This window comes from Dromiciops gliroides, chromosome 2 (assembly GCF_019393635.1).
Source record: "Dromiciops gliroides isolate mDroGli1 chromosome 2, mDroGli1.pri, whole genome shotgun sequence".
Taxonomy (NCBI): domain Eukaryota; kingdom Metazoa; phylum Chordata; class Mammalia; order Microbiotheria; family Microbiotheriidae; genus Dromiciops; species Dromiciops gliroides.
In genome coordinates, this window is record NC_057862.1 from 72719906 (window position 1) to 72838118 (window position 118213).

General features: G+C 40.0%; 2 protein-coding genes across 2 annotated transcripts; both read left to right on the plus strand.

Moving 5' to 3' along the window:
- The first annotated feature begins 9727 nt into the window (after nucleotides 1–9727).
- SLC18A3 (solute carrier family 18 member A3) lies at nucleotides 9728–12066 on the plus strand. The gene is given in 12 exon segments (XM_043986431.1): nucleotides 9728–9751; nucleotides 9753–9801; nucleotides 9804–10093; nucleotides 10095–10145; nucleotides 10147–10228; nucleotides 10231–10391; nucleotides 10394–10446; nucleotides 10448–10535; nucleotides 10537–11152; nucleotides 11155–11230; nucleotides 11232–11267; nucleotides 11269–12066. Coding segments are annotated over 12 exon segments (1656 nt in total). The 3' UTR covers nucleotides 11399–12066.
- A 4665-nt stretch (nucleotides 12067–16731) lies between these two features.
- Nucleotides 16732–115366, plus strand: CHAT (choline O-acetyltransferase). Its single transcript, XM_043985461.1, has 15 exons — nucleotides 16732–16905; nucleotides 23328–23465; nucleotides 36365–36556; nucleotides 39508–39626; nucleotides 50155–50208; nucleotides 52272–52452; nucleotides 53599–53776; nucleotides 74546–74715; nucleotides 78389–78489; nucleotides 91950–92078; nucleotides 100101–100223; nucleotides 107587–107728; nucleotides 107915–107977; nucleotides 110473–110610; nucleotides 112931–115366. The coding sequence occupies exons 2-15, from the start codon at nucleotides 23400–23402 to the stop codon at nucleotides 113198–113200; spliced, it is 1926 nt and encodes a 641-aa protein (XP_043841396.1). The 5' UTR covers nucleotides 16732–16905; nucleotides 23328–23399; the 3' UTR covers nucleotides 113201–115366.
- The last annotated feature ends 2847 nt before the right edge of the window (nucleotides 115367–118213 follow it).

The following is a 118213-nucleotide window of genomic DNA, read 5'->3' on the forward strand; positions in this document are numbered from 1 at the left end:
CTTTCTCCTTAACATGACCTCTTAAATATTTTCTGGTATTTGTGTTTGTAGGATTTTAGTGGTTATTCCCCATTAAAAATGAATCAGGATGAGTACAGCAAAACAAACCACACAAGGACCTATTATAATCTTATTTTCTGTCTAGGTAGAAGCTGGTTTCTTTAGAGCCATTAGGGGCACAGTCATCTACAGTAATAGGGTCACAGAAAAATAAAGCTTTTGCTACCTTGTCTTATTGCCAGCTCAGCTTCCTTACCTTTATGTCTCTGTCAGTTTCATGCCTGTGAATATAAATCTTTATTTCCTCTGCAGTTCTCCTCTTTACTGGGATTTCCTTCTGCTTAAATCCCAAAAGGAAATTTGGAGAAAATTTAGCCTACTTCTGGAGACAGACAGGAGAAAGCACCTCACCAACGCTACAGTGTTATATTCCATCTGCACCCCCTTTCAATGTGAAGCACAGTCTCTAGTAAAAGAACAAGCATCAGAAAAAGCTTGGAACCAACCCAATCATGAGATAGGGTATAGTGACCCCATTCCATTCAATAAACCTATATTAAAAGCACCTCCAATATGCCAACATGATGCTAGGTACTGGTAGTTAAGTTGTTGTTGTCATTTTTCAGTCATGTCCAACCTCTGTGACCCCATTTGGGGTTTTCTAGGCAGAGATACTGGTTTGCCATTTCCTTCTACAGATCATTTTTATAGATGAGGAAACTGAGGCAAACGGGGTTAAATAACTTGCCCAGGGTCACACAGCTAGTAAATCCAGATTTAAACTCATGAAGTTGAACCTAACTTCAGGCCACCTAGCTGCCCCAACAATCACACATATTTAGATCATACCTTACTCTCCCAAACTCCAAGTTAATCTTATAGTGCCCAGGGTTGTACCTATAGTAGCACAGAAAGTTCATCAACCAACAGGAGAACCTGAGATTTGGAATGTGAATTTCTTATGCAGGTTGAGGTCTAAGACCTACCATTTGCCATCAGCTCCTGCTGATTGAAACTTGACTCTACTTTTGTAATTTCTAGCCTTAAAATTTCCAAGGCACTTAATTGATCTTTTTAGAACAAATAATTGTAAGTTGTTTTTTTAAAAAAAGGCATATTTTGTGTCAGTATGAGGACTTTTGGATCACATGACCAACAAGATGGAGGCCTAGACATATATTTTTATCCTCATGACCTCTCAAACCTTTATGAACCAACAATAAAACAATTTCAGTTGTCTACACTATCTAGGACACCAGGAACTCAAACGAAGTAAAAACAAGGTAACAGCAGAGAAGGTGTCATAAGCCCTAACCCTCATATGCTTCTGGGATCACCTTTCCCCCACCACCCACCATGCTTCCTGCAGCAGCGCTTTACAAGCTGATTCACACACTTGCAATGGAACTCAGCTTGACACCTGGTCCCTCCCACTTCTTCCCTCCACTGGGACAGCAGAGATACAAACTGCAAATGGCAGAAATTTATTCAGGCTGTGAAAGCAGTATGACAGCAAACTGTGCCACTGGGATGGAGAACTGAGAACAGGGGAGTCAAGGACAGGACATATGTCTGTGGTTGGGTGGCACTCCACTAAACCTGAGTGAAGGAAGGAGTCCAGTATCCAGCTGGATCCAGTTCTGTCAACACAGAAGCCATTTGAGAACAAAGAATAAGGCTTAGTGAACCTTGAATTGCCTAGTATAGGAGAAGGCTGAGACACTTTTGAGATCCAGCTACCAGGGAAATAGCCACCAAATGGGAAGGAGTCAGAATGTGAGCAATAGAGGAAAAAAGACTGAAACTACAAAATATCTTAGGAGGAAGAAAAATAAAAACCGTTGAACTCAAAGCAAATCAACAAACAGGCAGAAGGAAATGTGGCCTCCATACCAAGTAAAAGAGTTCATGCATTTATGAATAAGAATTACAAAATATAGGAAAATGAATCAAGACCTGATGAGGCAGAGGACTCTGAATCTGTGGATTCTAAAGAGAGTCCAGAATTTAGGGTTATAGACCAATGTCTCACACTGTATACCAAGATAAGCTCCAGATGGGTACATGATTTAGATATAAAGGGTAATATCATAAACAAACTAGAGGAGCAAGGAAGAAATTACCTGTCAGATCTAAGAATAGGGGAAGATTTCATGACCAAAAAAGAGATATAGAAGTTCATAGAAGATAAAGTAATTTTGATTATACAAAATTTAAGTTTTTGCATAAAAAATTCAATGTAGCTAAAATTAGAAGAGAAACAGGTGAGGATAATATTTGCAGCAATATTTTTTCCTATAAAAGTCTAACTTCTAAGATATATATGTATACATACACATACATATTTGGAATGGATTCAAATTTAAATTTTTATTCAATTTTATATTTCATTTCTGAATTATTTCCCTCTCCTCCCCCACCCCATCCATTGAGAAGGTGAGAAAAGCAAAAGCCCTTATAAATGTTTATTTATGGAAAATAAATTCCTATATTAGCCACGTCTGAAAGAAAGAGAAAAGGAAGGAAAGGAAAAAAGAAGGAAGGAAGGAAGGAAAAAAAGAAGTTAGCCAACCTGATAGATATGAGCTAGTACCTCAGAGTTGGAACTGATCCACATTTATAAGAAAAAAATTCTATCCTCCAATTGATAAATAGCTAAGAATATTAAAGGCAGTTTCAGAGAAAAAACCAAGCTATCATTAGCAATAATAAAAAATCTCCAAATCGATAATTGAGAAATTCAAATTAAACAATTCTGAGGTTCCAACTCAGTTATCAGATTGACAAAGCTGACAAAAACGGAAATGCAAATTCTGGAAGGGCTGTGGGTAAACAAGTACGTTAATGTCTTGTTGGTAGGGCTATGAACTGGTCCAATCATTCTAGAAAGTAATTTGGTTGCTGAATAAGCTGTTAAACTGTACTTGCCCTTTAACCCAGGGTATGTATACCAATACTAGATCTAAACTCCAAAAAGAGATCAAAGAAAGGAAAAGAACTCATATGTACAAGAATATTTCTATTTATAAAAATATACATAAGCTCACTGGATTTTGTATCCCAAGTGTTTAGCTAGTGCTTAGTGCCTAGGACATTGTAGACATTTAACAAATGTTTACTGATTGGGGGATATCACTTCTGTGGTAACAAAGATTTGGAAACTGTCCCTCAGTTGGAATGGTTGTACAAGTTATAGTATATGAGTGTGAATAAATACTATTGTTTTATAAGAAATGATGAAGGGGATGGCTTCAGAAAAACCTAGGAAAACTTATATGAACTGATGCACACTGAAGTAAGCAGAACCAGGAGAACAAGTTATAAAATAGCAACAATATTGCAAAGACAGTCACCTCTGAAAGTATTAAGAACTCTGATCAACACAATGACCAGCCACAATGCTAAAGGGCTCATGATGAGGCAAGGCTGTCCATCTCCTGGCAGAAAGGAGATGGACTCATAGCGTAGATTGAGACATGAGGTGGTGGTAGATACTGCCAATCTGAGGATTTATTTTACTGGACAATGTATATTTGTAACAGAGAAGTTTGTTTTTCTTGATTTCTCTAAGGAAGGGGTGATAAGAGGAGGTGCAGGGAGGGAGAAAAGACAGTTTTGCATTTAAGGAAATAAAATTTAATTTTAAAAGATCCAATTATTTGAATTGATAATGATGAAGATAAAGATGATGGCAGATATGATTCACCAATCAACCATTAAGTATACAATGAGCATCTATGATACATCTAGACCTATTCAGAGATTCGAGTACAAAAGAAATGATCTCTATCCTCAAGAAACTTAAAATTTGCTTTAGGAAAACAAGAATAACCATAAAAATTATAAGAGACTACAAAGCAATATATAATATAGGAAGTAATTAGATATTAATTATAAGGCTTTAGCCCTTTGACCTTAAAGAAATGAACTGCCTGCCAAGGCCAAGCCCAGTTCTAGATATGATTGCTAGAAATTATAATTTTCTAAGCCTCCTGCTGCCTGGCAAGTAACATTATCTTCAGGTAACAAATATTAATTTATGGTTGAATTGAATATATTATTATTACATGTAAAATGGTATATTATAATGTTACATATATAAATATTGTGTTATAGTATGATAATATATTGTAATATAAATGAATAAGTCACTAAATATAATATAAATGAATATATTGTAATAATAAAAATATATAACCATTTTGTGGTTAAGGTGATCCAGGCTTAGGGGGAGCCCTTACTTGGTCAAGGTCACAGAGCTAGTCAGAGAAGTCAGGTAGGGCTCCTACCTCCTATCATAGTGTTTTTTTCACATTGCCCCTCCAGGACAGGCAAGTGCCAAGGAGGGAAATGTCACAAAGTGCCTGAGCAGCCTGCCAGCTACAGAAATGGGGGAGGTCATCTTTTCCAGGCTGCTGCACTTAGGTTATTGCAGTGGTTCAGCTCCAAGAAGGGGGGCTGCTACTGTCTTTAGCCCTGATTCACTGCTTTCCATCACCTCATCCCCAGTGCATCTCTTTCAGACCAGGGCTGGGAGCCAACTTTCCAATGACCTCACTGTTGCTGGCTAGCCAGGCTAGTGCACAGAATAACAATACCCATCTAACCAGAACATTCCACCTTGCCAGTCTGCCCTTCTTTCTTTCCTAGGGCAGGGGCTTGAGAGCTTGGAGATGATGGTCCTGACCAGGGAGGTAAGACAAGGAGATAGCAAGGTGCTGTAGTAGATAGAGTGTTGGACTTGTAATGAAGAAGACCTTAGTTAAAATCCTCCTTTAGGTGCTCACTAGCTGTGTGATTAGGACAAGCCACTTAACCTCTCTCAGGGTGAGTTTCCTCATCTGTAAAAAGGAGATAATAATAACATCTACTTCACAGTTATTATAAGGAACAAACAAGATAACATACACAAAGCTTTGTAAACCATAAAGTGTTATACAAATGCCAGCTATTGTTATTATTAATGTGGAACTTTATCTGACCTGTGCCTTTTCATTACAGTTGAAAGCTAGTATCTAGCAGTGTTCCACACTGGCTGGCCAAGGAAGACAAAAATGAGACGGCCTAAAGTGTAAAAACAGTACAGTCTCTCTAAACAGTCTTTTTTCTTTTCCCAAGAAGAACCTCTAGCAAAAACAGTTTGGTATATCAAGGCCAGCAAGGACTTTCTTATGCATGATAATGCAGTTATAGAATCATTGAATTTTCCAATTGAAAGGTACCTTAGGAATTAAAAAAAATAAATTAAAATAAGTAAATAAAATTTAAAATATGAATTCATCTTTTTATTAGACTATGTTATGGAAATGCTTGTTTTATTCCATGAATTATAAATAAAATAAATGGGGGAAAAAAGAAGGCTACCTTAGGAATTATCTACTACAGCCTCTTCCCAAAAAAACCCCACAAGTAATTTTTTGGGGGGGGGCAGGGCAGTGAAGGTTAAGTGACTTGCCCAGGGTCACAGAGCTAGTGTCCAGTGTAGAAGGCTGGATTTGAACTCAGGTACTCCTGAATCCAGAACCAGTGCTTTATCCACTGCGCCACCTAGCTGCCCCCAAAATCCACAAGTATTAATGGAACACCTTACTTAGCCCTGCTCTGGATGTCACTGGGAATTATAATAACTTACAATAACTTCCTACCTCCCAGGGTCGTGATGAGAAAAGCAATTCAGAAACTTCCAAGTTCTCTCTAAATGTAACTTTGCTATTATTATTATTAGATATTGCCCTTGCTCCCAAGAAGTTTACAGCCTCCTAGGAGAAGCAAAATTAACAGGGATCCCAGCTCTGTTACTCCACTAACTACTGTATGACCTGGGTCTAGTCACTTAATCTCACTGTGCTTCAGTTACCTCATCTGTAGAATGAAGAGGAGATAGAAGAGGTCCTCTATAAGTCCTAGATCCTATGAAATTAAACCTCCACTAGTTTTGTGTCCATGAACAAATCACTTAGAGTGATTGGCTTCCTTTCTTCCTTTATAAAAGAGAGATAAGAATAATGTCACTCATGGCTGTGAATATCAAATAAGATAATACATGGCAGTGCTCCACAATCCTTAAAATGCTAGCTAAATACCAGCTGTTATTTTTATGTGGCATGTCAAATAAAGAGTATGGTTTACTAGAGGGGGTCTTGGAGTCAGGGATCCAATTCTGGGGTTCGTGCCCTACCTCTGACATATATTTGCCTCTCCTTCCTAGGATTTCTAGTTTCCTTCAACATTTAACTCAAAGGACACTAACTATACTGGCCCACAGTGCTGTTCTTCACATAGCATACTTCCAGCCTCCCAACTCTTCATTTGCACTGCCTAAGTCTCAGACCTGCAGTGCTCTCCATACACACTTCCATTAATTGGCTTCCTTGGCTTCCTTCAAGGCTAAGCTAAAATCCCATCTTTTGCAGGAGACCTTTGTAGGTCTGCCTTTCTTTTCCACGGCCACATTCCCCAGCTGAGATGAACTATTCTCTCTGTCTGTCTCCCTCTGTCTATGTCTCTCTCCCTGCCCCTCCCCCTCTTCCCTAGCCTTCCTCCCTCCTTCTCTGTCTCTGTCTGTCTTTCTGTCTCTGTTTCGTCTCTGTCTCTTCTGTCTCTCTCTGTCTCTCTCTACACACACACATACATACACACACACACACATCCTATGTAGAAATGAAGATTTGTGTTGTTTTCCCCATTCGAATATGAGTTATTTCATGAAGGGAGGGACCGTTTTCTTGCCCTTCTTGGACACCCGGTGTTCTGCATAGTGGCTGGCACATAGTATGTATTTAATAATGTTTAACTAATGTGAGGCTCTCCTGATAGGAATCCCACCCAGTGCCTTCTCCCCCAAATTAGTTTGCATCTCTTTTGGATAGTGTAAGCTTCTTCAAAGCAGAGACTTGTTTCGCATGTTTTTGCATGCCCAGTGGTTTAGCACAGTCCCTTGGCACATGGCCGTTGCTTAATAATGCAGGTCTACTGTTTTGGCTGTAGTGACCATAGACAAGTCACCTTAACCTCTTAGTGTACCAGGCAATTCGAAGACTATAAATTACAGACAAGTTGCCGATCTACATCGCTGAGAAAGTTTTCCACATTGGGAGTTCCCCTAAAGTCCCCTCCCCACCCCACTCTCGTGTTATGTTAAATGATTAGTGTGAGCAGCTAGTGGAAGGAGGTGGAGGGTTGGAGACATCGGGCTACTCAAGAAAGCTTCACAAAACTGCTACTAGATAGCAGCCTGAAACAAAGACGAATACTAAGGCAGAGTGGCGCTCTCCTCACACACCCCGGACTATTTCTTAAGAATTTGGATAATCAGTTCTTGAGAGGATTCGTATGATCCCCTGGAGATGTGTCCTTCCGGGAGACCCAGACACCGCGCCTTCACTCCCTGACCCTCGATCAAGAAAACCCCGAGATACACACTGCTCCTGTTCCTGGCCCTAATGCCAGCGGAGAGAGTAAGGGGATGGGAAGGTTGGAATGGAAAGAGGAGGGTCAGGTGAAAGGGGCTCTGGGGTCCTGTTCAGACGCAGAGATGTTGGAGTACTGGAGGAGAGGGCCGATTTGGAACAAATCTGTTGACTACACAAACGGGAGCGCCACACACACGTATTTCCAGACGCACAGTTTGGGGAGAAGGGAACAGCACCTCTGGGATCTCAGTCGCAGTACAGCTAGTCCTGCTGACCCACCACTGCCTGTCGCCAAATGCCCCCTCCCCCCACCGCTCCGACAAACTAGAAAGGAATAGTGTCCAGACACCGAAGGTGTCGGTGTCCAAAGAAGCCCGCAGCTTGCCTCCTAGCCTCAGGCGGTAGTGGTAGAGTGGCTGAATTCGGTCCCTTCAAAGGCTAATTGGTTAGGACCACCGACCAGCCTCCACTCGTCAGCACTCTTTTGGCTAAGGTAAATGAACATCCAGACAGACATAAAACACAGCTTGGGCGCTTGGCGCTCCCGGGGGATATCTGCAGGTGTCTGGAGGATGAAAACCTGCGGACCATTAGAGGTCAAACCGCCCCTAAGTCACCAGTCTCTAAAGACCCTCATCCCTTCATCACCACCAGCAGCAACCAGCATCCCCCGGCCCCACTGGGCAGGAAGAAAAATTGGGAGCTGCTTACCGCTCTCTCTGCACGCCATCCGGTCCGAGACTAAGCTTGCGGTCAGTCAGTCGACAAGCATTTTATTAAGAACTTACTATGTGCTAGGGCTACATACTGGGGCTACAAACAAAGGCAAACAAAATGCTGATACCCCATGGAGCTCACATTCTGATGCATGTTCTAACAACATGCAAATAACTGTACATCCTGACAACGCATGTTGTAACAGCTAATATAGAATACACATACACTATCTATAATACATGTGTATAATATGTATAGACACAGTGTAAAATGGAAGCCATTTTAGAGAGAAGGGACGAGCACTGGGTAGGTGAGAATAGGGACGAGGAAAGGCCTCCTACAGAAGGTGGGATTTGAGCTGAGTCTTGAAGGAAGCCAAGAAACCAGTGATTGAAAAGGCATGGAGCCGGACCAGGTGCCTGAGACCAAGAAGTCACTTTCCTCTTTCAGAGAAGCCACCCTACTGGTTTTAGGTTATCCAGAGGCTGGCTCTTTTCTCCTCCTCTGTGTGAAGCCCATAAGCCCATCCAGGCTCTCCTCCCCACCTTCATTCCCCAGCCTGGGGAACTCCCCTAGGTTTTTTGGTCGCGGAGGAAGCAGAAAGAAATCTGGTCTTCCCTTTCAAACAAATGCTATTCTTCCGCTTCCCTTCCTCTCCCTACCTTACCTTACCACCCAGCTTAAACCCCCATGGGAGAGAGCATAGGAGGATTGGCAGGTACGAGGGCGGGTTTGGGGGGGAAGGGGGAGGGGGAGGGGAGGGGGCGGAGGGAGGGTTTCTCTCCTCTTGGCCCTCCATAGGCTCCGGCCCCCTACCTGTGCCGCAATTAGAATGTAACGTACGCAAGCAGTACCCGGGCACCACTCGGATACGGGGCCGTGAACTCATCGCTTCACAGCCCCAAGTGGAAGCCAAAAAAAAAAAAAAAGGGGGGGGGGAGAGACAGAGACAGAGATGTGGGGAGGAGGAGGAGAAGCAAGAGGAAAAGGGAGGGGGCAAAGGTGGAGGGGGAATTGCTAAGTGAGAGTTAAGAGAAACTAAAGCATGCAACTCGGTCTGTGCCCAGGCAACAAAAGCCGGCTCCGCGCTGCTGGGTGGAGAGCAGAGCGCACAGGGTCTCTGTCCCTGCCAGAGATGCGCCCGTGGCGGTAAAGCGCACAGATCCTTGGGGCCCCCTGAGCCGCAGGGGCGGTGGCGGCACTGAAAGCCAAGCGCTGCGCTCTACCCGAGGGGCTCGGTCCTGAGACGGCCCCCTCGCTGTGGGGGAGGAGGGGGCCGAGGACAGACGAGGCGAGGCGAGTTGGACTCGAGCATCCTTTCTTCGGGGTAGAGGCTTTTGGGCGGCGCACCAAGAAATCTCGGGTCCGGCGCTCCCTGGACTCTCTGGATATGCCCACCTAGGGGCACGGAGCCTGCCTCCACCACCAGCTGAGACTCGGAGGCTACAGCTTGGCGGAGAGCGGAACGGTCCCGCGGGGAAGGCCAGCGGGGGGCCAGGCCGGACGGCCTCTGCCTCTCTCTCTCCCCATGCCCTGTGAGTCTCGGGCTCCCGGAGCTGAAGCATCCGCAGGGGACCCTCAGAGGGAGGAGGGGGAGCATGGCGGCGCCCGCGGGGTTGGCCAAAGGCGGCCGCGGGGAAACTGTCCGAAGCGGTGGGTGAGCGCACCCGGCGCCTGGCTCGGCGCTGCAGGAGACACACCGGCAGCGCCGGCTTATCCTCGTCATCGTCTGCGTGGCGCTCTTTCTGGACAACATGCTCTACATGGTCATCGTCCCCATCGTGCCCGTCTATATCGCTGGCCTGCACAAGGGCAGCGAAGAGGACCTCCCGGACCACCACCACCAGCAGCTGCCGCCCGCGGCCAACGCCAGCCAGCCCACCAATGCCACCAGCGCCCCGACGCCTCCGCCGAAGTCCAATCTCAAGCCCACTTACCCAACGGAGAGCGAGGACATCAAGATTGGGCGTGCTGTTCGCCTCCAAGGCCATCCTGCAGCTGCTGGTGAACCCCCTGAGGCGGGCCCTTCATAGACCGCGTGGGCTACGACGCGCCCCTGCTCATCGGCCTAGGCGTCATGTTCGCGTCCACGGTCATGTTCGCTTCGCAGAGGATTACGCTACCCTGTTCGCCGCTCGCAGCCTGCAAGGGCTCGGTTCGGCCTTTGCCGACACGTCGGGCATTGCCATGATCGCGGACAAATACCCCGAGGAGCCCGAGCGCAGCCGGGCCCTGGGCGTGGCCCCTCGCCTTTATCAGTTTCGGGCAGCTTGGTGGCGCCCCCCTTCGGCGGCATCCTTTACCAGTTCGCAGGAAGAGGTACCCTTTCTGGTGCTGGCCGTGGTCTCCCTGCTGGACGGGTTTCCTCTCATGCTGGTGGCCAAGCCTTTCTCCGTAAAGGCGCGGGGAAAACTTGCTTGTGGGCACGCCCATCCACCGGCTCATGCTGGACCCTTACATCGCGGTGGTGGCCGGAGCGCTGACTACCTGCAACATTCCTCTGGCTTTCCTGGAGCCTACTATTGCCAACTGGATGAAGGAGAGCATGGGGGCATCCGAGTGGGAGATGGGACTCACCTGGCTCCCAGCCTTCTTCCCGCACGTCCTGGGCGTCTATCTCACAGTCAAGCTGGCTGCGCGCTACCCTCACCTGCAATGGTTCTATGGTGCCCTGGGACTGGTGGTCATTGGAGCCAGTTCCTGCACGGTGCCGGCCTGCCACAACTTCGGCCAGCTGGTGGTGCCCCTGTGCGGGATCTGCTTCGGCATCGCGCTCGTAGACACCGCTCTGCTGCCCACGCTTGCCTTCCTGGTGGATGTGCGACACGTCTCCGTCTATGGGAGCGTCTACGCCATCGCAGACATCTCCTACTCCGTGGCTTACGCCCTCGGGCCCATTGTGGCCAGCCAGATAGTACACACTCTCGGTTTCCCACAGCTCAACCTGGGCATGGGCCTGGCTAACTTGCTCTACGCACCGGTCCTTCTGTTCCTTCGCAACGTCTGCTATATGACGCCGTCCCGTTCGAGCAGGACGTACTTCTAGACGAGTCACCCAAGGGCCTCTACGACACTATCCGCCTGGAGGAGCGGTAGGCAAAGACAAGCTCGCCACGGCCTGCCCCCCGAAGGGGAGGTTTCTGGGATGGGAGGGGGAAGGCGCCGCCCAGGGACCGTCCCCAGGGCCGTTGTCCGGGAAGAGTCCTCGGACACGACTACGAGTACAGTTAAAAGTATTTGGGAGGAGCGTGGGAGGGAAAGTCCTTTAAACCCCCTGTCCCTCCGCCTCCTCCTTTTCTTGGAAACTTGGTACATCGAGGGTTAAACTAAAGAAAATCGACCCATGTAACATTGTCTAGGCTAGGTGGGTGGTGCTGGAGGGCCTTATAGCCTTGTCTGTTCAATGTGTCTCCCTCTCTCCACTCTTAAGACATGTCCCCGATGTATTCAGCTTCCCCCCCCCCCCCCCCCCGCCTTCTCTTCGCAATCCTCGGTTTGCAATTCCCCTTAGTTCCGCTGTCTCACAGATGTTACCCAGTCCCGTTTTCCTACCCCCAATCCCGTCCCAATAACTGGCTAGACCAGCAGTTCCGGACTGGCGCGGGGAAATGATCTCTTTGTAGTTTGGAGACGCTATTCCTGCTCGGTCTTCCAGACCCAAAGTCGTCTGAGGAGGCGACACCTTGCTTGAGTATAACGCTCCCCGAGACCACAACTCACCCTTCCTCCTCAACCCTAAAATTTCCCGGCGGGAGTGGGTGGGGTGGGTTCTCTGACCTCTGCCTATCCCATTTAGCTGGAGTCTGTGTGTGCAAAAGTTTGTTCGAATTTGAAAAAAACAAAAACCGTGTGTGACAAACTGTATATCTCTGTGCGGGGGAATAAAACCCGTGTAATGTCATTCAAGTTGTATATTCAGGGACAAGAACTCAATAAATAGTGTATATACCGAGGTCTCATTCATTGCTGGGTTTCTAATTTACACTGCAAGGTGTGAAGGAGGCCAAGTTCAAGGGACCGGGCTGCCTCCAGGAAGGGAGTGGGCGGGAATGATTTACACACACACACACGCACACTGCAGACGGGGACCGGACCTTCAAGGTTGGAGGCTGAGAACGATAAGGGGCTCTGATTTCTCCCCAGAGACCTCAAGTTCCCAAGCTCCTCCTGCAGTCCTTTAATTCGTCTACCTGAGATTAAGTGGTTGCGGGGAAGCAGAAATAGTTCCTTTTCTTATAGTTCCTCTACCCTCCACCCCACTAGGGCCGCTCCCTCCCCTTACAAACACACACCCCTCCCTGTACACTCACTGTCTCCTTCACACATCCCTTAGCACTTACACCAGCTCGGTGCACACACAACTGTCCCTCCCGAATACTTGTTTTCACAGACAGTCCCTCTTAGCGTTTGCTCGCGCGCACACAGAATCTCCATGCTCACATACCTACCCTGTATACACTCCTGCCCTACCACGTATACCAGCTACATTCATGCACGAGTCCCCGAGGGCTTACTCATTTATACACACAGCCGTTCCACCCCGCCCTCCACACGCGTACACACGTACCAAGTATACAATGGGTCCCCCTCCCCACCCTGTACACCTGACCCTCACACTCACAACCTGCTCTCCACCTCTTGCCCACACACCAGGTCCTGGGACACAGCTTCCTTCCCTAGCATGCACCTACACTGCTCCCTCCTCGCCCGCTCCTAAGCTTTGCTTCCTTCAGAGTTGTTTCTGAAGCACCCCGGGCAGCTCAGTGGCGTCTCCTGGTACCCGAGAGGACAGTTAGCAATGTTCAGAAGCGCCCACCCCACCCCCGCCCCCAAATCCCGCGCGCGCGCGCGCGCGCACACACACACACACACACAGCCTTAAAATGCAAGTCTATTCAACACATAAACGATTTCAAAGGTATATCATCACCACACAATGAACACGGTCTAGTTCCTATCCTACGTGCTCTCACACCTGGATTTTCCGTCTCTAGAAATTTTCTAGTATCTAGAGCATGTGACATCTGAGCCCCTTGCTCCGAGCCGGGCGATGGTCTAAAACTTGAGATAAGCGGGGAAGGGCCCAAGGGGAGGCGCTGCCCGCTCGGGCCAGGGCTACAACCTCTCTCGTAGATGACTGGCTTCCAATCAAAGGAAAATAAGGCGGCAGGTGGTAAGAGAGGGCAACGGCCCAGCAAAGAGGTAAAGAAAGCGACCCGAGCCCTTTAAAAAGTAAATTCGTGTGTGTGTTTCCAAGATTGCTTAGTCTCTGAATGTGTTTATATATCCTCCCCTATAAGAGGGAGTAGGTAATATGGTATGTCCGTGTGTCAAGTTGGGAGAGTATCATTACCTGCGTGTCTATGTGGCAAGTAGTACGTATTCGCGAACACACTCAGGTAGGTGGGGATGGCTCTGAGCTGCTTGTCTCCCTGGAGTGTGTGGGTGTGTGTTTGTGTAAGGACAGCGTACACGAGTTGTCTTCCTTAAGTGGTGTGGTGTTTTTGTGTGGCTGGAAAAAGTGTCTTTTTAGCTGTGTGCTCCCTATCTGAGAGCTGTGTAGTGAATGTGTGTTTCTGAGGGTATTTAGAAGAGGAAGGGGAAAAAACTGAGAGGGCAAGGCTAATTCTCAGAAAAGGTTGGTAGCTCCCACCTGTGCAATGGTCTGAGAAGGTGAGTTAGGGATTACTGGCTAGAGCTAGACTGGTAATGCAGTCACTGAGGCATCCAGAGAGCTCCTGCTTCCAACATATCTCCCCACAAAACAGGTGGGCCCATCCTGACAGCCTTTACTGCCCTAAGTCCAGACTGATCACTGAGCTCCCAAGCCCTTAGTCCTCAATCTCTTCTTTTTTTAATTTTTTCCTTGCAACAAACATTTATTTTATTTTTGTCCAGTTACATGTAAAGGTAGTTTTCAACGTTCATTTTCATAAGAGTTAGAGTTCCAAATTTTTCTCCCTCCCTTCCTTTTCCCCCCATCCACAAGACAGCAACCAATTTGATATAGGTTATATATGTACAATACATGAGTGCTTTTTTTTTTTAGCCTGTGTTCAATCAATATCAGTTTTTTCTCTGGGAGTGGATAGTATGCTTCATCATTAGTCCCTTGGGATTGTCTTGGATCATTGTATTGCTGAGAGTAGTTAAGTCCTTCCCAATTGCTCATAGAGCAATACTGCTGTCACTGTGCACAATGTCCTCCCAGTTCTGCTCACTTCACTATACATCAGTTCATATGAGTCTTTCCAGGTTTTTCTGGAATCATTCTGCTTGTAATTTCTTATAGCACAATAATAATCTATTACAATCATATACCACAGTTTCTTCAGTCATTCCCCAATTGATGGACATTCCCTCTGATTTCCAATTCTTAGCCACCACAAAGAGTTGCTATAAATATTTTTGTACAATTCCCCCCTTTTCTCTTTTTCATAATTATTATTGTTAACTTGTTTCCCTCCATCCTATTCCCTTTCCCATGATATTTACTCTATTATCTATCTTCTTTCACCCTATCCCTCTTCAAAAGGAATTTGCTTCTGACTGTCCCCTCCCCTAATCTGCCCTCCCTTCTTTTGCCCCTCCCTCTTTATCCCCTTCCCCTCCTATTTTGCTGCAGGGTTAGATAGATTACTTCACCCAATTGGGTGTGGGTGTTAATCCCTCTTTGAGCCAGCTGTGATGAGATTAAGGTCCTTGAGCCTATTCTGATAAGTGTAAAGTTCATTTACTGCCCTGCTCCTCCTCCATCTCTTCCCCCACTCCATGAGTCCTTTCCTGTTTCTTTCATGTGGGATTTCACCCCATGTTACCTCTCCCCTTCTCCCTCACCCAGTGCATCCTCTCACCCCTCAATTTTACCCTAAGGATGTCATCATGGGGTAGCTAGGTGACACAGTGGACAAAGTGCCCACCCTGTACTCAGGAGGACCCCAGCCCCAATCCAGCCTCAGACTCAAGACACTCACCCACTGCACAACCCTAGGCATGTCCCCTAAATCCAATTTTTTATGGTTCTCTAGGATCTTGTATTTGAAAGTAAAATTTTCCATTCAGCTCAGGCTTAATCCCTTTTTAGAAAAGAAAGACCAGAGGAAGCCCTGGGAAGGTACCTGGAAAGGGGGTGGGTGGGTATAAGAAGCAATTACTGGGTCCTGAGATTTAGAAGAGTGTGTATATGAGAGAGAGCTCACATGCTTGAACAAGAACACACACTAACAGCAGCTATAATTGCATCATATCTGTGCGTGTAGGTGTGCATTTGTTTGTGTCTATTTGTATGTATGGCTGTGTGTATGGATGTGTGTGTGTGTCCATGTATGAATCTGTGTGTTTTATATGAGTGTAAATCTATGTGTCTGTATTGTGTGAACCCCTGGAGGGGGTATGCAGGAATTGTATGGTTATGAATCTTTTCTATATGTGTTCCTGTCTATGTATATCAATATCTTAGTGTGTTTGTCTATGCTAAGTGGAGCATTTCTATCCGTGGTTTGTGTGTGTGTGTGTGTGTGTGTGTGTCTGAGAGAGAGAGAGAGGCAGAGAGAGAGAGAGGCAGAGAGAGAGAAACAAAGACAGAGATAGAGGCATAAATAGAGAGACTGAGAAAATTATTAATCATAAAAGGGGGTGGGGACAGCTATTCTAATCAGCGTCCAGCACTGGGACCAGGGTTGGGTTTTCAAGATCCCAAGACCAAGATTCCGCAACCCACTCTTGGCTTAGGACTCCCAACTTCCCTCCACCTCTTCCCTGCTGTGAATGTCCCTAAGTCAGCAAACACAGCCTAATAACCCTAAAGTACTATTTTTCTCCTTTGTCCTTTGGCCCTCCTCCAATCCTAACCATGCCCGTATGAGTCTAGTTTATTTGTATTAATGTGTAAATATACATGTATGTATCCATGTGTCTCTGCATACGATGCTTGCCCTTCACACAACACGCTCAGAACAGGGGACCCCAGATATCCAGTTAGGTTTAAAGAAGTTATCTGTGGGGACCCAAAAGATATTCTGGAAGGTGGAGGGGTAGAGAGAGTGAGGGGTGGTAGAGTGAGGAGAGGGTACGAGACAGTGCCCTTCCCTGAATGCTCTGAGAGCCATCTTCAGAGCTATCTGGGCTACAAGAAATTCTAAGGGCAAGTCAGTTTGGCTGACAAGAAAAGATGACAACAGGAGAGAAGAGATGAAGATTGGGCAGGGAAAAGAGGAAAGAGAAAAGGAGAAAGAGAAGGAACTCTATGGCGGGGGAGAAGAGACTGGAGGAAGGCAGATAAGGAAAGAGTGGAAAGAGGGAAGCGAAAAAGAATAGGAAGGAAAGGGGAAGGAAAGAGGAGAGGAAAGGAAGAAAAGGAAAGAGGAGGAGAAATGCGGAGACAGAGAGAGGGGAAAGTAGGTAGAAAGGGGAGCAAAGAGTAAAGAGCAAGAAGAGGGGAAAGAAGGGGGAAGGTAGGAGAGTTAAGGAAAGAAGGAGGGGAAGGAAAACGAGAGCAAGGAGGGGGAGGAGAAAGGAGGGTTACTCAGGGGAGGGGAAAGAGGGGAGGGAATAAGTGAAGATACGCCGGGCTCGCTCCCAGCCAGTCCAGTGGCCGCGGGGAACTGGGCGGCGCGTCGGGACAAGCTACCATGGACAGAGCCTGCCGCTCCCGGGAGCGAAGCTGATTCCTGATTGCGGCAATTGGCCAGACATCGGCATGTCAGTAACCCTGCACCCTGGCACCCTGGCACCCGCCTTCTGACACCCACGTTTGCAGCTGCGCCAACTACAGCAGGTAAGGCGAGCAGGAAGCCGAGTGGAGTTGGGTGGGGTGTAAGGAACGAACTATTAGTCCCATCTGAGAGCTTTCCCTTGTTCCCAAGGCAAAGGATGCACTAAAGACAAGAAGAGAAAGTTTGGGGACTGTCCCCAGGTCCCCGCAGGTCCCACGTGGGTGTATATTTAGGGGCTATCGCCAGATCTATATATGTGTAGGGAGGAAGTGTTTGGGTGGCATCCACAGACTCCCCTCGGAGGGTCTGGTTGTCAATCTTATGGGAAGTCCCAGTGACCCGTGACACCTGTCTCAAAGATATTCTTGTATCCACCCCGACACCCACACCACCCCCCGGAAAGGGTGATAGATTTCCTGCCCTTGCCTGCACTCTCCTGGGTACATTGCGATTTGACTTCTCTTCTAACCATTCCCTCTGAGTCCTAGCTCCCCTGGGTTGAAAGCAGATACCTATTCACTGCATCTCCTCAAGGTAGTTGCTTGGGTGAGTCCTGACTCTACAGCCAAAGGATTCTCCAATCCCAAGGAAATCTTTCAGCTCAGTATAGCCAAGATGAATTCCCTTTCTGGAGTAGATGGTAGCTAACTCTCCTCAAAACCCAGAGGAATGGGATTGGAACCTCTGTTCAGATGGTAAAGAAGGAGGGGGCAACTGGAACTTGGAGGTGTGAGACAATGCCAAGGCCTTTGCCTCTTCTGGGAGCACTAAGCACCCAATCTGTGCCCACAATGTGGATAGACCTATAGAATGACTGGGACAGACAAGTTCCAGCCCTCACTTGTATGGCTTCTATGAGGGACAGGAAAAGAGAATCAAGCATAACTGTGATACTGGATGTCAACTTATCAAGAGCTAGGAATAGTTCAGACAAAGAGAGGAAGTTTGTGTTGAAAAATCTTTGTGGTCCATGTCTGCCCTAGTCTCAGGATCTCCCCATGAATCCAGAAGATATAGTTCCCCTATTCTCTCTGGATAGGTGTCCCCTTCCTGAGTAGGGTGGGGATTGGGAACAGACTATAGCTATAGCTAGCATTTATATAGCAATTTGCATACTATTTCTTTGATCTTCACAATAACCCTGTATGGTAGGTTCTATTATTATGCCAGTTTTACAGATAAGGAAACTGAGGCTGAAAGAGATCAGGTTAAGAGGATAAAGGAAAGGATCATAAGTAGACTCCCCAGAAAGAAGCACCAAAGTCAGAAGGAGAGGAAGGATAGGGCCTTTGGCCAGGATCAGTGTTGCAGACAAAAAAAAAAAAAAAGGATTCTGAGTATCAGAAGGGGTAGGAATAACCTAAGAACTCTGCATCGGGATCTTAAGCCATAGAATTGCCAGAACTTCACTCCTAGGGATATGGAGGATAAAGACTTTCAACCCAAGTTGCCTTTCCCCCTCTTTTCCTGACCTATTCATCTCTCTACTCCTGATATGCCAGTGTTTAAAAATCATAAATCTGGTTGATTTCAAATCCCCTCAGGAAAGTAATGTAGTAGTAGTAGTAGTAGTAGTAACAGTAGCAGCAGCAGTGACTTATTATATTATGAAAAGAAGCATAATGTCATGGATAGAGAACAAGACTTAGAGTGAGAAAGTTTCAAGACCCATCCATGATACATAATAGATATGTGGCCATGGTCAAGTCACTTCTCAAAGCCCCAGGTAACACTTAATGATGATATTAGAGATTAGAGATGAGTTGATAGAAGAAGTTTCCATAAAAGGTTTTCCCAGACCCTTGAAATCACAAATCTAACTATGTATATGTATTTGTGTGTAGATATTATTGCCCATATATAGAAAGGGAGGAAAATCACTAATGATTGTACCATGGGACATGGACATTGGAAAGGGGAACTGTGCTTGAGAGAGATTATAAGATCCCAAAAGACCTTGGAAGTGATCTAGTTCAATCCTCTCATTTTTCAGACCGGGGAGCTAAGGATCAGAGAGAGGAAAGATCTGGCAGTAAGCAGCAGTAAGCAGGTAGTAGTAGCCTGTGACCCTGTGCCTCCAAGTTCAGCATTCCAAGTTCATGGCTCTTTCTACAGCAGTGGACAGACTCCTAAGGGCTTCATGCCCTAAGAGGATCCAAGAGAGATCTAGATGGTAGGAACAAAAAAGCGAAGTCAGATTTTACCCGAGCCTTGACAAACTGCTATGGGATGTCCTCCAGGTTATTGAATAGACATATATATGGGTTAGGGGAAGAAGATGATTTCCAGGGTAGGAGCCATAGAGAATGGAAGAAGACAGCAGAGGAGTTTGCAACGTCTTCTAAGTCCAGTCTATCTGAACCCAGGGAGAAAAATCTTTGACATTTTGAGAGGGAAGCACTTTTCTTAACCATACTTCTCCAGATAGGTTATTCACATGGAGTTAGAAAAGGAGAGGGACCAGTCAGACCTTAGAAACAGTACCAGCCAATCAGTTTGTAGCTAGATTACAGCTATTGCAGGAATCTTTTCTAGGGACACTGACTCTCCCACTGTGCAAGACAGAACTATTTAACTCATGCATTGTATTATTTCTTTTTTCTTTTTTCTTTTTTTTTTTTGTAGTGAGACAATTGGGGTTAAGTGACTTGCCCAGGATCACACAGCTAGTAAGTGTTAAGTGTCTGAGGCCAGATTTAAACTCAGGTACTCCTGACTCCAAGGCTGGTGCTCTATCCACTGTGCCACCTAGCTGCCCCCATTGCATTATTTCTGTTTATATTTCCCCTCTAGTCACCTAGTAAAGTACTTTTTAAAAAATCAACTTTCTCTAAGAGAGTTTGGGGAAAATCCAAAGCCTCCAGAAGGCAAAAGAGTATCCATAGCTTTGAAAACACAGAGGTTCTGCCCTCACTAGACAGATATGGTAAGCCAGGAGGAAACATGGTATAATGGGGAAATCATCAGATTTGGAGTCATAAGACCTAGGCTCAATCCTAGATGTGCCACTCAGACATTGCAGGACATTTGGGCAGGATTTTTCTGGATCTCAGTTACCTCATCATTAAAATGAAGGGGTTGGATTAGATGACCTCAGAGGGCTTCTCCAGTAGAAAATGAGGAAAACCTGCAGGCCTCAATTTAAAGCATTACCTATCCCCTTTCTGCTTGGGATACATTCTTACAGGAATCTTTGAAAAGAATTTTGTTCTCTTTGTTTCCTCAATCAGGGCAGTAGCCAAAAAATCTAAGCTGTCCAAGGTCTCCAGCCCATCACCCAAGGACTAGTTTACTCATGAGCAGTGCTTATAAGGTGTGATTTGAGGGACATCAGAAAGTACTTAACCTGGCCAAAAAATATCTTCTACACCTGTCTGCCATGGTACCCTAAATCTCACCATTAAAATTTCATTTCGGGGCAGCTAGGTGGCACAGTGGATAGAGGACTGGCCCTAGAGTCAGGAGGACCTGAGTTCAAATCCAGCCTCAGGCACTTAACTCTTACTAGCTGTGTGACCCTGGGCAAGTCACTTAACCCCAATTGCCTCACCCCTCCCCCCAAAAAAAACCAACAAAATTTCATTTCTTTGAAGGTTTTTTTTTAGGTCATTCAACAAGCACACCAATACATTCCTTTGAAAGAAGTTTCTACTGGCTCCTCTTTTTACGGTACATACCCCATAATTAATGGATAATATATTAATCTCCTCTACTTCAGAGGGAATGAATTTATCAGATTTTATTCTATGATGGGAGAGACCCAGCATGAGGTCAATGAGAAGGAGAGTGAAATAGAGAGGGAGACACCAAGATCAATCAGCAAGTCTTTATTGAGCTCTTCTGAGGAAGGCAAAATGGAGGAAAGAGAACTGAAGGGGAGAGGGCAGCTTCAAGACAAATAATCATGTCTTCACAATTCTGCCTGATGTCACTTGCTCCCTCACCTTTAGACTAATGCTTAGGAGTGGTGCAGAGTAAGGAGAAAAAAGAGGGAGGGACCAGCTGGGTCTTCTTTGTCCTAGCTTCTCACTTTTCAGAGCATCAAGATGTAAATTCACAGGCATAGATGGGCCCTCTTGGTCTTATTTGAGAATAACTTGGAATTTTAGAACCAGGAGAAACCCAAGAGGTCAGCCATAGAGTTTATCCCTCTTCCAAAGCTATCTCTGTCTCTGAATGTTACTTTGCCATGTCATTTCTAAGGCTGCTAGCCAAGGCTTTCCCTCCCCCTTTAGACACAGTCAAGCATATATCACCACATACAGTCGATCATCTATCAAGGCTAATGCATTCTACTCTTAATCTGATGAAACTCCTGATTTAAGTTTGGCTGCACAGACTCCATCCCCTCCCTGTCTCCTCCCTGCCCCCTCTCTGTCCATCTGCCTGGCTGCTGCCCATGATCTGTCTGGTCTGCCTTCAGAAAGAGTTTTCCAGCTGGTTGTAGCTCTGTTTGGGTGATTGAACTCACCACTAATGGCCTCTTTTAAGAAATATTTATCCCGGGGCGGCTAAGTGGCGCAGTGGATAAAGCACCAGCCCTGGATTCAGGAGTACCTGAGTTCAAATCCGGCCTCAGACACTTAACACTTACTAGCTGTGTGACCCTGGGCAAGTCACTTAACCCCCATTGCCCCGCAAAAAAAAAAAAAAGAAAAAAAAGAAATATTTATCCCTAGTCAAAAGAGGGGGGGGGTGGGAATGGAGGAGATGGAGAGGACCAGGATTCAATAAGATAGTAAGCATTAGTGACTCTCTAGAAAGAAAGAAGAAAAAACCTAAGGTGGAGAGAATAGGGTATTGAACCTGGAGTTAGGAAGACCTGGGTTCAAATTTACCCTAAAACACTTACTAACTCTGTAAACCAGGGCAAGTCATCTAATTTCTCTGTGTCTCAGGTTCCTCATTGGTAAAATGTAAAGATTGGACTTGATTGGTCTCTAAGGTCCCTTCTAGCTCTAAATCTATGATTCTATGGTCTATATCCATTCAGAGATGTCCAAAACTCCCCCTACAGAGCTCCAGGTTAAACAAGAGTGGGGACAGTAGTGGCTCATTTGATTTGGTAAGGTAAATAGTACAGCTATCATATAATTATATATATATATATTTGTGTGTGTGTGTGTGTGTATAAAATCTAAGTACCAGAGAAGTAAAATAACCTCCCCAAAGATATGCAACTATTAGTGAAAAAAGTAAGGACTGGGGGCAGCTAGGTGGTACAGTGGATAAAGCACCAGCCCTGGATTCAAGAGGACCTGAGTTCAAGTCTGGCCTCAGACACTTGACACTTACTAGCTGTGTGACCCTGGGCAGGTCACTTAACCCTAATTGCCCTGCAAAAAAACAAAAACAAAAACAAAAGTAAGGACTGAAACTTGTGCTTTTTGTCTCCCACCTTATAGAATCAGATTATTAGAGCTAAAAGTAAGCTTAGAGATCAGAGTCCAACCTTCCCATTGGAAAAGTAATCTTAAAATTGTAAACTTAATGGATAGAGCACCAGCCCTGGAGTCAGGAGTACCTGAGTTCAAATCCAGCCTCAGACACTTAACACTTACTGGCTGTGTGACCCTGGGCAAGTCACTTAACCTCAATTGCCTCACCAAAAAAAAAAAAATTATAAACTTAAGAACCATCAACAAAAACCAACATTCAATTAAACAAAATTTCAAAATGAAATCATACATGAAAGTACAAGCACCAAACACCTATATTTATTTTAATGTATATACCAACATTATACTCAAAACAATTTTATTTTGTTATTATTATTTTCTATATTTAGAGTTAATGTATTTATTTTTCAGATACCACCCCCATTATGCAAATAAAGAGTTCCAGAAAGACAAAGTGATTTATCTCAAATCACACAGCTAATTAGTGACAATGCTAGGCCAGAAACCAGGTCATCTGGCTCTTCAGTTATTGCTCTAGACTTAGAATTCCAGAGCTAGATGGGACATAAAAGTTGATCTACTCCAATCTCCAAATTCACATCAAGAAACTAAGGCTCAGAAAAGTTAAGTTACACAAATTAGAGGCAATACCCAGACCAGAAACCAGTTCTCCTCATGGGTACAGGTGCTACTTCCCCTATAGCATATCAGATAAATTCAAGGTACACTTGAGTATTTCTATCTGGGATACAGACTACCAGATCATGTTAGAGGAACAGTGAGGTTAAGAGGAAAGACTTTTGGAATACAAAACAAATATGGGCTCTGGACCCAACTATGTCTTGCTGTAAGTACCCAGGGAAACCACAGAACTGATTTTATCTTTAATTTCTCCATTTCTAACAGAGAAAGAAAAATTCCTGCCCCTACCTTAATCATAATGTTTATGGGGGAGCAGCTGTCTTAGACTTAAGATTGGAGAGAAAGGAGTAAGGGGACTCAGGACTTTGAGGGTGTTCTTAGATCTGATTTGCAAGTGTACTTTGACCTCCCCTCCCAACCACTTCTTCTCTTTTGCTCCCTAGCACCAAGTGAGTATCCTCAACAAGCATTGCCTCTGGGACTCAGGCCAGAAGGGAAGTGGCTAAAACTCAGAGATGCCTGTCCTGGAAAAAAAGACCCCCAAAACGACTGAAAAGGATGCCAGCAGCAAAGAGGAGACTGTAAGTGACCATATTCCTAAACTTACTTGAACAGAGTGAGAGTCAGATTCTGAATGACTAGTGGGCTAAGTCCTGAATTAAGGACTTCAAATTACCCAGAAATCATCTCCCATCAGGTCTTTTATCTCTTATTCCAAATACTATCCATTTCTTGGGGGTGCAGAGGAAGTGAGAAGCTTCCCATTTGATTGCATCCTCCTCTAATAAAGAGGGATTGGCTACCATGGAACTAGAAATGGAAAGATGTGGGAGTAATTCACAGAAAGCCCCAGGAAGGGACCCTGTTCCCAAAGAAGTATTATGGTCTGGTCACCATTGCCTCTATCCCAATTAGGACATCATCCTCAAGGTTAAGAGGAAGTAAGAGCAGAGTCATGGCCTGTAGCTTCATGGAACGCCTAGATTTTCCTGCTGGTTTCTGCCTTCTTCCTTTCTTTTCCTGAGAATAAAAATGGCTTAGACTATCTGACTCACCCTCTCTACTCCCCCAAACCGTTCCCAAATCTTGATGCAACTTCATTTCCTCTGCTCTCAGCCAGGCCTCCCTGAGGAGTGCTGTCTAAGTAGCTGGGCAGCACCCATCACATTCTGTACATTTTTTTTTTGGTTTTTAAAAAAATTATGTGCATATATTTTATATGCATTTATAACCTGTCCTTCCCTCTGCATCCCACCACTGAATAATAACAATAACAACATGAAAATAGCCTCCTCTATATAAAGGTACTTAATCCAGGAAAACAGTGCCCCACATTGACAATGCCCCAAAATGTAGGTTTCCCATGGCATTTTAGGTCATAATGTTTCTGACATGTTTCATCTTTGGCCTTAACTCTGTTTAGTTTTGACTCTGTTTCATCTTTAGTCTTCTGGACTTATGGTTTGTCATTCCATTGAGATACTTCTAAAGTCTTTCAAAGTGGTTTTTCTCTATAATATTGCTGTTTTTGTATAAAGTTCTCTTTTAGTCCTGTTCACTTAACTCTGTATCAGATCATATAGGTCTTCCTAGCTTACTCTGAAATGGTTCATTTCATCATTTATTATGGCATTATTCCATTAAAATCTATATAGCATAATTTATTTTGTCATTCCTCAATAGAACAGTTCTTTACTTTTCTATTTTTGTCCTTTGATCTCTTCAGCTTGGGTCAAAGGGTGTGTACCCTTTGTGTTCTTTGTGCAACTTTTTGCCACCTTGTAATTTTGGGGCCTCCAATTTGAGCTCAGAGTGTTTTCCAACTTCTCACTAGAGAAAGCCAACATTGGATGCAGATATATATATATAATATACAATATTGTATGTATATATATATACACACACACATGAAACTATACAATATATAGTTCCATATATCAATTCTCTGTCCTTTTCAATGCACCCTATCCAATATAAAAAGATTTTTTTAAAAAAATTAAAGGTATTTATCTGATCAAAAGGTATGAACAGGAAGTTTTCAGACGAAGAAATTAAAGCTATCTATAGCTATATGAAAAAATACTCTAAATCAATAATGATGAGAAAAATGCAAATTAAAACAACTCTGAGGTACCACTTCATAAAAATCAGATTGGCTAATATGACAGAAAAAGAAAATTATAAATTTTGGAGAAGATTTGGAGGAAATTGGGACACTAATTCACTGTTGGTACAGTTGTGAACTAATCCAACCCATTCCAGAGAGCAATTGGAACTATGTATAAAGGACTATAAAACTGTGTATGCCCTTTGATCCAGCAATACTACTACTAGGTCTGTATCCCAAAGATATTGTAAAAGAGGAGAAAGCACCAACATGTACAAAAATATTTATAACATCTCTCTTTGTGGTGGCAAAGAATTGGAAGTTGAGGGGATGCCCACCAATTAGGGAATGGCTAAACAAGCTGTGGTATATGAATGTAATGGAATACTATTGTGTTATAAGAAATGATGAGCAGGCAGATTTCAGAAAAACCTGGGAAGAATCACATGAACTGATACTGAGTGAAGTGAGCAGAACCAGAATATTGTACACAGTAACAGTAACATTGTGATCAACTATGATAGATTTAGTTCTCAGCAATACAATGAGCAAAGACAATTCCAAAAGACTCATGATAGAAAATGCTATCAAAATCTAGAGAAAGAACTATGGAGTCTGAATGTAGATCAAAGCATACAATTTTCACTTTTTTTCTTTATTCTTGTTTTTCCCTTTTGTTCTGATTCTTCTTTCATAACATGACTAATGTGGAAATATGTTTAACATGATTGTATATGTATAACCTATATTAGATTGCTTGATGTTGTGATGTTTAAAATCTATATTGTGCGATTGCCTTAAATTAAAAAAGCTTCAGTACCAGTCTTTGGGCATTAAAAATTTATTAAAGCATACAGATATTTACAAGGAGTTCAGAAAGTTAAGAAAAAGAAGTCCTACCTAGCCTAGAGTTCCAGCCTGGTTGGGTTCTTCCTCAAGTCCTCTTCTACGAGCCTGCTTTAATCAGGAACTCCCTAGCAAGCTGATTGTGGAAGCTTTTTATAGGTCTGGAACAGAGGCGATCCTTATACACTGCTTCAAGGTGATTGGTTGCTGTCCTCCAAATCCATTGGCTTTGAAGGTGTTCTCAAGTTGAGTTCACAGTCTAGTTTCTGAGAACAATACCTTCTTAAGGGCTAGCCAGGTATGATCACAATCCAGTTAACTTGAAGTAGGCTTAATCAACAATCACTCTCACTTGATTCAATCAGTATAGATTAATCTCCAGGTGGGTCTTTGAGTATCTGCTAAATCCCATTATTTCATCACAATGTCCTGGAAACAGGGGAGGGAAGGGAAGGAAGAAGAAAAATTTGGAACTTAAAATCTTATAAAAATGAATGTTGAGGGGGCAGCTAAATGGTGCAGTGTATAAAACACCTGTCCTGGATTCAGAAGGACCTGAGTTCAAATCTGGCTTCAGACACTTGACAGTTGCTGTGTGACCCTGGGCAAGTCACTTAACCCTCATTGTCTTGCAAAAAGAAAAGAAAAGAAATGAATGTTGAAAACTATCTTTCCATGTAATTGGGAAAAATAAAATATTATTAAGTGGGAGGAGGAGGAAATTAAATGTATTTATCTCTCCCTCTTTTGGGCCCCATTAAATAATTTTTAAAATAATAAAAATAAAATCCTCATAGCAAACAAGTGTAATCCAACAAAAAAAAACCCTAAATTTTCCGTGTTCAGAAATATGTCTCATTCTGTATTTTAAGTCCATAAACAAGAAGTGTTTACCATTCACAAGATAAATCTTCCAAAAACATGGCTTCCTACATATCACTTCTACCCCACATTCCCCCCCACACACTCTGGCATACCACCTTCAAAAACATTTTTTAAACTTCCAGAGAATACCAGGAGACTATATTTCCTGTCTGCTTTGACCTTGATCTTGAACAAGTCACTTCATTTCTCTGAGCCTCAGACTCAGTTTCTTCATCTGTTAAAGAGGATGCTGAACTAGATATTATCTAAGTTCCCTTCCAGCTCTAACAGTTTATGACTCTGATTCCCTTGCTTCTAAGTCCCTAGTCCAGAATGTCAAAATAGTGTACCTTCAGAAGGATGAGTTCATGCTGCTCTAATGAGCTGTTATTGACCTTTCTTCTCCTTGATGACAAAGAGAGGCATCAAGATACCTGTTTCTACAGGTCTATCCACACCCCCATTGCAAATATACCTGCCAGGTTTCAAATGCTGAGATTTCTTCCAGGAACATGTTTCTACACAAACCAATAGGTACACAGACACTGCCACCATACTCTAGGGCTTTGGCCTTCCTCCTTTCAATTGGATACCCAGTATAGCCAAGATTCCCAGAAGATACCAGCATACCCTAATGTTTGGTCACCCAAGCAGTTGTTATCCAGACTTTGCTAGACTCCTTCAAATTGGGGATGGTATGTCAGAAAAAAGAATAAACATTCTACAGGATGAGAATAGAGCTGTGACTATAGGGAGCTCACTACCTTATGGAGCAGTCTACTCCACAGAATAGAGCCCTAAAGCTAGGATCAGAAGAGATGCATTTAGGGACATCTAGGTGGCACAGTGGATTCAGGAGGATCTGAGTTCAAATCCAACCTCAGACACTTGATGCTGTGTGACCCTGGGCAAGTTGCTTAACCCTCATTGCCCTGAAAAAATAAATTAAAAAAAACCAAACAAACTAATTAATTAATTAATAGATAGATAGATAGATAAAGAAAAAAAGAAGAGATGCATTTAGACATCATTGCTGCTACTTACTATCTGGAAGATGAAGAGCAAGTTATTTAATCTTTCTGGGCCTCAGTTTCCTCTCTTGTAAAATGAGGTTTGACTAGACGGCCTCAGATTTCTTCCGGCTCCAATTCTATGGTCATGGATGACATCTAAAGTGCCCTTTACTTTTAAATCCTTTTTGGGGGGATGGCTCTATTTGTTAAGAAGTTTCTCTTTATATGCACCTCAAATTTCTTTCCCTATATTTCTAAATACAGATACTAGGACTCCCCTCTAAAACCAAGCAGAACAACTCATTCCGACTATCAAATTCTATGATTCTATGCTCAATGATCACTTTCTTTGAGCTAATGAACCTTGGGCCTGTCCTAATTTGTTTACTTGCACAAAGGCCCTTTGCAAGTTCTTTCCTCCTAAGTGAAAGGGGATCTTCTCCCAGACCAGAAAAAATTCACATCTCTAGGTTCCTCTTTTTCTCCGCCTATGCAGGCTGCCTCTGCTACCCTGGGGCAGGGGGTAGAGGCTTTTTATGCCCCATGGTAGCATATATTCACTGGTAGCTTATACCTTTAAGATCCGAGCATTTACAACTGGAAGGAACTTTGGGGATCACTCTGTCCACCACCAACACACCATTTTACAGGTGAAGAAACGGGGGCCCAAAGAGATGAAGTAAAGTGCCCCAGGTCACATAGTAAGTGACAAAACCAGAATTGAAGCCTAGGTCCTCTGAGTCGAAATTTTACTCTTTTCACCATACCATACTTTTGATCTAAACAGCAACACAACATTCCTCTTCGACATACCCAGGAGAATAAGCAGGCCAGGAGGATGCACCTGATCTTTGTTTCTTTCTTCCTGCTTCACTTAAAGGTCTCATGTGAGTTTCCCATTGAGTAGAAAGGTTGAATGAAAATTCAAGTTTGAAGTCTATTTGGTAGGGTGCCGCCCAAAGTTACCTTCTGTGTTCAATCCATTATCCTCCAAGAACTCCTTGCTTCTTCTCCCTTGCTCTCAAGGATATTTATTGCCATTTAACTGGGGAGTAGGGGATCAAAACAGAGATGGGTAAAATTAAGGTTGGCCTGGTATTGGATGGTGGAGACAGGAATAGGCAAGTGGGGCTGACATGTAAATGGGGATATCATGGTACCTTGTTGATACAAGACCAAAAATTGCAACTTCTGTTGCATTATGATGGGGCATAACTGTAAATTTTGGTCTCCAGTTTCCAGATTTTAGAAGTAGATCAAAGATGTTATTTCAGTTAGTTCTTCCACTGACTGACTGAAGGACATATAATTAGAGTAAATGCTCAGTCACCACCTGGAAATCTACCTCCCCCATACCAGTGAGATCACAACTTCCTTTTGCTACAGAACACAATGTGTTTTTGTAAAAACAATTCATTTGGCTCCATGGCAATGGTGAGGAACCTTTGTTTTTATAAGAGCCAATAATCCTAATGGGAGGAAAAATCTGTTGAGGGACACATACAAATAAAAAGCAGCTTAGTTGAAGGTGGGGTTTTTGAGTAATATATGCAATCTTCATAATTTAATAATTCACATAATTTAAAATTTTTAACAAAATAAAAATATTTTCAAGGATTTAAAAAATCTTTCAATTTAGGGGCAGCTAGGTGGTACAGTGGATAAAGTACTGGCCCCAGATTCAGGAGGACCTGAGTTCAAATCCAGCTTCAGACACTTGACAATTACTAGCTGTGTGACCCTGGGCAAGTCACTTAACCCTCATCCCCCCCCCAAAAAAAAAAAACCCCACAGATGCTATAAAATTTTCACTTTAATGTTATATCCAGTTAAGGAATAGACAAGGGAGAATGGTACAGAAGGAGAGAAGGGAATGGAAAAAGAATCTGTAGGAAAAGGAGGAAGGAGAAAGGCAGATAGAAGTTGGAAGGAGAGAAACTAAAGGAGAGGAGGTAAAAGAGAAAACAATTAAGACATATGCAGAATAAGAAAAAAGAAAAAATAGGAAAGAGGCTCAATAGTTTCTGAATGGGAGGCAGAGTAATAGAGGGAAGAACACTCACTCTGGAATCAAAGGACCTGAGTTCATAACCCACCTTTGACTCTTACTACCTGCTGGCCAACTAGTCCTGACAACTCATTTACTCAAAACTCATCCTTTTTGACCTCCCTGGGAGATGGGCACTGTTGGCCTCCCCTTCCTCCTGGATATTTCTCTTTCTCTGGGTTGTTATTATTCCTCAGTTCCTTGGTTCTGATCCTTACATGTATGAATGTTGTTTTTCAGTCTGTTTTGCTGGGATCATCCTCTTTGTCATATTCTCTAACTGTAGGTGTAACCAAAGGCTCTGCCTTGAGTCCTCTTCTATTCTTTATATTCTTACACTTAATTTCCTTATCCCATGGATTTGGCTATTGTTTATAGGCAGATGACTACTAGGGATCTGTATCTATCTCCATATCCATATCCATATGTCTGTATCTGTATCTATCCAGCCCTATTCCTTCCTGAACTCTAGCCCCAAATCAACTGCCTACTGAACATTCAAATCGAATGCCCTATGCTCAAAACAGAACTCATGATTTTCCCCCAAAACTCACCCCTCTTGTCAATTCTCCTTTTGTTGTCAAGGACATACGTATACTGACAGGCTCACAACCTCAGTATCATCCTATAGATCTCATCAGTTGCCAAATCTTGGAATTTTTCTTTTAAAAAAATATTTTATTCTTCACCATTACATGTAAAAATAATTTTTAACATTATTTTTTTGTACAAGAAAATTTGATTAAAAGAAAAATGAAAGAAAGTGAAAAATTCCATGCTTAAGTCTGTTACATCAATATCAGTTCTTCCCCTGGATGTGGATAGCATGTTTCATCAATAGTCCTTTGGGATTGTCTTGGATCATTGCATTGTTGAGAATAATCAAGTCATTCCCAGTTCTTCATCAAACGATATTACTGTCTATGTGCACAGTGTCCTCTTGGTTCTGCTCACTTCACTATATATCAGTTCATACGTGTCTCTCCAGGCCTTTCTGAAGTCATCCTGCTTGCCATTTCTTATAGCATAATAATATTCCATAACCATCATATACCACAGTTTGTTTAACCATTCTCCAATTGAAAGGCATTCCTTTGGTTTCCAATTCTTAGCCACCACAAAAAGGGCTGTTATAAATATTTTTGTACAAATAGGTCTTTTTTCTCTTTTGGTGGATGTCTTTGGTATATAAACTTAGCAGTGATATTGCTGGATCAAAGGGTATGCACAGTTCTACAGCCCTTTGAGCATAGTTCCAAATTGATCTCCAGAATGGTTGGATCTTTTCACAACTCCACCAACGGTGGATTAGTGTCCCATATCCCCTCCAACATCCAGTATTTTCTGTTTTTGTTATATTTGCCACTCTGATAGGTATGAGGTGATACCTGAGAGTTGTTTTAATTTGCATTTCTTTGATCAATAATGATCTCATTTTCATGTGATTATAGATAGCTTTGATTTCTTTGTCTGAAAGCTGCCTGTGCATATACTTTGACCATTTATCGGTTGGGGAATGACTTGTATTTTTATAAATTTGACTCAGTTCTTTATATTTTTGAGAAATGAGGCCTTTATCAGAGATATTTGTTTCAAAAATTCTTTCCCAGTTTTCTACTTCCCTTGTAATCTTGGTTATATTAGTTCTGCTTGTGCAAAAGCTTTTAAATTTTACATAATCAAAATTATCTATTTTACACTTTATTTTACATTCTATATCTTCTTTGGTCCTAAATTCTTCCTCTGCCAATAATTCTGACAGATAAACAATTCCATACTTTCTTAATTTGCTTATGGCATCATCCTTTATGTGTAAATCATATACCCATTTTGACTTGATTTTAGTATACAGTGTGAGATGTTGGTCTATACCTAGTTTCTGCCATACTGTTTTCTAATTTTCCCAGCAGTTTTTGTCAAATAATGAGTTTTTGTTCCAAAAGATTGGATCTTTGGGTTTATCATATACTAGATTGCTCTAGTCATTTACTATAGTAAAATTTCTATCTATTCTATTCCACTTGTCTATCTATTTCTTAGCTAGGAGCATATTGTCTTGATAATTACCACTTTATAATACAGTTTGAGATCTGGTATTGCTAGACCACCTTCTTTTGTATTTTTCATTGAATCCCATAACATTAATTTTTTTAAAAGTCTGAGTTCTAAATTCTCTCTCTTCCTCACTCCCTCACCGTGACACAGTAAGCAATTTGATATGGGTTATACATGTGCAATCATGCAAAACATATTTCCATATTAATCATGTTGTGAAAGAAAACACAGACCAAAGGGGAAAAAACATGAAAAAATAAAGTGAAAAATAATGTGCTTCAATCTGCATTCAGACTCCACCAGTTCCTTCTCTGAAGACAGTATTTTTCATCCTAAGTCCTTTAGAATTGTCTTGGATCATAGTATTACTGAGAATAGTTAAGTCATTCACAGTTGATCCCTGTACAGAATTGCTGTTACTGTGTATGACATACTGTGTATGTCCTCTTCACTTCACTTTGCATCAGTTCATGTAAGTCTTTACAGGATTTTCTGAAATCATCCTGCTCATCATTTCTAATGGCACAACAGAATTTCATTAAAATCACATACCAAAACATGTTCAACTATTTCCCAATTGATGGATATCCCCTTAATTTCTTTCTTTGTTAAAAATTGCATTTTGTAGTATTTTGTTTTTCCTAATTACATGTAAAGACAATTTTAACATTCATTTAAAATTTTTTTTGGAGTTCCTATGCCCATACAGCTATAAAACGGTGCATACCCTTTGATCCAGCAATACCATTGCTAGGTTTATATCCCAAAGATATCCACAAAAAGGGGGAAAGACCTGTTCATACAAAAATATTTATAGCAGCTCTTTTTGTGGTGACTAGAAATTAGAAATCAAAAGGATACCCATGAGTTGGGAATGACTAAACAAGCTGTGATATATGATTGTAATGTAATATTACTGTACTATAAGAAATGACAAGTAGGATGATTTCAGAAAAAACCTGGAAAGACTTACATGAAATAATATATAGCAAAGTGAACAGAAACAGGAGAATGTTGTACACAATAAGAGCAATACTATACAATGATCAACTGAATGACTTAGCTATTCTCAGCAACAAAATGATCCAAGACAATCGTAAAGGACTAATGATGAAGCATACTATACTCCAGAGAAAGACATTGATTGAACACAGACTGAAGCATGCTGTTTTCACTTTCTTTCATTTTTTTATTTGAGTCTTCTTATACAAAATGACTAATAGGAAATGTTTCACATAATTGTATATGAATAACCTATATCTGATTGTTTACTCCCTCAGGGAAGGGAGAGGGGAGGGAAGGAAGCAGGTATAGAATTTGGAGCTCAAAACTTCAAATAAAAATTTTTATTTTTTAAAAATTGAGTTCCAAATTTTCTCCCCCCCCAAAAAAAACCCCACAGTAAACTATTTGATATAGGGTATATATGTGCAGTCATGTAAAACATATTTCCATATTAGTCGTATCATGAAAGAAGACACAGACCAAAAGAAAACACACACATAAATAAGATGAAAAATAATATGCTTCTATCTCAATTCAGACTTCATCAGTTCCTTCTCTGGATGTGGATAGTGTTTTTCACTGTGAGTTCTTCAGAATTGTCTTGGATCCAAGTATTTCTGAGAAGAGCTAAGTCATTTACAGTTGATCATGGTACACTATTGCTGTTACTGTGTACAATGTTCTCTTCCTACTCACTTCACTTTACATCAGATCGTGTAAGTTCAGGTTTTTCTGAAATCTGCCTGGTCATCATTTCTTATAGCACAACAGTATTCCATTAAACTCATTTACCACAATTTTGTCAGCCATTCCCCAATTCATGAGCATCCCCTCAGTTTCCAATTCTTTTTTGTTTTGTTTTTTGTTTAATCAAGGCTAGCTGGGAGGATCATGGAAAAGGTAGTCTTGGTGGTCTAGCCCTTGAAAGAAGAGAAGGATTCCCATGGGAAGTAGAGAGAAAAGTCCCTTCAAGACATGAGCTAGAGCATTTGAAAGTTCCCAGAAGTGAAATAAGCCACACTGAGCAGCAGTGAACAGTCAAGTGTGTCTAGAATGTGTAGGGTATAAAGAGAGAGTAAAATGAAATTAAAATAATTTTTGATTAGAGTTAAATTGTAGAGGGTCTTGAATGCTCAACTGAGGCTGTATTTTCTTTCTTTTTTTGAGGCTGTATTTTCTATGTGAGGCAATGGTGTACCATTGGAAGTTTTTTGGTTTTTGGTTTTTTTTTTTTTTTAATGGGGCAATGAGGGTTAAGTGACTTGCCCAAAGTCACACAGCTAGTAAGTTTCAAGTATCTGAGGCTGGATTTGAACTCAGGTCCTTCTGAATCCAGGGTCAATGCTTTATCAACTCCACCACATAGCTGCCCCCCATTGGAGATTTTTGAATAGGGACCTTACCCTGTGAAGGAGAGATTAGAGGAAGGAGAGATTAGAGTCAGGAAGACCAGTTATGAGGCTATTTCAATAGTCCAAGCAAGAAGGAATGAGGGAGAAAAGCAGATTTAGCTTGGGCAGAAGCCAACATTCAGGGAATTAAAGAGCAAGTAAGAAAAGAGAGGAAATAAGGATATACTACTCTTTCCAGAAATTTAGTCATGAAGATTGCAGGGAAAAGGAGAGGGAGAGGGAGAAGGAGAAAACTTGATTTTGTAGTAGAATTAAAGGAAGGTGCTCTTTTTCAGGATGAGGGACACCTGAGTATGTTTGTAGGCAGAAAGGAAGCAGGAAAAAGAATAAGAGAGCTTTAAGATGAGTGGGAAAGGAGGCCGTGTATGGAGTGAGGTATTAAAGGAGACATAAGAGGATCAAAGTCCTGGGTAGAAAGGTTACTTTTGTCAAGAAGAACCATTTCATTCTCTTGAGACTGAAAGGGAAGAGAGAACTTAAGGATATATAGCTTTTGAGTCTGGGAGAAGGCATAAGGTAGCTCATGTCAGATCAGCTCAATTTTCTAATTTTCAGTTTGGGGTTAATGTTTGTGGGGCAATGAGGGTTAAGTGACTTGCCCAAGGTCACACAGCTAGTGTCAAGTGTCTGAGACTGGATTTGAACTTGGGTCCTCCTGAATCCAAGACCAGTGCTTTATCCACTGCGCCACCTGGCTGCCCCATAATTTTCAGTTCTTTTGATGTCATCTAGAGGGGGAGAAGAATGTAGGTGGAGGATTGAGGATAGTGTAGAATTTTGGCAGTTGTTACCATGGGGAATATCATAGAGTTAATGATAGATAATAAAGTTTGTCATGTATCATTGAAAGCTCATTTAGAGTTAGAGTATATTTTTTATGACAAATTAAGTCAGTGCAGCTTTGTGATTTGTGTGATAAGGTGGATCAGTCAATCAACAAATATTCATTAAGTACCTAATTTGTGTCAGGTATTGTACTAGGTGCTGGGAATACAAAGACAAAGATGAAATAGTTCCTGCTCTCAGAGAGCTTACATTCTATCAGAGGAGAGACAAGGTTTATGCAAATAAATATGTGCAAAATAAGCATACCCGAAAGAAATGCAAAGTAATTTTGGGATGGTAAAAGCTAATCAGAGTGGGAGGCTAGCAAGGCAGGAAGAGTAGAAAGGATGGGTTTGAGAAAGGCCTGGAAAGACTTGTATGAACTGATGAAGAGTGAAGTGAGCAGAACCAACAAAATGTGCCCAGACAATATTGTTGGATGCAGAACTGTGAATGACTGAACTATTCTCAGAATACAATGATCCAAAACAATCCCAAAGGAAGATTGATTTAACATACTATCCACCAATGAAAGAACTGATATTAATTGAACACAGACTGAAGCATGCTATTTTTAAATTTCTTTCATTTTTTTCTTGTATTCAAGTTTTCTTGTACAAAATGACTAATATGATAATGTTTTACATAATTGCATGTATTAGATTGCCTATGGCCTCAGGGAGGGGAGAGCAGAGATAAAAGAAAGAAGGAGGGATAAAATTTGGACCTCAAAACCATAAATAAAAATGTTTCTTATTTTTTGGGGGGATATTCAAGAGTAGAAGAAAGTATGGTTTGGAAATAACTAACCATTGTGTCAAGAATGTGAAGGGAGTTGAAGCTAGAACAGGGATGGTGGACTGAGAAGAGGAAGTAGTGGAGCTATGGGGAAATCCCAATGAAGGTAAATAGTGTGTTATTTTTAGAGAAGGCAAGAAGTTCATGATTTCTAACACCGCCATTATTCACCTTCTGTAAGAATGAGAGAACAAGCCCCTGGTATCTATGGATGGTAAGTGATAACGACATGGAAGAGATAAAAAATGAGAACTGAAGAAGAGCATTGAGGAAAACTAGAGCCAAACTTTGCAGATACCACAGTTTCCCTGAGAGCTGTCTGCCCTTGTAAGGGAGAGGGAATGGAAGGGAGCAGAGAACATGAGGTACAAGTAGAGAGAGAGGGTAGGATCTTATCCTCAAAAGGTGACATCCCATGTTCTCTGAGCCCATGCCTCGGAGGCTCAAGTCCTAGCACAAACCATCTTGGCCTGTGCCATCGATCACCCTGCTCTCTGCCCATGCTCAGGTGCTGCCCAAACTCCCTGTGCCACCACTGCCAAAGACCCTGGCCATGTACCTCAGGTGCATGAAACATCTGGTGCCTGAGGAGCAGTACAGGAAGACCAAGGTGACTGTGGAGCGGTTCGGTGCCCCAGGGGGCCTAGGGGAAGTCTTACAGCAGAAACTCCTGGAGAGAAGGGAGAAGACAACAAACTGGGTAAGTAGTCAAACTACAACATGAGGCCCAGCTGGGACAAGTGGAAGAAGTGGTGGAAAGAGGGCATAAGACGTTTATTTTTTTCTAACACCACTGGCACCGTAATTTGGCTTACTTTTCTAAGTGTGTATCCCTTTCAAAACCACCTTCCATCCACAGTGCTTGATGGCATTGGATTTTACTCATCCAAAGCCATATAATAAATAATATAACTTACTTATACATATGGGGACTACTCCTCCCTAATGTTTTCCCATACATAGTCTTTCATTTACTTCTTCTTCTTCTTCTTCTTCTTTTTGCAGGGCAATGAGGGTTAAGTGACTTGCCCAGGGTCACACAGCTAGTAAGTGTCAAGTGTCTGAGGCCGGATTTGAACTCAGGTACTCCTGGATCCAGGGACAGTACTTTATCCAATGTGCCACCTAGCTGCCCCCCTTTCATTTACTTCTTAACGACAAATATTATTAAACACCAGTTTAACACTAGCACAAAACTAGTGTACACAAGTGTAGACAGCTGTAGAATTGTCAAGACAAGTCTAGACAACTGGCCCTGGAGTCAGGAAGACCTGGGTCTAAGTCCTCTCTCTTACCCAGACTGGCTGTGGGCAAGTCACTTAAACTCGAAGTGCCAGGGGGCATCTAGGTGGTACAATGGATAAAGCACTGGCCTTGGATTCAGGAGTACCTGAGTTCAAATCCAGCCTCAGACATTTGACACTTACTAGCTGTGTGACCCTGGGCAAGTCACTTAACCCTCATTGCCCAGCCCCCCAAAAATGAAAACAAAACAAAAAACTCGAAGTGCCCCAGGCAACTAACTCTCAGACTATGAATGCCAGATTGGTTGCTCTTTTTGTAGAGAGAGGCTCATGTCAGTGGTCCACTGTGCTGGGTTCTGGGAGAACAGAGAGGTGCAAACACAGGCCCTACTCTTTAGAAGCTTGCCACAGTAAGATAGGCAGAGAGATGTTATTATTTTCCCATGAAAGCTAACTTCCCAATGAGAAATATATGGGGCAGAGAGGTTTAGTTACTTGCTTCAGAGCATTCAGTGAGATAATAAAATAGTTGGAACTAGAATCATACCCAGGCATCTGAATGGGAATATTCAACAAGTCAACCAATATTTTTTTCAGGTCCTACTGTATCCAGAACATTCTGCTAAATTCTGGGAAGGCTACTAGGTTTAGCCTGTCCTCACAGGACTTACAGCCTAAGAGGAGAAAAAAATACACGCACAGATATAATACAAAATTATATCTGATAAATGCATCAGAGAAGTGAAAAAACAAAATTCTGTGTGAGATCAGAGGGTTAAAGGTCATTGAGGATAAGGAGATCAAGGAAAGCTTGATGAATCTTGATGTAAATGGCCTTCCCTGTAGCTCTCCATCCTTTGAATTCTAACTCAGCTGAGTTGGAGAATGGGTCCCCATCACAAGAGGTCCTCAAGAAGAGTTGAGAAGAGCACTGGACAAACTATTTAACCTGTTGCAGCCTCAGTTTTCTAATCTGCCAAAAAAAAAAGGGGGGGGGAGTTGGATTTGTTGGTTTCTAAGGGGTCTTCTAGTCTAAATTTCATGATCCTTTGTTATGGGAGATGGGAAGGGATTTCATTCAGGTACAGGTAGATAGCTAAATTCTATTTTGTGAAGCATGGATTATGAATGAGGGACAGAACACAGCACAATTCAACTGAAGCTTAGAGTACTTAGAGAATAGTAAAAGATAAATAAAAGTTAGAGGGTGGTCCCAGATTTTGAAGGGCTTTGAATGACAGACTAAGAAATTTGAACTTTACACTTGTAGGCTATGTTTAAATTTGGCTTAAATTTAAATACCCAGTCAGTCAATGAGCATTTATTAAGTACCTATTATGTGCTAGGCTTGTTCAAAGTTTTTATTTTTTTTCAAACTGCAACCAGTATTCATGAACCATAAAATCCACTCACATAAGTGGAGTGTCTCATCTTGGCTCACTGGAGCCTTGGGAGAGAAGCTTGTACTCCACGGGGGTCAAGTTTGAACAAACTGCTTCCATATAAAAGATAAATTGCTTGAGTCACACTCTCCTTACAGGAACTTATCCTCCTACATCAAGTTTATACCATTCAGTTGTCACAAGCTCCATAGATTTCTCCTTCCCTGGGACAATAATCAAACAGGTCAAACAATGTTATAGTAAGGATACTTCCTAATTCCCTTCAGGTCTGGACATGTGTGTTTTGGGGAGGAGGAATCTCTTTAAAATGGGAGACCAAAGACTGGGATCCTTTTCTTCTTTGCCTCTGATGGGTGGGTACCTTTAAGGATGCCATTCATATGAGAACATCCATTAGAATGTTAAGCTCCTTGAGTGCAGGCAATGTATGTTTTTGTCTTTCCCCAAAACTGGCACATTGTAGGCACCTAATGATTGTTTAATTGAACATTGGCTTCAGCAGGCCTTATACACAGTAGCAAAAATTCTTCTCATGATTAATATGAGAATGATGAAAATGATGCTAAAGATACCACACTTTTGTATCAAACTACCTTCTCAAACAACATTTCATTCAGCCCTCATAACCACCCTGTAAGTTAATCGAGACAGATATGATTCTCATCAATTTAAAAATGAAGAAACAGACTTTGAGAGGTTCCATGATTCATCCTAGGTCAGATAGCTCACAGCTGGGGCAAGATGAGGACACAGGTTTCTTGTATCCTTGTCTGGCATTCAAATATGAATTGAATTCAGGAGATGTGTTAAGACTGTGAACTGACAAACACCAAGGACTACTGCCCCAATTTATCACCAGCTGAATGATTGAGGACCTAAGCCCAGACAAAGAAAGATAATCCATCTGTATTCATCAAAGCCAAGAAGAGTGTGTCAGTTCACTCCAGTGCTTCTTCACCTGGCTGAGTTACAGTATGTGCCCCCCACCCCTTTTTTTCCTACAGGTCTTTGAGTATTGGCTGGATGACATGTATCTCAACAACCGTTTGGCTCTTCCAGTCAACTCCAGTCCAGCTGTCATCTTTGCTCGACAGAACTTCCAGGATGTAAATGATCAGTTAAGGTAATCCTTCTTTTAAATTCTGGACCAAATGTTACACAAAGTCATTTCCCTCCCCACCACCACATACCCTTCTACAGTCAGCCACCTAACATGGTGCACTGAGAAAGGGAAAAGGGTAAAGTATCCCTCTCTGTGCTTTAGTTACCATAAGACAGAGGTGTCAAACACATTGCCCTCTGGCAACCTTCTGCAGTGGGGTCCAAATGAAATTAAAATGTAATTGGGAAATACTTAACAAAAGAAATATAACACAGTAAAAAAGAAATAATACATTTTTCAAATAGGTCAATGTGTAGCTCACAGAGATCCTTATGTAGGAATTTGTTGGTGGTGGTTATAGTTTCTCAGTCATGTCCAACTCTTGATGACCCATTTGGGATTTTCTTGACAGAGATACTGGAGTGATTTGCCATTTAGTGGCCTGCATTTCTATCTGAGTTTGACACTACTGCTGTAAGGGATACTTGGGAACTGTTTCCTCTGTGAGTAAAACATAAGGAGACAGTCATCCAGGGCTATTGTGACCAGAATGAACTGGAAATAGGAAGGTGAGAGTCTCCCCCACTAAGAACCATTCCTTTGGGAAGGCTCATGTCTAGATGGGGATGCCAGAGCTGGAGAAAGGCATTTATGTGCTCTAGATATGGTTTGAAAATAGCACTAATACCCTCCCCCTACAATGCCTCCATCATGCTTTAAAATTTGCTCCCGTTGTGTTTTACAGTTCACCAGGGATTTTAAGATTTGACTTGAATTTGACACATGGAACTTGATTAATCACAAAATAAATTCCTATGTGCCACAAAGAGTAGAATTTTCTGGCATTAGGAATGTGCTTTTATAAAGATTTCCCTCATTGAACCCACCCCTTGTGTTGAGCCCTAGTCAATTACCTACCTTACTTATCCCTAGTCTTGGCCCCAGAACCTTGGCAATCCCTAATAACAGGTCACATTTTTCCATACAGGAAAATTGCCAAGCTGTAGACAAAACACCATCAGGATATACTCAAAACCATCCATCACAGACTGTCTCCAAACCAAAGCATTTTATAGGAGGGATAAAAACCATTCCGTCTTTTCCACAGAATGTCTTCCATATGCTACAATTTCAGAGCTCACTGAGCTGTAATAAAAACCTCTGTGCTAATTGCCCCTGTCTGAGGTGTGATTTACAGGTAGCAGAAGAGAGGAAGAGGAGAAGGGGAGGGAAGAGATAAAGATAGAATAGGAGAGAAGGATAAAGGGGGAGGGAAGGACAGGAGAGAGGGAGAGAGACAGAGAGACAGACAGAGAGAGAGAGAGAGAGAGAGAGAGAGCCAGAGAGAGAGAGAGAGAGAGAGAGAGAGAGAGAGAGAGAGAGAGAGAGAGAGAGAGCCAGAGAGCCAGAGAGAGAGAGAGCCAGAGAGAGAGAAAGAGAGAGAGAGAGAGAGCCAGAGAGCCAGAGAGAGAGAGAGAGAGAGAGAGAGAGAGAGACAGAGAGACAGAGAGAGAGAGAGAGAGAGAGAGAGAGAGAGAGAGAGAGCCAGAGAGCCAGAGAGAGAGAGAGAGAGAGAGAGAGAGAGAGAGCCAGAGAGAGAGAGAGAGAGAGCCAGAGAGAGAGAGAGAGAGAGAGAGAGCCAGAGAGAGAGAGAGAGAGAGAGAGAGAGCCAGAGAGAGAGAGAGAGAGAGAGAGAGAGAGAGAGAGAGAGAGAGCCAGAGAGAGAGAGAGCCAGAGAGAGAGAGAGAGAGAGAGAGAGAGAGAGAGAGAGAGAGAGAGAGCCAGAGAAAGAGCGAATCTCACAGGCACAGGGGAAATTTTCCATTCATTCCTAGGTTGAGCCTCCACTGCTGTTAATCCTCTACACATTGCTTTCCTAGGCATGTGAATATGAAGCGTCTCTTGGCCACTGTTACTTCCTTAGCAAGATCCTTTTGTAATACTGGAGCACACCTAATGCCTTCAATTCAATTCAACTAGAATTTATTGAAAGGCCAGCTATAATCTAGTTACTGGGCTAATTGCGGGAATACAAAGAAAACAAAAACAAACAAAACAACAAATCAAAAATAACCTATCCTGGCTTCTGGGAGCTTACATTCAACCTTGGATAGTAATTTAGTGAAAGGAATTTGGGATGTAGAGCCTAAGGTTGGGAACTAATGTGGAAAAAGAAACTTGAATGAAATGACATGTGTGCATGTTATCTTCCCCATTAGAATGTAAGCTCCTGGGGGCAGGTAGATGGCGCAGTGGTAAAGCACCCGCCCTGGATTCAGGAGTACCTGAGTTCAAATCCAGCCTCAGACACTTGACACTTACTAGCTGTGTGACCCTGGGCAAATCACTTAACCCTCATTGCCCTGCAAAAACCAAAAAACAAAACAAAAAAGAATGTAAGCTCCTTGAGTTCAGGCACTATTTCATTTTTGGTTTTGCATCCTTCTTGCTTGGCACATGGTACTTCTTTTAATGCTAAATGATTTGTCAAGGAATGAGAGGTAAGGGACAAATATAATTGTATAGGGAGAAGATGTTTCTTTTGATCTGGGCAAAACAGTCTCCTTAAAAAAATTACGGGAAATGTACCTTCAGTAAAATCCATGACAGAAACTGTCAACAATCCACTGATAGGTACTCTTGCCCATCATAACCCTCAATGATGCAGATATGATTTTTTTAAAACCCAGTTTATTATGCTCAGAGAACAGACTCACTGTATATAAGATTCAGTGAACCCTGAGCAGCAGTTTCAGCCCCCTGATACAGGTTTTAGTTACATAGGCAGGAGGGGCTACAATGGAATTTCACAGAAATTCACAAAAGGGAAAGATCTGTATCAGGTAAAACAGGATACTAGAGGTAAACACTGGCACCAGAGATCTCAAGCTGTAAATTTGCAGACAGAACATGTGGATAGAGAACACAGATAGCCCTGGGTATTCCTTGTGCTGAAGCCTTGCTGATGTCTTCTGCTGATGTCATCACCACACTGCTCCCACTTAGATGGCTTCCATGTAGTCTCTGCTAGACATTACTTCACTGGGCATATGGTTGTGGCACTTCTGGTTTTCTGCTAGACAGCTCTACTGATACGCTAGCTTGTCCTATTGTGTCTGCCATCTCCCTTGTTAGCTTAGAGCCCCGAGGCTTAAGCCTCAGTCTCTTCGATGATGAGAGCGAGGCAGGGTCTCACAACCCACTCATTATGCCCAGGTAGAGCATCAGTTGTTTTTTCTCAACAGGGACAGGAGCAATTTCTCTGTGTGAGGTCTATCTGATAGCATCATAAAGTCTCCTTTGATTTCTGTCAATTCCTGACTGCCACTCAGTACCCCTTCAAAAATCATATTTAGGGGATACCTTTCAACAAAATGCCAAAGTCTCTTGAAATCTGAAGCCTAAGACAAGGTACCTGCCTCAAGGAGCCTATGTTCTAGTTAAAGAGGCCAAGCACAGAGGGATGGACAATTAACTAAGAAAACTAGGTAGTCTTTGCTAAGGGCCAAATGAGTGGTAGGGACTAGGAATATTTTGGGAATTCAGAGGAAGAAAAAGACCACCAAGGCATGGAATGGTCAGGGAAGGCTTCCCAAAGAAACAACTTTGTGCTCCTCAGAGAGGTTGAGGAGAGGTGGGGGTGGGGGAAGTCTAGGAAGGAAAGGCCTGAGTAAAATACACACACAAACTTTGGGACCAAGCACTGCATTTTGCTTTGAAAAGAGATATAAGCAAGCAAGCAATCCATAAATTTTATTGCATATATGCAATAAATCTTTCTGGATTGCTTGCTTGCACACACACAAACACATACGCACAATGCTTATTTGTGCAAATGTTTCATACCTCTTCCGTCCTCTACCAATTACGCTGTAGGTTCCTTAAGAGCAGGGACTGCTTAATTTTTGTCTTTGTATACTTGTTAAAAGTAGGCACTTAATAATAATAGCTAGCATTTCCACAAGGTGTCCCTAAGGTCAGAGTACAACTTTAAGCTTAATAGTCACTGCATTACGAGTTTTGTGACACCCTTTATAAGGATTTAAGGCTTGCAAAGCACTATATATATGTATATGTTATATGTATATACTATATGTACATATATATAGCACTCTATAAATCTTACTTGAGCTTCTCAATAAGCCAATTGTATAGATAGTACAGGTATCATTCTTGTTTTACAAATAAGGAAGCTGAGGCTCAGAGAGATAAGTAAAATTTTTAAAAAGTTTATTGAACTGAATATTATGTACAGACAGGTGGTGCAGTTGGATAGAACACTGGGTTTGGAATCAGGAAGACTCAGCTTCATGAGTTCAAATCCAGCCTCAGACATTTATTAGCTGTGTGACCCTGGGCAAGTCTCTTAAGCCTGTTTGCCTCAGTTTCCTCTTCTGTAAAATGAGCTGGAGAAGGAAATGGGCAAACCACTCAGGTTTTGTTGCCAAAAAATTAAAAAATGGGGTCACACAGACATGACTTACACAACTGAACAACATAAAGTACAGGGCTCTGTAGTGGGCCATGGGTAAGATTAATCTGGAAGTGGGCCTTAAAAATACAATTATGCAGCTAGGTGGCGCAGTGGATAAAGTACTGGCCCTGGAGTCAGGAGAACCTGAGTTCAAATCCAGCCTCAGACACTTGACATTTACTAGCTATGTGACCCTGGGCAAGTCACTTAACCCTCATTGCCCTGCAAAAAAAAAAAAAATACAATTATCCCTTCCACATCATGGGGGTTAGGGACATGGCACCCCCATGATCTGGAAAATCCAAGTAAAATTTTTTGGCCTTCCCTTTGTACCAGAGAAGTCTGAATTTTTTTCTTTTTCTTTTATGGGGTGTTTACAATACCTTATTGTAAGATTTAAGTGTTAAGTGTTTGGTCATAGGCTCTGTGTCATCTGCTGGCCTTCATATGTCATCGGTGGCTTCCACAGAACTCCCCCAAAATTCCCATTTAATTTCTTAGGCCAACCCACAACATATAGAAACTGCGTTGGTGAAAGTCATGATGTGGAAGGGATAACTATAGAACATACTCTTCCTCTCCACTCCACTCTATTTGTGTTCAATTTTCCTGGGCCTCTGTGTTGTGGGGGGAAGGTATGGACTATATTTGCTACAGCAGATGAATCACAGGTGATTGAATGAGTCAATAAAAAAAACATTCATTAAGCATCATGTGCACAGTGTTAAACATAAAGCTTTGTGGGGATACAAATATAAAAGTTACAACAGTCCCTGCCCTCAATGGCCTCACGTTCAAAAAGGCGGGGGACCACACACATAGGAGAGTGGTCACCAGAGGTGTGCTTTGGGTCAGAAGGTGACATAGATGCTGAGTAAAGCCATGGTACAGCACATTGACAACTCCCCTCCAGGAATGATATAAGAGCTGATTTGAACATGGTTCCAGACCTGAAGGGGTTTGGAGGGTGAGATTCATATGCAATAATGACAAAGTGACTGGCTGGTTTATTTACAAGATGGTCAATGTTAGAGAGTGAAGTCAAGCCTGCCTGAGATAGTGGGACAGGGAGGCCTTCACCAATCAGCTCATGAGGCCCCAGGGCAGAAATTCAAAGGAGAGCTAAAACCTCCAAGTCGTGGTGCAGGATCTGGGCAGCACACAGATGTGTGTTCTGTGAGCCAAGGGAGATAAGGAACAGGGGGAGACAGCAGTCACCTGGGTATTGGCAAAGGAAGAAGAACCAAGAAAAATCTGACAAATAATAGAAAATGTATGGCAGAATGATTTTTGAACGACTCTCAGAATCGCATCAAATAAGGTATTTTTCTCCATACACAATCAAAGCATAGTTCATCCTCTAAGGAAAATAAAGACAACAAAAAACCATTTTGACATACATTCTCTGGCATTCGATTTTTCATCTTCCCCCTTTTAAAAATGTGGGTCAATTAGCAGATTTTTTTGTTTTCCCTCTGTTGTTGACTTCCCAGATTCCTAGAGGCTGGGTAATGCAAAACCAGGTCGTCATCACTTTTTTGTTTTTTCAAAACAAAAGCCTTTTTAAAAAAAAATGTAAAATTTAAATGTTTTGCATACACAGCAAGCTAAGGTTCGGTTAGCCTTCTCCTGTTTCCCATTATTATGCCCCTGGTCCTATCTGAAAGACTGTTTTGCATTCACACTGAAGACCCTTCCAGGATCCAGCCAGAAGCCTCCCTTGAGCACTGAGAGAGGAAGTGTGACTAGCCTGACATTTGCCTAGTACCTAGTGGTAATGAGGGGTTGGGCAGACATTAACAGGCTTGTCATACCCCCACCCTCACTCCCACCCCGATCACTCCATTTCCTTTTAGTTTCCAACCATACAGCCTATTTTAATATATCTCCAGGAACTAAATAAACATTCAGTCTTACAGGTGAAAAGGGACTTTAGAGGACACCTAGTCCAACATTCTACACTATGATAAGAGTCCAACATCTTTGTTTGGACATCTCTATGCCAAGAGAACGAGTTAATGGTCTGGAATGTCTTTAACATTTTATATATATATATATATATATATATATGTGTGTGTGTGTGTGTGTGTGTGTGTGTGTGTGTGCGCGTGTGTGTGCATATATGTATATGTATTTATATTTATATGCCCACATGTATACATTGATACATATATACGTACATATGCACACATACATATGTATACACACAAATCGGTGGCTCTTAATCTTTTTGTGTGTGTTCTAGACCCTTTTAGCAGTCCAATGAAGCCTCTGGACCCTGAAGAATAATTTTTCTTTTTGAAAATTCACAACTGAAGGAAATGCTTCATTTTAGTTAGAGGCTAATGAAAATAAAGGTGCATATTTGTTATAAAGGGTTTGGTTTTCTTTTTAATGAAAGAAGAATTGGGAGGAAAAGAAAATAAAAATAAACTTTTAAAGATCCAAAAATCAAGATGTAATTTTTTTTTCCTATTCAAGTTCACAGAGCCCTGAAATCCATTCACAGAGCCCTTGGGAGTCTGTGGACCCAGGTCAAGAAGCTCTGGCATAGACAAAGATTATATAATTGGAAATGCCAAGGAAGAAAACCTATTACACTCCCTATAGTTGCTATTTTTATTTGCATGAAGATGGGAATTCCAAGGAATAATGCCACCTCCTTAGTAATATATTTTTCAGGCAGAAAGCCTTTTGCTACCGCATAAGGGAGGAAAGTTGCTTAGGAAGTCTGAGTTTGATCCATTATTCTACAGTTGTTTGCAATTGACATAGCCCAGGCAGAGTGTTCCTTTTCATCTCAGACTGCTTTTATAAATTATAAATTATTTAAAGATAGAACTTCTCTGTCCCTGAAATGTAGCCTGGAAGAAATTCCCCACCAGAAACACTGATAGATTTGCTGTTTGATTTACCCTGCTAAGTATCCATGTATCATAATGAAAAGAACACCTAGAATCAACACACTTCATTGGATCTTACCCCTAGTTTCATATTGGATTAATTATTTAAACTTTATTACCTGTTTTCCCGCTGTGGAATGGGGCAATACTTAAAATAATTCTTGCTTGTCTTCACCATCCTTGGCCTTCCCTTTCTTTGTCCTTTCCCAACTTTACTCAACATGTACAAAGGGAGAGTCACTGAAAATTTTTGAGCAGAGATGTGTCATTACCAAACCTATGTAGAAAAAAGAGTATTCTGGAAGTGGCATAAGGCAAAGCTTCTGCTCATTTCACTCTTCATCAGTTCATTTGTCTTCCCAGATTTCTCTGCAAGTACCCTCTTCATCATTTCTTGTGATAAAATAATATTCTATGATATGTCTATACCACAATATTTGACCATTTCCCAATTGATGGGCATACCTGGGGTTCTAGTTCTTTATCATTACAGAAAGAGCTGACATAAATATTTTTGTAAATACAATATCTTTTTCTCTTGGGTATATGCCTAGGAATAGTATTGCTAAGTCAAATTGCACAGTTCAGTGATTCTGGGATCCTAGTACCAAATCGTTTTCAAGAATACCTGGACCAATTCTCAGTCCAGCAATGGTGCATTAGCACACTTATTTTTCTGAAGACCCTCAAAAACAACTGTCAGTTTCCCTTTTTGTCACCTTGGTCAATTTGATGGGTATGAGGTGAAACAGTAGAGTTGTTTTAATTTGCATACCTCTAATTACCAGTGATTTGGAATAATTTTCATAAGACTGTTAATAGCTTGAATTTCTTCCTTGAAAATTGCCTGTTCATAATTTTTGACTATGAATTTGTTGGGAAATAGCATGATACACTCTTTTAGTTTAAAAAAAGTGGGAATTGTTGTATTATGCACAAATATAATTGAATTTGATAAATGTTTGCCTTAAAGAAATAAACAAAATCAATTCTATGCAATGGACTTCAAAGAGCAATGGTTGTCAGGAATGTAGTGGCTTTGTGACAGAACCCCACTTATATTAAAGCAGAAAGTAGAAAGGATGAAGGCTAAAGAGCTCAATAGCATAGGTAAGGTTGTGGACAATAGAATGGGAATTTTAAAGAATAGAGTGGAGACTAGGGTCAGAATGGGACTAGCAAGGAGTGAGTAGGAAGGGGTAGTTTCAGGATAATGTCAGCTGAAGACAAGGTAAAACTGGCTGTCTGGGATAGGGAAACCAGTACAACAGGAGGTGGGGGGCAGCTAAGTGGTACAGTGGATAAAGCACCTGCCCTGGATTCAAAAAGACCTGAGTTCAAATCAGGCCTCAGACACTTGACACTTACTAGCTGTGTGACCCTGGGCAAGTCACTTAACCCTCATTGCCCTGTCCCCCCCCCAAAAAAAAACAGGAGGTAGATTATTGTGGCATGCTCCCTTAGAACTAAAGAAAGTGAGACTCAGAGAAGACTTGCAGTACTAATTGTCCCCAAGCTCCAGATAAAAGTAGAATTTTGGTGTTTAGTGATTGTGCTGCTAGGAGTTGTCCCTTCCAGTTATATTTGTATTATTTGATTGAGGAAGTAAGGTTTAAGAAATGTGTGTGCTAGGCTTCTGAAGTCCCAGGAAGGGAGGGCCAAAAGGCTCTTCAAGACTTCTCCCCCTAGGAGTGTAGTGGCTTGACTGGATTATGATTATGGATTAAAGACTGGATTAAGGATTATGAATCATCTGTTCTCACCATATTAGGTACAAGCAGTATAATGAAAACATTTAGATTGAAAAAGTCCTTGAATACCAGTCTAAAGAGTTTATACTGCAGGTACTGAGGTACAGTCACAAGGTTTTTGAGCAAGAGAATGACATGACAAAAATCTGGGAAGCTTGACCTAGTGGTGGTGCACAGAATGGGTTGGAGGACCCCAGAGGTAGGGAGGCTAGCAAGGAAGCTACTGTCATAGTTCAGGTGTGTATCCAAGCTGAGTGGATAAAAATCTTGGTTCCACCAGACATTTGGTGTTCTTCTTTCTTGGTCTTCCTAAGGATGTCTGTAACTTATCAGAATGGAGAGGAAGAATATTTCAGGGGCAGACACATGGGGGCTAGGCACAGACACAAATAGGAGAGATCTGGAGACAGACAGGTGATACCCAAGTGCAGACTGATGGAAAACAGATAGAGGGGAAGGACATGCAGGTGGGTGGATGGAGTGGGACAAGAGGTCTCCTCTTTTAGTGGTGGAGTTCTCAAGCCAAGCCCCATCTGGTGCTGGGGACAGTGGTGGTCTGTCCTTCAGCTTTCACTTGGAGGGGGTTTTCTTTTGGTTTGGTGAGAAGGAGTGGGAGGTCATGCAGCACAAGCCAAGTTGAGGGGAAGGAGCTGAGAGAGTACAGTATGGTACAGTAAACATAGGTGTGCAGCCAAGCTGACCGGATATAAACCTTGGTTCCACCAGACATTTGGTTAAACCAGACTTTTGGGGATACGTCATAAATGGCATTCTATCACCCCAGCTGTGCCTTTGCATATATTGTTCCCCATTCCTGTAATATACTCTTTCCTCATCTCTACCTTTTAGAATCACTAGCTTATTTCTTTTTAATAATATTTTAAAATAATAAAAATCTTTATTTAAAGTTTTAAGTTCCAAATTTTATCCTTCCTTCCCTCCCTTCCTCCCTTCCCTGATGCAGTAAGCAATCAGATATAGGTTATACACGTGTATATGTGTAAAATATTACTTTATTAATCATTTTGTATAAGAAAACTTGAATAAAAGAAAAAATGAACAAAAGTGAAAAATAGCATGCTTCAGTCTGTGTTCCATCAATAGCAGTTCTTTCTTTGGAAGTGGATAAATGCTTCATCATTAGTCCTTTGGGATTGTCTTGGATCATTGCATTGCTGAGAATCGTTAAGTCATTCACAATTCTTCATCCAGCAATATTGTTGTCACTGTGCTCAATGTTCTCCTGGTTCTGCTTACTTCACTATACATCAGTTCATAAAAGCCTTTCCAGGCCTTTCTGAAATCATCCTTCACTAGTTTATTTCAAAGAACAACCTCAAGTAATACTTCCTACATAAGAGACCATAGTACAGCTCCCTGGCATGGAAGACTCTGATGGCTTTGGTGTTCTTCTCTTTTAGGTTTACAGCCAATCTTATCTCTGGAGTGCTTGACTATAAAACCTTACTGGACAGGTAAGCAGTCTGGTGAAATATGGAAAGGCTAAACCCAGCTATGTAGTAACTGAGGATTTCCCTACAGAGAAATGAGTCACCAGGCAGTAAAAGAACAAGAAGGAGTCAGGCTCCATTGAATGGTCTTCTTGTTTCCCTAAAATGGCAGGCTTTGTAATAATAGCTTATTTATGGATAGCACTTGTAAGTTTATGATGAACGTTCCTCCCAACATGTGTTGTTTGGAGTGCCAAAGTTTTAGTTAATATTTTATAGAATTTCTCAATCTCACAGAGGTTAAATGACATTCCCATGCTCACATAGTTAGTGAATCTTAGAGGTAGGATTAAAACCCAAATCTAGCCCTTTCTCTACTGTACCACACAGCCTTGTGTCCTTTTGCTTTACTGGACAAGGCAGCTCAACTGAAAAGGCCAAGGACAGAATCAGAGACTTGAGGAGTGAAAGTCCCAGCCCCTCAAAAAATATTTTCTCCAGTTGTTTTAATGGTTTGTCATTATGTCTGAAACCTAACCTGATAGGTTAAGCACTTCCCTCTGCAGTTTAAAATGTAAATCTAAAGAAAAAAGAAGAAAGAAAAATGTAAATCTACTCTAGAAAAAGAAGACTGAAAACATTTCAAATTTTAATCATTAATTCCTTAGTCTACATTTCTTTATAGAAGATTGGTGAACCAGTTATCTGGAAAGCTGGTAACGTAGTAGGATTTAGTACAATAAGTATCAATGTGGGAAAGAAAAAGACAAGGTCTAGAGCCTATGGAGATGTGGGAACGGAAGGGCCGATAAGCATGAAAGGGGTAGGATGAGGAGACCAGGCATCTTAAGGTTGGCAGTAAGTGGGACCCCAAAAAGAGAAGATAAAAGTTACAAAAGATATACTTTCCAGAATATAAACTTCCCCTTCTTCACAATTTGGGATCACCTTTCACTCTACATACCCCTCCTCCCATCCTACAAGCATGGTACCTAGGGGAAATGCCATTAGCCAGTCATGGGACTTGTAGAATTAACTGTCAAGGAGAGATTAGAGACCACAGAGCTGGGACCACAGTGGCAGAGGGCAAGAGCATGTAAGTTCTATCTGCAGACAAAATGTTATTCCCAAATGGAAAAGAATATGAAAACTTGGTTCAGTGGGACTGCATGATTCAGCAGATGTGTAGGGAGTCCTACAATTTTTTCTGGGACACTGGGGCAATAACTGGCTACATGGTGACCATAGACCATAGCAAGTTGGTGACTATTGGGATAGGAAGTACCAGGACAATGTTAACTCCTGTGGATCTGCTATCTCACTGCTTCTAACCTCCTACTAGAGTAAAAGAAAGGGAAGAGGAAGGAAAATGAGGCCAACCTTGAGTACAAAGACAGAGATTCCACCTAGACCATTATAACATTCTAAGGGTAAGCCCTACTCTACATGTTAGACTGACACACCTACACATACCCTCATTCTCTGAGCTCTTCCAAAATCTTCAGCAGGCCATTTTTAGCCCACCTGACCTATTTTCAGACATGTGTATATACACATAAATATATATATGTATATATTCACACACATATGTATATATATACATATATATATTCACATATTTACATGAAGATTTCCATGACAAATCACTGGCAACCATCCATTTGTGTGGGTGGTTGCTGTGGCCCCCTCCAGAGATCATTTCTCTTGTTTGATAAACTCAGCAATGACACACAAATTGGGGTAAGGGAATTGAGGCATCCATCTGACACTACAAAAACCTATGATTCTTCCCAAAAAATACCCCAACAACAAGGGGCAGCTAGGTGGCACAGTGGATAGAGCACCAGCCCTGGATTAAGAAGGCTCTGAGTTCAAATCCGGCCTCAGACACTTAACACTTACTAGCTGTGTGACCCTGAGCAAGTCACTTAACCCCAATTGCCTCACCAAAACAAAACAAAACAAAAACAAAAACAACCTATGATTCTTAATGTACATTGTCTCATCTAATACAATGTTAACATAGTCAAAATTCATTCTCTTTCCCTCCCTGAATTCCTTCTCTTCTTTCCTTTCTCCCTGTATAGCCATTCCATACCTGTTGACTGTGCCAGAGGACAGCTATCTGGCCAGCCTCTCTGTATGAAGCAATACTATGGGCTCTTCTCTTCCTACCGTCTTCCAGGACATACCAAAGATACTCTTGTGGCCCAGACAAGCAGTATCATGCCTGAACCAGAGCATATCATTGTAGCTTGTAACAATCAGGTAGGTTGGTTTCATTTGCTACATTGTCTTTAGCCAGCTTGAAAGAGCTATAAATTTGAGAATTAGAATTATTAGTGAACCCAATATTAATAGTCTGAATTTATAGAGTGCTCTGTATTTTCCAAATACCTGATCTTGTTTGATCTTCACAATAGTCTAATGAGATACACACACCCAAAGATCATTTAGTGAGGATTAAAATCCAGGTCTCCTGACTCTTAAGTGCTTTGTTCTCTTGCCACTAAGCTATGTTGCTTCTCACAACCTAAGAACTGTCTTCATGTTTTTAGAGAGTCAGGAGGTAGAGAATGTTCATCAGTTGGTTCTTCTGCAGCTTCACTAAAGACAGAATAAGAGGACATGGGACACATTTGAGAACAAGAGTGCTGGGTGATATCCTGTTGGTGAGGACTTAATTAAATTAGCGGTGGTAACCAAGAGTCTACATGGCTCAAAAAGATACATCTCCCATATCTAGTTCAGCGACTCGCAACAAAGTCTTGTGTGTTGCCCATTTGAGTAACTCTATAGAATGGCTTTTTCAGTCCCTCCTAGTCCTCCTTGGCTTTATTTGGGGGGCAGGGGGAAGTGTTTCTTGGAACATGCTTCACAACTTCATATTGATTCATGAATTCAGGGAAAAAATACCTTGGTGATTATCTGATCATGAGAAGTAGGACTATTAAATAAATAAGGAAAGTTGTTAAAGAAAATTGGAACCACACCCTGAACTGAGAATTCCCTAATGTCAAGGAAGTTACCAATTATCTTTCTGCTCCAGAATGAGGTCTTATGTATTCAAAGACCCTCCAGTGTTCAGGGCAACATAAGAATAAAACTATAAAAGTTTTATAAGATCTGTGTTTACAAAACAAGTTTCCCCATAGCCAAATTGAGTCTACCTGCCCTTCTCTGATTTGATGGCATTTTGGAAACTAGGACACCCAACAATTTTAGTGCTACGCTTGAATCACATTCTACTGGGAACTACCAAAAGCCACACCTACAGGGCTTATGGAAAACAGTCCCAGAGATTCTTTCTCCTCTTGGATCCTCTCCCAGAATGAAGTGAAAGTCTGGTGCCTTGGGGTCTCAGTTTAAACTCAATTTCCATGAGTTGAAATGTTTGACCTGTTTCCCCCACAGTTCTTTGTCTTGGATGTGGTCATTAATTTCCGTCGCCTCAGTGAGGGGGATCTGTTCACTCAATTACGAAAGATAGTCAAAATGGCTGACAATGAGGAAGAAAGGTTGCCACCGATTGGTCTGCTGACGTCAGATGGGAGAGCAGAATGGGCTAAGGCCAGGACCGTCCTTGTGAAAGGTTAGCAGCAGCATCCCCAATTGTCTCTTCATCCTCATCCTCATTGCCTTTCTTTCTTTGGTGGTTGTGGTGGCCACTACTCTTCAGGGATCCAGGGGAGAAAATGAGGATAGTGCCACCAAAAACATCCCCATCATTCATAATTCAAGCCTCCGTTCTGCTCATGATAGAACTGGAAACAATATTGTAAAAATTAGTGCAATCTCTGAATATGAAGAACAATGGCAAATCCATTTGCAGATATAGTTTTCAACCAATAATATTCCGATTTTTAAAAAAGAGACTAAATAGCGCTTGCAGGTGCATGGTATATTGAACATATGGGTATTTCTGTTCAACTGAAAGCTTTTAACCTTTTTTCAAAGCTGGCAGTAATTGTCGAGTGCTTCACTAGTGGGCAAAGGAACAACCTAACTATGGTGGTTTTTAAAACCCCAAACACCTTCAAACTGGAATCTCAGAAGTGCCCAAGGGCAAATTTTAGACATCTCCGCCTCTTCAGCTTTTCCTCATAAGGGGACAATTGGCCAACTCCTTCAGGCCCTGTTCTGGTCCTAGTACTTTGGATTACCAGGACCTGGCATTCCTATTGCACATTAGCCATTGTTCTTTGTCAATTCAATCTTTGAGACTTACAAAGAGGAGAAAGTCTTGTTTTTTTTAAACAAACTTGAACCCTTCTCTTAGAAACTGCTTACCTGCGACTGACTTATAGTGATTTCTGTTTTTGACTCCTGGGTAAAGAAGACACTGGGAAGACAAGGTAAAAGGCTCCAGAAGTATGCATCTCCATCACATGCTATGTTCAAATCACCTTGACAAATTTCAAGTGCCTAAAGGGAACAGGATGGTAGAATGAAGAGATTGATAGACCAGATGTCAGGACAGTTGGGTTCTAGTCGAAGTTTGGCCGTCCATTTCGATACATTAGATTGTAAGTTCCTTGGGGGCAGGGACTGCCTTTTGTTTCTTTTTTCATCCCCAGCATTTAGCATAGTGCCTACTACATAGTAGACACATAATAAATGTTTATTGATTGATTGATTGACCAATGACTAGTCATGTGACACCCAGCAAGTCCTTTAATGTCACCTTGGTTCTCTATTTCCTTATCTGTAAAATGCTGGTGTTGAACTAGGCTGTGTCCTAAGGTCTCTCTCAGCTCCAGAGTCTTGAAAGTCTACAAGTCATATGTAGTAGCTATTGTATGGGTTACAAGTGTAAGTTACAGTCACTTTTTAAAAATAGTGTACAACAATTGTAAGACATATACATGACATAACTTAGAGTAACAAAAATATCTGATTAGGTACCAAATAAAACTCCAAGTGTTGTAGATGTTCAGAAGTGGGAAGTAGGGAACTATTCCTTCAGGCTAAATTAGGAAAGTCTTCTTGGAAAATATACAAATAGTTGGTCCCTAAGGATGTTTAGGATTAAGATAGGCTGAGAGTAGAGGAGAAGGCATTGCAGGTAGAGAACAGTATGAACAGAGATGCAGAGACAGGAATGGTTAGGTCACTGTCCGGCTAAAATGAAGGGTTGTGGAAAACTGGAAGAAAAGCCTGGGAAGTAATATTTTGTCGTATTTCTTTATCAATAGGTCAGTATTATTGTTTTCCTTTGGCCCAATCTTATTTCTCTGGAATTATCGATTAGTAAACATGTATGGATTGAACCCCAGTTCTGACTTGGGAATTGTGCTGAATACAAAGAAATATGGCACAGAGTCCCTGCCCACAGTGAATTTAATAAATTACCAAAATCTTGAAAGTTAATTAACTCTCTCAAGGAGGTATTATTATCTTCTGTTATTTTCCTTCTTCATGAGAAAGACAGGGTCATCAAAATAATAAGCCATGCTATTATTTTCAATTTTGTTTCTAATTTAGTGAGTGCTCTGGCCTATACCATTTTCCTCTCCTGAATGCTCAAGATTTGGTATCAGGCTTAAGTTCTTAATCTGCACTAATTGAAAGTCATTAAATTACATTTCCTAGAATCACAGAAGGAATGGGGAAGCTTTGTAGAAAGTGGAAAGATCAATGGCTCTGAAGTCAGTGGAGGCTGACTCTTGCTGTTTGTGTAACCTTGGCTAGATCACTTAACCTCTCTGGGCCTCAGTTTCCACATTTATAAAATGAGGGTTTTCCTAATGCTAAAAATAGAACTCTAATGCCCTTTTATATCCAAATCAATGATCTTATTATCTTTCAACTTTAGTGGCCACATAATTAATAATCCAAACCCTACACAAAGGTTGAATTCAATCTATAACATCCTCAACAAATTATCATATTGTTTCTCCTGGAAAACATTTAATAATGAGAAAGTCTGTCCCCAAGAGAGTCCATTCCATTTCTTCCACTGTTTCTACACTGACACATTCCTTCTGGTATGGAAAAAAACAAAATGGAATGCAGAAGTTGGAATTTTCTCATAAAATTAGTTAATCCTTCAAATGAATATAGCATGAATATATGAGTTGACAGTAAGAACAAAATCAACAGGAAATCCATCACCAGTCCCCTCTCATCTTCCTAACAGCTCTTTTGCAATGGGTGGGGATCAGAATCCAAGCCTCAGGCTCAACATCTTTCATAACTCAGGTACCTTTTTCCCTCCCTATGACTGGCCATCTCCCCTGCCTCTGTCTCTACCCTTCAAAGATATGTCATGGTTTCATGAGTGAACAGATGAACAGCTTACATCCAACTTAAGAGCCTATTCCCTTTTTTTTTCTTCATTTACTGCTTTTAATGATTTGAAGGAAACAAGCACTTATTAAGCACCTATTATGTCCCAGGAACTGTGCTAAGCAATTTACAAATATCTCATTTGGTTCTCAAAACAGCTCTGCGAGGCAGGTGCTATTATTATCCTTATTCTATAGCTGAGAAAACTGAGGGAGACAGAGGTTAAATGACTTGTCCCTAGTAACATTAGCTACTAAGTGTCTGAGGCCAAATTTGAATTCAAGTCTTCATGACTCCAGGTCTCTATCTACTATTCCACGTGATAAAAAGCTGTCCTCAGAAGAGAAATGGATGTTGCCTGAAATTGTATTTTCTGCCCAACTTTAATGTATTGGTATGAGGCAGCAACCTTCTAGGTCAGTGATTTCACAACCTTTTCAAAGCTGTGATGCCCTTAAGTTATATATCAGATTTTGTGAACCAAACTATAAAATATCCCAGAAAAAGTGCTGTGTAGCACAAATATATGCATATATGTGTATATACATGCATACATATATATATACACATACATACGTATATACATATATATAGGGATTTCAGTTAAATTATTTAAAATTTCATGATTTCCCTAGAAATGATTGTAGATCCTTTGAGGCTGCAAAATCTGCGACTGGGAACCATTGTTCTAGTTATAAGAAGACATGGACTTTATCGCCAGACTCTACCACTGACTCTCCTTGTATTTCTAATTCCATGCAATAATTTTTCTGTCTATCCAATATGTTATTTGATATATTTCAATATGTCTTGCTGTCCAAACTGGCCTAGATGCTTCTCCAAGTCAATGACATATCAACATGGTGGTAAACCCAAAAGATAAAAATAAGTCTGCATAGATTGAAGCATACTATTTTCACTTTTTTGGTTTTTCTTTCTCATCATTTTTCCCTTTTGTTCTAATTCTTCTTTCACAACATGACTCACGTGGAATTCTGTTCATCATAATTGTACATGTCTAACATGTATTGCCAATTGCTTGATGTTGTGGGGAGGGATGAGGGAAGGGGGGGAGAGAGAAAAATTTGGAACTCAAAATCTTATAAAAATGAATGTTGAAAACTATCTTTACATGTAATTAGAAAAAATACTGTTAAGTGGGGGAAAAGAAAAAAGAAAACAAAGTAAAAGAAAAAACAATAGAGAAAATATACAGTTGGCAATAGAGAAAATTCAGAGTTGACAATAATTTGTGGGTAGTGTATTCTTAGACCTATTTTACAAATAAAGAAATCTAGACTCAGAAAGATTAAATGACTTGTTATTATCATACCATTGGGTACAGAGCTAGGATTCTGAGTCCAAAGTCAAGTGCTTTTTCTACTATACCAATCTGTCTCTCCATACCAGAGGTATTAAATTTGGGATCCTCAAACTTGGGGGGAGGGGTAGCGGAGGTTAAATTATTATTTTGGTAACTTACAATATAACTGTCTTCCTTTGTAATCTTGTGTATTTTATTTTGTGCATTTGAATACATTATTCTGAGAAGGGGTCCATAGGCTTGACCATCTTGTAAAATGACACAGAAAAGGTTAAGAACCCCCACTCTAGACTAAGAGCTACAGGTATCACATCATTACAGCTGCTACCACCTAGATTCTCCCCAACTATATTAGCCCTGCTATCGACAATACCTTCTTCTCCCATTAAACTCAGATAAAGGTCAGGTTTTTCAAAAGGAGATCTACTAGCTATAGGAAAGTAAGAGAAAATAAAACAAAATGCTATACCTTGATTTCAGGAAGCCATTTAACAAAATCTTTCATGACATCTTTATGAGCATAATAAAGACATGGTAACTGCATAATAATAGTCAAATGGGTTAGTAACTGGATGAACAACTGGCCCCAGTGAGTGCTGAGTAGTGAATTTATGCCAAACTGAAAGGAAGTCTCCAGTGAAATGTTCCAAGAGTCTGTCCTGGATTCAGTTCTGCTCAAGATTTTCATTCAAGACATAGATGAAGATATCAAATCTGTGGATGATGTGAAGCAAGAAGGTATACCTAATAGAGGTTGGATGTTATAATCAGGATTAAAAAATACCTCAGGATGGATCTAATATAGTGATAATTAATTTGTATGAATAATATGAAGTTTTATGAATGGGTTTAAAAATTTCAAATATAGGATGGGGTAGATGTGACTGGACAGAAATTTATTTGAAAAAGACCTCAAGGTCTTGGTAGTATGTAAGGTGGATGTCAAATACTCCTAGTTCCTTCCACCAGTCCTCATAAGGTGATTTTGAGTTAGTTCCTCATCACCCTGTTCATATTCCTTTGGATTAATTCCAGTTTGTCAATGTCCTTTCTAAAATATGGTACCCCAAATTGAACACTATAGTCCAGATGTGATCTGATAAAGACAAAGAATAATGGAAATGTCTTCCCTTATCCAAGATACTTCTATTAATACAGTCTAAAACTGCATTAGGATTTGTTTTGGGGTGGCCACAGCACACTGCATGGCACATAGTAAATGCTTGATAAATGCTTGTTGACTTGACCTAAGTTCAGGGTAGGGAGAAATCACGGTAGGTTTGGAACACCTGGGAAAACTTCATGGAAGAGATGAGATTTGAACTGAGCATAGGACCAAGACAAGTAGAGAGAGAAGAGGGAATGAGAGGGGAAAAGATAGAATAATGTTGTGAACAAAGGCACCAAAGTAAGAAAATGCATGTAATATTCATCATAGGGTTAGTAGACTAGTCTCACTGAAGCATACTATGTGTAAGGGAGTATTGGGAGAAAAGATTGGAAGGGCAGACTGACATAGATTCTAGAGGACTTCTAATCTGCCATGTCATTTTCTCATACCTGCTCCTCTCTATATCCATTGCTTTGAAGTCTTTTTTCCAATTCTGTTATGTTCTCAGCTTGTTTTACCATCTTAACCATCTGCCATTCTGTCTTCTATTGTATTAATATTGTATTCTATTGTATTATATTCTGTCTTCTATCGTATTTAGTCCTACTTTTAATTGTGTCCATTGATATTTTCAAATATATTCTATTTTGCATTTTGCTGAATTTTGTCATAATTTCCTCTAGAGTTTTATTAGTTGCACTCATTTTTCTTTTTAATTCCTCTCATTCCTCCCCCTCACCCCTTACTTTTATTCTTTGACTATGTCTATTATATATTTGACAGTATTCTTTCAGAATTTCCTGAATTCTTTCTACTCCTGATACTGTTTTGGTATTCCTTTCTTCAAGTGTTTTCTCCCCTGCTTCTCTTCCTGAATATTTTTACTTATTATATGGGATTTCTTCAATTTGATCATTATATTTTTTATGAATTTTCTTTTGGGAATTTCTAGCAATTTGCTTCTTTTTATCATTTCAATTGGTATTTTTGAGAAAAATCATGAAGGACCAGGCTCTCTCTGCCTTATCATTCTTTCATCTTCCTGGTAGTCTCCCCTATATCTCTGGTGATTCAGACTCCCTGTCCTCTCTTCTGGGAGAAAGGGAAAGTGCCTGTGTCACTATCATAGAGCTAATCCTCACTTTATAGGGTGCAAAATCCAACAAAGCAAATGCTTTTGCCATCCTTACCAATTCCAGTTTCACTTTCTCTGTTGAATCCTGTAGCTCACTTCCCCATGGAAGGTTTATAATTTCAGGAAAGCCAAGGTAGATGAATCCTCAGAGTCTAGGAAGATTCCCTTAATTTGTCATTGCAGATATCCCCATCCCTATTTTCATCACTGAAGTAAAGGCTTTGATCAGAATGAGGCTAAATCAACTTTACATCCAGCCAAGGTCTTAAGGAAATGGTTGCATTTCAATGCATACTTCAACCAATCTGTGGATCTCTTCTTTTTGAGTGCCTTGTCCCCCCAAAGTATAATTCAGAACCCTTCCATGCTTTCTCATCCTGTGCACCTTTAATCCAAACCCTCTTGTAAATCACCCCTTTAATGTGTTTGGGGGTTTCCTCTAGATCTTTTAACATAATGAAGGTATATATACAGCAGCATGTGTTGTCTATTTCTTATAACAGTAATAATAATAATTATTATTATTATTTGTAAAGCACTTTAAGGTTGTAAAAATTCTTTCACAAATATTATCTCATTTGATCCTCAAAACAACACTGGGAGGTGAGTGCTATTATTACCTCCATTTTACAGTTGGGAAAACTAAGACAGACAAGGGTTGGTTGACTTGCCAAGATCACATAGTTAGCAAGAGTCAGGGGCAAGACTCATGCTCAGGTCTTCTTAACCTCAAGTCTAGAGCTCTCTAATCCCTCACTACTATGTAGTTGTTTTTTCAGGTCATATGTGTCTTTAATGATATCTTTATGTCAATTCTTTGCTTCATTGGTAATATGCTGCAGTCCATGTACACCCATTATGCATCTCTCTATTGCCCTTTGGTTGAACCGCACTTCGATTCATCGAAGATCGTGGTATTCTACTATTTGTAGCCATTTAGCATCACCAAAATCATACTGGTGTTTTAAAAGATGGGATTTTGTTCCAGGTTGAAGCTTTTAGTCATTAAAAGCACTACACAATTTCCCTAATGCAATCCAGTCCACTCTCTTCCTTCTATTCAATTCTGGGCCACATTCATTGTCCATCTGCAGCATTCATCCTGTTAAAATAAAATTAAATAGATGAAATTTGGTTTTGGCATCCTTCCTCCTCCTTCTCTTTCACTCCCTCTCCTTCCTATCTACTTGTTGCAATTAGAAGTAAAACTGATAGATTAGTTCTTGCTAAGGTATTACTGGTTGATAATGCAGAAATAATAAAGCTAGTATTTATATAGTACTTTAAGGTTTGCAAAGTGATTTTATATGTTTGTTTGTCTTTATATTTTCACAACTACTCTGGGAAGTAGGTACTATTATCCTCATCTTACAGATGAGCAAACTGAAGTTAAGAAAAGTTAAGTGCTTTGCCAATAGTCACATGAGTAGTATCTGGGGCAAGATTTGAACTCAGGCCTTCCTTACTCCAATGCCAATGCTCTATCCACTATCCCATCTAGCTACTTGAGATAAGTATTAATACTTTATTTTTTTTTACCCTGTGCCCTAGATGTTTGGCTTTTGATCACTGCCCTCCTTAATCTACCCTCACACTTACTACCATCCCCTTTCCTCTTAGCCCCTTCCTCTCCTACTTTCCTGTTGGGCGTGATGAATTTTTATACCCAACTCTGTGTGTGTGTGTGTTCTCTCTTTGAATAAGTTCATATAAGGGTGAAGTTCAAATATGGCCTCCCTCTCATTGTAAAAACACTACCTTGCACACCTCTTTTATGTGATACAAATTTTCCCATTCTTCCTCTCCCTTTCCCTTTCTCTCAGTGCATCCTTTTTTCTCACCCTTCCTTTTTTAAAGATAATACCAAAATAATAGACTTATACTCTGTCTAAGTACTGTGGGTAGTCAAGAAAGCTAAAGGAACTTTCTTTTTTTGTCTTGCCCCAGACCCTGTTTGTATTTTTGGTTGTAATCCTAGCTCCTTTGCCTTCTGGAATATCATATCCCAAATCCTCTGTTTCTTTATAGTAATAGCTACTAAATCTTGCATGATCCTGACTATGGCTCCACATATTTGAATTATTTCTTTCTGGCTGCTTACAGCATTTTCACCTTGACCTGAGAGCTCTGGAATTTGGCTATAATATTTCATATGGGGATCTCTTTTAGGAAGTATTCATTGGATTCTTTCAATTTCTACTTTGCCCTCTGAAGTATGATGTGTAGGTTCTTTTTTTTTTCTTACTTTGGCTTTCTAGTAATTGAATAATTCTTAAATTATCTCTCCTCCAGGTCAGTTGTTTTTCTTATGAGATATTTCACATTTCCCCCCAATTTTTTTATTCTTTTGAATTTGTTTTACTTTTTTTCTAACTTCCCATGGAGTCATTAGCTTCTACTTGACCAATTGTAATTTTAAGGAGTTATTTTCTTTTTAAAAAATTAACATTTTTATTTAAAGTTTTGAGTTCCAAATTCTATCCCTCCCTCCCCTACCCTCCCCCAAGTGATAAATAGTCACATGTAGGTTAAACAAGTACATTTCCATATTAGTCATTTTGTATAAGAGGACTCAAATAAAACAAAAAGTCAAAGAAAGTGAAAAGCAGCATACTTCAGTCTGTGTTCAATATCAGTTCTTTCTCTGGAGGCAGATATTATGTTTCATCATTAGTCCTTTGGGATTGTCTTGGATCATTGTATTACTCAGAATATCTAAGTTATTCACAATTCTTCATCAAATAATACGCTGTTACTGTATACAACATTCTCCTGGTTCTGTTCACTTCACTATACATGAGTTCATATAAGTCTTTCCATGTTTTTCTGAAATCATTCTGCTTGTCATTTCTTATAGCACAATAATATTCCACTATAATCATATACCACAGGTGGTTTAGCCATCCCCAATTGATGGGCTTCCCCTAAATTTCCAATTCTTAGCCACCACAAGAAGAGCTGCTAAAATTTTTTTTGTATAAATAGGTCCTTTTCTCTTTTTTTTGGATAGGAATTATTTTCTTTAGTGAGGTTTTTTATCTCTTTTACCAACCTGTTAATTCTCTTCTTATAATTTTCTTTCATCACTCTAATTTCTTTTCCTGATTTTTTCCTCTATCATTCTTATTCTATTTTTAAATTCTTTTTTTTTGCTCTTTTTTTCTCTTTCTTTAATTCTTCTAGGAATTCTTGTTGGGTTTGTGTCCAATCTACATTTTTTCTTTAAGGCTTTGCTTATATATGTCTTCAAGTCTTTGTTTTCTTCTGAGTTTGTGTTTTGTGCTTCCTTGTTACCATTTAAGATTTTTATGATCAAGTTCTTTTTTTGTTGTTTGTTCATTTTCCAATCTATTTCTTGACTTTCAACTTTCTGTTAGAGTTGCCCTCTGCTCTAAGAGGAAAGCTGGCCTGAGCTTCTGTAACTCAGTCTGGGTGCTTGTAGGTTTTCAGTGCTTCCAATGGGGTGAGATCCAGGGAGAGGTCTGGTCACTGCCCTCCTTCTTGCACTCTGGTCTTTACCCATGTAGGGCCCCTGCTCCCTTGTTACTGACTGTTCTCTGCCCTGGAATTGTGATCTATAACTGGCTAAAAGGCAATGGAGCTGCCAATGGTTCTGGATCCTATGACCAGTGCTAGAACAGGGGTTCCTTGGAATCTTTTTCTAACCAGTTGTCTAGTTGCCTTATTGTCTCTGTGCAGTATGCCTGGAAGGCCCAGTCAGTGCCACTACCACCACAACAAGTGTGTTCACCAAAGTATCCATAGACCTCTCTAAACTATTCTGGGCTGGAATAATAATTCACTCTGACTTTTGTTGGTTTTTCTGCTCAGATTTCAATTTGGTTTTTCAATTTTGTTTGTTCATTTGTTTTTGTAGGAAAGATTTTGGGGAAAATTTGTAGTCATGACCCTTCATTCTGCCATATTGACTCCACTCCTGGCATTAATACATTCAATATAGAAGATTAAAAAATCCTTTAAATCCAAAAGAGACCAAGGGTGATGGCATATGCCCATAATCCCTGTTACTGGGGAGGCTGAGGCTGATAGATTTCTTGAGCTGGAGATTTCTGAACTATAGGAGGGTGAAAGCCAATTCAATGCCCATATTAAGTCCAACACCAATATGGTAAGCCTCCAGGAGCAGAGGGTTTACCATAATGCTTAAGAAGGGATGAACTGGCCCAGGTCAGAAATGGAGTAAGTCAAAGCTTCTATGCCAATCAGAAAGTGGAATTGGGCCCATGAGTGGCCATTGCACTTCTAATCTGAGTGATATAGGAAGATCCCAACTCAGAAGGGAGGAAAAAGGGAAGGAAGAAAAAGAAAAAGAAAGAAAACAAGAAAATGAATAAAAGAAGAGGGAAGAGAGGGAAAGGGAGAGTAAGAGGGAGAAGAAGAGGGAGGGAGGAAAGTTAATGGTGACATTTAAGACCAGAAAAATCTCCCTGGTCCCTCACACCATATCCTCTTGATTGCCACCTATTTATAAGATTAGCCCTAATTAGGTTATCTCACATCACCGTTATTTCTGTTGATCTATAGCCCAATATTTATGTGAACTTGGGGCCTGTGAAATTGTAGGTAGAACTTTTTAGAGGGGAAAAAAGAATACATTCATTCTCCCTTGCTCCATACAGGCAGTTGATATAAAATTAGCATAACTAAGGACGAGGAGGATAGACAGTTTTGTTTCTCTGCTAGACTTCTCTGGCCATAGTGTGAAATTCTAAATTATCAGTCAAGCAGATCAGTTTAGGGTTGGAGAGACACCAGTTCCACTGCTTTTAGTGGTGAACACTAAGGTGTAGTGCTAGGTGATGGGAAGCACCATAGAGTTCCCAGAAGGAATTTGAAACCCCTGAGTAGTTGGCAAATTTCATGCAGGCTCCATTGCCATCTAAGCATGAAGGCCAGGCTGCTTCTGGACCCAGGATGAGTTGATAACATTTATCCTGGTTTGGATATTTAATAAAGCAATTGTTCCCTGAGTCTGGAAGATAGCAGTGTCAATTTACAGGAGAAGGATGAAAGAAACAGAAAACTCTTACAGAATACACCAGTATTTCCTGGAAACCTGCCATGGTGATCCCTATAAAACACATATTTTTGAAGCAGATGCCCTCTGGGTTACATGATGTCCCGTAAATATTTACATCAACAGGAGCCAATTAAAGCCAAGCCATTGCTGGCAAAGGTCCGTAAAAAGCAAAGAAAGATAACTGACAGAAAGCAGGGCATACATAGCTTCAGTACGACTCAACATTATAACATGGAAACTAATCAAGATGAAGCCATTACTAGCTTTATGAATTTAATTCAGAGACATGGATGGCAACTGCCTTTACAGTAAAATCCTTGGATAGAATATAATGGAATTCTTTATGGAATCAGTCCAGCATACAACTCTCTGGCTATTGTGATTGAATGCACATTTCTTCATGTCTTTGGGAAACCTGGGTCTGAATGTCTACATTTCTGATGAAGGAATGGAATGATGATTGTATGTGCACTAGAAAATGATCATCCAAATCAAGTCTGGGCATCTCTGCATTTTTTTCTCAAAATTTTATAAGGAATAAACCTTCATTTGGTAGCTCTGGCTTCCCAAACTAGATAAGGGCAGATGAAACCAAATTAAAATGGTGAATGAAGTGAGATCATGGGTTTCTTGGGCTTCTACTCTTTCTGAAGCTAGCATGTTTAGTTTACATAAAAGCTTTTTTTAAAATAGATTATCTTCTAGATCTTCAATACCACCCTCTCCTTTCTCCTCTGTGAACTTGTTCCATCAGTTATCCCCTCTTGCATCTCTAATTTCCCCTTTTCTACTACTGTTCCCTCCCCTTGACCTACAATCATGCTCAAGGCTCCCTAAACCTTAAAAACAAACTTTCCTTTAATCCCCAAATCCTCTCAAGCTATCATTCAATCTACCAAACTTCTAGAAAACTATTCTATACTCACTGACTTTACTTCCTAACCACTTATTCCTCAACCTTTTGCAATCTTTCTTCCCCATCACTCTATTGAAACAACTCTGTCAATATTACTAATGGCTTCCTTATGCCTAAATCCAATGGACCCTTTCCTGTTCTTGACCTTGACATCTCCACAGCATGATGCTATTGACCATGACCTCCTTGACATGTCCCCCTTTGGCTTCCATGATGCTGCAATCCCATGGTTCTCTGCCTAACTATTTGACTGTTCTGCTTCCTTTGCTAACTCCTCGTTTTCTTTCTGCTCCTTACCCATTAGTATACCTAAGAGTCTGTTCTTGGCCATCTTCTCTCCAGTCCAGTCAAGTTTCATAGAAACTTGAACCAAATTCATGTTCAAAACTGAACTAGGGGCGGCTAGGTGGTGCAGTGGATAAAGCACTGGCCCTGGATTCAGGAGTACCTGAGTTCAAATCCAGCCTCAGACACTTGACACTTACTAGCTGTGTGACCCTGGGCAAGTCACTTAAGCCACATTGCCCTGCAAAACAAAACAAAAAACTGAACTTAACTTCCCAGACTTCTCCATTTCTTTTGATAGTACCACCATCCTCTCAGTCACTTAGAAGGCTAAAAGCTTAGGCTTCTTGGACTCTTCCTTTCCTCTATCCTGTTAGATACCTATCCACTGTAACTCAACAATATCTCTTTTCCATTTCCATAAAACCAACTGACTTTAGGCCCTCATCAGGTAGCTAAGTGGTATATTAGTTAGAGCAGGGCTTCTTAAATTTTTTCTACTCACAAACCCTTTCCAGTCAAGAAATTTTTATGGGCCCCTAAGTATATAGGTATATAAAACAGGTATACAAATCAAACACTTGCTGCCAAATTTTTCACAACCCCCACAGTTAGTTACATGACCCCTTATGGGGTCGAGACCCAGTTTAAGAAGCTTTGGGTTAGAGTGCTGTACCTGGAGTCAGGAAGATCACAGCTCAAATCCAGGCTCAGAGACTTAGTAGCTGAGTGACCCTGAGCAAATCACTTTACCTCTGTCTGCTTCAGATTACTTATCTCCCAGGGCTGTTGTGAGGATAAAAGGAGATGATATTTGTAAAACCCCTCTCTACTCAAGAATTTTCAGAGATTTCTAATTGTTTGCCAAATAAAGTATAAAGTCCTTACATTCAAGGTCCTCCACAATCTGACTCCAACCTAGCCTTCCAGCTTCATTTTCCTTTTCTCTCCTGCACACAATTTATATCCTAGTCATACTGAGTCACTCATGGTTCCTCTCCCATCTCCACTTGCACTACCCTCCATGAAAGAGGCAGCACAGTGGGGTGGGAAAAGTCAGGATTTTGTGTTAAAAATATGGATATGTTCTTTTTAACCCATGTGACCCTGGTCAAGTCAATTAGCCTTCCCAAAATCAGTTGCATGATATCTAAAGCTAAAGGGTTCAAATAAATGACCTTTAAGGCTCTTTCCAACCATCTGTGATCTACTATCTTTGTCTGCTGGATCTCCCCTATTGCTTCAAGGCCTAATCGAGGTTGTTGTCTCCTCTGTAAAGCTTTTTCCAACACCCTCAAGTTGAAAGTAATCGTTTTCAGCATATTGTCTGAATCTACTTCAAATTACCACACGCTTCCTTGTATCACAGTCATTCATATACGTCTTTCCCTCAATACCTCCATTAAATGGTAAGTTCCTTAAGGACGGCGTCCATCGTGTATCCATCTTTGTCCCCCAAGTTCATACAGTAGTGCTTGCATATGATGAATATATCAAAGATTCGTAATTTCATCAATTGAAATACTCCCTCCACTGGTTCAGATTGCATGTTAGTAAAGCTGCTACAGCTTTTAAAAAATGTTTAATTCTATGGCAAAGCTGGGGCTGAGTTTTTTCAGCCTCAACTAGGTTTGTCCTCAGATGCCAGTGCTGCCAAGTCTTTTCTGCTTTGTGAGACTTTCCAGAACTCGGGCTTTTTGAGAACCTGATGTCACCTCCACGACACTGGAAGAAAACCTGAAAAAAAGGGGGGGCTGCTAGGTGGCTCAGTGGATAAAGCACCGGCCCTGGATTCAGGAGGACCTGAGTTCAAATCCGGCCTCAGACACATGACACTTACTAGCTGTGTGACCCTGGGCAAGTCACTTAATGCTCATTTCCCTGCAAAAAAAAAAAAAAAAAGAAAGAAAAAAGAAAACCTGAAAGGAGGATAACCTTAGCAGACACTTGACAAATGTTTTTCCAATTGAATTAAGTAGAATGGTAATTCCCAGTGTCCTTTTCCTCCCATTTCCATCCCAATACTCTCTCCCCAATCAAGCCCTCCTTTTACAGTTACCCCAGATTTAATTTACATTGTTTAACACTGGAAAAGCCTCTATCTCCTTGAGTTCTCTCCTCCTGGAATAATCATATTAAATCACATGACTTTACATCTCCATCCAGAAAGACAATTGCCTTAAAATAGAAAGCACTGCCAGTTCACATCGTAGCCATTACCTTCACATCAACCCCCAAACCTCCCATTCTTCCCCACTCCCTGCACCTTTAGACATGGCAATATTCTGAAGATCAAGATGCCAGTTTAGCGACACCTAAAAAGATTGTTGCAGGGGCAGCTAGGTGGTGCAGTGGATAGAGCACTGGCCCTGGAGTCAGGAGTACCTGAGTTCAAATCTGGCCTCAGACACTTAATACTTAACTAGCTGTGTGACCCTGGGCAAGTCATTTAACCCCAATTGCCTCTCTAAAAAAAAAAAAAAAAAAAAGATTGTTGCCTAGGAGTCAAACATCAGCCCCGAAGGAGGGCTAACAATATGGCAGAGTAATCACTGTATTCCTACTTATCCTATGCCTTTTCTATCTTCACTTCCACACAGAAGCAGAGAAGGAAGCCATCTCTCTTTCTAATTCTCCACTGTTGTAATCTGGAGAGCCTTTACCTTCCATTTGAAGCAGAGTCGTTAAATAATAGTCTCTGCTCGGAAATGAACTGGGATCACGAAGCCCTTGTGGTGGCTGAAATCTTTGTATCGAAAGGATCATTTTTCCCCTTGTCACTTAATCTGAGCTCTGATGGCAGAGCCGATAAGCTTGGTATTACTCAACGCCCACCTCTTCCTATTAAGCAGTGCTTCTTTGGGGGAAGATTGATTTACCATATTAAATGGGACTCAATATGCCAGATGAGGGTGTAACAAGACAAACGGTTCTTGCTGCATTTTCCCCTTTGCCTGCCCCTTGTTTTCATTATGCCTGGATGTGTGTTTTTTTCCTCTGGTCCAAGTCACGGTGGGTGAGTTTGGGCCCAGCTCATTTTCTTCTTTACATGATAAACTTGTCAGCATTTGACTGATCTGCTCCCTGTGCGTGTTTGGGTTCATTTGCAAGGCCATTTTACTTTTCCACTTCAGGCTCAGAATTCTGATTTTTATTCCATCTGATTAAAATGGGGCTCTGTCAAGCCTTCATCCACATTACCAAAATTTGTGTAACATTGGTTTCTGCCTATTAGTCATGGAAGGCTGGGGCCACCCCTAAGTCATTCACACCCCAAAGGAAAGGAAGAAAGGGAGCCTCTTCCTTATTCCCAAATGTGACCACAGGGTGCCCTTCTTTCCCAAGAAGTCATGATACTTTGTTTTTCCTTCCTGACAGTAAGGGGTTGGCCAGAACCCAGTCCCTGTCTTGTGTAGACATGGTCCTGCATTAATGAGTGTTCTAAGTTTACTTCCCGACCTTGACTATAGGGACCATTAGGGTTTGCAAAAGGCCAAGAAAAATGGCCTTAGCTCTCTTAGATGCCTGGAAGGTTTGGCTGGACTTGGTCCAATCTTTGGGTCTGGTGTTGAAGGGCACACAGCTACAGCGGGGCCCAGAGCAAAGACTTAACAGCTCACTGCACCCACACCAGGTCCAGGCTTGGCCGGGTGGTTATTTGTGCATGCAGTGTCAGAAGGAGCCCATGTCAAATTCATGCTCTTAATGTTCCACCCATCCAATAGAGCTGAGGCTTTCATACAACCAGCATACATGGATCCTCCCCTGGACCGCTACAACAGCCTCTTCATTTGTCTACCTCCAGTCTGTTCTGCAGATCACCCCAGATTAAAATTCTTCTTACTTCTGCCCTGTCTTTCTCCAGTTCAGGATAAATTCTAGGTGCTTTAGCCTGATATTCAAAGGTTTCAGCAATGTGGCTCGAATCTGTGCCCCTTCTAGTTCTTGACAGAGACCCTTGACTTTGTCTGTCACCTGCAAAGGTGCTTTGCATTTCCTTAGTTTCCGTGTCTCATGCTGTCCCCTTTCTAGAATGCCACACCCTACTACATCACATCTCCACCTATCTGAATGAAAGCAGCACGTACAACGAATAGTGTCCCTAATCCTTATCCAATCCCTATGATTATTATTATGAATCCTACATGGGGTGGTGTGGCAGAGTAGAAAGAACACCAGCTCTGCAGTCAGATCACCCAGGATCATGTTTCCTCTCTGATGCTGACCGCCTGGATGACACTGAACAAGTGGCTTCACCTCTAGGAGGCTGGATGGTAAAAGGGGTGGATTGGATGTTCCTCCAACTCTAGAACTGCAGTCTTATGATCCTTTATGATCCAACTCAAGACCTATCTCCTTGGTGAAATTTTCTGCCTATTCTAGTCCACGTTGATCCCTCCTTCCTATGAATCCCTAATGTACCTATCATCTGTAGCTGATAGCTTAATACTCAGTCTTATTCTTTCATTTCAAAATAATCAAAGAATGTAAAAACTATAATTTGCCTTAGAGATATCATCCAATGGCCCTATTTTACAGATAAGCAAGCTGAGGGTTAGAGATATAAAGAAACTTATAAACTCATGGTCAAAGAGTTAATAAATGGTAGAGCCAGCACTTGAACCCAGATCATTTGATTCCAAGTCCAGTTCTCTTTCTTTTATATGGGGAGGAGGGAACATTAATAAAAAATAAATAATAAAAGCTAGCATTAATATATGGTTTAATATTTACAAAGTATCTCAGAAATATTAGCTTATTTAATCTTCACAATAACCCTGGAAGGTAGGTTCTATTATTATTATTATTATTCCCATTTACTAATGGGGAAACTAGGGCAGACAATGGTTAAGTGACTTGCTCAGAGTCACACAAACTTGTAAATGTCTGAAACGGGATTTGAACTCAGGTCTTCCTGACTCTAGCTTTAGTATTCTATCCACTGCACCAGCAAGCTACCGAATAGAAGTTGTTATTATCATTGACATTCTCTAACATCCTTTGTATAATGCATCTCTCCAACAATACTGAAAGCTCTTAAAGGAAGGAACTCTGTGCCATGGGGCACAGAGGAGGCACTCAACACCAACCTGTTGATGAAACCAGAGAACAGAATCCATGCTTTAGGCAGCATTCAACAAAGTCAATTCATCAATGCTCTTTATGTGCCTTCTACACACCTAATCAGCACCACAATCAGCACCAAAGAGATAAAGATGAAATACAGCACAGGAGGCATAGTGCCTACCCCTCAAGCTCATAGGCTAATAGAAGGAATGAGCCGTCCACAGAAATAAGTGCAATATGAGGTTGGCTGTGCTAAGGATAAAAGAGAGGTCCAGCTAAGTGTTATAAGAAATTTGAGGCAGTAGTTGTACAAAAATACTTATAGCCGCTCTTTTTGTGGTGGCTAAGAATCAGAAATCAAAGAGATGTCTCTCAATTGGGAAATGGCTAAACAAGCTGTGGTATAGGATGGTGATGGAATATTATTATGCTATAAGAAATAACAAACAGGATGATTTCAGAAAGGCCTGGAAAGACATGTATGAAGTGATGTATAGTGAGGTGAGCAGAACCAGGAGAATGTTGTGTATAGTGACAGCATTATTGTTGGATGAAGAACTATGAATGACTTAACTATTCTCACCAATACAATGATCCAGGACAATTCCAAAAGACTAATGATGAAGCACACTATCCACATCCAAAGAAAGAACTGATATTGAAGCATGCTTTTTTTCACTAGCTTTCTTACTTTTTTTTTCTTTTATTCGAGTCTTCTTATATGAAATGACTAATATGGTAATATTTTACATAATTGCACATGTATAACCTATATCTGATTGCTTACTGCCTCAGGGAGGGAGGGAAGGAGGGAGGGAGGGATAGAATTTGGAAATCAAAACTTTAAATAAAAAAATGTTTATTTTTCTAAAAAAGAAATTTGAGGCAGGAGAGATAAGGAGATCTTTCTTCATTCATATGGGAGGTGAAACCTGAGCTTGGCCTTAAAGGATTCAGTGGGAAGAAATGTGGAGTGAGTGCAGTCCAGTCACAGGGGGAATCCCAGGCAAATGAATGGAGAAAGGAGAATGTAGGTGAGGCAATATCTGGGAACAGCTAAACATCTGCTTTCAATAAAATGTAGAATATGTGAGTAGGATGAAATTGGGCAGGAAAGGTAGTTTAGAATCATACTGTGGAAGTCTTAAATGACAGTCTAAGACATCTTTATATTTTGTCCTATAGACAAAGGGGCAGAACTAAAGATTTTTAAGTAAAAGAGTAAGATGGCCTGATCTTTGCATTGGGAAGATTAATTTAGCCGCTGTGAAGGATGGTTTGGAAAAAAGACAGCCTGGAGGAAAGAAAACAAGTTAGCTAGCTAATACAACAGTCTCAAAAAGAGCTAAACTATGGTGGTGGCCATGTGAGCATAAAGGATGGGGAAAATATTGTGAAGGCTAAGTCAATAGACCCAGGGAACTGATTAGATGTGGGAAGTGAAGAGGAGAGGAGAGACAAAGATGACTCTGAGGTTTCAAACCTGGCTTATTGGGAGGACATTATCATAAGAAATAAGAAATTTGGGAAGAGAAGCAAGTTTTAAGATGAAAGATGATTTGGTTGGTTTTAAAGCACCAACAGGGCATCCAAGTGAAGGTGTCCAGTTAGCAGCTTGAAAAATGATCCTGAACATCAGGGGCAATCTTTCCTGAGAGTGAAGGATTGACCAGAACCCAACCCTACATCTTGTGGAGAAATGGCCCTACTTTAGGCCCTTGTTTATGGAGGCCACTGAGGCTGGCCAAAAATGATTGATCTGGTTTTTTTTTTTTTTTTTTTTTTTTTTTTTAGTGAGGCAATTGGGGTTAAGTGACTTGCCCAGGGTCACACAGCTAGTAAGTGTTAAGTGTCTGAGGCCGGATTTGAACTCAGGTACTCCTGATTCCAGGGCCGGTGCTCTATCCACTGTGCCACCTAGCTGCCCCGATCTGGTTTCTATAACTACCAAGGTAGTCAGTTACCTCTTAATTTAAAAATCCACTCACCAAAAATAAATTAAAATTTAAATTAAAAAATTCCATTTACCTTTTCTTATTCAGACAGTCAGGAGTCTTCCTCCTCTATTTCCAGGACCAATCTTTTGGTAAGTCAAGAAAACCTGATTCTATAATAGTGCCTCAGACACCTATTAACTGTGTGTCCCTGGGCATTTAAATTCTCTCAGGCTCAGTTTTCTCACCTGTAAAATGGGGATAATAATAACCCCTACCTCCCAGGATTGTCATAAGGATAGAATGAAATAATATATGCAAAGTGCTTTGCAAACCTTAAAGCACTATATGAATGCTAGCTATTATTATCATTATTATTATTACCCATCCAAGTAAGAGCACATTTAAAAAACAGAAAGAGAAAGGGCAGTAAAAGGGGAGAGGTAGGGCTTGATACTACAAAGATTTGGGCTCACAAGTTCAAAGATCTAAGAGAATGTTGTAGCAATGTACTTGCCCTTACACCATTAGGATTCTGTGGGGAATCTGCAAAGGAGACATAGTAGAATGGTAGGAAAGCTTTGTCTTTATAGGTCAGCTCTTTTCTGTTAGTCTTGCTATTTTCAGGACTTTCCTTGGCCTCCCACTGTAACAAGACCAACCACATCCAAGAAACACTGCATTGGGATCTGCAGCTGGTCAGTGATTTGCATTTCTATCCCAGGGCTAGGGTAGTGAAGATGGAGTGGAATGTTCTTGCCGGTAGCTGGTTGACATTAAGACCCAGCATTGGGTGTAGTGAAGTCACAAGTCATTCACTCCTCTGAGTCTCATTTGTAAGTAAAAAAGGTTGGACAGATAATCCCCAAATATCCTTCCAACTCTGACATTCTGAGTCTATGATACTTTCCTTAAGGAATTTAAGAGCAAGATGAATCTCCCTCTGTTTGAAACAACATGCCTGGAGGAGGGGGTGGGAAATTAAATGACCTCTGAAAGGGTCTTCAACTCAAAAAGTCCATAAGCAATTGGAATAATCCTAGGGAAGGAGATAGAGCTCATTCTTTGTGTCAATGCAACTTCTGACCTTTTCAAACCAGTGAACACGTCATAGTGAACCACACCAGAGATGCCAAAAACAACCTTTGGGGAGACGGTGATAGGTCTGACCGTCTTTGCTGCTGCATCTGGAGCCAGTGGGGGTGAGCAGGCTTTGAGAACTGGGGTGATATGCTGAAGCATGCTCATTCTTCCTTGCAGATTCGACCAACCGTGACTCCCTGGACATGATTGAACGGTGCATCTGCTTGGTGTGCTTGGATGCGCCCGGGGGCATGGAACTCAATGACACCAACATGGCCCTTCAGCTCCTTCATGGAGGGGGCCATGGCAGAAATGGGGCAAATCGCTGGTATGACAAGTCCATGCAGGTAAGACTCCAAATGGGCCTGCTTGTAGCCCAGAGAGGCAGCTTGATACAGTGGAGAGAGTACTTGAATCAGGGGATCTGAGTTCAAATCCTGACTTTGATGCTTATTGCCTTGGATAAGTTGGGCAAAGCACTTAACCTCCCTCCCTGGCTATGTAAAATGAGAGGGTTGGGGCAGCTAGGTGGCAAAGTGGATAGAACACCAGCCCTGGAGTCAGGAGTACCTGAGTTCAAATCCAGCCTCAAACACTTACTAATTGTGTGACCCTGCTGGGCAAGTCACTTAACCCCAATTGCCTCACTAAAAAAGAAAAAAAAAAGAAATTAATAAATAAAATGAGCGGGTTGAATTAGATGGCCTCAGAGGGCCCTTCTGGCTCAGTCTATGAGCTTAAGTGAACTAATGAACTAATTAAATAACACTGTCACCAGCTGTCACCAACAGGGTATACATAAGTAGACAGCTAGTCGGCACAGTGGATAAAGCACCGGCCCTGGATTCAGGAGGACCTGAGTTCAAATCCTACCTCAAACACTTGACACTTACTAGTTGTGTGATCCTGGGAAAGTCATTTAACCCTCATTGCCCCCCCTCCCAAAAAAAGTGTATGTAGGTAAGAATTGTTCTCCTGGGTGAGTTTCATGGGACCCTTGACTCAAGTCAGTTTCTAACAGGATTATCACAGCTCCCACAGACAGTTTGTAAGAAGTAGTGGTTCACTTTCTTGTTGTCAGACTCAGACTAGAGATGTGCCTCTCAGTGCCCTTAATATTCTATTATGGATCTATCTACATAAATTTATCTAAACTTTTGTGAAGCCATTCCAATCAACAAATATTTATTCAGTGCTTATTATGTGCCAAGCACTGTACTAAAAGCTAGGAATACAAATACCAAAAATAAACCAGTTTCTGCCCTCCAGGAGTGGAATGTTCTACCATATTTATACTGCCTCCAAGCCTCAGTTTCCTCATATATAACTGTAAAATGAGAATAATAATATTTATTCTACCAACTACACAGGGTCATTGGGAGGGAAGTATCTGGAAAGGTTTAATGCAAAAGTTCATAAGATTTGTTATTTCAATGGTAGGAACTCTGTCCACCAACACAGGCTGCAACCTCTCTATGATTTATTAGGTAAACTATTAAGGAGCTGCTTAAGGTATATAGAGTTTCAATAACTTGCCCAGTTACACAACTATTCCATGTCAGAGATGGGATATAAGCAGAGGTCTTCCTGACCCCAAGCCCAGAATTCTCTAGTATTCCACAGCACCTCTTTGTAAACCTTAAAGTACAACATAAAAATGTCTTATTGCATGACAAGGTTTCTCTTCCTCTTTCTTGATTCTCTGGAGTTTGTTATCCAAGTCCATATTCACCCTATTTACCAATGCCTTTTCATAATTTTACAGACCATGATTATTTTTCCTCTTTTAAAATAGAATTCTGAGGGGCAGCTAGGTGGCGCAGTGGATAAAGCACTGGACAGGAAGACCTGAGTTCAAATCCAACCTCAGACACTTGACATTTACTAGCTGTGTGACCCTGGGCAAGTCACTTAACCCCTCATTGCCTTACAGAGAGAGAGAGAGAGAGAGAGAGAGAGAGAGAGAATGCTGAGAGGAGCTTCCTGGTGATTTGGGTCCAGGGAGAATACAGATGCTTTGAGGACCATTAATTAGCAGCAGCAATCATGACTCTTGACTGGACTTCAAGTCTGGTTGGCACAAGGGAGTTCAGATATCAACTATTTTCCATTTGGATTTCAGGAGAAAGACTCAAAGCTCATTGGAGAAAGAGGATAATTTTCTTTTCAACCATCAAAGCCTATTATAGGCATTCTCATTACTGCAGAACTGAGGTAGACCAATTAAATCAACTTAATCAATCAATTCATGACAGGGTTGGGGGCAGAAAATCTGCTCTCTCTCACCTCTAGGGGTTTCTTCCAACCTTGTTGTGCTTTTGAATTGTGACTAGACCAATGGGGGGTGGGAGTGGGTAGAGACTGGACTTATAAGTCCCTTGGCATAAGGAACTCCCAGGGGAAGAAATTCTCTACAACAACGCATACCTTCTGATACCATTTCTGTAACCTCTACTCTTAGAAAGTTGCCTGGATCACTGAGAGATGAAGTGATTTGCTCGGAGACACACAGCCAGCATGTGTCAGATACGGGACTTGCATCTAAGTCTTCCTGGCTTCAATGCTTGCTCTCTATCCACTACACTATACCGACAACACCATATATGACAATAGGCATATAGTAAGCTGCTTCACATTCACAAAAGTAATGGGGATTACTATTGGGTCTCTAAGTGCTGGTCCCAATATCTCAATAGAATAGAATGAATTCAGTATCTATAGGGTAATATAGAGTAATGGGTGTAATAACATACAGAGACCAATAGGAAGAAAAACTTCCCTTTTAAAATCAAAATGTCTTTTTTTCATGTAAATCATCATAAAGCACAGCGACAAAGCAAAAATCCAAAAGTGATATGAATTTGAAGAAAATACCAATATTAAAAGGGTGATATACATATATGTGTAATTTACATACATGTATGTATAGATACATGTGTGTATACACATGTCTGCATGTATTTTTAATGTTCATGCACAAACTGTCAAAGAGAGTTTGCATATAGAGTTGGAGGTCCCCGAATGGAGTCCTGGATCTGCTGCCTACTAAGGGTGAGCATCAGTTACATCTCCCTGAGCCCCAATTTTATTTTGGGGGGGGAAGCAACGAGGGTTAAGTGACTTGCCCAGGGTCACACCGCTAGTAAGTGTCAAGTGTCTGAGGCTGGATTTGAACTCAGGTCCTCCTGAATCAGGGCTGGTGCTTCATCAACTGAGCCACCTAGCTGCCCCGCCCAGCCCTAATTTTCATGTGTAAGCTAGCCTTGAACTTTCTTAGACACTAGGTGTGTGACCCGAGGTAAGTTGGATAAATTCTTGAACTCTGGTTTCCTCATCTGTAAAATGGGATAAAAATAGCACCAAAGTCATTGGGTTGCTGTGAGAATCAAATGAGATAATGTATGCAAAGTGCTTTGCAAACCTTAAAGCTCTATATGTTTGTTATTGTGATTGCTGTTATACTTGCACAGTCTACCTACCATTTAGAGTTGGCATGAGGAAAGTGCTTTGCTGGAAGTGTCATTATAGGTCATATAATGCAAGTTTCTTTTTTTCTTTCTTTTTTTTTGTAGGTAATTGGGGTTAAGTGACTTGGACAGGTTCACACAGCTAGTGTCTGAGGCTTCATTTGAACTCAGGTCCTCCTTACTCCAGGGCCAGTGCTTTATCCACTGTGCCACCTAGCTGCCCCCAGTTTCATTTTACAGATGGGGAAACTGAAGTTAAACCCTAAAGACATAAAGGAATGAGTTGTTATTATTGCTATTGTTATTCTTTTTGTTGGCTGGTGCTGCTATTTCCTGAGCATGGAAACACAACTGCTGGTGTGAGAAGAATCTTTTCTTTTCCTTTTGGCAATATGCTCTGAAACAAATGGAGAAAAGGGACTCCTCAGAGGTCAGAGGTGATTGTTGGCATCCTTAATCCAGCTGACCCAAACAGAGAATCTGCCACGCTGCAGAGCCTAAAACAGCAAACATTGTCTGGGCAACTTGTAACTTTCCCTATTTCCACTTCCAGTTTGTGGTGGGTCGAGATGGAGTCTGTGGCACGGTATGTGAACATTCCCCATTTGATGGAATCGTCCTGGTACAATGCACTGAACATCTGCTCAGGCACATGTGAGTTTTCTTTTCTTAATAGGATATTGTACCTTAATGGTTCTGCACTAATTTTCCAACACTCAGCCAAGAGCAGACTCTGAGGGCAAAAGAAACATTAGCTATTCATGAAGCCCTGCTATACCATTGCATCTCTGGTGTGCAGAGAAAAAAAGATGTCGAGCTGGACTCATAGTGAAGAAAAAACCAATAATAGCTCTGGAAAACCCATTGTGAAACCTCTCTCCCTGCTCAGGATAGAAGGTGGGGGCGGGCTGGGCAGAATGCTGCATGGGCAGATGTGGTCACTGTGTGGTTTGTTACTGTGGCTTAATTGTCTTTGTTACTGAGGAGGATTCAATTGAGGGGGAGAGGGGAAGTCCATAATATAAAAAATAGCCATAAAGAAAAAAAGGTATTCATAAAACTTATTTTTAAAAATAAAAGAGCAAGATCCTATATCCCAGCCTGGAACACAAGGTGTGGGTGTTGTAGACAATCTAGAAGGTATTTTAGTCACTTAATCTCTCTGGTTTTTCATCCCCCCCAAAAAATGACCGACCAGCTGTTGATCATTATCAGTGCAAAGAATTTCTACCCTTGTTCCCTAGACTGATGAAATCTCCCTAGATATATACATACACACATACATATTTACTATAATCCATTTAAATGGGATAACAAATATTCCTTTAGTCCTGTGTAGGAGGGTGCCTATTACACACTGAGCCAATTAAATCAATGGGAAATTATGGTATGTATCTAATTCTATGCCTATTCAAAGTGGAATGGGAATGGGAGAGGGATAGGGAGGCATTGTTCACTGGAAAAAAAGAAACCAGCTAAGTGAAATGTTTGTATTTCATAGAATCATAAATTATCTGATCCACCTCTCTCCCTTTGTTCTATTACATGACGACACACTCAGATCTCTCCCCTGTATCTACAATAAAGAATAATTCTGCACCATGTCTTAATTCTTCTCTTGTCACTCTGTGCCACTCCATCCCCCAAATGACACAGTCTACTCTAAGGCTGGGCACAAAGTAGGTATCTGCTGACTTACTAAATTATCTTCATTTAACCTCTCTAAATTCAGAGTAGCCCTCTCTGGTTCATGCCTTCTTGATCTATACTATCTGAGGTAAGAGCTGCAACTAGGTTGGTGCAACTGGGGTTCTGTGCCTGGGTGCCAATATTTAGATAGTTGATAGTACTTTTCATCCTTTAGCATCAGAGAAACAACTAAGCTTGGCACCTTGTTAGAAGAACAAATGATTAAAATGAGAATCTACCATATGGGCCAAACCCCAAGTAAGTTCTTGTGTAGCCTCTTTCCTGAAACACCCAGCTTAAAAAAGATGACTTGAGGTGAATTTTGGACCATTTGCCCAACTCCCCCAAATTGCTAGTTAGAGCAATTTCTACTTTAGATTCCCAGTTTTTTATCCTATTGTTCTATCAGTCAAACTTGGACATTTAAGATCCTATTTTCCTGTCCATGAATAGTCCCAGGTACCTTCTGACCATTTTTTTTCCCTTTCTTCTCCACTTTTGTGTTCTGCCCCCACCCCCAAAATGAAGAGCTGAGTGCTTGGGTTTGGTGCCTGACTTCTTTGGCATTAACTTTGTATCCTTAATTATTTAGCCTGTCTCTCAGTTTCATAATTAAATGGAGGAAAATAATCTCATTAGGACACAAGAAAGATATTATAGTATTATGCTCCCATTCCATGCTTCCCTATAAGCCCTTCCTGTTTTCCTAGACTATATGTTAAATAAATAGGCACCATGTTTCTATATTTATCTTAGGGCCACAACTCATGATCCTGACCTTCCCTTTCTCTTTTCCATCCACAAGTCAGCTTGTTGGTATGGTGAATAGAGCACTAGGGTTGGAGTCAGAAAGATCTGAATTCAAATTCAGCCTTAGACACAAACTAAATGTGTGACTCCAGGCAAGTCACTTAACCTCTGTCTGTCTGTCTCAGATAGCACCTACCTCACAGGGTTGTGATAAAGATCAAATGCGAAAATATTTGCAAAACACTTAGCCTGGCACATAGTAGGAATTTAATAATAAATGCTTGTTCTCTATAAAATTTAGCCTTTCCCTCTGGTGCCAAATATTCCTAGGAACTTACTAAGGAAGTAGTTTTTATCTCAAAAACAACTTGTCCTAAAGTGTTTGGGGTTGATAACAAATTGAGATGGTATCTCTTTCAGGGATATTTGAATTTTAACAGGGGCTTTCTGAAGACATAATTTCTTAACTCAAAGGAATGATTCTCTAGTGGTTGAATTTTAGGAATTTGGCAGACCCAACTGGGGATATTATTTGGGGCAAGAGTTTGGAGTATGTCAAGATGACCTGGTAAACATGATTTAGAGCTAGAAGTGGGGGCCTTACATATCACCTTGACCAAACCCTTCATTCAACAGATGAAGAAACAGAGGCCCAGAGAACTGCCTACAGTCACATAGATAGGAAATGATGGAGCTGGGATTGCATCTTAGGTCTTCTGTGCCCCTATCTAATAAACCATACTGCCTCTTTGGAATAAGGACCTTGCTGCCTGCTGGACAAATGCCATGCTGTCCATCAGCCATCCCTCAGTCTCCAGATTTAGCCTAGTTATGCCTTGGCTGCTTCCTGACTCTCTACCTGGAGAGCCCTTTCCAGACCCTCCATTGTAGGAAGGGCCCCAGACTAGTCAACCATCATTATCTGGATTTAGCTACCATCTACCTAACCTTCTCCACTCCCAGATTTGCTGCTCCCTTTTTATGTCTTGTTTTCCTGCATTAGAATATAAGCTCCTTGAAGCCAGGACTAATTTTTTCTTTCTTTCTTTCTTTCTTTTGGGGGGGGGGGCAGGGCAATGAGGGTTAAGTGATTTGCCCAGGATCACACAGCTAGTGTCAAGTGTCTCGGGCCAGGTTTGAACTCAGGTCCTCCTGAATCCAGGGCCAGTGCTTTATCCACTGCACCACCTAGCTGCCCCCAACTAATTTTCTTTTTGCCTGAATTTGTATCTTCTGGGCTTAGCACAGTGCCTAGCAGAAGTAAGTGCTTAATGAATGTTTGTTGTCTCACTGACTGACTGTTATGGATAGTTGTCAGCATGCATCCATAGAGGAAGTTTCACACCAAGAATTCCTAAACCCAATGGAAGACTCTTGCCCCTCTACCCATGCCTAAGAATATGCATTTCCTTAGTTCTATAAGCTTGCAATGCTACATTTTATTAACTTTGTGCCCAGATAAGTAAGAAACGTTTCATAGGCTTTTCTTTGTGGGCTTTCCTAAACAATCTAATTTGGAGAAACCAAAGACTTGCTTTTAAAGTTCAAGCAACATTTTTCATCCTTTCCTTGTGCTTATGACTAAAAGATTCAGACAATACCTTAAAGCTCTGTGCACTAAAAATGCCATATTGCACCAATCTTCCGGGGTGGCACAGTCAGTGTCAGGATGACATTGTCAGGATGGCATATATAGAACTCATCCCTTATATCCAATCAGTTGCCAAATGTTTTCATATTCTTTTATAACATCTCTTACACTTAACCTCTACTCACATAGTTTCCAACTTAGTCCAGGCCCCCATTTTTTTCTTTCCTGGACCATGGCAATGGCTTTTTTATTGGACTCCCTGCCTCAAGTCTCTCCCCATTTCAATCTATCCTCTAACATAGCTATCAAAGCAATCTTTCTAAAGCAGAGGGTCTGACCATGACATCACCCTCCTCAATAAAATCCAAGGGTTTCCTATGACCTTGAAGATCAAATATAAAGTCTGCTACTTGGTACTTAAAGGAGCTGGGAATCAGAAAGACCTGATTTTAAGTCCGTACCCTGCCACACACTGACTGTGAGATCCTGAGCAAATAATTTAGTGCCCCAGACACCTAGACTATAAGTTGCAGAGAATGTACTAATACTAAATGGTAGAATTTCCTCAGAGTTCCCTATAATAAAATCACAGGTCTTATCCCTTCCCTCCTAACTGGTCTCTAATCATCCTCTAAATAGAGCTGCCAAGATAATTTCCCCAAAGCACAGGCCTGGACATGTCACCATCCTACTCAAGAAGTTTCAATGGCTCCCTATTGCCTCTGACAAAACAGAAACTTCCCTGCTTAGCATTTAAATCCCTGGCTTTAATCTAACTTTCCAGACTTTACTTCATGCCTTCTATGATCCTGCCAACTGGGCCTACATTGATTCCCCATTTATGACATTCTAGCAGCTCAAGTATCACATCCTATAGGACGCCTTCTCTGATTCTCCGGGTTGTTAGTCCTATTGAAATGACTTTTCATTTCCTTATCCATGTGCATGCATATTGTGTCCCCCAGAAAAATGAAAACTTCATGAAGGCAAAGACTTACTGTCTTTCTATCCCTAGTGCCTAGCATAGTGCCTGGTATATTTTAGGCACTTAACAGATATTTGACTTACCAAATTGAAGTCAAGTATTTGAAGGGCTTGTGGAGAAAGAAGCCCCAGCAGACAAAGCTAGGAAATGAACATTAATTCCCTAGGATATGCAAAACATTAGGGTAGAGTCTGGAAATGGGTATAAAATTAACTTAATATAAGAAGGAGAAAACTTCCTAACAATTAGACCCATCCAAAAATGTAATGGGCTATTTTGGGACATCATTTCCCCATTGGTAGAGGTTTTCTAGCAAAAGCTAGAAGGCCGGGGCAGCTAGGCGGTGCAGTGGATAGAGCACCGGCCCTGGATTCAGGAGGACCTGAGTTCAAATCCAGACTCAGACACTTAACACTGACTAGCTGTGTGACCCTGGGCAAGTCACTTAACTCCAACTGCCTCACAAAAAAGGCTAGAAGGCCCTTGGTATGTTGTAGAGCAGAGAACTATTCAGGGACAGGTTGGGTTAGATAGCTTCCGAGGTCCCTTCCAACTGGGAGAATCAGTGATTCTATTTTCTTACATAGATTTGACACCGGATCCCCAAATGCGATTACTTAATTGCATCCTGCCTGAGAAAAGAATAGTTGTGATGTCCTATAATACAGATTATACCAGTGTAGAGATAAATATTGAGGGGAATGGTAGATTTTAAACTACTCACATTATTTAGTATTTATTAAATACAATGTTTTAGATGTTGTACAGAACACATGAAATGTATCAAGTCTCTTGGTGCAGTAGAAAGAGACTGCTAGACTTAGCCTGAATTTGGAGTCACAAAACTTGTATTTGGATCCTGGCTTCGCCAATGATTAGGTGTATGTGGCCTAAAAAGAGAGGGTTGTACAAGATGGTTTTTAAGGTGCTTTCCAAGCCTGAAAATTCTATGAGCATGAAATCAATGAAAAAATGAGATGAAAGGTACAAGGAAAATTATGTTGAGGAAGTTGTATAAAATAATATTCCTCACTTAGAGGATGAATTTCCTGTCTCTGGGGAATGGAAGCAGACAAAACATCACTTAAGCCTTTGGAATGATTTACTTGGAAAATTAAGGAGTTCTTGTTCAAAATAAGTTGATTCTAATGTAATTAACACAGTTCCTTAAGTAACAAACAGAAAGTTTATTTTAATGTTTTTATTATTTCAAAATTTTGCATTGACTTAATATTTCCTTAGTGGCAGGAAGTTGTACATGTGTGCCCCATCAGCACTGGTTGAACAGTTATATGTCTTTGCTAAGAAGTTTTGCTAGAAACAAGTCACTTTGCTGTTCTGAATACTGAAACTCAATAGTATGACTATTTTACTTTGGGATCTCTGGACCTCAGTTTTTCATCTGTAAAATAGGAAAATTAGACTTTGAATAATCATAGAGAATGGAAGAGGTGCTACAGGACCAGAGAAGGTGAAATATTGTCCCAATTTCCAAAAAGGAGAAGAAAGTTGACTCTGCCAATTCTAGGCTAGTGAGTTTGTGCTTCCTAGAAAAAATTCTCCAATGGATTATTAAAGATAAGGTTTGTGAGCACTTGGAAAGTGAAATTGTAACCATTATAAGCAATCAAAGTCTAATTATGAGCCAACTGAACTGGATTATAATGTCATCTACTATTTTGACAGAATCATTAGACTGGTTAGATCAGGCAAATACTATAGACATCATATAACTGAATTTCACCAAGGCATTTGACAAAATCACTTTTGACATCCTTGTGGACAAGATGGAGAGAGGTAGCCTGTGTAAGAGAGTTCATTTAGGTAGATTTGGAACTGACTGAACAACTGATCCAAATGATGCCACCTCAAGAGAAGTGTCTAGTTCAATGTTTTAGAGATCTGTTCTAACCAATCTCTTTATCAGTAGTTTAGGATGAAGAAGATAAAAATGGAAAACATCAAATTTTCACATTGCATTAACTAAAACGGGATAGCTACAAAAATTAGGGCCCCTAAAGATCTGAACAGGCTGGAATGCTGAGCAGGATGAATTTAATTTTTGCATTTGAGGTCAACTGGAGTGATATAGCTAGACATAGATTTATGAGAAAATCTAACAATCAACAAGCATTTATTAAGCACCTACCACATGCCAAGATGCTGGGGATACCAGGATAAAAGTGAAGCAATCTTCATCCTCAAAGAGTTTACACTATATTGGAGGAGATATCATAAATACATATAAGCATATACAAGCATGTATACAAGTATATATGTATGCATATATCCATGTGTACATGTATATATATTCTATTTGGGGAGAGCCCCCATAGTGGTATGATCATGAATTGTCAAGAGTGAGAGCCAGATTGCTGCCAGCCGGTTAATGGGTTTCTCCCAGCATTCCCTAAAGTTCCAGTGACCTTGTACTTGACCTGAGACAAAGTATTCAGAGTGTTACTTCCTTAAACTTTAAGGGACTTATGGGGAAAAGGACTCTAGAAACCGCTGCAAGCAGCTGCCAAGAGGATCAAGAATCTGGAGTAGGAATAATGAAGACATTCCAAGAATGTCTTGGACTGAATATGCATTGGTCATCAAAGCTGAGATAGGAGGCCAGAGAACCCTCCCCCCATTTCTTTTCTTTTCTGTCTAAACGTTAAGATAGACCAGTGATAAAACTGTTGACCAGCCCCCAAATGGACGACACTTTTTTCTGTTAGTTTACTTAATTCATAGATATTATATAGATGATAGAGAAGAGAAGGCTTCCTCTTTCAGAGATGAGAAACATTTGTTACTTGAGCATTTTGGGTAGAGGGGGCAGTGTTTTACTTTTGCAAGCTTTATAAAAGTAACTGGGATATCCTTGGAATTCTTCCCTTTTAGAAAACTGAAAGGATTATGTCATGGGGAAATAAACAACACTGTTTTTGTGAGAGTGACTTAGAGCTTTGCCTCCATGTTTCAAAATCTCATCTCAGGAAAAAGAGGGCAGTGAAGGTGACACAGAAGTCCAGGAGCCTCAGAATGAAGGCATCGACTATGTACAATAGATTGTAAGGCAGCCTGGCTTGGAAGTTGAGTTCTTTTTCCAAATATTTATTTCCTGTCTTAAGCCATTTCTGTGATTAAAAACTGTTGGTTAACAACATGATCCAGGATGATTATTGCATTTTACCTAATGTGCAGATCTAGAGGTAAGAGCAGGTGGAGGTAGGGGGGAGGTTACCCTTTCAGGGATGAGGCATTTTTGTTCAGCTGAACAGCCGAATTGGAGGCTGAGCCAAAAGGAGTAAAAGGTAAGGAGGAATGTTGAACTTTCTCAAGCCTTGCAAAAGTGTCTGAAATACATTCTCAATTTCTTTACTTTTGGGGAAATGATGAAGCAAGCCAGAAACAATCTGTTATGGGGAAATAAAAACTGACATTGCAATGAGAATGATTTAAGACTTTCCTGCCACGCTACAAAACCTAACCTCTGAGGAGAGAGGGTAGTGAGGGTGCTCTACATACATCCAGCAGTAAAGGCAGTTCTACTGTGAATGTGCAGTTGGCAAAATGACTCGACCATAACAACCCAGTGATGTTTCTAGGGTTTAAAATCATTCTCAAGTTCCCCCAAGTGGTTAGATAAACAACATAAATATAAGGTGAGTTAAGGGAAAGAAAATACCAGCCAGAGAGAATCAGGGAAGATCTCATGCAGTAGATGACATGTAAGTTTAACTTTTAAACAAGCTGGGATTATGAAACACAGAGGTGAGGTGAGAGTGCATGGTCCCTGTGGGGAAAGGAATCTTACCTCCACCTTTCTAGTCCTGGTAGAAAGGGAAAAGATGTCCTCAGAACTACCTTTGCTGGTAACCTAAGCCCTGAGAAGTTTGGAGGTCAGTGGTCTGCACTGCCCTCACTCTTGCAACTCTGAAATAACTTCTGTTCTTTCTTTTTTTTTAGTGAGGCAATTGGGGTCAAGTGACTTGCCCAGGGTCACACAGCTAGTAAGTGTTAAGTGTCTGAGGCTGGATTTGAACTCAGGTACTCCTGAATTCAGGGCTGGTGCTTTATCCACTGCGCCACCTAGCTGCCCCTCTTCTGTTCTTTCTTGTTTTTGTTTTTTTGGAAGGCAATTGGGGTTAAGTGACTTGCCCAGGGTCACACAGCTAGTAAGTGTTAAGTGTCTCAGGCTGGATTTGAACTCAGGTCCTCCTGAATCCAGGGCCTGTGCTTTATCCACTGCGCCACCTAGCTGCCCCAACTCTTCTGTTCTTTCTTAATGCCCTCCCGGTAATATCGGTCTCTCCTCTATCCTTTTGCCATATATTCTGACATCCAACTGAGCTTATTGCAAGGGTTTATGCATGAGAAAAGAATTAGTCCATAAATGAGTACAAAGAATCTTGGAATGTCCATCAATATAATTTGCCCAGTGTAAAACTGAGCAACTCATATTCTTCAAAATTCTAGTCTAGTCCAGCTGGTCATCAACACTTCTTACCAGATTCAGTGCCATGGCTCTCAGTTCATGATAGCTGTCAACCAGAGCCTGCAGTTACTTTCCCTTTTAGTCCCTTTCCTGGGGATCATATTTTTTCTTCTTCCTATCTCTATTGCTTATATGCAACATTTGACTTCTTAGGTTTTAGCCAATTGTTCTCATTCAAAATCCACTATTCACACTCAACTAATTGGGCAGAGCCATCACCACCTAGTACTCTGCCCACAGATTCCCAGGAGATCATTGCCTTCTTCCTTGCCTATGCCATCATTTTCTCTTTTCTCACAGGTTCCAACATAGAACACACATATTATTCCATTCTCCAAAACTCTCCAGAAGAAATAAAGAAACACCATATTCCTTTTAAGAAGTCCTTTCCATTTCTAAGAGTCCAGAATGTTTCTAATGAACTATAGTCCTGAGCTTGAGCCCCCACTGTACCTGAGTCCTTTCTGAACCCCACCCTTAACAAATGCTGCCAAAAGAATATTTCTCTCCCTCTTCCAAACTCTAGGCCATAAAATGAGTTTATCTAGAGATTTTATTTTCTATAAGATTTAAATCTTCCAACATATGCCCCCAAAAGGGTTACCATGGTGGTCGAAAATCATCTGATCAGTAAAACAAGTAGCCACAGGAATGCTTCATTGATGTCCCTAAATAAAATATTCCCCCAATCCTCAAAATTCCCTCCAGAACTTTTGTGCAGAATGGCACATGTTATGGCAGCCATTGTGATAGGGTAGATCCCAGTGAGTTCCTGCCCCACCCCTTCTTCCTTCTACTTTTCTCCCCTACTCCAACCCTGCCCCCATGCCTTGGCTATAGTCTTCTTTTCAGAGAATAAGTAATGTTAAACTACTTGCTTCTTAATATGTATCAGCCCATCCATAAATCTTTTTTTTTTTTTGCAGGGCAATGAGGGTTAAGTGACTTCCCCAAGGTCACACAGATAGTAAGTGTCAAATAACCTAGGCCTGATTTGAACTCAGGTCCTCCTGAATCCAGGGCTGGTGCATTATCCACTGTGCCACCTAGCTGCCCCTAATCCATAAATCATTAAGAATTTATTGAGCATGTGCTTGAAGGAAATAAAAATAATATCTATGGATCTATAATTACTCCACCCAAAATACACTAGAAATGCTACTTTATTACAGGGTATCTCAAAACAAAGGTTCTGTTGAAATACGAGGTCTATTTTTTCATTATTATCTTTTGGGATTAATCACTAATGTTGGTCACACCTCAGAGAAAATAGGATTTCCTTTTGATTAAAGATACCTTCCCTAGAATTTGTACTATTTAAAAAGTTATTGTTCATGCTTCTGAAGAAAATAAAGTGTTTAAGTTAATTTTATTTTATTTTTCAGTTAAGAAGTATTTATTTTCTTTTACCTCTCCTTACCCCTACTTAGAAAGAAAAAAGGAAATATAAAACATTTGTAACATTTTATATATATATATATAAATATATATATAATTATAATACTACATATGTGCCACAAAGGTTTTGTTTGTATATATTTCTATATATACACACACATATGTATACGTACTTAAATGTGTGTATGTTTGTATAAATGTGTGTATAAATATATACATATATATATATATATATGTTTATGTGTGTACACACAGAGAACTCCACTAAATTACGATATTGACTATGTCCACAAATGCATGTCTCATTATGCATACTGAGTCCATCACCTTCTTCAACATTACTCGTCTGGAGTCATGCTGCTCATTACACTGATCAGAATTAAGTCTTTCAAAGTTGCCCATTTTTATACTGTTATTGTTACTGTAAATATAACGGGGATACTTATCAATCAGGAACTATCATAGTAAATTAAGGTAATGGAATATTATTGTGTTGTAAGAAATAACAAAATGAAGATTTCAGAGAAACACAGGAAGAACTTGGAAAGCGTTTCAAGTATCTTTTTGAAATGTGTTGGTTAGTCTTTGAAAGTCTGTTTCCTACCCCAGATTGTTTGCTAAGTGCTTGGAAGACATGGAACATAAACTACTTGGAGACAGAAGATATTTGTTTTGTCGTTGTATCCCCCCATTCTTTTTCACATAATAAATCCAAACTAAATGCTTACTGTATTGGATTGAATTGAAAGTCAGAAGGTTTAATATATCTCTCTCCAGGATGTTTTGAAATGAGGCAGTTGGGGACGACAACATTCTTTTTCAGATCTATCTTTCTTCCTTGCCATGAGACGTGACTACATTTCCTTTTAGAAAAACTGGAAGGTAGAGACCAATTGAACAGCACTTTTGGTCTCTCTTTTTCCATTAGTATGACCCAAGAGGTGTCTTTAAAGCTTCCTTTTAAAACCCAACTGTGTGGGAAGAGCAGAGGGGATCTAAGAACATACAGTTCAGGGAATTAAGAATGGTCAACAAAGTAGTCTCTGGTTCTGTCTTTAAAACTCTTAGTTTATCTTACTCCTTATGTGTCTATTTACACTTGCCTTTCTCTAAGAAATAGTTTATGATTTGTTTCTGTTTCTGCATCTCCCTATCCATCCTCTTTATTGTCCCATTGTCTCATTTCCTAGTCTGTTTCTCTCTAAAGTGGCCGATGTAGTGGAAAGAACACAGAATGTGGGATATAAAGAGTCAGAACGCCTTGGTTAAATTTCTATCTACATTTGGCAAGCTGTGTGACCATAGGCAAATCACTCATTCTCTCTGAGCCTCAGTTTCCTCAACTGTAAAATATGGTGATAAAACTCACGCTATTTAAGTTCACAGGTTGTTGTGAAGAAAGCACTTTGCCAAACTTAAGATGATATACAAAATGTGAATTACTATTAGTAGTCCCCTATGGATGAATTGATGACATGAATGAATGAATGAATGAATGAGCATTTATTAAGCACTTAGCATGTGCCAGTAACTATACTAAGCACCATGGATGCAAATATAAGCAAGCAAGAGAGTTCATGCCTTACAGAGCTTACATTCTATTGGGGAAAAAATAATACATATAGGGGACTTATGGCAAGGGAAGACTTTCTTGGGCAGGGAAGTCAGAGGGAATGGTGTAATCACTCTAATGTAGTGTAAAGACTCTAATGAGTCTTAATACATACCCTCTCCAGGAATTATAATATTGATTTGGTAACTGTTCCCAGAGATAGAAGTGGGAAAGGGTAGAAGAAGAAAAATGGTTAGGAAGTAGTGAAGTAGGCCTGAAATGGGCAACATTAAGTATATATTCACCAATCAAAGAAAGCTTGAGTTCCAGACAGATTGGAGGACCCAAAGACTGGAATGTCATGCATGAAAAGTAACCAAAAGGCCAGCCTCCCTGGAATGCAAAGTGTGGGAAGGCTGGAATAGAAGGTAGGTTGGGGCCCCCTTTTAAAGGACTTTGAAATCCAGACAGAGGAGCTTATACTTGGTCCTAGAGACAGAAGGGAGACATTGTAGATAACTGAGTACAGGAGGGACAGAGTCAGATTAATAATTTAGGAGAATTCCTTTGGCAGCTGAGTGAGGTATCACAGCTCCTGTATGTCATCAGGACATGGAAGTGGCCCAAAGGGCTTGCTAATGAAGCACAAACCAAACTGTAGAGGCTCTGAGTATAGGCCCAGTTATGGGTTTTATGTGAGTAGACTGAGGACCAGTCTAGGAAAGTTTAGATAAGCTCATCCTCAGCTTTGCCACAAAGCACTAACTTGTTAAGTTCCCACTCTTCCAGAAGATCATTTCCCAGGTGGTAGAGAGACTGGCATCTTTGAAGTATTATCTAGCAGCACAACATACAGTAGAGCTCTGTTTTATTTCTTGCTGTATCTTCTAATAGAATTACGGTGATGTGTTAGAAGGAAGGTAAAGGTGGGAGTCAGGAGGAGAGTTATTTCAATTCATCAAAAGAAAGAATTTCCTAACAATAAGAACCATCCAAAAATGGAATAGGTTGCTTGTGAGGTAGTGATTTCCCCATTCCTGGAGGTGTTTAAGCAGGGGGTGGATGACATTTTGGTCAGCTTTATTGGAGAGAAAATTCTTGCATTATTCAGGGCACTGGGTGAGATGACATCCTAAGTTGCCTTAAAACTCAAAATTCTTCGATTCTCTGTTCATTGTGACTTTAAAAGCAGGTAAGCATAATGTGTTTTTTTTTTTCATAAAAAACAAACTCCAAGTTGTGCATGTGTGTGTTTATTTCTACAGGGCTCTCAGCTGAGTTTCTCTAGAAGGCAGTGGCCTTTGCTCAGAAAAAGATTCTCTGATCTGGCTGTAGTTTTCATCAAACCTCTTTAAACTATAAGACAGTCCTCCATCTATAAACCTTATGATGAAAAAACATTAAACCAAGCACATTGTATTTAAACTGACATTAATATTTTGGACACAATTTTATGGTTTAAAATTCCACTGCTTATATGTGTCTCCCATTAAATGTAAGGAGAATTTTGGGAAAGACTTTTAGCGGCAAAACCACCGTGAGCTTGCAAATATATGCAACAACCAGAAGAATAATTCCAGCAGGCAAGGAAATAAAGGGGAGCTATTAACCAATTCATCAAAGATTAGAACTCAAGATACCTATCTCTTTGCACTTACAGGAAGGAGAGCTCAAAGAAGCTAGTTAGAGCTGATTCTGTCAGTGAGCTTCCTGCTCCCAGAAGACTGAGATGGAAATGCTCCCCAGAAATTCAGGGACACCTGGCATCATCAGCAGACAAACTTCAACGGTAGGGAAGAACTTTGGGTGATTGTTCTACAGCCTCATTGATTGTTTTAAACCCCTTGGTTTGTGGCATTTTGGAAGTCCCCAAATATGACTGTTACAATCCTTCTCACCACTGCATTCCCTTCATGTTCATGCAGTCAAATCAAAGGTGAATTATAACACCTGAGGAAATAAGTGTGCTAAAGTAACCATCATTTACATAAAATACAAAAGATGTTGGGGGAGTGTTGTTTTGTGTTTTTTAAAGCAGGTTTCATCTGAGGGAACATAGCAAAGCCTGGGGAACATGATTTGCTGAATTCAGAGAGAGTTATAAGTAACTAGTTTGAATAGGTTATTTGAATCCAAGCTATTCCAATTTGTTTAAATTTACAGGGTAACAACACCCCAGGAAAGGGAGTGAACCACATCAGGCTTTAACGGGATTTCAACACAGGTTTATGTATGTCTCCAATTCCTTTCAGCTCTAAAATTCTGTGACTTTATGACTCAATGGAAAATTACAAGATATATTCCCACTCTATTGTAGAATTCTGAGTCAGGCTATTCTTTCAAAAGATGATAAAGGTGGTGTGCCTGATTGTTACACATTAAAATTAATTAACTTGCTAAGTCTTTACTAAGTGCCTACTATGTGTCTAGTTTTGTGCCCATCATAACAAGAAGAACCATAATTTATGGAAACTTATAATTTGAGGAGACAAAATGAAAACACATGCAATAACTGAGGAACAAGACAGTACAGAACAAAATTTATGAACAAAATGTGATTTTGTTTTATGATTTGTGAACTAAAAAAATGACAGAGATAACAAGAACTAAAGGTGTTCAAAGAAATAGACTAGAATAGTTAAGGAAAATTTGAACTAGGCTTTGAGACAATTACTAGCTTCAGCAAAGTTGTCCAACAAGATAAACCCTCAAAAATCAAATACATTTCTATATAATAATAACAAGATCCAAGAGGTAATAATAGAAAGAGAAATGCCATTCCAAATAACTACAAAATGTATAACATATCTAGAGACCAATCTACCCAAGCATACAAAATACTTGTTTGGATTCAATTACAATGTACTCCTTAAAGAAATAAAGAACAACTTATATATCTGGAGGAACATTCAGTGCTCATTGTTGGAATGTGCCAGTATAACAAAAGTGACAATACCACCCAAGTAAATTTATACTTTTTAATACCATACCAATCAAATTACCAAAGGAATGCTTTACACAATTTGATAAATTACCAGTAACAAAATTCTTTTGGAAAAATGTTAAAATGTAGAATATTAAAGGAAATGATGAAAAGGTAGGAGTTAAAGAAGAATGGCATTTCCAAACCTCAAACTATAGTATATAGCAGCAGTCATCAAAAACCATCTCGTATTAGTTTAAAACTAGAGGTAGACCAATAGAACAGACTAGACAAGGGAAAATCAGAAACAATGTAATTCAACCCAGAATTCAATAAACCAGAAAATATAAATTACTTAGGACAAAACTCTCTATTTGACAAAAACTATTGGCAAAACTGGAAAGGCAGAAATTAAGCTTAGACCAACACTTTATACTGTATTTCAAAAAATTTTCTAAATAGATACATGATGGGGCAGCTAGCTATGGGGCAGTGGATAGAGCACCGGCCCTGGAGTCAGGAGTACCTGAGTTCAAATCTGGCCTCAGACACTTAACACTTACTAGCTGTGTGACTCTGGGCAAGTCACTTAACCCCAATTGCCTCACTAAAAAAAAAAAAAAGATTTCTTTAAATAGATACATGACCTTAATATTAAAAATCATACTATAAAAATTAGAAAAAGAATCCAATCATATACCTCATAGACATATAAGAAGTTAATAAATTACAAAAGACAAGGGATAACTTTGATTACACAAAATTGAAAAGTTTCTGCACAGACAAAATTAATACACCTAGGATAAGAAAGCAAATGTTAAATGGGTAAAAAAATCTTTGTATCAAATTTTCTTGATATGGGTTTGGTACCCAAGATATATAAACAATTAACACAAACACATGTATATGTACATACATATACACACACCTATTTTTTTCTATATACATATATATGAAAAAACCTACCATTGATAAGTGGCCCAAAGATATGAAGAAGCAGTTCTCAGAACAATGACAAACTATTAACAACCATATGACAGAATATTCCAGACCACTAATAACCAGAGAAATGTACATCAAAACAACTATGAGGTTTCATTACAACAAAAGATGACAATAAGTCAATGTTGGAAAGGTTTTGGGAAGACAGGCACACTAGTACACTGGAGTAACTATGAATCAATACAACCATTTGGAAATCAATTTGGAATTATGCTAGTAAAGTGACTAAAATGTCCATACCCTTTAACCCAGAGGCCATTGATAAAAATAAAGTCCCCTATATACACCAAAAAATTTATAGCCCCATTTTTTGTGATAGTAAAGAACAGAAGACAAATTAGATGCCCATCGGTTGGGGAAAGGCTAAACAAATTATGTTCCATGGATGAATGAAATATTATTGTACTATAAGAAATGATGAATATGATGAAAATATAGCAGCATGGAAATTAATTTGATGAACTGAGGCAGAATAGAGAAAGTAATGCCATGGAAACAATATACACAATGGCTATAACAATGTAAATGGGAAAAACAACCAAAAAGAAAATCAAAAGTGAATGTTGCAAAATTATAAAGAACAAGCAGTCCTTTAAAGTGGAGGTACAAGAAAACAATCCCTTCACCCCTGGACCCCAGCGCTTTGCAGAGGTGGAAGGTCGATAAGTGTTATACATTGCTCATATTTTCAGACTTCTTCAATGTACTGATCAATTATGCTGATTTTTTTCATCTTTTTTTTTTGTCCTTAAAAATACTATTTGTTATATGGGGAAATTCTTACGGAGGGGAAGGGATACTGGGGAAAACTTATGGTGATATAAAATATATATCAATAAAAAGTTTTAAAATATTAAATTAAATGGAAGTAAGTGAAAATTCTAAATATTGGTATAAGAATCAGCTGTACAAAAGTTCTGTTCTTAAGCTTCCTCATGGGAGGGAGCTGACTCAAAATTCTCAAAGGCTAGACCTGCAGCAGGTAAGTTCTGATGGGTTTTAACAAACTGAAAATGAGTTGAGAACAAGCTGGGTGTCTGCTGTCAGAGAACCAGCTTAGCTCAATATGAAGAGGCTTATCACTAGAAAGAGACAAGGACACTGAGAAAAATCTACTAAATAAATCTATAAAAATTTACATAAAATAAAAATCAGGTGATTCAAGGAAGGCACAATGGCATCGACAGACAGCTGCAGAAGAATCTTATCCTCTACAGGGACTTCAATCTTTTCCGAGCATATCCTTCATAAGAGTGATGAACATTCAGTTGCTGGTGCCCCCATCTTCATAAATTACCTTGTATTTACTCTGTGTGTGTGTGTGTGTTTATCTACTTACATGTGAACATTGTGGTGAATAAAATTATATGTGGTCACCCTATTACTGTCCCAAGTTTAGGGAAAATTAGCTGGGGTTTATTATATATTTGTTACTGAGAAATTAGAGGTTATTGCACCAGTTTGGGGGCATGAAGCATTTATTAAAGCATATTAAGTATTAGTAAAAGATAAAGCACATGGCCCTGAAAGTTAGGAAAGCCTAGCTAGGATCCAGGGGAGAGAATCATCTGTGTCCTGCCTCCTTGAGCATTCCAAGCCAAGGGAGTGAGTCACCGTGTAAGCTTGCTGTGGGCAGGAGAAGAGCCCACCCTTCCACATTGCTCAGAGCTAATTGGCTAGCATCATTCAAATCTATTGGTTTACTGGATTTGAGGGTGGTCCGGCTGATGTCAGAGTAGGAGCCCTCCAAGGGGAAAAAGCCTTCAGGTAGGTGTGGTTTTAATCCCTATTCACAGTCCAAGGTCCAACCACATTTCCTTTGAAATTGTCCTGACTCTGGGCTGGCCCCAAGAAAGGTCTGGCCAGGCTCTCTGGGTCTCATAGAATGCCAAAAGACCCTATTATTAATAATTTTCTCACAACATGTCACATGGGGGAACATGGGTGTCTGGGGTGTTCAGGGAGGAGTAGCACCTCTGGTGTGAGGGCTTGCTGAACCCTTTTCAGAGCTGCACATCCCCCTTTGATATCCTCCTTCACCTAACTCTCACCTGTGGCTCCAAGAAGCCATAGCATGCACAGTGGCCATACCCCAGTAAAACTCTCTCAGGATGATCCAGGTTGAGGATAACCAACAGGCCTCAAACTCATCAATGAGTTAGGGGGAGGTCCACCCCAAGCATGTGAAGACTTCCCTCAGAGGAATAGACAGAAGAGAACAATTTATTCCAAATGCCACGAAGGCAGCTGAAGCAGGCACCATGGAGGGCTTGGAGCTTGGTCAGACATCAGAGGTGCATCCCAGGCCATTGCCAGTCACCCTGACCTTTGTCCTGCCACTGGACTTTGATGACTGGAAGATAAAACTGACAACTTTGTTCGACTCTGTCTCACCTGAATCCAATTCACAAGCAAGTCCATTGGTCCTCTTTGAAATAAAGGAGCATTTTTGCATAGAAAGTTACTGGATGGTGAACAGAATAATAGGGGAGTAGATTGACACACCCCTTCCAGAAGCAATATCCCAATGAATTTGATCCTGGTTTTATAACCAAGGAGAGTCCCATCAAGGTAGCTGAAAAACATAAAAGCCAGGGAATAGGGAATAGAGCACACCTGGGACCTGCCTTAAACAGTGAACCAGATGAGGCAGGGCCCAGGGTGGACATTATAGAAACCTCCTGGGCATAGTCTCCAATTCTAGTTTTAATGTAGCCTTTTATTTGATAGTGATTATTTTTCATGTTTTTTTTTTCCAGGAACTGGATTACTAGCTCTGTAAAAAAAGAAATTAGTAATAGATGCTGAATATAATATCATTACATATTCTTAAGTAAGGCACATAAATCATGTTTTAATCCTATTCATATGCTGTGAATACTTATTGAAATTTTATTTTCAGATGAAATATCTTATCTGCTGATTCGAATTCTACCCTCCCTCCCTGATTACTCCTGCCTACAGTGATGAATTCCCTGAACCCTAATGACACTGATAATCTGTACTATACAATCTAACACAGGGGCATGCTGGAGTCAGCTCTTAAAGTCAATTGTTAAATTTTCAGTGAAAGTATTTGGACCTCAGAAATTGACAAATGCTACAAATCAGGGCTTGATTTATTATTTTGTTGACTGTCTAGACTTTAAAAAGTGATGGAGAAAATTTTAATAATGCAGATCAAATCTGTAAGTAGGAGTGTGTGCTTTTTGTTGTTGTTGAGAAAGCAAGTTGTTAAACATTTACCAGCACACCTCTGGGTATAGGATATACTTATTTCGCATTCAGTTCATACTCAGAGGAGACACTGAGGAAATAAAACAGAGAACAAGGAAGCTACATGACACAGTGGACAGAGGACTAGGCTTCATTTTCATGAATTCAAACCCAGCCTCAGACACTTACTGTATAACCCTGGGCAAGTCACTTAACCCTGTTTGCCTCAGTAAAATGAGCTGGAAAAGGAAATGGCAAACCAATCTAGTATCTTTGCCAAGAAATTCCCCAAATGGGATCACCAAGAGTTGGACGTGGCTGAAATGACTCAACAAAAAACAGGGGAGTAAATACAAAGTAATTTTGAGAGGGAGACAACACTGCTCTTCAGCAGGATCATGAAAGGTAGCATCTGAGCTATGCTTTAAAAGAAATTAGGTATTTTCCAAGGCAGAGTTGAGGACCATAAGCATTTCAGGAGGTGGGGGGGGGCAGGAGTAGAGAGGGAGAGGCTGACCATCTATGGCTAAAATAGGAGATAGAATGTTTCATATGTGTACGTGTCTCCCTGACAGATGGGTCAACTCCTTAAGTATAGAGATTATATCACCTATCATCCTATACAAATTAAGCAGGCCTATAATAGGTACTCAATAAGTACTCGCTGAATTCAGCCACTCAACAAACATTATTAAATACTTGCTAATTTACAGGCTCTATGCTAAACTTTGAGATGGCAACCAAAGGTAGAAACATAGTCTCTGACCTCAAAAATCTTCAGTTGAAAATGTACTAGTCAGATGATGATGTGAGACTAGAATTTAAGAGAGATTGGATCTGTGTATCATCTGAGTAGTGATGATAATTGAATTCACGAGAAGTCCTCAGATCACCAAGCAAGATAATATAAAGGGAAAAGAGAAGAGGGCCCAGAACAGAGGTTTGGGGTATAACCCCAACAGTTAGTGGGCATAGCCCGGACAGATCCAACACAGGAGACTAGGGAGGAGTAGTTAGACATGAAGAACCCTGAGAGAACAGTGTCACTAGAGAGAAGTCTAGGGAGAAAAGAATATCCAGGAAAAAGGGTGATCAGCAGTGTCAAAAGCTAAAGATGTCAAGAAGGATGAGACTGAGGAAAGGTCATTAGACATAGCAGGTATGAAATCACTGGTAACTCTGGGGAGAGCAGTTTCACTTGAAATATACAATTAGAAGTCAGACTACAGAGGAGTTAAAATCAAATGAGAGGAGTGTAAGTGGAGGCATCTAATGTATACAGCTTTCTCAAGGAGATTAGCCACAGAGATATGATATATAATGTTAGCTAGCAAGTATGGTTGGATCAAGTGGGAATTTTTTTAAAGATGGAGAAGACATGTATATCTTTGTAGGCAGGAGGTAGCTAAAGAGAGATTAAAAGTTAGTGAGGAGAGGGCAGCTAGGTGGTGCAGTGGATAAAGCACTGGCCCTGGATTCAGGAGGACCTGAGTTCAAATTTGGCCTCAGGCACTTGACACTTACTAGCTGTGTGACCCTGGGCAAGTCACTTAACCCCAATTGCCTCACCAAAAAAAAAAAAAAAGGTAGTGAGGAAGCAGAGATAATAGAGGGAGCAATCTGCTGGAGAAGGCAGAAAGGAGTGATTTGCCTTGGCAAAGAGAAGAACTACTTCTTCATGAGGGACAGGGGTAAAGGAGGAAATAGTGGTAGAAGTCATCTGAGTGATATGAGATTAAAGGGGGAAGGGAGCTTTTCAAAGAAGGCCTCAGTTTTTTTCATTTATATATGAAATAAGGCTCTCAGCTGAAAGGATAAGGGGAAGGAGTGCCATAGGAGGCTTGAGGAAGGATGAAAATTAGGAAAGTGAGCAATCCTTGTCTTGCTGCAGTGAAATCCAAGTTGAGACTGACTATGTGATCTAAACTTGTAACAGATCCAGTCAGCAAAGTTTTGTCATTTTCTCCAGCTTTGTATGACAGCAAGTGAATAGGATTGAAGATGATAGATGGTGGGAATAAATCAGGGTTTAAGTTCAGTAAGGTAAAACAAGAAAACAGGGGATCTGAATCTAGAGGATTACACAGAGTAGAATTGTTTCACCAATGAATAAGGACGATGGCCTGGGGGAAATTGAGTAGTGGAGTGATCAAAGGCCTTGGTGAGAATGGTAGAACAGGGTTAGGGATTGGTTAGGTATAGGGAAAGATGAAATGATATGATTATATTCATAGAAAGCAAGAGTCTTTAACCTTTTCTATGTAACGGATCCCTTGAAAGTATGGTAAAGACTATGGACTCCTCAAAATATTGTTTTCAAATACACAAAGTAAATCACATGAGACTACAAAGGAAACCAATTATATCTAACTATACTTGTAAACAGATTTAGGTTCATGTACAACAGGTTAAGAACTTTTGAGATAAAGGAATTTTGGAGTTCATGAACATGGAAGTGGAATATTTATAGATGATGGCAAAATCAAGGGTAGAGCCATCTCTGTCTATAGGTATCTATAGATGAGGTAGAGTGAATGAGTGGGTTGTGAAAACCGAGTAAACTGAGAACTGAGAAGTTAGAATATATGAAGTAGTATTAATATGTATTGAAGAATTGAAAATATAAATCATATTTTATATGTTATAAAATAATTTTCTTTTTATCCTCAGGATAGTGAAGAATCTTGACTTCACTGTTTATAAGTTTGAAAACTATGGGAAAGAGTTCATTAAGAAACAAAGGACCAGCCCAGATGCTTATATTCAGGTGGCACTCCAGTTGGCCTTTTATAGGTGAGTAAAACAAAATCAAAGAATAGACCTTTTAAAAGTGAGAACTGAGTCCTGTTGGTTCTAAAGAAATGCACCTAATATTTTTTATGTTGCATACAATAAACTGATATCCCTGATAGGATATATTGTTCCTACGCCTAGAATGGGACATATAAACCCTCTAAGAAAGGAAGCACAATGTCCCTGGTGCTCATAAAATGACACTAATAAAAAACTATGAAGTAAAAGAAAAGTACTGAACCAAACAGGGGACATATGATTCAGGTTTCCTATTAAAGATTCAGCTGTGCTTTAAATCACAAAGAAATTAATTAAATCTGGTTTCTGGGATCTTTTGACAAAACACCTTTGGAATGGCAGGTATCTTCCAAAGACTTACCATAATTATGGCTTTATCCACTTTAGGAATATATATATGGATATTATATATGTATATGTGTATGTATATATATACACATAGACACACATAGACACACATGTGTATTGTGTATGTGTATATATGTATATGGAGAGAAAGAGAGAGAGAAACAGACAGAGGAAATCAGATGATGTCTGATGGGAGTAGAGTTCAGAGAGATTATCATCTCCCTATTTCTGGAAGCAATGTCCCCTTTTAAGGGCAGCCCAAGATTACATTAGATTTTTGTGGTTGCAATATCATACTATTGATTCATATTGAGCTCCAGAATCTTTTTAAAAATTGTTTATTTTTAACATTCTTTTCTTTTTAAATTTTGAGTTCCAAATTCTCTTGGGCCCTTCCAGCCCACCCCCCAATCCCATTCACTGAAAAGGCAAGCAATATGATATCAATTATACATGTGAAATCATGTAAAACATATTTCCATATTAGCCATATTTCAAAACAAAGCAAGAAAAATAAAGATATTAAGAAAATGATACTACAAAAATCACTTCTCTCTCTGGAGGTGGATAGCATTTTTTCATCATGAGTCCTGTGGAATTGTCTTGGATCGTTGTATTGATAAGAATAGCCAAGTCTTTCACAGGTGAATATAAGTACAACATTGGTGTACTGTACACAATAATCTCCCACTTCTTCTCACTTCACTTTGCATCAGTTCATAGAGGTCTTGCCATGTTTTTCTGAATCTACCCCCTTTGTCATTTCTCACAGCACAATCATACTCCATCACAATCATAGACCACAACTATTTCAGCCATTCTCCAATTAATGTGCATCCCCTCAATTTCCAATTCTTTGCTACCACAAAAAGAGTTGATATAAATTTTTGTTTATATAGGTCTTTTTCCTTTTTCTTGGACCTCTTTGGGATACCGACTTAGTAGTGGTATTTCTGGGTGAAAGGGTATGCAGTGTTTTATAGCCCTTTGGATTTAGCTCCAAATTTTTCTCCAGAATAGCTGGACCAGTTCACTACTCCACCAACAATTCATTAATGTACCTATTTTCCCCTCATCCCCTCCAGTATTTGTCATTTCTGATAGATATGAGGTGGCCCTCAGAATTGTTTTAACTTTATTTTATCTAATCAATGGTGATTTAGAACATTTTTCATATTTCTATAGATGGCTTTTATTTCTTATTCTGAAAACTGCCTGTTTATATCCTTTGACCATTTATCAATTGTGGAATGCCTCTTATTTTAATAAATTTGATTCCATTCTATACTCAATATATATTTGAGAAATGAGGCCCTTATCAGAGAAACTTGCTGTAAACAATTTTTATATTATTTCATTATCTATAGTACCTTTTATCAAAATGTAGTTTCCCTGATTATCCCTTTTAATTAAGTCTATTATTTAGGTCTATTTTTGCTTTTGCTTTGTCTGAGATCATGATGGCTATCCCCACATTTTTTTAGTTCGGCTGAAGCATATTAGATTCTGCTACAACCCTTTATTTTTAATTCTGCATGGATCTCTGTTTCAAGAATGTCTCTTGTAGAAAAAAAGAACATATTGTTGGATCCTGGTTTCTAATCCATTCTGTTCTATGCTTCCATTTCATAGGTGAGTTCATCCCATTCACATTCACAGTTATGATTACTAACTGTGTATTTCCTTCTATCACATTTTTTTGTTTCTTTTTTTCTCCTTTTTTTTCTCCTGTCCCTCCTCAAAAGTCTATTTTCCTTCTAACCATTGCCTCTCTTAATCTGTCCTCCCTATCATCCCCTCCACCTTGCTCTTATCCCCTTCCCCTCTTATTTCCTTATTAGATAAGTTACATTTCTATACACAATTGTGTGTAAATATAAATATTGCCTGCCATACTATTTTCCCCTTCTCTATAAAAGCTCTTCTTTGCATGCCTCTTACGTGAGAAAATTTTCCCTTTTCTGCTTCTCCCTCCCCTCTTCTCCCAGTGCATCCCTCTTACTCACCCCTTATTTTTTTTTTGGAGATCATTCCAACATAATCAACTCACATCCATGCCTTCTATCTATGTAAACTCCTTTTAACTTCTCTAATAATAATAAAGTTCTTAGGAGTTACATGGATCATCTTCCCATGTAGGAATGTAAATAATTTAACTTTATTGAGACCCTTAGATTACTCTTTCCTGTTTACCTTTTATGCTTCTCTAGAGTCTTGTGTTTGAATGTTAGATTTTATATTCAGCTTTGGTCTTTTCATCAGGAATTCTTGAAAGTCCACTATTTCATTAAATATGCATTTTTCCCCTTTAGGATTATACTCAATTTTGCCAGGTATGTTATTCTTGGTTGTAATACTAGTTCCTTTGTCTTCTAGAATAATATATTATAAGTCCTCTGCTCCTTTAATGTGGAAGCTGCTAAATCTTGTGTGGTCCTGACTGTGGTTACACAGTATTTTAACTCTTTCTTTCTGAATGCTTGAAGTAATTTCTCTTTGACCTGGGAGCTCTAGAATTTAGCTATATTCCTTGGAGTTTTCATTTTAGGATCTCTTTCAGGAGGTGATCAGTAGATTCTTTCCATTTCTGTTTTACCCTCTAGATTTAAGATATTGGGACATTTTCTTTGATAATTTCTTTAAATATTATGTCTAAGTTCTTTCTTTCGCCATGACTTTCAGGTACTCTAATAATTCTTAATTGTCTCTTTCGGATCAATATCCTAGGTCCGTTGTTTTTCTAATGAAATAGTTCACATTTTCTTCTATTTTTCCATTCTTTTGACTTTGTTTTATTTTTTCTTGATGTCTCACAGAGTCATTAGTTTTCATTTGTCCAATTTTTTTAGGGAATTATTTTCTTCAATGAGCTTTTGTACTTCATTTTCCATTTGGCTAATTCTGTTTTTTAAGTTCTTTTTTTCTTTCTGTTTCTTAAGTTCTCCCTTTAAACCCCTAGTGAACTTTTGTACTTCATTTTCAATTTGGCCTATTCTGCTTTTTAAGGAGTTCCTTTATTCACTGAATTTTTGTGCCTCTTTTTACCATTAGACCAATTTTTTTAAAAGGTGTTATTTTCATTAGTATTTTTACCAAGCTGTTAATTCTCTTCCTAATTTTCTTGCATTACTCTTATTTCTTTTCTCAATTTTTCCTCTACCACTTTTTCTCTTTAACTCTTCCAGGAATTTTTGTTGGGCTTGAAACCAATTAGCATTTTTCTTTGAGACTTTGTTGCCGTTTTTACATTGTTGTCTTCTGAGTTTATGTCTTGGTCTTCCCCTCCACCATAGCTTTTATAGTCAAACTCTTTTTTTTATTGTTTGCACATTTTCCAGTCTACTTCTTGACTTTGAACTTTATATTAAAGTTGAGCTCAATTCACCTGGGAGTGGAGAGACAGTATCCCAAGCTTCAGACTTTTTTGTGATGGTTTTCAGAGCTAGTTCTGGGGGGTCTACAAGTTTTTAGTGCTTCCAAGTTGATGTGATCCTGGGAGAGGTGCGATCACTGCTCTCCTGGTCTGTGCTCTAGTTTTTACCCAGGAAATGTCTCTGCTCCCCTGCAGCCACAAGTGCTAGTATTCTTGTTTGCCTTGGAACTGTGACACTGCTCTCTTATGACTGACCCCCAGCACTCCTCTCCACCCTGGAACTGCCACCCAGAACTGTGTATGGCCAGTAGAGTTGCCAATCAGAGCCAGCTATACCCATTGCTAGCAAAGGGTCCCCTATGATCTCTTTTTGACCTGTTGTTTGACCCCTTTACCATCTCTGCACTAAGAAGTCCCCCTGCTTCCACTGCCACCACCTCCACTGCCAATATTGCTGATAATGTGTATGTGGGCTTTGAACAGACCCCTACCCATATCACAAACTGTTCCTAACAACTTAGGGCCAGAAAACTTCTCACCCTGGCCTTTTGTTGGCTCTGACACTCCAAAACTTAATTTAAGGCTTTAAGACTGTTTGCAAGGAAGAATTGAAAGACTTCATTGAATTGCCTCTAATCCATTATCTTGTCTCCCTTTCAACCCCCAGATTTTTTTCAGAACTGCTGTCTAATTATGCCTCTTCCATGTTATACCTGTGAAGTTAATTTTTATACCCAATTGTAAGACTTTCCATTTATCCCTAATAAATTCCATCTTGTCAAATTTATTCCAATGCTCCATCCGAGCCTACAAGTTTATTTTAGGTACTAACTGTGTTAGCAATTGCTCCCAGGTAGGTAGCATCTGCAAATTTGATATGCATGCCCTTTACATTTTTATCCATATCATTGATAAAAATGTTAACAGCACAGACCAAGCACAAATATTTAGAATACTCTACTGAAGACCCCCTGCCAAGTTGACATTGGATAATTATCAATTATTCTCTGAGTCTGGCCATCTAATTAGTTCTGAATCTATATGACTAAATTTCATCTAACCCATTACTTCCCATTTTCTCCAAAAGAATAGCATGAGATATTCTATTTAAAGCTTTGCTAAAAATCTAAGTAAACTATATCCACAGCATTCTTAATTTAGTTTGCCATAACCTGTTCTTGATGGAGTCATGTTGACTCTTTGAATTACTGCTTATTTATCTATATGTTTACCAACTATCTCTTTAATGATCTATTATAGAGTTTTCCTAGGAAATAATATGTGTAAAGTAGATGTATATGAATCAAGTTCACTGGCCTATAGTTTGGACACTCCTTTTTTTTTAAATCAAGACATCTTTCTCCAATATTATGTCATCTCTCTAGTTTCCAGTGGTCTTTCAGATTATCACTAATATTGGCTCAGCAATTACATCTGCCAGGTCTTTCAGGATCCGAGTATGTTTCATCTAGGCCAAGTAACTTGAATTCATCAAGGCCAACATAAGACAACACCTAATTTCCCTTTCTCTTTTTTAAAATGTATTTTTATTGATATGTTTTATTTTTGCATTACAAAGATTTATATATTACTTCCACTTCACAAGAGGTCTTTTATAACTAAGTAAAATAATACAGTGACCTTGTCTTAAAGTTTATTCAACATTTCACAACTGAAGAGCTCCCTCAAATCTCAGTATTTAAAAAAAAATAACAGATATCTATCTCTCCTTTCTACCTCTCATCCCATTAAAAGAAAAAAAGCAAATTTCTTGTAGTAAATATGCAGCCAAGCAAATTATCCCAATAGCTGTATATATATATACACAAAACATATATATATGCATATATAGATATGTGAATATATGTGTATGTGTCTCATTCTATACCTTAACCCCATCACCTCTCTGTAATGGACAGCATTATTCATCATTGATCCCATGAAATTATGAAAAGTCATTTAATTAATCATAGTACTTATGGCTTTCAAAATTATTTTTAAAGTGTTTTAAATTGTTCTGCTGGTTCTGTGCATATAATTCTTCATTAGTTTATCAAAGTCCTCAAAATTGTTTTAAAAATATTGATATTATTGTATGAATTGTTCATTCTGAGTCAGTTCATATATTTTCCATGTCTTTTTTTAATCTTCTATTTTTTTTACTTTCTACAGCAAAATTTTTCTTCTTCTTCATGGTTCCTTACTATGTCTACAAGTGCTCTGTTGGGGGCAGCTAGGTGGCACAGTCGATAGAGCACCGGCCCTGGACACTTATTGGCTGTGTGACCCTGGGCAAGTCACTTAACCCCAATTGCCTCACAAAAGAAAAATAAAAAGGAAAAAAATAAGAAAAAAAAATGTGCTCTGTTTCCTATGTATGTATATACACATATATGTATATATATACATATATTTGTTTATTCATTTATTCTTTTTTTTAACTTTCCCCCTTACTCTTTTACCCTATTCAGTTACCATCAACATCTCATTTCTCCTCTTCATGGCCAGACTTCTTTAAAAAGTTGTCTTTAAATGATGCCTACACCTCTCATCAATCCCCTTCTATTTGGGTTCTATTTCATCACTGTATTAAAACTGCCATTTTGAAAATCACCTGTAAGCACCTAATTGCCACATCCAGTGGATTTTTTTAGTTCTTTGATTTCTCTGCAGCATTTGACATTGCTAATTACTGCTTCCTAATGAATACTTTTTCTTCCTTTGGCTTTGGAGATACCACACTTTTCAAGTTCTCCTATTTCTAACTGCTCTTTCTCTTCATTTGCCAACTGTTTATCCTTTCTGATTCTTTATAGGGGATGCTCCTTCAGGTTCTGTCCTTAGTCATCTTCTGTTCTTCCTCTATGTTCTATTCATTAGTATATTTTCAGGATCATATCAATGCATATATGCCTGGGCACATAGTAGGTACTTAATACATTTTTGTTGATTGTCACTTTAGCAAGAAAAATGTCACCACGTTGGGTATGCAATGCTCACTAAGTAGAATGCCTCCCCAGGGACCTGGCCTACCATTGCCTACTATGTGAGTATAGAAACAAGTTTTGTTTTGTTGAGACCTTGAGAACAGTGGTCACTCCAGCAGAGATCAACAGAGATTCATCAGGTCCTGATACACATTCAAAACCTAGCTGCCCAATAGAAAAGAACTAAGTAGCTTTTCTTTCCCCCCTTAGCTTAAGGCCTCTCTCTGCCTAGAACAAACAATAAGGTAATGTTTGTGAGGTTTTAAATAAACCAGATTTCCAGTAACAGCAAATGATTAATTACACAATTATTTCATTCTCTACTACTAATCATTCTTCAGATCTTTCAGCTAACTCTAGATTTTGCAATGTTTTTTTTAGACATCAACCAATGTTTTTCTCTTTTAGTAGCAATGCATAACAAATACATGTTACTATATTGGACCCTTCATATTAGGAGAGCTTTAACATTCATCTTTAGGGGATCTCTTATAGAACTCTACTAACATTAAAATGAAATACTATGCCAAATAAAATCAGGACTGTAAAAATGAAGCCCTACTGAGTCTATTTTTCTTTCAGCATTTATGATTCCTCCAAAATAAATTATTTGCCATTCATACTTCATTCTGTACAGATACCACCAGAGACTTGTCCCTACATATGAAAGTGCTTCCATTCGCCGATTTGAAGAGGGACGAGTTGACAACATCAGGTCGGCAACTCCTGAAGCATTGGCTTTTGTGAAAGCAATGATTGATGAAAAATCATCTGTACCGGTAGGTGTAGCTATTTTAGTTGGACTTCAGAAATAATCCATGCTGCTTCATCTCCAGGGAGAAACTGCATGGCAATTCCATGCAGCTTAGTCACTTCGTTCCTTTCTGATAGGCCTCTATGTACTGTCCTTTACTGAGTAATGCCTTAAACCTCTTATATTTTATATAATTCTGATCTGTTGGCAGGACTCAGAGAAGATGTTTCTTTTAAAAGAGGCCATCAGGGCTCAAACAGAATATACTGTTTTGGTGAGTGATATCTTTGCTTTTTTTTTTTTTAATCACAGGAATTAGAACCAGTGTTAATTAAAGACAATATGACAGAGCTTGGCAACTAACAGACATCAACAGAGCCTGGCAAATATTGGCACTGAAAAAACAGAGACTCTACTTTCATGTTTTATTGTATCAGATTAGATATATAGGTAGATACACAAAGAGCTACACATACGAACTATATGTATGTAATTAATAATAATTTAGACCAGCATGGACAGAAGTTTGCCTTTGTGCTATCAATGAAAAAGGCATCTTCGGGGCAGCTAGGTGGCACAGTGGATAAAGCACCGGCCCTGGATTCAGAAGGACCTGAGTTCAAATTCGGCCTCAGATACTTGACACTTAACTAGCTGTGTGACCCTGGGCAAGTCACCTAACCCCCATTGCCCTAAAAAAAAAGAAAAAAGAAAAGAAAAAGAAAAAAGCATCTTCAAGCACATTAAAAGAGTAAACAAGATTTAGGAGAAAATGTTTTCCTGCTTCAGAACTCACTTTATATACAAAGTACAAACATTGAAGTCTACTGTTTAAGTTATTTCTTTATTTGGACCTAATTTTTAGCTTAGTGCCTTAAAATCATTCTCATCTATTCTTTAATGTACAATCCAAGTAGGGAGCATATTGTTGATCTAATTCAAGATTATATACGTGCAAGAAAGTAAAAAGCTTAATTTCTATTTTTAAAGTCTTAAATTCATTCTTTTCACTAATTCAGACACAATGAACTCTCCTCCCAATTCAAACAAATTAATAAAATTTTACAAGACCTGTAGAGATGGAAATACATTCTCCTTTACTAATTGCCATTAATGACCCCAATCAATTAACTATTAGCAAATATTTATTATTCAGTCATCTGCTATGTGCTAGGCACTGCTCTAGGTATTGGTAATACAAGTTCAAAGAGTGAAAAAATCCCTGACAAGGAGCTTACAATCTAATAGTGAAGATAAACAAGTACATACATATATACATAGCATAAATGTAAAGTAAATTACAAATCTATACAAAATAGTTACAAGATAGTTTGAGGAGGGCAGGCACTTGTAGTTGGGGGATCAGAAAAGGCTTCAGAAATCAGGAAAGAACCTCTTAAAACAAAGAAAAAATCTTTACTATAGAGATTTAAACAGAAATTGTGTCCCAAAAGTCTTAGTGCAGTTCTAAGCCCTAATAGCTTTAAACTATACTGAGACTTTTAGGATACCCTCTGTAATTGATGAATTTAACATGTATATTTGAAAAGTAGTAATAGTTGCATACCATTCCATTCTTCAACATAGAATTAAGTGATTTTTAAAATGATGAGACCCTCTAATTCAGTTCTATTTCATTCACTCAAACCTAGAATAACTATTGTCAAAACCCCTATAGGCAACCTATTGACTCATAAAATAAGTGCAGTTTATTATGACTTCTGTTTTTCCCATTTTGTAGGATTTAACAGTGACACTGACATCATATAAATATAGAACTCAATAGATCTAATTGAGCACAATATTACCTTGGGTGCCTCCTCAAAGGTTACTATTAGTTTGCCATTTCCATTAAGACATGACACTGATATATTTGGTTAGGAAATTTACACAATTTATATGATGAAAGAGACTTTAAAAATCATTAAATTAGTTTTTCCTTCTGGAGAAAGTCAAGCTAATCACTTCTAAGAACCTGGTTCTAGATTTAACCACATGGACTTCTAGGTATAAGAAAGAGTTGCCAACAGTTCACCAAACAGACTAAACTGCCAGCCATTCAAACACTGTATTTCTCACCCTTTGGATCCTCATTGGGGAATTGAGGCTACACAAATCAGGGCTAAGTAGTCTTAAACTGTAGTCTTTTCTCTTGTTCCTGTAGTACAATTTCATTATTGCTAGAAGCAGGTCCTAAATGCATCTGGACCAATGGCATACCAACTTTCAATAGCCTAATTGAGTTTTTCTCCTTGCCTATAGCCTGGTCTCATGTGTAAAAATCTCAATAATACATCAGTGATGCTTTAGAAGTTCCATTTTCAATCCTTTAAATAGAATTGCAGCTTCCGAGGTATTAGTCCTAGAAGTGAAATGGGGACATAGCCACAATCCTTCCAAGTACCTGCTGACTTTATCACTGTCAATTGGTAGACCAACCATAGTTAATTAGACTGACTTCAAATTATTAGCATCAGAATCATGCAGTAGTATTTCTATCCCTGGTCATTAAAAACAAAAATAGGCTAAGTATCATGGAAAGAAATGTGCTAGATAGAGGAAGAGAAACAATTTTGGAAGCTAGTAAATCTGAGTTTTACTGAATGAAATGGAATGGGATTAGAGTAGGGAAAGAAAGAGAATGGGACAGACTAGAGAAAACAGCAGAATGGAGTAGAGAAGAATGGAATAGAACGGAGTGAAGTATATCAGAATGGAATCGAATAATCTGCATCACAGACTTTCGGCTCTTCCTCTCATTCTACCCAGGCCATCACTGGTATGGCAATTGACAATCATTTACTGGGGCTGAGGGAAATAGCCCGAGAACTCTACAAAGAGCTGCCGGAGATGTTCACAGATGAAACATATTTGACAAGCAATCGATTTGTCCTCTCAACCAGCCAGGTAGGAGTTTGGAATCACCAAGAAATCGAATAGTTTTACTGTGGTCACCTTTCTGGTGAAATGCTATATAATACCCCAATTTTGAGCTATTTCAATTTTATAACTCATCCTGATTTCAAGTAATCTATAGTGAAATTTAGAAATAGTGGCATCCATTCAATAACCTACTGAAAATAATATTGTACCAGAAATTGCTATATCTAAATTCCAGTCTGGGCTCTGTTACTGATGTTAAGCCCAACTGCAAGTCACTTAATGCCTCTGTACCTCAGTCACACCCCCTATAGTTATAATACTTCCCTGCTAAGTCTCTTACAGAGATATTATTGGACTAAATGAAACTCAAGCTCCTCCATTATAATTAATAGAATCCCATAGTTAAAAGGAATTTTCACAGATCACATGGTCAATACCCTTTCCTTCAAGAAATTTTATACCTAATTGAGCCCAGAAATATGAGCCTTCAGTTTGCTTTCTGTACTTTGAGTTCCTATAAATTCAATGTATTAAATGTAATAATAATGACTCATTATTTAAATTATCATTATGTTCATGTTTCTAACAATTTTATGAGCCATAAAGTAAACAGAAAGCAAAAAAAAGAATGAAAAAGAGAAAATAAAACTTTGATCTAATATTCCCAACTTAGCTTGCTGTCATGCTGTTTTAGAATTATCATTCACAACTAAAAAACACAATGTTTCCCTAGAGAATCAGCTCCAATGAGAGAGGGAATACCCACAGTAATCAATTTATTGAAAGCCTGCCTTATCTACGTAAGGATGGGTATATGCAATAAAAGGGACTGATAATATTGTGTTGGAACATAAAAACCTACTAAGTAATTTGATCTTGTCATAATGTCTGTGGGTTTGCAGACATGAGTAAATGCAACAAGAATACCACGACATAAATTCTCTGGGAAACCATCCATGGGCAAAAAGTGCTATTGAATGGCTTTATGGCCTTGGGCTGTTGCACAGCACATTTATCTGACAATTCTATGACTCTATTAGCAAGACTAATGGTTTGTTCTACTCCATTTAAAAGCCAAGTGTCACTTCTGAAGGCCCAAGTACACAACTCCTGAAATTTACAGATTTAAAACAAGCCCTAAACTCCATCACAGGAGAAATGCTTATTTCTGGTGCCAGTTAATAAATGTAGTTTGGGCGTGTTTTTTTAAAAACAATAAAATATTTATGTTTTCACTGTCTTAAGAAACACATTTCTTTACTTGATGATTTCTAGATTACAAAATATCAATTTCCAAATAGACCTCAGCATATTATTAGGGTAACTAAAACTCTAATCCATGGAAATCTTTGAGATTTTTAAAGCTGTGTTCAGAATCAAGCCTAAGTCCTAGGGGGAAAAATCCATCCAAACAGTGCTAATGGTAATTAAGTAGGGTGAACAACAAACTGACAGGTTAGATTGGGTTGGGTTGGGTTTTTGTTGTTTTTGGTGAGTGTTGTCATTGCATTGTTCAGTAATTGGTACTCTTGGACCTTGATTCTTGGTGAGCATAGTTATTTTATAGTTCAATAATTGGTTTTCTTGAACCAGATTTTTGTTATGCCACAAATTACTCCCTTTTAGAATGATATTAATTCTTTGAGGCCACCAAAGTACCTCTTAGGAAATTACTATAGTATTTGCAATGGTGAACTACAATGCAGCTTCCACCAGATCCTACTCACTCTGAAGCAGTAGATTACACACTGACCCTCTAACCCATAATGGCTGTGTGACCCTGGACAAGTAACAACCTCTCAGGGCCCCAGGCTGTTCTCTAAGACTATAAAATTGAAGAGAAGGTGAAGACCTGCAAAATCGCTCATCTGGTGGTTTTAAAAAATTGACAGTTAAATGATCTCATTGCTATGGGTACTCTCTACCATGGTGCAGATTGTAACCCATGTGAATCTTGTTCATTTCTTCCCATTGTATCAGCTTCATATCCTAAGTGCCCAGCACAAAAGTTCTTGACCTGGGGAACAGGAACCCTATGGTCTATGAATAGATTTCAGGGGAGTCTGTGGACTTGAATGGGAAAAAATATATCTTTATTTTCACTAATATTTGGTTCCCTTTGCAATACTATGCACTTTATTTTATGCATTTAAAAACACTGAGAAGGGAGTCCATAGACTTTGCTAGTTTGAAAAAAGATGTCCATGACACAAAAGAAGTTAAAAATCCCTGACCTAGGATTTCGTAGCCTAATAAATGCTTATTGAATTGAATCAAATCATACAAATTATTAATTACTTTCCTTTCAGAATCATTTAATTCTAAAATGTGATTCTTCCCCCAGGTGCCAACAACAATGGAGATGTTTTGCTGCTATGGTCCTGTAGTCCCTAATGGTTATGGCACTTGCTACAATCCTCAAGCAGAGCATATATTGTTCTGCATCTCCAGCTTCCATGACTGCAAAGAGACTTCTTCTGTCAAGTTTGCTAAAGCCATAGAAGAAAGCCTCCTTGAAATGAGAGATCTATGTAGCAAACACAATACTGTGATAGCAAAGCCACCAACCAAACAGGAAAAAAACCCAAAACCCCAAGAAGCAAAGAAGCTCTAATTCTTTTCTCTGCATCACTAGGCAGTTTCTACTACTCCTTGTGTTCTGCAACCTCCAAACCCCTAAAACCTATAGTCTACCCCAGATTTTGGCAACTTCCCAATTCTTAGGACACACTGCTAAAATTATGCTGAGGCATCATGAGAAGCTAAACCATTGTGAAAGGGAAAATGCCATTAATTATATGTTAGAAGTACAATATCTATTCAAGGTTCAAACCAGTCTGTGCCCTGTGAAATGCTTCAGTCTTTGCTCTGTAGTCAGCAATCAAGGGTAGGCTTGTTAAGTTGAAAGTGGTCCTGCTGAGGATATAGAATGTCTATGTATGGTTGTGGAGCCTCTGAGCTTTGTTTTTTATTACTTATTCCAGTACAACACCTACCCAAATAATGTTTTACATGGCAAAAAATGAGTCATCCTATTCTAAATGGCAACCATAACTAAATCCATTGTTAAATGAATAGAAATGGCATCAGATTTATGATTTTTTTAGGGATGGAGATTCAAATTCCATATTATTGATTCACATGGTTTAAGAGTGTCATTTGAGAGAGAGAAATAGAGAGAGAGAGAGAGAGAGAGAGAGAGAGAGAGAAAGAGAAAGAGAACCATTACTAAGTTATATGATGCAGTGATTCCCAAGAAAGTCCAGGTCTATTAAGAATATGATGCCTTGGGGCTGGAAATCAATCCTCCCTTTCTTGTCTTAAGAGTAGTTTGGGGCACAATATTGAAAATCTAGATCTGCTGCTTATAAAAGAAAGGGAAGACTTCTCACTATGGCTCTCACTTCATTGCCTTTTCACTCCCACCTGTGGAGAGAGATGAAAACCTAGAAGACATATTAGTCAGTTAGAGATGAGTGAAATGCAGAGGCAGGGAGCAAAGTGTCATTTTAATGGGACACTGTCCATTTCATTGGCTGGGGGGCTTTGGAGAGGGTAGTGATCATTAGCATTTCTTCAGAGCACTCCTCTCCCCCTCCAGATTTTACCCACATACATCTTAAAATGCAACAAAAAAACCCATACCAACAAAAACCATTATGGCTAGTCTTTTTAAGTGAGGTTGTTTGCATTGGGGTTTGGGTTTTGCTGGACTCAAATTTCCAAATTAAAGCTGAGTTTAGAGACAGGGCTCCACTTATCATACAAATGTTATTGCTGCCATGTGGAATTCTATTGTAATATACATAATGACTCATTAGCTACACTCTGCTTTTTAAAATCAAGACCAAATGTATTGATTTTTGAAGGATGGCTTTCTCTTCTTATTCTTCCCCCACCTGAAGTTGTAATTTTCTTTGCATGCCCAGTATTTAGCAAAGTGCCTGGCACATATGTCTCTTAATATAATGCTTGTTGACTCAAAAGGCTTAAATCGTTTAAGCTGTATCAGGATTCTCCATCTGGTATGATTTACAAGTAACAAATTCACTATATTTCAAAGGCATGGATCTGTTTGAAGCAGCAAAGACTCAAGTATTTACTAGGCTACCTCGCTATTAATGGAAAGGCATATCTACTTCTTGCATAGTCACTCTGTGATTCTATGAAATGCTTTTTGTGTTTCTTAAGATGGTTAATTAACACAAGGCTGTTTGAACCAAACTCATTTTTACCATTATTTGTGATAGAATGTAAACATATATTACCTGTGCAAAGCTGTTAACTAGATGCTTAATATATGTTTTGATGTTAGATACACATTTTTATACACTTGGAGAGTTTTAAGTATAGCGTTTTGACTGGCAGGAAATAATAGCTTTTCCCTTAGAGGAAGGGGACAGAAAGAGACCTGTCTAGTCCAAGAAAGGTTAGAAAATAGCAAATCTTATGCAAAGCAAAAACTGAGCCATAATGATAGGAATATTTTTAGGTGGCACCTCCTATACGTGTACCCAAAGAGAAGAGTCAATAAACCTGGAGATTCGTTCTGAAATGAAGCTAATTTAAATGTATGTGACTTTCCTAGATTCCCTTTAATTTGCCAAAATATAGAGTTGATATTTTAGTCCTATTTTTATAAAATAGTATAGATTATGGCAATGTGTAAATTGTATTTATAGCAGCTCACTTTTAAGTTATAGTTTTGTGCTTTAAAAAATGTGTGTATATGTATGACGAAAAAACTATATTGATAAACATGACAAAATATTTAAGAAAGATAAATCTGTATTCAATAAAAGCAAAGAAAGAAAGATGTCACTTGCTTTCATTTTATAATAGCTGTATTGTGCTTTGTTTGGTATTGTCCTATAAGTTATGTCAAACAGTATCTCTAGTGACCAATCAGATATTAGGACAGGCCAGAAAAATGAAAGGTGGAAAAATGTGTTTCCCCTATTACACTGCAAGATGACAAGAATGGATGGATGCCTTAAAATAATAGCATCATCCTATAATAGTGTTGATAGAAGACTTGGATGATAAGACGATCGATAGTATAAAGCTTCAAGAGCTTTAATTGTTTAAAATGAGAGAACCAGAACCAGACGGAGACAGAAACAAAATCAAAGGCAGAATTGATATGTAAATACACAGAAATCGACATTCAAGTATCACGTAGTGGGGAATGTACCAGGATAAGAGTCAGAAAGCCTTTCTCAACTCTGCCACTAACTTGCTATGTGACTATGGGCAAGTAAATTAATCTTAGCCTGTTTTCTTTCTGTGAAATATGGATAATATAAAACCTTACTCATCTGCCTTGTAGGAGTATTGTGACAATCAAATGAGATGACATATTAGTGAGTGAATGAATGAAAAAGCATTGTCAGGCACTGTGCTAGCACATAGTATATGTGAAAGCACTTAGAAAAGGTATAAAATTATATAAATGTATTATTTTACTGTGTATACAACATTCACAACAGTAACCAAATATTCATTCCCTATTCCTATGTAGCATTACTCAACCTCAAAATAGAAGGGAACAGTTCAAAAATTCCTCCCAATTTAAGACCAGGCTCCCCTAGAATGCTTTAGTAGCAGAAGTGTTATAGACTTTTCTTTTTTAACCACACCTGTGGTTCCATTGGAATAGAGAGCTCCTGGTGAGGAACTTCCTCTGCCAATGCAGATCACCACCATTTCTGAAAGTCTTAGAGGATTGGGGAGGGGGGGGGCACTGAGAAGTGATTTGTCCAGGGTTATAGAGCCAGGATGTATTTCTGGACTTCCACCCAGGTCTTCCTGAGCCTGATGCCATCTCTCTATCCACCATGCCCCTTATTTGCCACATTCTTCCTAAATAACTGGGAAATAACGGACAGTAAAAGAAACAGAATAGGTGAGAGACAAACACACTAACCTCCTTGATCTTAGCTTGAGGAAATATGCCATTATTTATCACTCTTCTCTTTTAGTTTAATATTGCTTGTGTGTTGAGTACAGGAGATAAAAATAACATATAGAGAAGAGTGCTCCAGGTGACTGCCAAAGCAGTCTGAAACAAGAACTAATAACTTCTCTAAATTAATCTTAAGTTTATACCCCTACGGAGGAAGAATATTGATCTGTGTGTCATTTGAAAATTCAAGATTCCTGCCCCTCTCCCTTTTCAGTCATTCCCTGTAAGCATCCCTGTAGTGGGATGTCAATGTCCAAATCAAGAGAGAAAAGCATTCACCTCTGCCTGCCTCATCATTTCTTATAGAACAATAGTATCCCATCACATTCATATACAACTTGTTCATCTATTCCCCAATTGATGGGCATTCCATAATTTCAACTCTGCCACCAAAAAAAAAAAAAGTTGCTATAAATATTTTTGTACATGTAGGTAGGTCTCCTTTGCTTTTTGTTATGATCCCTTTGGGTATAGACCTAGTAGTGGTATTGCTGGATCAAAAGGTATATTCACTTCTGGGAGAAATTTCTGCCAACTTTCCATTTCCTCTCCAAATATCTAAATCCTACTCACACTAACTTTAGCTCCTGATTTTCTATGAAGCTTTCCTTGACCTCCCCAGTCTACAGTGATTTCTCCTCATCCTCCCTCCTCCCTCCATTTCGTATGGCATTTAGGATCATGGCACTCATTAGCAGTTGTCTTCCTTCTATGCTATATTAATGGTTATCTTGTTGATGCTATATTTTTTGTCCTTCCTTCAGGACTTAAACTCCATGAGGCAAAGACATGAATAAGGCATTTAAGTTCCATGAGGCAAAGTATGAATTCGAATCTTTCTCTTTTGTAGAAGCAATCACACAATGTCTTACACAGATCAATTAATCAACACCCACTTGGTTAAGTGCCTACTATGTGCAGGCACAATTCCAGGGAGTGGGGTGATACAAAGATAAAATGAAACAGTCCCTGCCCTCAAGGAACTTACATTCTATCAGAGGAGCAAAAGAAGGGCTTAAAACCACACCTAGACTCTAAGGGCACCCTGTCCTTCTAAATAAATAAATTGTCTTGAGTTAAGGGAACTAGTAGCTGGGAAGGGAAGGAGGAAGGGATCCGGAAAGCCCTAATGCAGAGGGTCTCTCGAGCAGTTTTGAAGGAAACAAGGGATTGTAAGTATCAGCAGCGAGGAGAGAGGCATTCCAGGTATGGAGAATTACTGCAAAGGTTCGGAGATGGCGTTCAAGAAACAGCAAAAAGGCTGCTTGGGCTGGAGCATAGAGCGCTAGAAGGGGAGTAATGTATAGAGTTGCAAAGACAAGTTGTAAAGGCTAACGGGAGTAACTTTTGTTTGATGCTAGAGAAGATAACAAGGAGTCACAGTAGTTTTCGCAGAGGAATGACATCGTGAACCGGATCCATTAAGAACGTCGGAGCTTGCACTCGTCACCCTGTCCTCGGCGTCTGATTTCTTCAACTTCCTCTTGTTGAATGAGCATCGAGTCTACACTAGCCCATCATCTGCCCCCACCACCCCTTCCCCCGGCTTTCTGTCAGCACAAACTTCATAAGGCCGCCTTCTATGACTTCATTGACCAGGCCCAGGCGGAAATGCGGCACAGGGCACAGGCCCAGTCTGTGCCTGGAAGCCCGGCAGCTGTC

Excerpts from the sequence above, each read along its gene's own strand:
- CHAT (XM_043985461.1), top strand. The coding sequence starts at position 23,400 with ATGCCTGTCCTGGAAAAAAAGACCCCCAAAACGACTGAAAAGGATGCC. Across the intron at positions 23,466-36,364 it reads CCAGCAGCAAAGAGGAGACT|GTGCTGCCCAAACTCCCTGT; the intron begins GTAAGTGACCAT and ends GCCCATGCTCAG. Across the intron at positions 52,453-53,598 it reads TTGTAGCTTGTAACAATCAG|TTCTTTGTCTTGGATGTGGT; the intron begins GTAGGTTGGTTT and ends TTTCCCCCACAG.